The sequence below is a fragment of the Bos indicus x Bos taurus genome, chromosome 17 (genome assembly GCF_003369695.1).
Source record: "Bos indicus x Bos taurus breed Angus x Brahman F1 hybrid chromosome 17, Bos_hybrid_MaternalHap_v2.0, whole genome shotgun sequence".
In the NCBI taxonomy this organism is placed as follows: domain Eukaryota; kingdom Metazoa; phylum Chordata; class Mammalia; order Artiodactyla; family Bovidae; genus Bos; species Bos indicus x Bos taurus.
Window position 1 is genome coordinate 42,393,202 of NC_040092.1, and position 144,179 is coordinate 42,537,380.

General features: G+C 37.8%; 1 pseudogene; it reads right to left on the reverse strand.

The window, feature by feature from the left end:
* Nucleotides 1-1,041: 1,041 nt before the first annotated feature.
* Nucleotides 1,042-105,762, reverse strand: LOC113907741 (annotated as a pseudogene).
* Between the last annotated feature and the right edge of the window lie 38,417 nt (nt 105,763-144,179).

Below are 144,179 nucleotides of genomic sequence, written 5' to 3' on the forward strand. Positions count from 1 at the left end.
ACATGACAATAATTTACATTTATTATTTTAAATAAAGATGTCAAACCTCTGGAATTCTTTCATGTGTATGAAAAATAAAGTATGTTGGGGGTGAAAAAAATGAAATGGTTCTGTCAGTTTCAAACTGAAAACTGTAAGAAAATCAAAGAAATAACATGGAATCTAATAATATTCTAATAACATTAATATTAGAAATAACATTTAATATTAAATGTATCCTTTTTGCCATTAAGTCAGTTGATTATTACAAATTTAAAAAGCCATATATGGACTGAATTCACATCTCTCAAAATCCCTATATGGAAGTCCTAATCTTCAGAGTGACTGTATGTGGAGATGAGGCCGTTAAGGCTGTAACTAAGGGTGACCGCCGTCATGAAGCCCTAACCTTTGGTGTGACTGTATGTGGAGATGAGGCCTTTACAGCTGTAACTAAGGGTGAATGCCATCATGAGTGTGGACCTGATCTGATAGGACAGGTACTCTTATCAGAAAAAGGAGAGAGGTCAGAGATCCTTCTGTCTTCCCACAGGTACAGGGAGGAAATCTCATATGAAAACACAGCGAGAAGGCAGCAACTTCCAACAAGCCAGGAAGAGAGGCATCAATAGAAACCGACCGACCCTGATGGCCCCTTGATCTTGGACTTCTAATCCTCAAAACAATGACAAAATAAATTTCTGCTCTTTAAGCCACCCAGACTAACACAAACTAAAAGTTTTTTTTCTTCCCAAAACATAAATCATAACCATAGAGACAGAAAAGATCTTAAGATTACTGAGACCTAGTAGTTAAAAATACTATTCCTTGAGGCATCTTGAAGGACTTCCACTAAAATGTTATTCTAGAAAAGGGTCTTAAGTATTCACCACTGAGACAAGTAAAATCCACAGAGGTATATATTCAGACATTGTTTTAGTCTCTTTTTGTTATAACATCAGTTTACACTAAGGGAAATCATAAGAAATCACTGTGGGAAAATTGTTTAACATATCTTTGTATACTTTCAAGAATTGATCTTCTACACACCATTATGTTATCTTAAGGAGTAATGCTATCTCGAGTCTCAGTAACAAAAACGTCTCGTGCACCTGAACAACTTCTCTTCTCATTAATGATCATGTGCCCTTTTGCACTTGAGTCAAATTTGAAGTCTGTTAGAATCAAATTTGAAGTCTATTTCCAGCAATCATATAGATTCTCAAAGTATGTTTTCTCTGAACCAGTTTTCCTTATGTTTTATTCCTCCTCCCTCTCATATTATTTGCTGTTGTTTAGTCTCTCAGTCGTGTCTGACTCTTTGTGACCCCATGGACTATAGCCCACCAGGCTTCTCTGTCCATGGGATTTCCCAGGCAAGAATACTGGAGTGGGTTGCCATTTCCTTCTCCAGGAGACCTTACCTACCCAGGGATCAATCCCAAGACTCTAGCACTGGCAGGTGAATTCTTTACCACTGAGCCACTAGGGAAACCCTTTCTTTTACATAGATTTTCTCAAATAAAGGTCCGCCTAGTCAAAGCTTTGGTTTTTCCACTAGCCATGCATGGATATGAAAGTAGACTATAAAGAAAGCTGAGATCCAAAGAATTGATGCTTTTGAACTGTGGTGTTGGAGAAGACTCTTGAGAGTCCCTTGGACAGCAAGGAGATCCAACCAGTCCATCTTAAGGGAAATCAGTCCTGAATATTCATTGGAAGGACTGATGCTGAAGCTGAAGCTCCAATGGCCACCTGATATGAAGAACTGACTAATTTGAAAAGACCCTGATGCTGAGAATGATCAAAGATGGGAGGAGAAGGGGACAACAGAGGATGAGATTGTTGGATGGCATCACCAACTCAATGGACATGAGTTTGAGTGGGCTCTGGGAGTTGGTGATGGACAGGGAAGCCTGGAGTCCTGCAGTCCAGGGGGTCGCAAAGAGTCAGACATGACTGAGCAATGCAACTGAACTGAACCTCAAATATCTATTTTACTTTATGTATTTTTCATGCCACCTCGAATTCTTTGTGGACTGATGAGAAAAATAAATGTGTAGATAAGTATACAAAATCTCATCCAACCCTGTTACTTTAAGGTGGGAAACTGAGTTCCAGAATACTTCAGTGATTTGCTCCAGATCATACAGTCACTGTGTGGCACAGGAAAGATTATAAATTCGGTTTGCTCTAGCTCAGTCTAGCGCTCCTTCTCATCTATCTTAAAATTACCTCCCTATCCAGTGAAGGAGGAAGGAAGTAATTCAATAGGAAAAGTGTCCCCTTGGTACATGTAGCTCAGTGTTTCTCAACAGGGGTAAGACAAGCCTTAACTGTGAGGTTCAAACTGTCCCCAGCATTCCTGGTCCCTACCCATTAAATGCCATTAGAGAGCCCCCACCCCCACCCCATGCAGTCATTGCACTGAAAAAAAAAAAGAAAATTCCCTTTACATTTCCCAAAGCCCACTGTTACCACATTTTTATTTGTTGTTGTTTTGGAAGAGAAACACAAGAAGTAGAAAATATTTTCCTGATCTAATGGAAAATCGAGTCTAACGTAAGGATCAGAGTTTAAAATACATGCATTTAACAGCTGACATTAAATTTCTCTTTGGAAGATGTGGTAACGTGTTTGCAAAAATTACTGTAATAATTTCCCTCAGTGCCACAGGCATTTGGGTTATCCCTTCCACATGGCTTTGGCCTTGACTATGGGAGTAATTTTCACTAATGAGATATTAGCAAATGTGACACAAGCAGAGGATTGAAAAGTCACTTATGCACTGTGACTCTTTGGCACTCTGAGACCATCACATGAAGAAGCTCAGGTTAGCTACTTATAGGATCAGAGACTGAACAGAGTGTATTCAACTAGTTCCAGCTGTGTGCCACTTACTCCACAAAACCAACTAGTCTACCCACTCTTGATATATGAGTGAGACCACCCCAGATGATTCAGCCACCACCCAATCTCCATCTGACACAGATAAATGAGAGAGCCCAAAAGAGGTCAGCCAAGCCAGCCCACTTAGAACAACCTAGCTGAACCACAGAACAATGAACTGAATAAAACAGTTTTTGTTTCATGCCACTCCTTTTAAAGACAATATGTTATGCAACAAAAACTAACCATTAAAGGAAGGAATCAACCTTACTTAGGAAAATAAGCTGAAAACCTAAATTAAATAAATGAAACTACTTGTAGTAGGAGCAGGAGCTCAAAGTCCAAGGCTATCATGAGACCATAAACCTTTCTCTGTTCCTACAAAAATTGTAAAAATCTTGAGAAGAAGGAAACAGAAGGGAAACAGAGGTTTAAGCCAACCTTCTCTGGTTTTTAAGACACAGTGAATCTCCAGTTGAAACCCTGCAGACATACAGATGTATATATGCATATAGGGACAGAGGTACGATTATGGGTAAGGACATGGAACATGCACGTGGGCCTGGACCTATACACAGACAAAAATACAGAAAGATACTTACACATAGATAAACACAAAGATAGAGATCTCTGAATACAGGCACTTCTGAGACACTTCGGGTTTGGTTCAGATGACCACAATAAAGCAAATACTGCGACAAAGTGAGTTACACTTTTTTTATGGTTTCCCAGTGCATAAAAACTTACCTTTACACTATACTGTAGTCTGTTAAGTATACAGTGAGTTAAAGTCACTAAATTGTGTCTGACTCTTTGCAACCCCATGGACTGCAGCCTGCCAGGCTCCCATGTCCATGGAATTCTCCAGGCCAAAATACTGCATCATTATCTTTTTTAAAAAGAACATAATTTAAGAAATAGTGCTGCTAGAAAAATGGAGTCATCAGACTTGCTCAACATAGGGATCCCACAAAACTTCAATTTGTAAAAAAAAAAAAAAAAAAGCAATTATTTACAAAGTGCAATAAAATGAGGTATGCCTATAATTTGCTACAGTTATCAACAAGAAATATTATTAAAAACCTCACATAGATTGCTTGTAAACAAGGCAGCTCTTAGAAAATTGATTAGTCAAAATGACTTTTTTAAATTCTCTTTCAAAGACTAATTTACTGAGATTAATTTTTATGCCAACTTGAGTAAGGCTTGTGTCCAATGCTGTTCTGCTACTTTAAGAACTTACCTTCAAACTAATACATGAGCCACATTTGTGGGACTAGTTCCTGGTGTGACTATTAACACAATATATACCTATTTGGATATGGCCGAGATTGTAGTTTTCATTTCTGTTCCTCTCTAAGACTTCTCTGACAAATTGCTCAGTCAGCATTCTAACCTTTCTCCTATGTCTCTCTGACTTTGACTAGCACCCTACCCTCAGCCCACTAGGAGAGCCCCTGCTGCATTACACTTGTGAACTACTCTGCTGGGCAACTCTACCTCTATAAACAAGACAGATCCTGGTCATCTATTTCTGGATTATCTTTAAGGCACTAGAATAAATACTGGTCCTTACCACAACCTTCAACATCCAGTATGTAATTAATATGTATCAATTAACCATGAATATATATCACTTATTTAAAGAAGGTAATAACCTCCATCATCAATAACCTTTAAGTATCAAATTAGAACAGGCAATATGTGAACATGCCACAATATTGTTCAAGCAAGAGGTCAAGTTTGTTTTTATCTATGCTACCTTAATAAATGCTGACTATAACTATATATATAGGCTGTGGCAGATTGCATTTTCCAGAGACAGCTGCAACAATATTCTTATCTAACAGTTTTTCTAGAATCTTGCCATATATCACCACAATGTGAGGTCTAATTCCCGTACCCTTGAATCTGGAAGAGTTTACAACTGCTTTGCAATAAATAAAACGTTGTGGTAGTGATGCTGCCTAACTTCTAAGGCAAGGTCAATAAAGGCATTGCAACGTCTATCCTGTTTTCTAGAACAGTCTTGCTGGAGCACTGAGCCACTGTATAAGCAATCCAGTTGCTCTGAGGCTACCATGCTTTCACTTCAGTTCAGTTCAGTTACTCAGTCGTGTCCAACTCTTTGAAACCCCATGTAACACAGCACGCCAGGCCTCCCTGTCCATCACCAACTCCCAGAGTTCACTCAGACTCAAGTCCATCGAGTCAGTGATGCCATCCAGCCAACTTATCCTCTGTCATCCCCTTCTCCTCCTGCCCCCAATCCCTCCCAGCATCAGAGTCTTTTCCAATGAGTCAACTTTTCGCATGAGGTGGCCAAAGTACTGGAGTTTCAGCTTTAGCATCATTCCTTCCAAAGAAATCCCAGGGCTGATCTCCTTCAGAATGGACTGGTTGGATCTCCTTGCAGTCCAAGGGACTCTCAAGAGTCTTCTCCAACACCACAGTTCAAAAGCATCAATTCTTCGGCGCTCAGACTTCTTCACAGCCCAACTCTCACATCCATACATGACCACTGGAAAAAACCATAGCCTTGACTAGACAAACCTTTGTTGGCAAAGTAATGTCTCTGCTTTTGAATATGCTATCTAGGTTGGTCACAACTTTCCTTCCAAGGAGAAAGTGCCTTTTAATTTCATGGCTGCAGTAACCATCTGTAGTGATTTTGCAGCCCAGAACAATAAAGTCTGACACTGTTTCCACTGTTTCCCCATCTATTTGCCATGAAGTGGTGGGACCGGATGCCATGATCTTCATTTTCTGAATGTTGAGCTTTAAGCCCACTTTTTCACTCTCCTCTTTCACCCTCATCAAGAGGCTTTTTAGTTCCTCTTCAATTTCTGCCATAAACGTGGTGTCATCTGCATATCTGAGCTTATTGATATTTCTCCCAGCAATCTTGATTCCAGCTTGTGTTTCTTCCAGTCCAGTGTTTCTCATGATGTACTCTGCATATAAGTTAAATAAACAGGGTGACTTGACATACTCCTTTTCCTATTTGGAACCATTCTGTTGTTCCATGTTCAATTCTAACTGTTGCTTCCTGACCTGCATACAAATTTCTCAAGAGGCAGGTCAGGTGGTCTGGTATTCCCATCTCTTTCAGAATTTTCCACAGTTTATTGTGATCCACACAGTCAAAGGCTTTGGCATAGTCAATAAAGCAGAAATAGATGTTTTTCTGGAACTCTCTTGCTTTTTCGATGATCCAGCGGATGTTGGCAATTTGATCTCTGGTTCCTCTGCCTTTTCTAAATCCAGCTTGAACATCAGGAAGTTCACGGTTCACATATTGCTGAAGCCTGGCTTGGAGAATTTTGAGCATTACTTTACTAGCGTGTGAGATGAGTGCAACTGTACAGTAGTTTGAGCATTCTTTGGCATTGCCTTTCTTTGTGATTGGAATGAAAACTGACCTTTTCCAGTCCTCTGGCCACTGCTGAGTTTTCCACATTTGCTGGCATATTGAGTGCAGCACTTTCACAGCATCATCTTTCAGGATTTGGAATAGCTCAACTGGAATTCCATCACCTCCACTAGCTTTGTTCGTAGTGATGCTTTCTAAGGCCCACCTGACTTCACATTCCAGGATGTCTGGCTCTAGGTCAGTGATCACACCATCGTGATGATCTGGGTCATGAAGATCTTTTTTGTACAGTTCTTCTGTGTATTCTTGCCATCTCTTCTTAATATCTTCTGCTTCTGTTAGGTCCATACCATTTCTGTCCTTTATCGAGCTCATCTTTGCATGAAATGTTGCTTTGGTATCTCTAATTTTCTTGAAGAGATCTCTGGTCTTTCCCATTCTGTTGTTTTCCTCTATTTCTTTGCATTGATCACTGAAGAAGGCTTTCTTATCTCTTCTTGCTATTCTTTGGAACTCTATATTCAGATGTTTATATCTTTCCTTTTCTCCTTTGCTTTTCGCTTCTCTTCTTTTCACAGCTATTTGTAAGGCCTCCCCAGACAGCCATTTTGCTTTTTTGCATTTCTTTTCTATGGGAATGGTCTTGATCCCTGTCTCCTGTACAATATCACGAACCTCATTCCATAGTTCATCAGGCACTCTATCTATCAGATCTAGGCCCTTAAATCTATTTCTCACTTCCACTGTATAATCATAAGGGATTTGATTTAGGTCATACCTGAATGGTCTAGTGGTTTTCCCTACGTTCTTCAATTTAAGTCTGAATATGGAAATAAGGAGTTCACGATCTGAGCCACAGTCAGCTCCTGGTCTTGTTTTTGCTGAATGTATAGAGCTTCTCCATCTTTGGCTCAAAGAATATAATCAATCTGATTTTGGTGTTGACCATCTGGTGATGTCCATGTATAGAATTTTCTCTTGTGTTCTTGGAAGAGGGTGTTTGTTATGACCAGTGCATTTTCTTGGCAAAACTCTATCAGTCTTTGCCCTGCTTCATTCCATATTCCAAGGCCAAATTTGCCTGTTACTCCAGGTGTTTCTTGACTTCCTACTTTTGCATTCCAGTCCTCTATAATGAAAAGGACATCTTTTTTGGCTGTTAGTTCTAAAAGGTCTTGTAGGTCTTCATAGAACCGTTCAACTTCAGCTTCTTCAGCGTTACTGGTTGGGGCATAGACTTGGATTACTGTGACACTGAATGGTTTGCCTTGGAAATGAACAGAGATCATTCTGTCATTTTTGACTAGACTTTAAGGAAGCCAAAACCAGCTTATATAAAGAAACTGTACAGCAAACATTCCCAGTACGGATTTAAAGAAACTCACTGTCCAAGGAATGATGACACCATTGACCCTGATAAAGCATGTTTTCAACTAGAGTCTGCATTGACATAAATGAGATCTAATCCAGAAGAGAGGGAAATATCAAAGTTAGGTAGATTCAAACACTATAGAGTCTGTCCTAACCTGAAGGGCAAATATGGCACTGAGACAAAAGAGTGACCATACAGACCAGGTGTCTATGGTACCCAACAGCCTACACTATTCATATAAAATTCTTGGTTTTGAGCAGCAGGAATAATTCTAGGTTCTACCCATCACAGATGATAGCTCTTATAATAAAGGTTTGGTATTCTGGTCCAGATGGCTTTAGACATTGAGTAGTGCTGGGCTCTTAAGCTGAAGGTCTTAAGATGTTGTAGATGAGGAGGAATAATAAAGGTGTGAGTGGAATAAAAGGAAAAGCAGAGTAGGGTGGCAGAGGTCAAGAGCAGCTGAGCCTCTTTGGATTTAGCCAAGTCCAAAGGGGTTGTACACAGTTCAACCAAAGAACATTATAGGCAAGAAGATCATGTAAAATATGAAGAGAGATATAAGAACAATGTGGCAAGAGCCCAAGTGGAAAAGCAAAGACACATTTAGAACTAATAAGAAATGAGTTTAATCAAGTATTACAAGAAAGGAATGAGAATTATAGGAATGTGTAACCAAGAATTATAGAAATGAGAATTACAGAAAAACTTTGAATGTCAACTGTGGAGTTTAGATTTTATCCAAAAATCAGGAAGTTAAAAGAGTCTCCTAGATGCCAAGGAACGGAAAATCTGAGCAGGAAATATTCTAGGTCACTTTCCTCCAACTCCAACTTCAATGACTATAATTTCAACTATTTTACAATTGCTCCTCTAAGTATTCTTTCACTTGAAAGGTATCTTTGAAAATGCTGAGAATTTTGCTATAATAGACAAAGCCTTCCATTGTATGATGAGAAAAGTAATGTTTGAGGATTACTCCTCAGCATTGTTTTCAGGCATAAATAAGAAAGTAAATATAAGTAATAAATTGAAATGGAATATATTTTAAAAAAACTGGGAAAGGAAAAGAGAGAAAATACATTTAAAAATAAAGAAAAGCTTGATTAAAGAATATTAAGCTGATGAGGCTTTTTGGTCTATATTTGGTTATTTAATCCAGTCTCTGGTTCTGCTTTATTCTCCTTCTGTGCCTTTCATGTAAACTTTTTATTCTTCAGGTCTCAGCACCCACTCATAATCACAGTGCTGCTTTTCACCGACACCAAAATTCTGTGTTCTCCTCACTTGGCTTTACATTACACATTTAGGTCTTGCCTGTCCAGAGTAATAACTTCTTCTAAAAATATTTTATTTTGGTGCTTAGTCTTCTCAAAGTTCCTACAGACATTACCTCATCCATTACTCCTGAAAGTAGGTGCCCCGATGACAGAGTAGCCCCAAAAGCTATTTGTGCAGATTTGGGGATATAAGTATGCCGGGGACCTCAAAGGTGTCAATCTCGTCTACTATGGATGAAAGATGAATGTTCTCAGCTATCAATAAATTCCAAAAGCTCTCTCATTCAAAGAAAGGAAAAAGTTCCACCACGAGCATAAAAAAAATGTCACCAAAGAAAGGAAACATAAGAAATGACATGTTACCACATTTCTTTAAATTCCAATTTTTTACTTTTTCTAAAACTTCCAGGATTTTATCTCTGGGGTCACTGTTATATTCCTATGTATGCTTAGAAAATAAATATAAAGTTAATCTGCTCTTACTCAGAAATCTGCAAGATTCTTTTATTCACACACACATATACACCATTTCTGCATACCACACACCAGTATGTTTAATCTACTTCTGTGTAATGAGTAAAGCAGACTTTATAGAGAGGAGACGCTAATTATACAACAGGAACTACCTAGTCCAGCACATGTGAGAAAGTGAGAACAGCAGAGATAAAAAGGAATCTTTAACTGCCTCTCCTTTTCCATACTCCTCACTCCACTGTTAGCGTTGTCTGAAGTTATAACCACTATGAGTTTAGTATCCTAGAAATGTCTAAATTCATAACATGGGAAAACATTAACAGTTTTTTATTAACTTAGTAGAAGATTCCAGCCTAAACAGATTTTTTTAATCGCTGCTGAACATATGTTTAAAAGATTATGGGGAAAAAAATTTTTAACTTGAGCCTTTAGTTTCAATAAAGAATGACTCACTTGTATATTTTCATAAGGCATAAAGATTATTTCATTTCAACTACACTTGGCCTTTAAACTTTTGTTATGTACCTGCCCTTAAGCAGGTATATGTAAGTAATTAATGCAGCAACCCAAAGAAAAAAGGAGATACTAATAATAAAATGAGGCAAAATGGAAATATTACGTAGGAAAACGAAAGTGGTCCACTGAATGCTATATTGTCTTAAGACCAAAGACTAAAAGACCTTCCAAGGGCATTCGCTAGGACTGAACATCAAAAGTCTGTGTCTCTTGTGAGGAAGACAGTCCTACTGCCACTTGGATGCAGACCATGGTGACAGGCCATGCATGGCTCCTGGCCCTTTTTCCAAACATAAGCTTTTGTTCTCCTTGGTAACAACAGTTTTTTATCTGACAAAGCAAAACCCACATATAGATTAACTGTGGTTTATGTAACAATTATCTCTTAGTGCATAGAAAAAAGAAAGAAAAAAAAAAACTTCCACTCTCTGGAGTGAATCTATCAAAACTCCTCAAGCTATGGATTGGTTTTAAACTGCTGATCAATTTCCTTCAGTTCAGTTCAGTCCCTCAGTCCTGTCCAACTCTTTGCAACCCCATTAATCGCAGCACGCCAGGCCTCCTTGTCCATCTCCAACTCCCGGAGTTCAATCAGACTCACGTCCTTGAGTTGGTGATACCATCCAGCCATCTCATCCTCTGTCATCTCCTTCTCCTTCTGCCCCCAATCCCTCCCAGCATCAGAGTCTTTACCAATGAGTCAACTCTTCGCATGAGGTGGCCAAAGTACTGGAGTTGCAGCTTCAGCATCAGTCCTTCCAATGAACACCCAGGACTGATTTCCTTTAGGATGGACTGGTTGAATCTCTTTGCAGTCCAAGGGACTTTCAAGAGTCTTCTCCCACACTACAGTTCAAAAGCATCAATTCTTCGGTGCTCAGCTTTCTTCACAGTCTAACTTTCACATCCATACATGACCAATGGAAAAACCATAGCCTTGACTAGACGGACGTTTGTTGGCAAAGTAATGTCTCTGCTTCTTAATATGCTGTCTAGGTTGGTCATAACTTTCCTTCCAAGGAATAAGCATCTTTTAATTTCATGGCTGCAATTCCCATCTCCAGTGATTATGAATCCCCAAAAAATAAAGTCTGACACTGTTTTCCCATCTATTTCCCATGAAGTGATGGGACCAGATGCCATGATCTTAGTTTTCTGAATGTTGAGCTTTAAGCCAACTTTGTCACTCTCCTCTTTCACTTTCATCAAGAGGCTTTTGAGTTCCTCTTCACTTTCTGCCATAAGAGTGGTGCCATCTATATCTGAGGTTATTGATATTTCTCCCAGCAATCTTGATTCCAGCTTGTGCTTCCTCCAGCCCAGCATTTCTCATGATGTACTCTGCATATAAGTTAAATAAGCAGGGTGACAATATACAGCCTTGACGTACTCCTTTGCCTATTTGGAACCAGTCTGTTGTTCCATGTCCAGTTCTAACTGTTGCTTCCTGACCTGCATATAGGTTTCTCAAGATGCAAGTCAGGTGTTCTGGTATTCCCAACTCTTTCAGAATTTTCCACAGTTTATTGTGATCCACACAGTCAAAGGCTTCGGCATAGTCAATAAAGCAGAAATAGATGTTTTTCTGGAATTTTCTTGGTTTTTCAGTGATTCAGTGGATGTTGGCAATTTGATCTCTGGTTCCTCTGCCTTTTCTAAAACCAGCTTGAACATCTGGAAGTTCATGGTTCACGTATGGCTGAAGCCTGGCTTGGAGAATTTTGAGCATTACTTTACTAGCGTGTGAGATGAGTGCAATTGTGAGGTAGTTTGAGCATTCTTTGGCATTGCCTTTCTTTGGGATTGGAATGAAAACTGACCTTTTCCAGTCCTGTGGCCACTGCTGAGTTTTCCAAATTTGCTGGCATATTGAGTGCAGCACTTTCACAGCATCACCTTTCAGGATTTGAAATAGCTCAACTGGAATTCCATCACCTTCACTAGCTTTGTTCATAGTGATGCTTTCTAAGGCCCACTTGACTTCACGTTCCAGGATATCTGGCTCTAGGTCAGTGATCACACCATCATGATTATCTGGGTCGTGAAGATCTTTTTTGTACAGTTCTGTGTATTCTTGCCACCTCTTCTTAACATCTTCTGCTTCCATTAGGTCCATACCATTTCTGTCCTTTATCAAGCCCATCTTTGCATGAAATGTTCCCTTGGTATCTCTAATTTTCTTGAAGAGATCTTTAGTCTTTCCCATTCTGTTGTTTTCCTCTATTTCTTTGCACTGATCACTGAGGAAGGCCTTCTTATCTCTCCTTGCTATTCTTTGGAACTCTGCATTCAGATGCTTATATCTTTCCTTTTCTCCTTTGCTTTTCACTTCTCTTCTTTTCACAGCTTTTGGAATGCCTGCTCAGACAGCCATTTTGCTTTTTTGCATCTGTTTTCCATGGGAATGGTCTTGATCCCTGTCTCCTGTACAATGTCACGAACCTCTGTCCATAGTTCATCAGGCACTCTATCAGATCTAGTCCCTTAAATCTATTTCTCACTTCCACTGTATAATTATAAGGGATTTGATTTAGGTCATACCTGAATGGTCTAGTGGTGTTCCCTACTTTCTTCAATTTAAGTCTGAATTTGGAAATAAGGAGTTCACGATCTGAGCCACAGTCAGCTCCCAGTCTTGTTTTTGCTGACTGTATAGAGCTTCTCTATCTAGGCTGCAAAGAATACAATCAATCTGCTTTTGGAGTTGATCACCTGGTGATGTCCATGTGTAGAGTCTTCTCTCGTGTTGTTAAAAGAGGGTGTTTGCTATGACCAGTGCATTCTCTTTGCAAAACTCTATTAGCTTTTGCCCTGCTTCATCCATACTCCAAGGCCAAATTTTCCTGTTACTCCAGGTGTTTCTTGACTTCCGACTTTTGCATGCCAGTCTCCTATAATGAAAAGGATATCTTTTTGGGGTGTTAGTTCTAAAAGGTCTTGTAGGTCTTCATAGAACCGTTCAACTTCAGCTTCTTCAGCATTACTGGTTGGGGCATAGGCTTAGATCACCATGATATTGAATGGTTTGCCTTGGAAACAAACAGAGATCATTCTGTCGTTTTTGAGATTGCATCCAAGTACTGCATTTCAGACTCTTCTGTTGACCATGAGGCTGCTCCATTTCTTCTAAGGGATTCCTGACCACAGTAGTAGATTTAGTGGTCATCTGAGTTAAAGCACCCATTCCAGTCCATATTTGCTGATTCCTAGAATGTTTACGTTCACTCTTGCCATCTCCTGTTTGACCACTTCCAATTTGCCTTGATTTATGGACCTAACATTCCAGGTTCCTATGCAATATTGCTCTTTATAGCATCGGACCTTGCTTCTATCACCAGTCACATCCACAAATGCGTATTGTTTTTGCTTTGGCTCCATCCCTTCATTCTTTCTCGAGTTATTTCTCCACTGATGTCCAGTAGCATATTGGGCACCTATTGACCTGGGAAGTTCCTCTTTCAGTATCCTATCATTTTGCCTTTTCATACTGTTCATGGGGTTCTCAAGGCAAGAATACTGAAGTGGTTTGCCATTCCCTTTTCCAGTGGACCATATTCTGTCAGACCTCTCCACCATGCCCACCCGTCTTGGTTGGTCCCACAGGGCATGGCTTAGTTTCATTGAGTTAGACAAGGCTGTTCCATCACAGTGAGGTAAATACAGAGCTTGTTCAACAGACTAGTGGAAGATGCTATAGTCCTCTTGGGCCTCTAGGCACAAAATAGGCAGAAAAGGAGTTAGGAAGGGAGCACTAAAGAAAGGAGAGCATAGACTTGAGATGGACCCAAGTTTCCAAACCAATATTTTAACAGAAGCCCCAAATCTGTTAGAGAGGAGTTGAGTCCCCTTCTTCTTTTCTTGCCTCCTATCAAAATTAAGTTATACTTTAAATGACAACATCTTCTTGACATTTGTGATGTATGTGACCAAGCTGCATCATTTAACTATGGTCAACTATGGTGAAGTAGAAACAATACTGAACTTACATAAGGCCAGCCCTAAACATGGTTGGGCCTCACTGGTGGCTCAGGTGGTTAAGAATCCACCTGCAATGCAGGAGACCCAGGTTTGATCCCTGAGTCAGGAAGATCCCCTGGAGGAGGAAAAGGCTACTCACTCTAGTATTCCTGCCTGGAGAATTCCATGGACAGAGGAGTCTGGCGGGTTACAGTCCATGGGGTTGTGAAGAGTCAGACACGACTGAGCAACTAACATTTTCAAACATGGTCACCAGAAAGAGCTGACTAAGAGGCACATTGACCCACCCAAGCATCAGTTTTCTCAGCTGTAAAACTGAGGAGCACAGTTAGAATTTGAGTCCCCTTCTTAAAAGCCTCGGAGAAAGCAATGGCACCCTATTCCAGTACTCTTGCAGTTCAGACAGTACTTCCTTCAGTTCAATTCAGTTCAGTTGCTCAGTTGTCTGACTCTTTGCAACCCCATGAATCACAGCACGCCAGGCCTCCCTGTCCATCACCAACTCCAGGAGTTCACTCAGACTCATGTCCATCAAGTCGGTGATGCTATCCAGCCAACTCATCTTCTGTTGTCCCCTCCTTCTCCTGCCCCCAAACCCTCCCAGCATCAGAGTCTTTTCCAATGAGTCAACTCTTCGCATGAGATAGCCAAAGTATTGGAGTTTCAGCTTTAGCATCAGTCCTTCCAAAGAACACCCAGGACTGATCTCCTTTAGAATGGTCTGGTTGGATCTCCTTGCAGTCCAAGGGACTCTCAAGAGTCTTCTCCAACACCACAGTTCAAAAGCATCAATTCTTCGGCGCTCAGCTTTCTTCACAGTCCAATTTTCACATCCATACATGACTACTGGAAAAACCATAACCTTGACTAGACAGACCTTTGTTGGCAAAGTAATGTCTCTTAACCTCTTTCCAAAGAAACTACTGCAAATACCATTATTAACACAACACTAACCTTAGTAAACTCTCCATTCTTCTTTTTCCTTCCCAAAGAATGCCTATACAGGTCCATCAGGCACACACATGTAGACCCTAGGAATTGCTCTGACTACCTAACTGCATTCTTACTTAAATGTCTTCGAATTGCTACAGCTACACAGGAGAACAGGAGCTCTGCACAACAGGTGATCCTTTGACAATGTAAAAACCTTAACCTTAAATATTTACACCTAACCATCACTATCACCATGCTTTGTTTCAGTATCAGTTTAAACATTAGGAATGAAGAAGTCAGTTTTTAAAAAGGAAGAAAATTTCCTTTTTAAAAACACCAACTATTCTCCTTTTCCTGGTGACAATATTCTATCCAATACCAATAGTCTCCCAACAGTGCCATCACATATTTCTAAATTAAGAGAAAATGTTAATTGCAGTGCCCACGAAATGAGAAGAAACAGTGAAAGCTGTTGAAATATCTTGGCAGTGAGACTGCATCTCTTCCCAGAAGTCAAATCGGTGACACATAAGGGGTGTCAGGCCATAGTAGCATTTATGTCTGCTCTATCTTTAACTGAAGCAGGACTTTATGGATTCTTATTAGGGTTTTCAACTCAACTAATCATCATCCAGAGACCTTGAATGATATGATTAGCTATCTGCTTTCTATAGTTCTTTCCCCTAAGCATAAAAACTAGGATGGTAGATGGAGGCTGAAGGGGTGAAGGGATGTTCCAGCCTAGATGTTTGCAAACATTATCCAAAGAGCCCAGAGCCAAGTCATCCACAAAAATTACTGGAAGAAGGTCTATTTCTATTAACCATTTAAAAATGAGTATAAAAACAATGTTCATGACACATGCTAATCTTCAGGGGCTCTCGAGGCCTCCTCTATTCAATTCCAAAAGTCAGGGAAAAAAGAACTCTTTCAAGGACATGAAGTTGAGGATGGGGCTTTTAGGTAAAGGAGTAAAGTGATTATAAAGAGAACTGATCTGGGACAAAGGCCTTCTTCTCTCTGAGAACTCTTATCTCTTTTCTAAAGTTCTCTCGTGGCTTCTTTATCTCAGGCAGTTGGTACTGTGAGACCTTTCCAGGAAAGACACTGACCTCCAGGGAGGACCTTGGATGGTCAATAGAAACAGAATAGGGCCTAGAGGGAAAAAGAATCTAATGGTCTCATTACTGCTACCCTGGTCCAGGCTTCACACTAATAGGTCAAAAGATTCTCTCAGAACCCAGCCAGGTTAAGATATGAGGCAGTGATTTGGACTCATATTCCTCTTTACTAATAAAATATTTATTGTTCTTAAATGTTCTTTAACAGATACGCTATAATTATAGATGCAGTTGGAGATAAAGCTATAAATATAAAAAGCTGTTTTTATTTGCTCAATTAAATGACACTCTCCATCCCCTCTACACAAGATACTGATCAATGTTCACCACTAACTGAAGTCTTAGAGCTACTATACCCCTCTCTAGGAAGCTTGAATACTTCTGTTCTCATCCATAAAGTCGTACACACACCAAAGTCTAACCTACTTATTCTCTAACCTATTTTTACCTTATGCAATGAATTTCATTAAATATAATCTAAGTTGAGTAAAGACTAGTGCAAAAGGAGAGGAAGTTAAAATGTAAATTAGGTCAGATGGCTTGAAAACTCTAAGGTGAATCATTTAAAAACACTATTGAATTAAACTGGTACAAAAATATTTCATTCCATCAATGAAATATTGATGGAAAAATCATAAAAATCTAAGGAATCCTATACTCAGATTGTTTCATGGTGTGTAAAGTTGTGCTCTGCTTTAAGAAAACAAAACTGCAAATTTCATATGTTTTATCGGTATTCCCTATGCATGGAAGATAAAGTCAAATTCTAAGCAGAAGACATACTCAAAGAAAAGGCTTTGTCTCTACATAAAAGACTGGCAGATAAGATAATATTAAGTTAAAATATATATGCATTATTCTTAACATTTTATCATTTTCTACTTTTTATTTTTATTAATAAACTATTTCAAAAAAGAAGGCTTTACTGTATCTCTATGCAGAGATTTATAGATATATCTCTGGGACCCAACTGACGTAAGAATGGCACAGTAAACAGCCCAAACAAGATCTGCCTTTAGCCACATGTAGCAGACATGGAGATATGCTGCTCAGATTCCTCTTCAAGAAAGCACTTCAAGTCTAGGAGCAAAGAGAAAAAATGTTGTCAGCTGACAGCTTTCAAAAGTCATTTAGCCTTTTAGGGTCTACCTCAGTTTTAAAACCAAGATCACATTCTTTTCAAGGTGGCCCCTAGCTAATGGCTGATAAAGGGCCTAGGCATTTTAGCCCAATGCAGAATTACTCCAGATGATGACTTTTCTGAGAGAGCTCCCCAGTGGGCTGGCAGAAACTTCACAGGTCCATACTACAGTCTGATGACTCCCCTTGACCAGTCCTGCTCCCTTCCTGTTCCTTTCACAGGTGTTAAACCCAAATAAATCTTTTGGACTCCTAACTCCATCTTGAAGTATACTTTCTGGAAAACCAAACCAGCACACCATATAATGGCATGACTAACAGAGGATACTCCACACATATACCTGCTAGCTTAATTTGTGCCAGGTAATCTCACCACTAATGAACCCATCTCTGGAAAAAGTTATTAAGTGACAGCGAGTTTATGACAATAAAGGAACAATGTAACTGACTTTCCACAAAAGACAGTCCGGGTCTAGTGAATATGCCTTGGATGCCTACATCAGTGGATTGCCAGGGGTCCACAACTAACATTCACATTGTACTGAGTATCATATATCATGACCTGTCAGAAAATTTATAAGAAACAAGCCAGATTTTCTATGTACATATTAAGAATCACTTTCATATATTCTATGAAAATGACCTTCAGTGATTTCTTCCCCTCCAAGTTGAGCTGAAACATGCTAATTGCTGTAGCTGGACTGATCTTAATAAATACTTAACACGTTTGCTCAAACTGTACCATCCAATCCAATACACATTTAAGCTATTGTGTGATATAAATGGTTTCTTACAGCTGTTTAATAGTGTGTTTCTACCTTTGCTATGAATTCTGGATATTAATGACTCAATATATGTTTAAATATATGCATCACAGCCCCCAGGACAGAAAGAAATAAGACTTGACCATGGGAAAGAGGGTGCTTCAGCTCTGCCAAGGATTAAGTCAGACATGGTTACTGAGAGGAAAAGACAGTATACACATTCTGATTTACTTTCTTCTCTCTCTTGGGCCTCTTCACACCTTAGCCAGAAAAAAGCCAAAAAAGCAGAACACAGGAATTTATGTAGCACTGTGGAATTGACAGAAGGCAGGTATGATATATTAGTATAGCAGAGAATCTGGCTTCTCCTCTACAAAGAATAGCTTGGATTGCCAAAGAAATTAAATTTGAGGCTTAAAGAATGTACATGTAAAATATCCACCAATGATACTAAACTCCTTAAGTGGTAAATCTCCTACTCTGTGAGACTTGGGTGCATGGATCATACCCAAGAGATCTCTTTTGGAAATGTCCTTTGGAACCAGATAATCAATTATTTCCATCCAAACTTTTTACTTTAAAACCTCATACTGAGATTAAAATTTAAAATAAAAATTGAGACAAGGACTTCCTACTGTTACAGTAATCACTAAAGAGGGAGATATTTAAGAAATTGGATAAGGGTGTTTCATGATTTATGGTTTTACTTGTTAACTGTATGACATTTTTAAAGTCCTAAAACAAATGGTCCTCTGTACATAATTTGAATCAGTCATTGTAGAATCTATTTAAAAGAAACTAAAATCAGGTAGAGCCTATATTTATACCAGAGCTAAAATGCAAGAGCAATAATTTGGGTGAGTACCCCCAGACTCTGCCAGAATAATTAATAACAAAGTCCCTCCAACTTCTGCTCACTGCCTGATTCTAAAATCATATCCTAATTTTCAGATATCTGTTATAATAGCACCCCAAATCCAGTACCAAAATCTGTATTAGTGATCTATTGCTGTGTTACAAATTACCACATTACCTAGTAGTTTAAACGGCAAACATTTATTATCTCATAATCTCTATGGATCAGTTATTCAGGAGCAGCTTGGCTGGTGGATTTGGCCCAGGGTCTCTCACAAGATTGCACTCCAGATGTTGGCTGAGCATGCAGTGATCTGAATGAAGCCATAACTGGGCTGACGGATCCACCTCCAAGATGGCTCATATGCATGAGTCTTAGCAAGAGGCCATGACTAAGTCAGGTCCTTACTAGTTCTCAGAAAGAGGGCTCATCTACTCCCAACAAGGGCTGCCATATAGGGCTTCTCGAGTGTCTTCACAGTGTGGCAGCTGACTGGCTTTCCCCAGAGACAGTAATCCCAGAGAAAGGGAAGCAAGGACGGAGCCTTTTAGTGCTGAAAATTACATACCATCAATTCTATTATATGCTATTCGTTAAAAGTGAATCACTAAGGACAGCCTACTCTTTTAGTGGGAAGATGGTATGAGGAATTAAGCTTTATCTCTTGAAGAGAGGTATATTAAATTACCTGTGAACATACTTTAAAACCACTCCAGGGGAGTATTAGGTTTAGAACAGAAACTTATAAATCATTATTTAGTGATTTCATCCTTATCTTGACCAAGGATTCAGATATCAAAGTAACCAGAAAATAAAGACAGAGCTCTCTCAGATCAGCTCTAAGTTCAACATACCATTACCTAAAACCACAATAAGATATTACTACAACCCAATTTAGAATGACTAAATCTTTTTAAACAAAACATTGAAAATATAAAGTGTTTGAAAGGATCCAGAGCAATGGTAACTCTCATATATTGACGGTAGGAACATAAAATAGGACAGTCACTTACGAAAAGTCTGGTATTTTCTTATGAAGTTAAACATATCTTCACCATGTGATGCAACAGTGTTACTGCTAGATACTTTCCCAAGTGAAATGAAAATTTATGGCCACACAAAAACTCATATGTGGGTTATGTTATTCAGAGTTCTCCAAAGAAACCGAACCAAGAGAGTGCGTGTGTGTGTGTGTCCACACATACAAACATATACATGAAGAGATTTATTATAAGGGGTTGGTTCTGTGATTACAAAAGTTAACAAGTCTAAAATCTGCAGTGTAGGCCAGCAGGTTAGAGATGATATTCCAGTTGGAGCCCAAAGGTCATCTGATTTAGAACCAGGGAAGAGCCAATGTTGCAGATAAGGTTCAAAGGCAATATGCAAGAGAATTCTCTCTTGAGGGGGGCTGGGGGAGGGAGAAGAGGTAACACTGAAGGCCACCCTTTTTGTTCTATTCAGACTTTCAAGTGTGGAATGAAGCCTACTTATATGGAGAGTGGTCTGTTTTACTCAAAACCTACTGATTTTCAATGTTAATCTCATCCAAAACCACCCTCACAGAAACACCCAGAATAATGTTTGACCAAATATCTGGGCACTTTGTTACCTGGACAAACTGATAACCAAAATTAACTACCACACTGCAGTTACAGAAACTTTATTCATGATCTCCAAAATCTAGAAATAACCCAAATATTCTTCAACTGGTAAATAATTAAGCCATGACATATTTATACAATGGGATACCATTCACCAATGATTAATTACTGACATATACAACAACATGAATGTATCTCAAATGCATTGTGCTAAGTGAAAGAAGCCAACTAAAAAACCTATGTACTATGTAATTGAATTTATATGACTTTCTGGAAAAGGCACATGTTAAAATCAGAGGAAGTGTTAACTACAGTGGGGAACAGGAAAATTCTGAGAGGCATTGGAACAGTTCTTCATCTTCATTACACTAGTGCTTATATGACTGTGTTTGTAAAAACTCACACAATTGTGCATTCACTAAAATTTACAGACATAATTTACTGAATGTAAATTAAACATAAAACAAATGAAAAATCAAATCAACCACTTTACTCCTCATACATAAGGAACTGTATCGCATACACCTTAAAACCCACATCCACAGCTATGGTAAACAATGGTTAGAGACAAATACTAAACATCAACCAATTATTGTCTTTGTCTCTGCATGAGTGTATGCTAAGTTGCTTCACTCGTGTCCGACTCTTTGCGATCCTATGGATTATGGTCGGCCAGGCTCCTCTGCCCATGAGACTCTTCAGGCAAGAATACTGGAGAGGATTGCCACGCTGTCCTCCAGGGGATCTTCCCAACCCAGGGATTGAACTCACCCATGTCTCTGCATCTCTTATGTCTCCTGCATTGGCAGGTGGGTTCTTTACCACTAGCACCACTGGGAAGCCTTTCTTGTCTCTGCATCTCACCCAAATTGCCTCTTCCCAGCCGTTAATGTGAGAATCCTCACTGGTTACATGAAGTGCCATTGAACATCCCCTAGGCCTCTGCTTAGCTTACACAAAATCCAAGCCAATCACTTCTAATCAGTCCTCAATTAAAGAAATTTTAAAAGCACAAGCCACAGCAATCAAAGAGTCAAAAACTTCATTCACCGTTCAAAGAAAGGGGAAGATTCACCTCTAAAATGGCTACTCCTAGCTCCTGAAAATTAACCACAGCCGTTGATGAAAACTAGTCCAACTCCACAGGAAAGCCACAAAGCTGGCAACCTAAAAAGAGCAATCTGTCTCCCTGAACAACTTTTAATCATGATCCCTCAAGAACTCAAGGCCAAAGCTAACATACCATCCCCTGTCTGCTAAAACCTCATCATGGTTTACATACACCACTCTGGCATCTTCCAGAGGTAGTGGCCACACTTGTCCCTAATAAACCACTAAGCAGTTCACAATGAGGAATACAGTCTAATAATAATAATATAAAGCTCAAAAAATGCCTAAGGAGAGGGGGAACATATCCATGCAAATAAACTATAAGTGATTATACATCAGCAAAGAAAAATGGAGTTGCCAGCAATTGTTTTAGCCTAAGACAGTGTGGCTGGAAACTTGGATGTAGTTGGTGCTGTGAAATAAAGAAATATATCAGTTCTCTTTCTCATGACAGCGTTCTCTCCAGCTTCCTCACCTTGTCAACCCATCTCAAGTATTTCTTCTCAAGACTGGATGATCAACTCATATTGGGCTTTCACATCTTACAGAGGTTCCACGACCTTCATTATGCTTGTCTCTCATAATATTTCTTTGAGGTTTGGCACAGATATTCCAAAAACCGTGTTTCAGATCTTTGATACAACATTTTTTTTCCTAGTTGTCATATCTAAATAGTGACCCACTGTCTCTCATTTGAGCTGATTCATAAAATGCCTTCATTTTTGTGACCTGTCAAGCTTTCTCTGCCTAAATAAATGAATCTAGTTAATTAGAGTGTTATATAGTCTCTATAGAAATCATATCACTGCCATAAGCTAATTAAATATATTTACTGGATCAGGATCATAAGATTTCAACCTTTACACAAACAAGCATTTTGATACTCTAGGACACATCTTCAAAAATAATGTCTCAAAGAAACACACCATGAGAATACCTTCTATTCAGTAGTTTTAATGGACTTTATTGAAGTATAATTTCTATACAATAAAGTTCACTAAATTTAAGGGCATAATTCAGTGTTTGGACAAATGTATACGGTCATATACTAGCCCCCAAAATCAAACAGAACATTCTATCATCTCAAAAACATTCCTTCATTTCTCCTTGCTGTCAGATCCCCTTCCCACTGACTCATCACTGGCTACTTCCAATCTTTATAGTGTCACCAGAGTTATTCCTTTATAAAATGTCATATAAATAAAACCACACATCTCCTAGCCTTTTTCACCTGTCTTCTATCACAGAGAATGTTTTTGAAATTTTGTTGCTGTATCACTAAGTTTTTCCATTTTGTTGTTGAGTAGTATTCCACTCAGAATACTCAGAAATATCACAATTTCTGCATCCATTCACCACCTGACTGACATTTAGATTATTTCCAGTCTGGGGATATTATAAATAAAGTACTTATAGATGTTCACAGAAGACCTTTTGCATTGACGTGCATTTTTATTTCTCAGAAGTAAATATCTAGGAAAGGAATTAGCAGATCGTGTAACTACAGCCATTCTAATTTTAGTCATTCAGGGAGGGAGGGGAGTATAGGAGTGTGCTTAGTCACTCAGTCATATCTGACTCTCTGCAACCCTTTGGACTGTAGCCCACCTAGCTCCTCTGTCCATGGAAATTTTCAGGCAAGAAAAGTCCCATGGATAGGGTAGAGTGGGTTGCCATTTCCTACTCCCGGTGATCTTCCCAACGCAGAGATCAAACTTGAATATCCTGTGTCACCTGCACTGCAGGCAGATTCTTTACCTGCTGAGCCATCAGGGAAGCACAGGGAATGGCATCTAACTGCAGTCTCTTATTTCTCTTATAATTAATTATAGTGAGCATATTTCCATGGCATAACTGCCACTGACATAGCTTTCTGGTAAAGTGTCTATCAAAATATTTACCCATTTATAAAGTTTCTTCTCTTCTTGAAAAAGTTTTAATATGTTTCAGGTCCATTCAGACATATACGTATTGAACTACTTTCTCCCATGTCTATGGCTTACATTTGCAATTTCTTAACAGTGTCTTTTGAATAAGTTGTTTTTTCTTTTTTTAATGAAGTATAATTTGCCAAGGTAGCATTTTGTGACCTCCCAAGAAAAATCTTCACCTAACATTAAGTCACAAGGATGTTCTCCTATAGTTTCTCCTGGAAAGTTTACAGTTTTCTTTCTTCTATTTAGATCTCTGATCCAGCTGAATAATCTTTTTTTAATTTTGAAGTAAAAGTCATATAAAGGTTTGATGTTTGCAAATGAATACCAAATTATTTTAGCACCATTTTTTGGATATAATATTCTTTCCCTTATTAAATTACCTTGGCATATTTTTTGAAAACAAATTAGCCATATAAATGTGGGTCTATTTCTAGATTGTCTCTTCTGTTCCATTTATCCACAGGTCTGTCCTTAAAGCAATAACACACTGTTTTAATTACTACAATTTTACTGTTATCCTTAAATCAGGTTGTATAAATCCTCTAACTTTGGTCTTCTTTTCCAAACTGTATTTGCTACTTAAGATCCTCATATTTCCATATATATTTTATAATCAGGTTGCCAGATTCTATAAAAAAAAATAAATAAATAACCCTCTTCTAGAATTTTTAGTGAAGTTGTTGTTTAGTGACTCAGTTTTGTCCAACTCTTTGTGACCCCATGGACTGTAGTCCACCAAGCTCCTTGGTCCGTGGGATCTCCCAGCCAAGAATTCTGGGAGTGGATTGCCATTTATTTCTCCAGGGCATCCTCCCAACACAAGGATTGAATCCACATCTCTATGTCTTTTGCATTTCAGGCAGATTTTTATCACTGAGCAACATGGTAGCCCCCTTTTTGGGATCACATTGAACAATAGATCAATTTGAGAGGAAATAACACTTTATATTATAATCTTCTGATACATGAGCAGAATCTCTCTTTAAGTTTTCTTTATTTAAGTGTTCTTTAGACTTCATAGTATTTTGCAATTTGGGACATACAGATGTTGCACATATTTTTATATATTTATTCCTAAATATTTCATGTTTTATGCTATTATAAATGGTACTATTTCTAATTATTCATTGCTAATACAGAGATAAAAATTATATTTATAAATTAGAATCATGTGATCTTTTTGGACACGTGTATTAGTTTTAAAAGCTTTTTTGTAAATTCTGTTTTCTCCATAGACAACCAAATTGTCTCCAAAGAAAAACAGTTGAATGTCTTCCTTTCCAATATACTATTCATTTACAGTGTGGCTCTCTAGTAACAATGAGGAATAGTAATGGTAAGAGAAAACATACTTGCCTCCTTCCTAATCTCAGAGGAAAGCATTTGGTCTTTCAAGGAGTTTTACATCTATCTTCATAAAGCATAATGGTTTATCATTTCCTTTTATTACAATATCTTTAGCTGATATTATGATCAGAATAATGCAGGACTCCTAAAATAAACTGTGAAGCCCCTTCACTTATTTACTGGAAGAGTTTGTATACATTAGTCTTATTTGTCCCTCAAAAAGCTTGGTAGAATTCACAAGAGAAGGCATCTCGGTAGGTCATTTTCTTTAAAGGAAGGTCTTAACTACAAATTCAAATGTGTGTGTATGTGTGTATACATTCTCATGGTATCTATTTTTAAATAAATCTAGTAGCTTATATCTTTTAAGAAATTTGCTTAGTTCATCTCTACACATGGCATAAAGCTGGATGGATAATATATCTTATCCATCTAATGCCTATAGTATTGGTAAGGATGCCTCTGGTTACATTCCTGATATTGGTAATTTGTGCCTCTATCTTTTTCTTTTTTCACTAATCAGTCTGACTTGAAAATTATCTATTTTATTACATTAATATTTTATTAACATATGGTTTTTAACATTCTTTTTTTTATTTTATTTTATTTTTAAACTTTACAAATTGTCTCTAGAGTTTGTTTTGTATTTCACTGAGTTTTGCTCTTTTCATAATTATTTTGCTCCTTATTTTGTTCAATTTGTTCTTGTTCTTCTAGGTTTTTTTTTTTAAGATGGAAGCTTGAATCACTGATTTTGGGACCTCTTTTTTCTAATACAAATATTTAAAGGCATAAATTTCCCTCTAAGCAATGTTAAGACTCCTTTCTACAAATTTTGGTAGGTTGCAATTTTAATTCATTTCAAAACTTTTTCTCATACATCATGTCTTTTCTTTCTGGGCTCATGAGTTATTTAGCTCTGTAACATTTGATTGATTAATTGGAGATATTCTAGATATCTTTCTGGTATTCATCTCTAGTTTAAATCTATTATGATGAGAGAACATATTTAAAATGTGAGATACCCTTTGTAGCCCAGAATACAATCTATCTTATAAATGTTCTATGTATATGGAAAAAAATACATATTCTGTTGTCATTAGGGGAGATGTTTTATAATATCAATTAAGTCAAATTGGCTATTAATATTTTTCAAGTTTTCTGTATCTTATTGATTTTCTATCTACTTATTGATTTTCTATCTACTTGTTCTATACACTAGTAAGAGTAAGAATCATCAATATATTTGATTATAATTGTGGGTTTGTCTGTTTTTCTTTTGTAATCAATTATCATTTGTTTCTTCATTTATTTTCAAAGTCTATTATTAGGTATATAGATATTTACTTTGAACTGTACAGTCCCCTTGATGAGTTGATCCTTTTGTTATTTTGAAATGAAAATCTACATTATCCCTGGTAATACTCCTTGCTCTGAGTCTATATTAATATTAATACAGCCATGAAATTTTAGGCCATTTTTCTTAAAATGTCCTTTGTGATTCCTGTCTCTCCTCCCTTCATGGGACTCCAATTATACATATGGGAAACCATTATTATCCACAGCTCACTGAACCTCTGTACATTATATTTCTCTAATTTTCCTTTTGGATCATTGTTACATATTCAAACTCATCTTTATTCCCAAGGTCAGATATTTGAATTTATTTTGTAAAGAAAGTACTGAGTAGGAGAATAACATACAGAATGCATTTTTACATTTTGATTAACATAACCAGAATGTACAGAATTTTTTCTGAAAGAATGATTCAAGAAAATTCCAAGAGATCAATACAGAAATTCAGATACAAAGAGATCAAAGGTTACATGGGACTGTTGCAAAGAGAACTGAAATAAAAATAAGTGTGAAGTAAATATTTCAAAGGGAAATTTATAAAATGTAGTAGAGTATATAAAAATACCAAGACGGATATATCAAGATTAAATTGTTTCAAGTCTTAGTGACCATAAAAATGATGACATCATATAGGAGACATAAATATAGCTTAGATAAGAAAAGCAATAAAAATAAATTTTAGACTAACCTCAGATATACAGATGACACCACCCTAATGGCAGAAAGTGAAGAGAAACTAAAGAGCCTCTTAATGAAGGTGAAAGGAGAATGAAAAGGCTGGCTTAAAACTCAACATTCAAAAAACTAAAATCATGGCATCAGGTCCCATCACTTTATGGCAAACAGATGGGGAAAAAATGGAAACAGTGACAAACTTCATTTTCTTGGGCACCAAAGTCACTGCAGACAGTGGTTTCAACCATGAAATTAAAACATGCTTGCTCCTTGGAAGAAGAGCTATGACAACCTAGATAGCATATTAAAAAGCAGAAACATCACTTTGCTAACAAAGGTTCATATAGTCAAAGCTATGGTTTTTCCAGTAGTCATGTACAGGTGTGAGAGTTTACAGACCATAAAGAAGGCTGAGCATCAAAACTGATGCCTTTGAACTGATGCTGGAGAAGACTCTTGAGAATCCCTTGGACAGCAAAGAGGTCAAACTAGTCATTCCAAAAGGAAATCAACCCTGAATATTCACTGGAAGAACTGATGGTGAAGCTGAAGAAGCTCCAATACTTTGGCCACCTGATGCTAAGAGCCAACTCATTGGAAAAGTCCCTGATGCTGGGAAAGACTGAGGGCAAGAGGAAAAGGGAGCGGCAGAGGATGAGATGGTTGGATGGCATCACTGACTCAATGGATGTGAGTTTCAGCAAACTTTGGGATATAGTAAAGGACAGGGAAGCCTGGTGTGCTGCAGTCCATGGGGTCACAAACAGTCAGACATAACTGAGTGACTGAACAACAACATTTACAGGGAACTATACTAGTGTAAGCATCATGGAAGAAATTGAGTATAAATAAGTGAGGCTCAGGTGAAAAGTCAACCTTAATACCTACATTCAATCATAATTAGAATAATTTAACCAAAAGAAGGATCAATAATTATCTATGCAAGAAATTATATAATGAGAAAGGCATAGTAGGCCAAGGGACTATAATCATACATAGAGAAGCACAGATGAAAATATAAAAAGCAAAACAAATAAAAGGATATCTCAAGAGATAAAAGGGAATATAACATAGCTTAAAGTCATAAAAGTTAGTAGAAGAGTAATTAAACTTTTAATATTACAAACTGGAGTTTTAATATTACAAATTCTGTGGAAATCTAAAGAAAAAAAAATAACTGAGAAAATGACATCTTTGTGAATTCAACATGGACAGAGCCAAAGTAACATATAAATGTTTAATAATCCTTAACAGAAATGAAGCAGTAGCAACAGAGTTAGGCTGGAAGAAATTTACTTAAAGATCGCTAAAGTGTTCCACCATTCTCTGACAACCAGGTATAAAAGAACAATTTCTAACCACACACAAAGGACTTCAAGTATGCAGACCTTTAACCACCAGTAAAATACCTAAATTAGGAACAGGGGTTACAGTGAAGGGCCATAAAAGATATGCTTTAAATCAGAGTGCTTTAACATTCACATTTCCACAAAACAAGTATTTCCTTAAAACATCAACACTGACTGTAATAAACTTCTGACCCTAACTTAACTTGGGTTTACATAAAGTTTATAGACGTAAAAGTAAAGTTACAATTGAAACAGAACTACAAATGGTCTCCAAGTTTTAAGATACAAATAACAGTGTATCCAAAAAGTAAAATTCACATTTGTCCTTTCAGTTCAGTTCAGTTCAGTCGCTCAGTTGCGTCTGACTCTTTGCGACCCCATGAGCCGCAGTGCGCCAGGCCTCCCTGTCCATCACCAACTCCCGGAGTTCACTCAAACTCATGTCCATCAAGTCAGTGATGCCATCCAGCCATCTCATCCTCTGTCATCCCCTTCTCCTCCTGCCCCCAATCCCTCCCAGCATCAAAGTCTTTTCCAATGAGTCAACTCTTTGCATGAGGTGGCCAAAGTATTGGAGTTTCAGCTTTAGCATCAGTCCTTCCAAAGAACACCCAGGACTGATCTCCTTTAGCATGGACTGGCTGGATCTCCTTGCAGTCCAAGGGACTCTCAAGAGTCTTCTCCAACACCACAGTTCAGAAGCATCAGTTCTTTGGCACTCAGCTTTCTTCACAGCCCAACTCTCACATCCATACATGACCACTGGAAAAACCATAGCCTTGACTAGACGGACCTTTGTTGGCAAAGTAATCTCTCTGCTTTTTAATATGTTATCTAGGTTGGTCATAACTTTCCTTCCAAGGAGTAAGCATCTTTTAATTTCATGGCTGCAATCACCATCTGCAGTCATTTGGGAGCCCCAAAAAATAAAGTCTGACACTGTTTCCACCGTTTCCCCATCTACTTCCCATGAAGTGATGGGACCAGATGCCATGATCTTAGTTTTCTGAATGTTGAGCTTTAAGCCAACTTTGTCACTCTCCTCTTTCACTTTCATCAAGAGGCTTTTGAGTTCCTCTTCACTTTCTGCCATAAGGGTGGTGTCATCTGCATATCTGAGGTAATTGATATTTCTCCCAGCAATCTTGATTCCAGCTTGTGCTTCTTCCAGCCCAGTATTTCTCATGATGTACTCTGCATATAAGTTAAATAAGCAGTCCTTTAACCATTTGTAAATATATTTCAAATAAATCTAATCTATAACTCTATAGGAAGTAAAGTGATTTATTTGGTAACTAGTTTCCATAATTCCATACCTCATACAGTTTTATTCAACTATCTTCCCTTTACTTTTATGGGCAAACTATACTCCCAGCATATCTGGATTTTAAGAATCTGAAATACATGTCCCAAACCATTTGCTGCAGAGTTTGAAGAAAAGTTCCCATTAAAACTTATGCACAATAATTGAATTAACTCTGTCTTGACTTTACTTTGGTAATACTTTGGCCACCTAATGTGAAGAACTGACTCATTTGAAAAGACTCTGATGCTGGGAAAGATTGATAGGAGGAGAAGGGGATGACAGAGGATGAGATGGTTGGTTGGCATCACTGACTCGATGGACATGAGTTTGAGCAAGCTCCAGGCGGTGGTGATGGACAGGGAGGCCTGGCATGCTGCAGTCCATGGGGTTGCAAAGAATTGGACACAACTGAGCAAATGAACTGAACTGACTTTTATTTAAAATCAGATACTTCTAGTGATAAATTATTAATAGACGAAAACAAACTTTTGAAATTACATAAGTTTTCACCACTTAAATCTGTTGCATGTTTAAATGGGAATAATAACAGAGTCAAAATTTTTTATATCTTCCATGAAATTGACTATAGTTTGATAAAGTCAGATAGCTTTAATATAGCCAACCTAAAGAAATTAAAAAAAATTTTTTTTTCAGGTCCTACTTCCTAGTTACCTGTCCTGCCTCTTTCTATAAACACCATTATATTTCATAATACATGACTCAGTACATTAAAAATTCAAGAGAATTGACAGAAATTTATGAGAAATAATAATAAAGTTCAAGAAGACTGTTAGAATAATAAAGTCTAAAAAGATTGTTAGATACAAGATCAGAAAACAAAATTAATGTTTTTCCAAACACCAACAAACAGTACCAAAACAGCTATGTCAGAAGTGGTTCTGTCTGAAAGTAAGAGAAAAATTATAGTTACTTAAACAAATAAAAGTTTATTTTTCTCACAGGGCAATAAATCTGGAGATAAGCAGGCACCTGACTCAGCTGCTCTACAATGTCAGTATCTGAGGGCTTCTTCTATCTGATTGCCATGTTTTTAACACTTGTGTTTTGTCATTTCTTATTCACAGAAACACTGAAGTAGCTCTAAGCACCATGTCTTCATACTTGCATGTCTAAAGCACCATGTCTTCGTATTTCCTCTTCATACAAGCAGGGAGGACAGGGAAAAGGTATCAGCAGTAACACACCTGCCTTTTGCCAGGAAAAAAAAATTTCCTAATATTCACCCTTCAAAAGACTTCTTAAGTGTCACTGGCCAGAACTAGGTCACATGGCCACATCAAGCTGCAGACAAAGTTAAGAAGTGCTACTAGATTAGCCAATACACAGAGCCTGCACAGACTTTTCTTTAAAATGCATCAATATATATAAGGTAATGAGAAATGAAATTTAATAAAAGATATGGAAAAGCTTAAGAGAGAAAATTATAAGAATTTACTGAAAGACATAAAATGAGACTTAAATGTGCAGTAAGACATATTTAAGAAATGAAAGAATTAACCCTGTAAAGGCAGCAATCACTTCCTAGTTAACCTATGAATCAATGGAATTCCAATTAGATCCCAATTTTCTGTAGAAATTCAAAGTTTATCATAAATTTTACCAACCTTAGTTACATCTGGTCACCTCTAAAGATGGGTGGCAGATAAAAAAGGTAGAAAAATGTGTTTTTACCTATATCTATAATATTTCATTTCCCTAAATAGATAACTACCCTGAACATGGATAGTAAGCAAGAAATAAATTTGTATTGTGTTAAGCCATGTGATTTAGGAGTTCTTTGTTAACTCAGCATAACTAATTTATTTGGCTCCTATAGAGAGAAAGATACAAATAATGGGTAAGTAAATTATGAACTGAAATCAAAATGTAAAAGAAAGTAGAGACCAATGTTTTAATGAAACAGACATTAACCCAACTAAATATACATAGTAAGCACATCACACATTAAATTTTACCCAAACATTCCCATTTTACCAGTTACACAAATCTTTATTAAAATGAAGTTTCTGCAATGCAACGTTTAGCCCTGATAAGCTATGGGTGGGTAGAAAAAGGCAATGTGCAGTCACCACATGAGGTTAGATTACGTTCATGACTAATAAGCCAGGGATGGAAAATCTTATTGGAAGAAGATGGTCACAGAAAGTAGGACCCAATGCAGCATACCAGAATTGGAAGTTCAGCTTCCCTTGGGATAGGCGGAGGAACAACAGCAAGAGCTACAGTATGTATACTGATTCTGAGAAGCCCGATGCTTAACCCCAAAGAACTTAACACAAACCATCCCTTTGTCCCTATTTGTTTCTCCCCACCATGACCTCTGCCCTAAAAAATAAGATCATCAGATTCTTGCATTAAACAGCATCAGCAAGACCACATCCACATCTAGGGAAGAAAGAAGAGTTAGTTTCCAGGTGTCCTTGATCAATATCTCTGCCTCTTGCTTTCCAGTAAAGCCCATTTATCCTCAGTCTATCCACTGAGTCAAAAATCTTAAATGCATATTTGATGTACATTTAGTCTAAGGACAAAAATCCATTTATCTCACGTTATCTTTGAGATGATCTTTAAGTTTTAGCTAATGTAGTCAACTAGTAAAGCTGAAAAGAAAAGTAAGCTAAGTGTAAAAAAGGCCTATGAAACAAAGTAAAACAAAAGTGAGATTGGTCACTGAAAGACTACAAAGAAGCAAAGAGGCAAGCAGAGCCCGCAAGTCCCAGTAGGGGGTGAAACTGACAATGGAGCAAAGAAAACCCACGGTATAGTTCTGTGTGACTGCACTGCTTGACAAATTTTACATATTTGACTTCAGTAGTAATCAAAAAATCATTTAACATGTAAATAATTATTATATTCTATTCCTCCCCATCTAACATTCAAAACATTGATGAAAAAAGAACTATACATATTGTGGATAAGGGTGAAGAGGATGGACACTCGCATACACTGTAAATGAGAGCATTCTTTGGTATAATCACTTTCGGAAGTATCATATTATGGATCAAACATTTTAAATGCTCAAAAGCCCAGAGATAAATCCACGCACATATGGACACCTTATCTTTGACAAAGGAGGCAAGAATATACAATGGATTAAAGACAATCTCTTTAACAAGTGGTGCTGGGAAATCTGGTCAACCACTTGTAAAAGAATGAAACTAGAACACTTGCTAACACCATACACAAAAATAAACTCAAAATGGATTAAAGATCTCAATGTAAGACCAGAAACTATAAAACTCCTAGAGGAGAACATAAGCAAAACACTCTCTGACATACATCACAGCAGGATCCTCTATGTCCCACCTCCCAGAATATTGGAAATAAAAGCAAAAATAAACAAATGGGACCTAATTAACCTTAAAAGCTTCTGCACATCAAAGGAAACTATTAGCAAGGTGAAAAGACAGCCTTCAGAATGGGAGAAAATAATAGCAAATGAAGCACCTGACAAACAACTAATCTCAAAATTATACAAGCAACTCCTACAGCTCAACTCCAGAAAAATAAACGACCCAATCAAAAAATGGGCCAAAGAACTAAATAGACATTTCTCCAAAGAAGACATACAGAGGGCTAACAAACACATGAAAAGATGCTCAACATCACTCATTATCAGAGAAATGCAAATCAAACCCACTATGAGGTACCATTTCACACCAGTCAGAATGGCTGTGATCCAAAAGTCTACAAATAATAAATGCTGGAGAGGGTGTGGAGAAAAGGGAACCCTCTTACACTGTTGGTGGGAATGCAAACTAGTACAGCCACTATGGAGAACAGTGTGGAGATTCCTTAAAAAACTGGAAATAGAACTGCCTTATGATCCAGCAATCCCACTGCTAGGCATACACACCGAGGAAACCAGAAAGGAAAGAGACACGTGTACCCCAATGTTCATTGCAGCACTGTTTATAATAGCCAGGACATGGAAGCAACCTAGATGCCCATCAGCAGATGAATGGATAAGAAAGCAGTGGTACATATACACAATGGAGTATTACTCAGCCATTAAAAAGAATACATTTGAATCAGTTCTAATGAGGTGGATGAAACTGGAGCCTATTATACAGAGTGAAGTAAGCCAGAAGGAAAAACACCAATACAGTATACTAACGCATATATACGGAATTTAGAAAGATGGTAACAATAACCCTGTGAACGAGACAGCAAAAGAGACACTAGAGGGAGAGGGTGGGAAGATTTGGGAGAATGGCGTTGAAACATGTAAAATATCATGTATGAAACGAGATGCCAGTCTAGGTTCGATGCACGATACTGGACGCTTGGGGCTAGTGCACTGGGACGAGCCAGAGGGATGGTATGGGGAGGGAGGAGGGAGGAGGGTTCAGGATGGGGAACACATGTATACCTGTGGTGGATTCATTTTGATATTTGGCAAAACTAATACAATTATGTAAAATTTAAAAATTAAATAAAATTAAAAAATAAAAAAAAATTAAAAAATTACCACTTAGTAATTCTATTTATATTAGGATATCTCAGGAAATAATACCACAGATTACAGAGTAATTCATAAAGAAAAAATGTGTGCAGTCTAAAAAAGCAAACAAGATGACATGTTAAATCATGAAACATCCATATAGTGAAATTCCTGAAAAGACTGAAAATAAATAATAGGAAGCTATTGAAGAATGAGAATATATCCATAGTATTTTCATTAAGGGTAAGTTATAAAATAGTATATACATTATAATATCATTTTGTAAAATATACATACATATACATTCATGCCCAAATATGTGGACGCACTCCCATAATGACTAAATAAAATACAATTTTGCAAAACCACTTATCTCTGGATCATAGGCATCTTGTTGTTCTTGTTCTTGTTGTTGGTGGTGGTGTTGTTCAGTAGCTAAGTCATGTCTGACTCTTTGTGACCCCACGAACTGCAGCATGCCATGCCTCTACGTCCTCAATATCTCCCTGCATTTGCTCAAAATCATGTTCATTGAGTCAGTGATGCCATCCAACCAACCATCTCATCTTCTGTCACCTGCTTCTCCTCTTGCCTTCAATCTTTCCCAGCATCAGGGTCTTTTCCAGTGAGTACACTGTTCACATAAAGATGCCAAAGGATTGGAGCTTCAGCTTTACCATCTGTCCTTCCAATGAATATTTAGGGTCATTTCCTTTAGGATTGACTGGTTTGATCTCCTTACTTTAAGAGTCTTCTCCAGCACCACAGTTAGAAAGCATCAATTCTTCAGCGCTCACCCTTCTTTACGGTTCTGCTCTCACATCCATACATGACTACTGGAAAAACCGTATCTTTGATTAGATGGACCTTCATCAGCAAAGTGATGTCTCTGGTTTTTAATACACTGACTAGGTTTGTCATAGCTTTCCTTCCAAGGAGCAAGTGTCTCTTATTTTCATGGCTGCTGTCACCATCTGCTGTGATTTTGGAGCCCAGGAATATGAAATCTGACAATTTCCACTTTTTCCTCAACTATATGCTATGAAGTGATGCGACCAGATGCCATGAACTTCATTTTTTGAACTTTGAGTTTTAAGCCAGCTTTTTCACTCTCCTCTTTCACCTTCATCAAGAGGCTCTTTAGTTCTTCTTTGCTTTCTACCATTTAAAGTGGTATCATCTGCATATCTGAGCTTTTTGATATTTCCCCTATCAATCTTTATTCTAGCTAGTGAGTCATCCAACCAGCATTTCATATGATGTACTCTGCATATGAGTTAAATAACCTGACAATATACAGTCCTTTCCCAATTTTGAACCATTGTTCCATTTCCAGTTCAAACTGTCGCTTCTTTCTCTGCATACAGGTTTCTCAGAAGGCAGGTAAGGTGATATGATATTCCCATTTTTTTCAAGAATATTCCATAGTTTGTTGTGATCCAAGCAGCCAAAGGCTTTAGTGTAGTCAATGAAGGAGAATTAGATATCTTTTTTGGAATTCCCTTGCTTTTATTTTCATGTAGCAGATGTTGGCAATTTGATTTCTGGTTCTTCAACCTTTTCTATATCCAGCTTGTACATCTGGAAGTCTTGAGACCTAACTTGAAGGATTTTGAGCATAATCTTTCTAGCATGTGAAATGAGTACAACTGTACCATACTATTGAACTGTGGTGTTGGAGAAGATTCTTGAGAGTCCCTTGAACTGCAAGGAGATCAAACCAGTTTATCCTAAAGGAAATCAGTCCTGAATATTCATTGGAAGGACTGATGCTAAAAGCTGAAGCTCTAATACTTTGTCCATGTGTTAGCGAAGAACTTACTCATTTGAAATGACCCTGATGCTGGGAAGATTGAAGGCAGGAGGAGAAGGGGACAACAGAGGATGAGATGGTTGGACAGTATCACTGACTCAAAGGACATGAGTTTGAGCAAGCTCCAGGAGTTGGTGATGGACAGGGAAGCCTGGCGTGCTACAGTTCATGAGGTCGCAAAGAGTCAGACATAAGTGAGCGACTGAACTGAACTGAACTGTACCATACTTTGAACATTCTTTGGTATTGCTCTTCTTTGGGATTGCAATGAAAACTGACCTTTTCCAGTCCTGTGGACATTGCTGAAATTTCCAAATTTTCTGGCATACTGAATGCAGCACTTTAACAGGATCATCTTTTAGGACCCGAAATAGCTCAGCTGGAATTCCATCACCTCCACTAGCTTTGTTTGTAGCAATGCTTCCTAAGGCCCATTTGACTTCACACTCCAACATGCCTGGCTCTAGGTCAGTGACCACACCATAATAGCTATCTGGGTCATTATGAGCTTTTTTATAGAGTTCTTCTGTCTGTTCTTACCACCCCTTATTGATATCTTCTGCTTCTGTTTGGTCCTTGCCATCTTTGTCCTTTACTGTGTCTATCTTTGCATGAAAATGCTCCTTTGGTATCTCCAATTTTCTTAAAGAGATATCTAGTCTTTCCCATTCTATTGTTTTCCTCTATTTCTCTGCGTTGTTCATCAAGAAGGCTTTCTTATCTCTCCTTCCTGTTCTCTGGAACTCTGCAGTCAGTTGGTTATATCTTTTCCTTTCACCTTTGACTTTCACATCTCTTCTTTTCTCAGCTATTTATAAGACCTCCTCAGAAAACCACTTTGTCTTCTTGTATTTCTTATTCTTGGGAATGTTTTTAGTGACCACCTACTGTATGGTACAGACTCCCATCCATACTTCCTTGGGCACTTTGCAGACCAGATCTAGTCCCTTGAATCTATTCCCCACGTCCCCTGCATAAACATACACTATTTGATTCAGGTCATACCTGAATGCTGTAGTGGTTTTTCCTACTTTCTTCAATTTGGGTCTGAATTTTGCAATAAGGAGCTGATGATCTGAGCCACAGTCAACTCCAGGTCTTGTTTTTGCTGACAGGATAGAGCTTCTTCATCTTTGGCTGCAAAGATTATAACCAATCTGATTTGAGTATTGACCATGTGGTGATGTCCATGTGTAGAGTTGTCTCTTGTGTCATTGGAAGACGGTGTTTGCTATGACCACTGTGTTCTCTTGGCAAAACGCTGTTAACCTTTGTCCGCCTTCATTTTGTACTCCAAGGCCAAACTTACCTATTACTCCAGGTATCTCTTGACTTCTTACTTTTGCATTCCAGTCCCCTATGATGAAAGGGACTTCTTTTTGGGGTGTTAGTTCTAGGAGGTCTTGTAGGTCTTCATAGAGTTGTTCAACTTCAACTTCTTTTGCATTAATGTCTGGGGTATAGGCTTGGATTACTGTAATGCTGAATGGTTTGCCTTAGAAGTGAACTGAGATCATTCTGTTGTTTTTGAGATTGCAACCATGTACTGCATTATGGACTCTTTTGTTGACTATGAGGGCTACACCATTCCTTCTAAGGGATTCTTGCCCACAGTAGTAGATATAATGGGTCATCTGAATTAAATTCACCCATTCCGATCCATTTTAGTTTACTGAATCCTAAAATGTCAGTGTCCCCTCTTGCCATCTCCTGTTTGACCACATCCAATTTACCTTGATTCACAGACCAAACATTCCAGGTTCCTATGCAATACTGTTCTTTACAGCAATGGACTTTTCTTTCACCACCAGACACAACCACAACTGGGTATCATTTCCGCTTTGGCGCAACCTCTTCATTCTTTCTGTAGCTATTTCTCTGCTCTTCCCCAGTAGTATATTGAACACCTACCAACCTGGGGTGCTCATCTTTCAGTGTTATACCTTTTTGCCTTTTCATACACTGCTCATGGGTTTCTCCGGGCAAGAATATTGAAGTCGTTTGCCATTCCCTTCTCCAGTACACCACATTTTGTCAAGCCCTAACTAGCAGGGGCATGACCTTCAGCCGCTCCACAGAGCTGAATGACATACCTAGTGCCCTGGTTGTCCTACTGCTGGTCCTCACTGGGTGTGTAAACCTTCACTAGCCATCTAGTAACAGTCAACGAGCAGCCCTGGATCGAGGCAATGGCCCTGCTGGAGTGGCTGGGAAACCGGGTCTTGGGGAGGCTGGAGTCAATGTTGGAGGACACTCAGGAGCCTAGCGCTCCCTGGTCTCTCTGCTACCACTGGCCTGGGGCCGATCTCCTACCCAGGGGTCGCTATCCACACTGTAACCCATCTGCCGCCAGTGCCAAACTCTGGCCCCAGCCTTTCCTTTCCTCCAGCTCCGCAGGAAGGAGCTGGGGGCACTGGTCATTACCCTGCTCCCACCTTTACTGTGATCTCTGGTCACTTCCCAGGCCGCGAACACCTCTTTAGGCTGCTGCTGCCATGTCAACCCACAGCCATCTTGCTGTTGGGCAGCTTGGCAGTTTTATTTGGGCTTTTCTTTGATGTAGGACATTTCAAGGTTCCCAAGGAACACACTCGGAGAAGGCAATGGCACCCCACTCCAGTACTCTTGCCTAGAAACTCCCATGGACAGAGGAGCCTGGTAGGCTGCAGTCCATGGGGTTGCTAGAGTCAGACACAACTGAGCAACTTCACTTTCACTTTTCACTTTCATGCACTGGAGAAGGAAATGGCAACCCACTCCAGTGTTCTTGCCTGGAGAATCCCAGGAATGGGAAGCCTGGTGGGCTGCCATTTATGGGGTCGCACAGAGTCGGACACGACTAAGCGACGCAGCAGCAGCAGCAGAAGGAACACACTAAATAAAAAAGTTCTATGTCGCTGGTTCTTATTTTGCTGAGTATTCCAGCTGAGGGGAAGAGCTGTACAACCTAAGACAACAGAGGGACAACCAACTGGAAAAGTTAGGGATGTAACTTGTAAAAAAGAAAGAGAAACAAGGGACAGAGAAGAAAGATGATTAGAGTATTTTAAGAAGTTTTGCACTGTAGTATGCAGTTTAACTGCTTTCATGAGAATTTCAGAAAATGCTGCAGCACTTGACAATACTTTTAGAGTTGGCTTTATGGTAGGGCTTGAGGGAAATGTTGCTTACTGGATCTGTTGATTTGTTTTGACTAAAGTTTTCAGAGATTCAACAAAAGGCTAAGCTTGGCCTCTAGGGGAATATTTTTATTTTATATAGGAGAAGACCAGGCCAGGCCCTCAGGGTAAGGCAAAACTCTGGGCATCAATTCAAAGATGAAAAAAAGCAGATGGACTATAAATACTGCTAAGCAAAATACTCATCTTACTATCCAAGATATGATGGATCAGGCAATGAGAGCTCATACAAAAGGTGATAGAAAGCAGAAACTCAAACAAGGAAGTCAGTTGGTATTGGTGAGGGCCAGAAACAGATGTCAGGAAGTAAGTCACTAGGAGACTCAAGTTCAAGGTAAGAAATTTGACTCATTTCAGCATAAGGTAAAATCTTCTACATTACAGAACTACAGTACTAATCAGAAGCCCATCTCCTGGGGAGTATATAATATACAACAGGAGTCAAATATTTTAAGGTAGAATCTTATAAAGAAAAACAAAAAATTTGGACACTGCAGTGCCAAAGATAGAGAACAACATTTACACAAACACTGGTCAATTAATTATTTTTCAGAAGCTCTTATTAAACTCCTCTGATTTATAAAAAGAATGTATCTAGAATGCAAACTTAATAAAACCCTAAAATTGAAGAGAGTCATGGTAGCAGATTTAGAAAAATAAAGAGTTTTGGAAGTCAAGCAAACTATTACACTTCTCATTTACTATGAATTCCTAAAGCCAGAAAATGTTATTCAAAGGTCAAAACTCCATTCCAAATACAAACTTTAGTACTAAAAACAAATAAATTGCCAATCATTTCTAGATTATGCAGTGCTCCTGCAAATTAATACTAACCAGAACAGCGTTTATGTCTATAAAAGTAAGAAGACTTAGCTTTGTGCCCCACCCCCAGCAATACTGACATCTGAGATAAAGAAGCTGGGAGAGGGTAAACTGAGCCTCATAAATACTCCAGATAATAATTACAAACATCACAATAACTTTCCTACAGAAAAAGAGGGGGGAAAAGATTGCCTTTGCTATCACCAAGGCTAAAACAGAACACCTCATCAATAATATTATCCCTCTTTTACCTTGAAAAAAGGACACCAAGGAAAATATGGAAGAAAGAAAAATACTCAGTATCTGCTGACATTAATTCGAAAGGCACTTGGGCCCCATTGGAGAAGGAAATGGCAACCCACTCCAGTACTCTTGCCTGGAAAATCCCATGGACAGAGGAGCCTGGTAGGCTCCAGTCCATGGGGTCGCCAAGAGTCGGACACGACTGAGCGACAGGTTTGTTTGGTTGGTTGGTTTGGGCCCCATATTCTGCAACTCCCAGCTTGAACCCTGATTACTTGGGTAACCTAGAACTGAAAATATGCATCTAAATCTATTACAACCAACTTTCAATTCTATGCCATTATACCTGAATATTAAAAGAGAATACAGAAGCTCACAGGCCATAAATTTTCCCATATTTAAATAACAGTATGGTTCTCTGCATGTGACACTCTAATAAAATATATGCTCTATATTCTACCACAGGGTAGTGGCTCTATAAAAAGACGTGCTACATTTTTACTACTTGCAACTATAAACTGTGCAAGATTAGGAGTGAAATCCTCTGAATTCATGGAGATTTTTATTTTTATTTTTTTATTTATTTCTTTTTTTAATTTTATTTTATTTTTAAACTTTACATAATTGTATTAGTTTTGCCAAATATCAAAATGAATCCGCCACAGGTATACATGTGCTCCCCATCCTGAACCCTCCTCCCTCCTCCCTCCCCATACCATCCCTCTGGGTCGTCCCAGTGCACCAGCCCCAAGCATCCAGGATCGTGCATCGAACCTGGACTGGCAACTCGTTTCTTACATGATATTTTACATGTTTCAATGCCATTCTCCCAAATCTTCCCACCCTCTCCCTCTCCCAAAGATTCCATAAGACTGTTCTATACATCAGTGTCTCTTTTGCTGTCTCGTACACAGGGTTATTGTTACCATCTTTCTAAATTCCGTATATATGCGTTAGTATACTGTATTTAGGTTTTTCCTTCTGGCTTACTTCATTCTGTATAATAGGCTCCAGTTTCATCCACCTCATTAGAACTGATTCAAATGTATTCTTTTTAATGGCTGAGTAATACTCCATTGTGTATATGTACCACTGCTTTCTTATCCATTCATCTGCTGATGGACATCTAGGTTGCTTCCATGTCCTGGCTAATATAAACAGTGGTGCAATGAACATTGGGGTACACGTGTCTCTTTCCCTTCTGGTTTCCTCAGTGTGTATGCCTAGCAGTGGGATTGCTGGATCATAAGGCAGTTCTATTTCCAGTTTTTTAAGGAATCTCCACACTGTTCTCCATAGTGGCTGTACTAGTTTGCATTCCCACCAACAGTGTAAGAGGGTTCCCTTTTCTCCACACCCTCTCCAGCATTTATTATTTGTAGACTTTTGGATCGCAGCCATTCTGACTGGTGTGAAATGGTACCTCATAGTGGGTTTGATTTGCATTTCTCTGATAATGAGTGATGTTGAGCATCTTTTCATGTGTTTGTTAGCCCTCTGTATGTCTTCTTTGGAGAAATGTCTATTTAGTTCTTTGGCCCATTTTTTGATTGGGTCGTTTATTTTTCTGGAGTTGAGCTGTAGGAGTTGCTTGTATAATTTTGAGATTAGTTGTTTGTCAGGTGCTTCATTTGCTATTATTTTCTCCCATTCTGAAGGCTGTCTTTTCACCTTGCTAATAGTTTCCTTTGATGTGCAGAAGCTTTTAAGGTTAATTAGGTCCCATTTGTTTATTTTTGCTTTTATTTCCAATATTCTGGGAGGTGGGACATAGAGGATCCTGCTGTGATGTATGTCAGAGAGTGTTTTGCTTATGTTCTCCTCTAGGAGTTTTATAGTTTCTGGTCTTACATTGAGATCTTTAATCCATTTTGAGTTTATTTTTGTGTATGGTGTTAGAAAGTGTTCTAGTTTCATTCTTTTACAAGTGGTTGACCAGATTTCCCAGCACCACTTGTTAAAGAGATTGTCTTTAATCCATTGTATATTCTTGCCTCCTTTGTCAAAGATAAGGTGTCCATATGTGCGTGGATTTATCTCTGGGCTTTCTATTTTATTCCATTGATCTATGTTTCTGTCTTTGTGCCAGTACCATACTGTCTTGATAACTGTGGCTTTGTAGTAGAGCCTGAAGTCAGGTAGGTTGATTCCTCCAGTTCCATGCTTCTTTCTCAAGATCGCTTTGGCTATTCGAGGTTTTTTTGTATTTCCATACAAATTGTGAAATTATTTGTTCTAGCTCTGTGAAGAATACTGTTGGTAGCTTGATAGGGATTGCATTGAATCTATAAATTGCTTTGGGTAGTATACTCATTTTCACTATATTGATTCTTCCAATCCATGAACATGGTATATTTCTCCATCTATTAGTGTCCTCTTTGATTTCTTTCACCAGTGTTTTATAGTTTTCTATATATAGGTCTTTAGTTTCTTTAGGTAGATATATTCCTAAGTATTTTATTCTTTCTGTTGCAATGGTGAATGGAATTGTTTCCTTAATTTCTCTTTCAGTTTTCTCATTATTAGTGTATAGGAATGCAAGGGATTTCTGTGTGTTGATTTTATATCCTGCAACTTTACTATAATCATTGATTAGTTCTAGTAATTTTCTGGTGGAATCTTTAGGGTTTTCTATGTAGAGGATCATGTCATCTGCAAATAGTGAGAGTTTTACTTCTTCTTTTCCAATTTGGATTCCTTTTATTTCTTTTTCTGCTCTGATTGCTGTGGCCAAAACTTCCAAAACTATGTTGAATAGTAATGGTGAAAGTGGGCACCCTTGTCTTGTTCCTGATTTTAGAGGAAATGCTTTTAATTTTTTCCATTGAGGATAATGTTTGCTGTGGGTTTGTCATATACAGCTTTATTACGTTGAGGTATGTTCCTTCTATTCCTGCTTTCTGGAGAGTTTTTATCATAAATGGATGTTGAATTTTGTGAAAGGCTTTCTCTGCATCTATTGAGATAATCATATGGTTTTTATTTTTCAATTTGTTAATGTGGTGTATTACATTGATTGATTTGCGGATATTGAAGAATCCTTGCATCCCTGGGATAAAGCCCACTTGATCATGGTGTATGATCTTTTTAATGTGTTGTTGGATTCTGATTGCTAGAATTTTGTTAAGGATTTTTGCATCTATGTTCATCAGTGATATTGGCCTGTAGTTTTCTTTTTTTGTGGGATCTTTGTTAGGTTTTGGTATTAGGGTGATGGTGGCCTCATAGAATGAGTTTGGAAGTTTACCTTCCTCTGCAATTTTGTGGAAGAGTTTGAGCAGGATAGGTGTTAGCTCTTCTCTAAATTTTTGGTAGAATTCAGCTGTGAAGCCGTCTGGACCGGGGCTTTTGTTTGCTGGAAGATTTTTGATTACAGTTTCAATTTCCGTGCTTGTGATGGGTCTGTTAAGATTTTCTATTTCTTCCTGTTCAGTTTGGGAAAGTTGTACTTTTCTAAGAATTTGTCCATTTCTTCCACGTTGTCCATTTTATTGGCATATAATTGTTGATAGTAGTCTCTTATGATCCTTTGTATTTCTGTGTTGTCTGTTGTGATCTCTCCATTTTCGTTTCTAATTTTGTTGATGTGATTTTTCTTCCTTTGTTTCTTGATGAGTCTGGCTAATGGTTTGTCAATTTTATTTATCCTTTCAAAGAACCAGCTTTTGGTTTTGTTGATTTTTGCTATGGTCTCTTTTGTTTCTTTTGCATGTATTTCTGCTCTAATTTTTAAGATTTCTTTCCTTCTACTAACCCTGAGGTTCTTCATTTCTTCCTCTTCTAGTTGCTTTAGGTGTAGAGTTAGGTTATTTATTTGACTTTTTTCTTGTTTCTTGAGGTGTGTCTGTATTGCTATGAACTTTCCCCTTAGGACTGCTTTTACCGTGTCCACAGGTTTTGGGTTGTTGTGTTTTCATTTTCATTCGTTTCTATGCAAATTTTGATTTCTTTTTTGATTTCTTCTGTGATTTGTTGGTTATTCAGCAGCGTGTTGTTCAGCCTCCATATGTTGGAATTTTTAATCGTTTTTCTCCTGTAATTGAGATCTAATCTTACTGCATTGTGGTCAGAAAAGATGCTTGGAATGATTTCTATTTTTTTGAATTTACCAAGGCTAGCTTTATGGCCCAGGATGTGATCTATCCTGGAGAAGGTTCCATGTGCGCTTGAGAAAAAGGTGAAATTCATTGTTTTGGGATGAAATGTCCTATAGATATCAATTAGGTCTAACTGGTCTATTGTATCGTTTAAAGTTTGTGTTTCCTTGTTAATTTTCTGTTTAGTTGATCTATCCATAGGTGTAAGTGGGGTATTAAAGTCTCCCACTATTATTGTGTTATTGTTAATTTCTCCTTTCATACTTGTTAGCATTTGTCTTACGTACTGTGGTGCTCCCGTGTTGGGTGCATATATATTTATAATTGTTATATCTTCTTCTTGGATTGATCCTTTGATCATTATGTAGTGACTGTCTTTGTCTCTTTTCACAGCCTTTGTTTTAAAGTCTATTTTGTCTGATACGAGTATTGCTACTCCTGCTTTCTTTTGGTCCCTATTTGCATGGAAAATCTTTTTCCAGCCCTTCACTTTCAGCCTGTATGTGTCCCCTGTTTTGAGGTGGGTCTCTTGTAGACAACATATGTAGGGGTCTTGTTTTTGTATCCATTCAGCCAGTCTTTGTCTTTTGGTTGGGGCATTCAACCCATTTACGTTTAAGGTAATTACTGATAAGTATGATCCCGTTGCCATTTACTTTATTGTTTTGGGTTCGAGTTTATACACCGTTTTTGTGTTTCCTGTCTAGAGAATATCCTTTAGTATTTGTTGGAGAGCTGGTTTGGTGGTGCAGAGTTCTCTCAGCTTTTGCTTGTCTGAAAAGCTTTTGATTTCTCCTTCATACTTGAATGAGATCCTTGCTGGGTACAATAATCTGGGCTGTAGGTTATTTTCTTTCATCATTTTAAGTATGTCTTGCCATTCCCTCCTGGCTTGAAGAGTTTCTATTGAAAGATCAGCTGTTATCCTTATGGGAATTCCCTTCTGTGTTATTTGTTGTTTTTCCCTTGCTGCTTTTAATATTTGTTCTTTGTGTTTGATCTTTGTTAATTTGATTAATATATGTCTTGGGGTGTTTCTCCTTGGGTTTATCCTGTTTGGGACTCTCTGGGTTTCTTGGACTTGAGTGATTATTTCCTTCCCCATTTTAGGGAAGTTTTCCACTATTATCTCCTCAAGTATTTTCTCATGGTCTTTCTTTTTGTCTTCTTCTTCTGGGACCCCTATGATTCGAATGTTGTAGCGTTTAATATTATCCTGGAGGTCTCTGAGATTGTCCTCATTTCTTTTAATTCGTTTTTCTTTTATCCTCTCTGATTCATTTATTTCTACCATTCTATCTTCTAATTCACTAATCCTATCTTCTGCCTCTGTTATTCTACTATTTGTTGCCTCCAGAGTGTTTTTAATCTCATTTATTGCATTATTCATTATATATTGACTCTTTTTTATTTCTTCTAGGTCCTTGTTAAACCTTTCTTGCATCTTCTCAATCCTTGTCTCCAGGCTATTTATCTGTGATTCCATTTTAGTTTCAAGATTTTGGATCAATTTCACTATCATTATTCGGAATTCTTTATCAGGTAGATTCCCTATCTCTTCCTCTTTTGTTTGGTTTGGTGGGCATTTATCCTGTTCCTTTATCTGCTGGTTATTCCTCTGTCTCTTCATCTTGTTTAAATTGCTGAGTTTGGGGTGTTCTTTCTGTATTCTGGCAGTTTGTGGAGTTCTCTTTATTGTGGCATTTCCTCACTGTGTGTGGGTTTGTACAGGTGGCTTGTCAAGGTTTCCTGGTTAGGGAAGCTTGTGTCGGTGTTCTGGTGGGTGGAGCTGTACTTCTTCTCTCTCCTTTCGAAGAGTTGGGTTGCTTTTCTGGGTGCCTGATGTCCTCTGCCAGCATTCAGAAGTTGTTTTGTGGAATTTACTCGACGTTTAAATGCTCTTTTGATGAATTTGTGGGGGAGAAAGTGTTCTCCCCGTCCTACTCCTCCGCCATCTTGTCTCCTCCTCATCATTGAGATTTTTAAGCTGATATTGAAAAACTGACAGTGATCAAGAGGCATGAAAAAGAACTAATTATGCTAGTGAAGATTCCAGAATAGTGCTAGGAAAGTGATTGTTTAAGAATGTCTTTTTCTCGAAAGAAGATACACACACGGTCAATAAACAATGAAAAGATGCTCAATATCACTAATTATTAGAGAAATGCAAATCAAAATTACAGTGAGGTATCAACTCACACCATTCAGAATGGATATCATCAAAAAATCTACAAATAATAAAGGCTGGAGAGGATGTGGAGAAAACGGAAACTTTCTATATTGTTGGTGGAAATGTAAACTGATACAGCAATTATAGACAATAGTATAGAGATTCTTTAAAAACTAGGAATAAATCAACCATATGGGCCGGGCAATCCTACTACTAGGCATATACCCTTAGAAAGCCACAACTATAAGAGACACAAGTAGTCCAGTGTTCACAGCAGCACTACATACAATAGCCAGAACATAGAAGCAACATAGATGTCCATCTAGAGATGAATGGATAAAGAAGATGTGGTAAGTATATACAATGGAAAATTCAGTCAGTCAGTTCAGTTCCCCAGTCATGTCTGACTATTTGCAACCCCATGGACTGCAGGACACCAGGCCTCCCTGTCCATCACCAACTCCCGGAGTTCACACAAACTCATGTCCATTGAGTCGGTCATGCCATCCAACCATCTCATCCTCCGCCATCCCCACCTCAACCTGTCTTCAATGTTTCCCAGCATCAGGGTCTTTTTAAATGAGTCAGCTCTTCGCATTAGGTGGCCAAGTATTGGAGTTTCATCTTCAACATCAGTCCTTCCAATGAATATTCAGGACTGATCTCCTTTAAGATGGACTGATTGGCTCTCCTTGCAGTCCAAAGGACTCTCAAGAGTCTTCTCCAGCACCACAGTTCAAAAGCATCAATTTTTCAGTGCTCAGTTTTATTTATAGTCGAACTCTCCCATCTATACATGATTAATGAAAAAACCATATCCTTGACTAAACAGACCTTTGTTGGCAAAGTAATGTCTCTGCTTTTTAATATGCTGTCTAGGTTGGTCATAACTTTTCTTCCAAGAAGCAAGTGTCTTTTAATTTCATGGCTGCAGTTACCATACCGTGATTTTGAAGCCCCCAAAAATAAAGTCTGACACTGTTTCCCCATCTATTTGCCATGCAGTGAGCGACCGGATGCCATGAAGTGATGCGACTGGAGGCCATGATCTTTGTTTTCTGAATGTTGAGCTTTCAGCCAACTTTGTCACTCTCTTTCAGCTTCATCAAGAGGCTCTTTAGTTCCTCTTCACTTTCTGCCATAAGGGTGGTGTCATCTGCATATCTCAGGTTATTGATATTTCTCCCAGCAATCTTGATTCCAGCTTGTGCTTCCTCCAGCCCAGCGTTTCTCACGATGTACTCTGCATATAAGTTAAATAAGCAGGGTGACAATATACAGCCTTGACATACTCCTTTTCCTATTTGGAACCAGTCTGTTGTTCCATGTCCAGTTCTAACTGTTGCTTCCTGACCTGCATACAGATTTCTCAAGAGGCAGGTCAGGTAGTCTGGTATTTCCATCTCTTTCAGAATTTTCTACAGTTTATTGTGATCCACATAGTCAAAGGCTTTGGCACAGTCAATAAAGGAGAAGTAGATGATTTTCTGGAACTCTCTTGCCTTTTTCAATATCCAGCGGATGTTGGCAATTTGATCTCTGGTTCCTCTTTTTTAATATAAATTTATTTAGTTGGAGGTTAATTACTTTACAATATTGTATTGGTTTTGCTATACATCAACATGAATCCGCCACAGGTGTACACGTGTTCCCCATCCTGAACCCCTCTCCCTCCTCCCTCCCCTTACCATCCCTCTGGGTCATCTCAGTGCACCAGCCCCAAGCATCCAGTATCATGCATCGAACCTGCTTGAACATCTGGAAGTTCAAGGTTCACGTATTGTCAAAGCCTGGCTTGGAGAATTTTGAGCATTACTTTACTAGCATTTGAGATGAGCGCAATTGTGAGGTAGTTTGAGCATTCTTTGCCATTGCCTTTCTTTGGGATTGGAATGAAAACTGACCTTTTCCAGTCCTCTGGCCACTGCTGAGTTTTCCAAATTTGCTGGCATATTGAGTGTAGCATTTTCACAGCATCATCTTTCAGGACTTGAAGTAGCTCAACTGGAATTCCGTCACCTCCACTAGCTTTGTTCATTGTGATGCTTCCTTCAGCCCACTTGACTTCACATTCCAGGATGTCTGGCTCTAGGTCAGTGATGACACTATCGTGACTGTCTGAGTCATGGAGATCTTTTTTGTACAGATTTTCTGTGTATTCTTGCCACCTCTTCTTAATATATTCTGCTTCTGTTAGGTCCATACCATTTCTGTCCTTTATCAAGCCCATCTTTGCATGAAATGTTCCCTTGGTATCTCTTTTTTTCTTGAAGAGATCTCTAGTCTTTCCCATTCTGTTGTTTTCCTCTATTTCTTTGCACTGATCACTGAGGAAGGCTTTCTTATCTCTTCTTGCTATTCTTTGGAACTCTGCATTCAAATTGGTATATCTTTCCTTTCCTCCTTTGCTTTTGGCATTTCTTCTTTTCACAGCTATTTCTAAGGCCTCCCCAGACAGCCATTTTGCTTTTTTGCATTTCTTTTTCTTGGGGATGGACTTGATCCCTGCCCCCTGGACAATGTCACGAACCTCTGTCCATAGTTCATCAGGCACTGTGTCTATCAGATCTAGTCCCTTAAATCTATTGCTCACTTCCACTGTATAATCGTTAGGGATTTGATTTAGGTCATACCTGAATGGTTAGTGGTTTTCCCTACATTCTTCAATTTAAGTCTGAATTTGGCAATAAAGAGTTCATGATCTGAGCCATAGTCAGCTCCCAGTCTTGTTTTTGCTGACTGTATAGAGCTTCTCTATCTAGGCTGCAAAGAATATAATCAATCTGATTTCGGTATTGACCATGGTGGTGGTGATGTTCATGTGTAGAGTCTTCTCTCGTGTTGCTGGAAGAGGGTGTTTGCTATGACCAGTGCTTTCTTTTCGCAAAACTCTATTAGCCTTGCCCTGCTTCATTCTGTACTCCAAAGGCAAATTTGCCTGTTACTCCAGGTGTTTCTTGACTTCCTACTTTTGCATTCCAGCCCCCTATAATGAAAAGGACATTTCTTCTGGTGTTAGTTCTAGAAGGTCTTGTAGGTCTTCATAGAACTGTCCGACTTCAGCTTCTTCAGCATTACTGGTTGGGGCATAGACTTGAATTACTGTGATATTGAATGGTTTGCCTTGGAGATGAACACAGATCTTCTGCTATTTTTGAGACTCTGTCGTTTTTAAGGTTGCCATTAACCCCACCATAGAGCTGCCAGAACTTACAAGGACTGCGAAATAGACTCTTGGAGGGCACAACAAAACCTTTGCACCAGGACCCAGGAGAAGGGAGCAGTGACCCCACAGGAGACTGTCCCAGACTTGCCTGTGGATGTCTGGAAGTCTCTGGCGGAGATGTGGGTTGGCAAGAGCCTGCTGCAGGGTTGGGGGCACTGAGTGTAGCAGTACATGCAACGGATCTTTTGAGGGAGGTCACCATTATCTTTATTACCTCTGCCATAGTTTAGCCCCAGGTAAACAGGAGGGAACACAGCTCCATCCATCAACAGAAAATTGGATTAAGATTTACCCAATCTTAATCCTTCAGAATAAGACCCAGTTTCCCCCTCAGTCTATCCCATCAGGAAGCTTCCAAAAGCCTCTTATCCTTCTTCATATGAGGACAGACAAACTGAAAATTACAGTCACAGAAAACTAACCAGTCTAATAACATGGATTACAGCCTTGTCTAACTAAGTGAAACTATGAGCCATGCCATGTAGGGCCACCCAAGATGGATGGGTCATGGTGGAGAGTTCTGACAAAATGTGGCAAACCACTTCAGTATTCTTTCCTTGAGAACCCCACAAACAGTATGAAAAGGTAAAAAGATAGGACACTGAAAGATGACCTCCACAGGTTGGTAGGTGCTCAATATGGTACTTGAGGTCAATAGAGAAATAACTCCAGAAAGAATGAAGAGATGAAGCCAAAGCAAAAGCAATACCCAGTTGTGGATGTGACTGGTGATAGAAGCAAGGTCCGACGCTGTAAGAAGACTCTTGAGAGTCCCTTTGACTTCAAGGAGATCCAACCAGTCCATCCTAAAGGAGATCAGTCTTGAATGTTCACTGGAAGGACTGATGTTGAAGCTGAACTCCAATACTTGGGCCACCTGATGTGAAAAGCTGACTCATTTGAAAAGACCCTGATGCTGAGAGAGACTGAAGGTGAGAGGAGAAGGGGCCGACAGAGGTTGAAGTGGTTGGATAGCATCACTGACTCAATGGACATGAGTTTGAATAAACTCTGGAAGTTAATGATAGACAGGGAGGCCTGGCGTGCTGCAGTCCATGGGGTCGCAAAGAGTCAGACACGACTGAGCAACTGAACTGAACTTTACTTGATGGTGACCTCCTCCAAGAGGGCTTATGCCATACCCAAGTCTGCTGCACCCAGAGCCCATGTCCCTGTGGCAGACCACTGCCAACCTGTACCTCCACAGGACACACTCAAACACAGTTCTGTCTCAGTCTCTGTGGGGTCCCTGGGTTCTGGTTCTCAGAAGGTTTGTTTGAGCTCTCTGAGTGTCCTTGGAGGAAATAGGGTTTGATTTTAAGCATGAATTCACCCCTCCTACTATCTTGCTGGGGCTTCTCCTCTACCCTTGGGCTGCACAGCACTGGAACGGTGAGTGGCCAAGAGGAGATACCCCACATCCAAGGTCAGGAGAGGTGGCTGTGCTTCGCTGGACCAGCCGTGTGAAGATACCCCATGTCCAAGGTCAGAGAAAACCCAGTAAGACAGTAGGCACTGGAGCGGCTGTGAGGAGATACCCCACAATGGAATATTATTCAGCCATAAAAAACAAATTTGAGTCGATTCTAGTGAGGTAGATGAATCTAGAGCCTGTTACACAGAGTTAAGTAAGTCAGAAAAAAGAAAAACAAATATTGTATATTAACCTGTGTGTGTGTATGTGTGTATATATATATATATACACACATATAGAATCTAGAAAAATGGTACTGATGAATTTATTTGCAGGAAGGAATGGAGACACAAATGTAGAGAATGGACTTCTGGACACAGTGGGAGAAGGAGAGAGTTGACAAATGGAGAAAGTAGGATCAACATACATACATTATCAGGTATAAAACAGATAGCTGGTGAGAAGTTGCTGTGTAACACAGGGAGCCCAGCCTGGCATTTTGTGATGACTTACAGAGGCAGGATGGGCAGAGGGGATGGGAGGAAGAAGCTATATGTATAATTACAGTTGATCTGCATTGCTGTACAGCAGAAATCAACACAACATTATAAAGCAATTTTCCTCCAATAAAAAGTTATATTAAAAAAAAATAAAGAGATTGATTAACATTGGCACTGGCCAAAAAGCATGTTGCAGTGCAGGTACATCTATGACGTAATTCACTGCATGAAGCCATACCTAGAGATCGATATTACCCCAAAGGGGTGTTTTATAGTTCATGAGAATAGGGATGAGGTCTTACTCACTACTATAAAACCAATCCTGACATCAAGTAAATGCTCAATAAATTTGTACTGAGGAAATGAATTAATGCAAAAATGAATAGATCAGGCTCTGAGAAGAAATGAAATACAATGCGAAAGGGAACAATCTAAACAGCAAGCCTACCCTGTAACTCAACTTGAAGAATATTTGTTCAGACTCCAAAATCCTCTCCAACATAAAAGTGCGTATTGCTGCGCAGAAGCCTGAGCAGCACACACCTTGAGTACTTCAGTCCTGATTCAGATTCCAGAAGAGCAGAACCACTTACGTAGTCTAAGCTGAACAGTGGTAGGAGAATGGACAAAGCTAACACGAAGTCACAAGAGCAAGAAAACATTAACAGTAGCTATCACTTAGTGAATGTTACCACATGACAGATACTGTACTAACCATTTTCCAGGCTTTACACATTTAAAAGTGAAAGTGAAAGTCACTCAGTCGTGTCCAACTCTTTGCAACCCCATGGACTATACAGTCCCTGGAATTCTCCCAGGCCAGAATACTGGAGAGGGTAGCCTTTCCCCTCTCTAGGGGATCTTCCCAACCCAGGGATTGAACCCAGGTCTCCTGCATTGTAGGCGGATTCTTTACCAGCTGAACCACAAGGAAAGCCCAATCACTTTCCAGGCTTTACTCATTTACTCTTCACAAAATACTTTGAGGTGTTTATTATTATTCTCATTTTACAGATGAGGAAACTGAGACCCACAGAGTTGAAGCTAACAGCATACTCAACAGCACACAGCTGATCTTAAAAATGAACCTAGGATTTGAACAAGAGCTGTCTAATCACAAAGACTTTTTTCTATTATAACACCATCTGGAATGATAGAGTTGCTCCTAGCTTCTGGAGGTTCTAACAGACTAATTACATTCAATCTTTTCAAGTTGATCCTAACCCTCAAAACCAATTTGCTGCAGCAGGTCATTATGGCCACCCTGGAACAGAGTTCTTTGTGACACTTCCAGACTTTGTGATCAAACACATTTCACATGAATGAGATGACTTTTAGAGCTAATTGACATCTTTTGTAATTTGGAGCAAAACTGAATAGGAGAAAAGAAAAAAAAAGTATGGGGAGAAGGGCAAGTAGGTGGGAGAAGAAAGTAAAAAAAACAACAAGAGGACAAGGGTACAGAGAGAAAGGGGAAAACAGAGGCTGAGACAGACACTAGATTACTATTTGAAAGCTGTTACTCTGCTAAATGAAACCTGGTACTCCAGCATCTTTGAAAAGTAAGTGTGAAAAAATGAGAGATTTTTGCCAATAGATCCAGTAAAAATAAGCAGTTACAACAGTACAGCCCATTGTTTTGAACCTTCCTTAGCTCTACTTACTAAATTTAAACACAACAGCCAGTTTCATAAATTCTTTCCACTATTTTACCTCTGTTTTTTAACGTAGGTTGAAATTGGAACATTCTCTGTTCCTTTTCTCCATCTTTCAAATAAGTCCTAATAACATTATCTCAGACCCCTGCATAACCAAGACTCAAAATGCCTACACATGTCCAGCTATGTTTCTAAAGGTCTTTGGACAGTTTTTTTCTGGTGATCTCTTTATGACTTTATTCTTCCATTATTTCTACCTTTACTTTAAAAAAGGCTAGACTTAAGTGGTTCATCTAGTTTTACTTATGTTATCTCCAGTAAAATGATACACAACTCTGCTATGAACTCCAAAACCAAGATGCAGTTTTACTTTTTACTTTCAAATCACTTTTATTAACTGCTTCCCTATGAAGCTTGTATCAAGTGGTTAATAATGTCAACAACACTACCCTGGCTGCCATACTAGATTTCCTCACCACTTACCCTCTGTTGTAACCACTATATCACACCATAAAGCACTAAAGTTGGATTTACCATTCACTAGGTTCCAGGCATTGGGCAAGGTGCCACTTCACAGTCATGGACAAATTTGATAATTTTTTCTCCTCTAATATTCCCAATAGAAAGAGTTAAGATACTAGGTCAATTTTTTCTACCATTTATTCATACTACCCAATCTGAGCTGGGCTCTTACTAATAAGTTTATTCAAAACTTCATTCCATTATCCATATGTATAAATTTGTGTTCAGTCTTTACCATTCAGTTCAGTTCAATTCAGTCGTTCAGTCGTGTCCAACTCTTTGTGACCCCATGAATCGCAGCACGCCAGGCCTCCCCGTCCATCACCAACTCCCGGAGTTCACTCAGACTCACGTCCATTGAGTCAGTGATGCCATCCAGCCATCTCATCCTCTGTCGTCCCCTTCTCCTCCTGCCCCTAACCTCTCCCAGCATCAGAGTCTTTTCCAATGAGTCAACTCTTCGCATGAAGTGGCCAAAGTACTGGAGTTTCAGTTTTAGCATCATTCCTTCCAAAGAAATCCCAGGGCTGGTCTCCTTCAGAATGGACTGGTTGGATCTCCTTGCAGTCCAAGGGACTCTCAAGAGTCTTCTCCAACACCACAGTTCAAAAGCATCAATTCCTCAGTGCTCAGCTTTCTTCACAGTCCAACTCTCACATCCATACATGACCACAGGAAAAACCATAGCCTTGACTAGATGGACCTTTGTTGCAAAGTAATGTTTCTGCTTCTCAATATGCTATCTAGGTTGGTCATAACTTTTCTTCCAAGGAGTAAGCATCTTTTAATTTCATGGCTGCAGTCACCATCTGCAGTGATTTTGGAGCCCAGAAAAATAAAGTCTGACACTGTTTCCACTGTTTCCCCATCTATTTCCCATGAAGAGATGGGACGAGATGCCATGATCTTCGTTTTCTAAATGTTGAGCTTTAAGCCAACTTTGTCACTCTCCTCTTTCACCTTCATCAAGAGGCTTTTGAGTTCCTCTTCACTTTCTGCCATAAGGGTGGTGTCATCTGCATATCTCAGGTTATTGATATTTCTCCTGGCAATCTCCAGGCAATTTCTCCTGATTCCAGCTTGTGCTTCTTCCAGCCCAGCATTTCTCATGATATACTCTGCATATAAGTTAAATAAGCAGGGTGACAATATACAGCCTTGACGTACTCCTTTTCCTATTTGGAACCAGTCTGTTGTTCCATGCCCAGTTCTAACTGTTGCTTCCTGACCTGCATACATGTTTCTCAAGAGGCAGGTCAGGTGGTCTGGTATTCCCATCTCTTTCGGATAATCTACAGTTTATTGTGATCCACACAGTCAAAGGCTTTGGCATAGTCAATAAAGCAGAAATAGATGTTTTTCTGGAACTCTCTTGCTTTTTCCATGATCCAGCAGATGTTGGCAATTTGATCTCTGGTTCCTCTGCCTTTTCTAAAACCAGCTTGAACATCAGGAAGTTCACGGTTCACGTATTGCTGAAGCCTGGCTTGGAGAACTTTGAGCATTACTTTACTAACGTGTGAGATGAGTACAATTGTACGGTAGTTTGAGCATTCTTTGGCATTGCCTTTCTTTGGGATTGGAATGAAGACTGACCTTTTCCAGTCCTCTGGCCACTGCTGAGTTTTCCAAATTTGCTGGCATATTGAGTACAGCACTTTCACAGCATCATCTTTCAGGATTTGAAATAGCTCAACTGGAATTCCATCACCTTCACTAGCTTTGTTCGTAGTGATGCTTTCTAAGGCCCACTTGACTTCACATTCCACGACATCTGGCTCTAGGTAAGTGATCACACCATTGTGATTATCTGAGTCATGAAGATCTTTTTGGTATAGTTCTGTGTATTCTTGCCATCTCTTCTTAATATCTTCTGCTTCTGTTAGGTCCATACCATTTCTGTCCTTTATCGAGCTCATCTTTGCATGAAATGTTCCTTTGGTATCTATGATTTTCTTGAAGAGATCCCTAGTCTTTCCCATTCTGTTGTTTTCCTCTATTTATTGGCACTGATCACTGAGGAAGGCTTTCTTATCTCTCCTTGCTATTCTTTGGAACTCTGCATTCAGATGCTTTTATCTTTCCTTTTCTCCTTTGCTTTTCCCTTCTCTTCTTTTCACAGCTATTCGTAAGGCCTCCCCAGGCAGCCATTTTGCTTTTTTGCATTTCTTTTCCATGGGGATGGTCTTGATCCCTGTCTCCTGTACAGTGTCACGAACCTCTATCCATAGTTCATCAGGCACTCTATCTATCAGATCTAGTTCCTTAAATCTATTTCTCACTTCCACTGTATAATCATAAGGGATTTGATTTAGGTCATACCTGAATGGTCTAGTGGTTTTCCCTACTTTCTTCAATTTAAGTCTGAATTTGGCAATAAGGAGTTCATGATCTGAGCCACAGTCAGCTCCTGGTCTTGTTTTTGTTGACTGTATAGAGCTTCTAAGTCTAATTCCAGGCACGTCAAATATGATGAATAAATGAGCCAGACAAAATCTCCACTGTCATGATGCTTACAATATATAAAAAAGACACACTAAAAGTATATCATATCAAGTAATGATAAATATTATGAAAAAGCAACACTACATTTAAATGTGTTTAAATTTCCATCTAAAATTGTTTCCCTAACACATTCCCTTTAGTGATTCTGTCAATTCCTTTTTACCTTTATCATATCTTCAGTCCTATATAAAGTCCCCTAAATCTCTGTAAAATTTTCTTTAACTTTACATCAGAGATTGAGGATGGTCGTCATTTATATTCTTGGTTCCTCTACCACTCAAACTATCTCTATACTTTCAGGGAGAAAGCTGTCAGTTACAAGCAAAAGGAAACTCAACTCAACTTTGTCTGTACTGTGTCATTTCAGTCATGTCTGACTCTTTGTGACACTTCGGACCATAGCCTGCCAGGATCCTCTGTCCCTCTGTCCATGGCAAGAATATTGGAGTGAGTTGCCATTCCCTTCTCCCAGGGATCTTCCCAACCCAGGGATCGAACTCATGTCTCTTATATCTCCTACATTGGCAGGTAGGTGAAATGCCACCTGGGAAGACTCCCAAGTTGGTTTATACAATAAAAGAAATTAATTGACTTACATAAATGAAAATTCTAGAAGTAACTGAGCTTTAGGCACAACAAGGCAAAGATCCAGTTCTTTTAATTTTCTCTATTCTGCCCTTTTCCATGTTCAAGTTTCATCCTCAAGCTGCACTGCCTTCCCTCAACTGAAAGAGTGCTGTCTGCAGCGTGCTTTCTCATTCACATACTGGGAGTGAGACTGAGTCACTTTTACAGAATCATTTAAAAAAAATCCTAAAGTTTGATTAAGTGAAGTCACTCAGTCGTGTCTGACTCTTTGTGACCCCATGGACTGTAGCCTACCAGGCTCCTCCATCTGTAGCCTACCAGGCTCCTCCATCCATGAGATTTTCCAGGCAAGAGTACTGGAGTGGGTTGCCATTTCCTTCTCCAGGGGATCTTCCTGACCCAGGGATTGAACCCAGGTCCCCCGCATTGCAGGCAGACACTTTACCGTCTGAGCCACCAGGGAAGTTCCCCAAACTCTGATTAAGCCATCACTAAAACAATTATAATGAAATGCCTTGGGGAAGACTAGATTAAGTCTGAGTTTATCATGGAGCAAAACAGGTGGAACTACACTGATAAGCTTAGGACAATGAGAAGCAAACTCAAAGCTGGGATCAATTCTACTAACCTACATAGCAAGGGAATGGTGGTATGAATAATGAGACCACCACATTGTTCCTTTATTCCTTCCTCTACAGTATGTTCCTGAAATCAGTATCCTTCCTCCCAGCTAAGACAATTTGCATTTGGAATGACCATTGTTCTAAAAACTTACAAAATAAATCTGAAATTCAGAGTAATTCCAAATAAATATTTAAAGTGTTGCTATACTGCACTGTGCTACATAATTATGTAGCCAAATTATACTGCCTATTCTGATTAACTGATGAGTATTATACAGTTTTATCAGGTGTATTTATTTTGTGTATGCTGCATCTCTCTTTTTTTTTTTTCTTTATAACTTTTTTTTATTTTACTTGTTGGTTTTATTTTTAATTTTATTTTTAAACTTTACATAATTGTATTAGTTTTGCCAAATATCAAAATGAATCCACCACAGGTATACATGTGTTCCCCATCCTGAACCCTCCTCCCTCCTCCCTCCCCATACCATCCCTCTGGGTCGTCCCAGTGCACTAGCCCCAAGCATCTAGTATCGTGCATCGAACCTGGACTGGCATCTCGTTTCATACATGATATTTTACATGTTTCAATGCCATTCTCCCACATCTTCCCACCCTCTCCCTCTCCCACAGAGTCCATAAGACTGTTCTATACATCAGTGTCTCTTTTGCTGTCTCGTACACAGGGTTATCGTTACCATCTTTCTAAATTCCATATATATGCGTTAGTATACTGTATTGGTGTTTTTCCTTCTGGCTTACTTCACTCTGTATAATAGGCTCCAGTTTCATCCACCTTATTAGAACTGATTCAAATGTATTCTTTTTAATGGCTGAGTAATACTCCATTGTGTATATGTACCACTGCTTTCTTATCCATTCATCTGCTGATGGACATCTAGGTTGCTTCCATGTCCTGGCTATTATAAACAGTGCTGCAATGAACATTGGGGTACACGTGTCTCTTTCCCTTCTGGTTTCCTCAGTGTGTATGCCCAGCAGTGGGATTGCTGGATCATAAGGCAGTTCTATTTCCAGTTTTTTAAGGAATCTCCACACTGTTCTCCATAGTGGCTACACTAGTTTGCATTCCCACCAACAGTGCTTATAAGAGGGTTCCCTTTTCTCCACACCCTCTCCAGCATTTATTATTTGTAGACTTTTGGATCGCAGCCATTCTGACTGGCGTGAAATGGTACCTCATAGTGGGTTTGATTTGCATTTCTCTGATAATGAGTGATGTTGAGCATCTTTTCATGTGTTTGTTAGCCCTCTGTATGTCTTCTTTGGAGAAATGTCTATTTAGTTCTTTGGCCCATTTTTTGATTGGGTCATTTATTTTACTGGAGTTGAGCTGTAGGAGTTGCTTGTATATTTTTGAGATTAGTTGTTTGTCTGTTGCTTCATTTGCTATTATTTTCTCCCATTCTGAAGGCTATCTTTTCACCTTGCTAATAGTTTCCTTTGATGTGCAGCATCTCTTAATACATCTATATCCAATGACTGTTGCAGTAACACTAACTAAAGGGAAGCAAAGAAACTAAGGGCTTAGACTTTAGACTTCCATGCTTGTGTGCTTGCTAAGTCACCTCAGTCATTTTCAACTCTTTGTGACCCCATGAACTGTAGCCCACCAGGCTCCTCTGTCCATGGGATTCTCTGGGCAATACTGGAGTGGATCAGTATCTTCCTGACCCAGGGATCGAATCCACATCTTTTATGTCTCCTGTATTGGCAGGCAGGTTCTTGACCACTAGCACCACCTGGGAAGCCCCTTAGACCACTTAGGGATGAAGATATGGAAAACAACCCAGACTAGCTCAAGTTTTAGACAAAAGTGAGGGGAAATTTAAACTGGATCATAAAGGTGAGAAATTATGACTGTCAACTATGTCCTTAAGAACAGTTTCAGTAGAAAGGACTAAATAGTTTCTTTCACTAATCATCTTGACTCAAGATTTTTAGATAATGGCAAGTGGCCATTGCCTTGAAAAAGATATTGACTGAAATTGTATCTTTCTTTGAAAGGATAAATAAAACATCATGTTTTCCTCAAAATAGAGACCCTACATTACAATGTGGGAGCTAACTATCACAGGAAAGTACATGTGGATCTGTATCACATAAAATTCATATACAATTTCTGCTAAGTCCAGCTCTCAGAACTTGAAATGCTCGCTCAAATCAGTTTCTTGTACTTCGAGAAAGATCTGTTATTAAAATAAATAAGAAATGTGAAATTTAAATTAGTTGCCCAATTTAATAGACATTTAGCATCTATCTTTCATGTGAAATAACAATAAATCAATCATAACAGCTACTTATTCAGATTTTAATACTATGATACCCATAATTTAATCATTCTTTATTATTAGGAAAACATTCTGGGGTATTACACTGACTACTTGTCACCTATGAACATCTATAAACAATAAATATCATCTATCAAGGTCTTAACAAAGCATATGAGTGACAATTAACAGTGACTTACAATGATTAAATGCTGGATAATAGAAATTTTCCTGAATAAGCTTTTTCTTTTTTATTTCAAAAGAACACAAGGAGAGACTATATGCATACATGTCCTCAAAATGAAGCTGATTCCTTTCCCAAGAACAAAGAATATCTCAAGTGTAATGACCCACTGGGGTCCAAGGCAGTAGAAGAAATACACTGATAGACACAGAACATAACCAATTTGTTCCCATGCCAGTTATTTGCTAGTAGGAAAGTATAAAAGTACACTTTTCCAGTTTCCCGTCACTATCAAATGAACATTTATCTTTTGTGTCTTTACCAAGTCTGGCTATAAGCTTCCTATGTGGCTACTAGGTTACTCTACACTTTCTTGAATTCACATGAATTAAAACATCATGTTGTCCTATAAAATTTTACCCTGGATTCAGAAGGATTATAATGATTACTTTCTGATTCATTCATCACAATTTTTTTTCATTATTACACTTAGCCTAATTTTCAAAACTACTTACTAAACTAAAATTACTTTCTAACCTTCAATCTACTTGAAACACTGCATTATCCTTTGTCCACAGTTCTTTCTCCCTTAAAGAGAGTAGTCTTTTTTGAGCAGGGGATCAAGACAGAAGAATAAGAAAGCATGGACAAAAACATATAAAAAATACACTTACATATGGAGCAACTCTACCAGAAACTAAGTGGAAACTGGCAGAACTCCTACACAACCAGAGTAGCAAGAAAGATGTCTACATAACTGGATAGGGTGGGGGGAAAAAGGCATGAGGTAGAGACCAACGACCAAAAGGTGTCTATAAGGAAGAGAAGGTCTACAGAGTGGATTCTTGCCCTAGGGAGTAAGTGGGTCAGCCTACAGTCTGGACATCCCAGTCCTAGGGTCCTATTCAGAGGAGAAAGCCCCCTTGCCTGCTGGGAAATCCACTGAAACAGATATAAAGGCCAGAGAAGTCTAGACTCTACCTGTAAAGAGTGCCCCCATGCTGGCCTGCTATCTATCAGGCTGGAGAGAGTCTCACATTGGCATCTCACACTTCCTGCTGCACTTTCCAATCCAAAGGGGCATTGTGCTGTCCCTCCTCACTCCTACTAAAGCCTGGTGCAACAGGGCATAGATTGGTCTAGTACAAAGAGACTAGATGAGAGCATAGGTTTGGTATAGTACAAAGGGACAGACTAGGGCTCCTGGAGTGTATCAGGGTGGAGTCACAGAGACCATTGTCAGCTTGTGAACAGGGACAGTGGGGTCAAGTTGAGGCAGACATTGTCAGCCCAGGCACAGGGCAGTGTCACAAGAAAACAGGCCAAGTGTTGAATCACTGGGAGTGGACTCCATCCAGCTAGGCAAACACAACCCTGAGGGTCTGAGATGTGATCTAGATGGAGTCAAGGAGCCTACTGTCAGTACATGCACAGTGGTGGCAGGTCCAGCCATGGTAGACACTGTCAGCATGCATACAGGGTGGTGCCACAAGAATGCACAACAGTCAAGCATTGAATCTTGGCCAAACAGGCCGCAGGGCAAAAGTACACAGCAGTTTGTTTCCCAAGAAGAAGACCCTGTTCTCCCCATTAAACACCATAGCTTAGTGATAGCTCTGAGGCAGTCAGGTCCTGGGAGAAGTCTGCCACAGAGGCATTCCAGATCTCAGGCAACAGCACAGTCACCTCAATTCTGACAGCCGCAATGCCTCAATCCCCAGCCCCAATCTACCCCACACCATAGCCATGCACTAGATATGGGATGAACACAACAGAGAATGAGATGCAGCCATGAGTTGCTCCTGAGAAGAACCAAGGATGCCTACACAAATGGCATGGAGATCTTCTGTGACCACAGAGGAACAATGGCAATAAGTACATGCTTATCCATAATTACTTTAAGTATCAATGGACTAAATGCTCCAATTAAAATACACAGAGTGGCAGACTGGATAAAAAGGCAACAGAAGTCCTAAATGCCACGATAGACCAGCTGGACTTAATTGATATCCACAGAACACGGCATCCAAAAACCCAGAATACATTTCTTTCAAGGGTACAGAGAACATTCGCTAGAGTATGACACAATAGGACACAAAACAAGCCTCAACAAATTTTGTTGTTTAGTCACTCAGTCCTGTCTGACTCTTTGCAACTCCATGGAACGTAGCCCACCAGGTTCCTCTGTCCATACCATCTCCCAGGAAAGAATATTGGAGTGGGTTGCCATTTCCTTCTCCAGGGGATCTTCCCAACCCAGGGATTGAACATGGGTTTCCTGCATCAGTAGGTGGGTTCTTTATCACTGAGCCACAAGGGAAGTCCTCAAAAAATTTAAGAGGGCAGAAGTTACTTCAAGTAACTTTTTGACCACAACAGTGTGAAACTAGATATCAAAACCCTAGGAAGAAAAAGAGGGAAAGCACAAACATATGCAGACTAAACAAGCTACTAAAAAAACCAATGGGACAATAATCAAATCAAAGAAAAAAATTAGAAAATATCTCAAGACAAGCAACAATGAAAATATAACCTTACAAAACTTACAGAATGCAGAAAAAGCAGTCTGTTCTAAGAGAAAACAGATATTTAACTCAACAAACAAGAAAAATCTCAAATAAACAATCTAACCTACCACTTAAATGAATTAGAAAAAGAAGAACAAACAAAATCCAAAGTCAGCAGAAGGAAGGAAATAATAAAGACCAGATAAGTAAAATGGAGAACAGAAAAACAATTGAAAACCTTTAAAAGAAGAATTGGGAAAAAGACCTAAACAGACATTTCTCCAAAGAAGACATAAAGATGGCTTACAAACACATGAAAAGATGCTCAACATCACTCATTACTGCTGCTAAGTCACTTCAGTCGTGTCTGACTCTTCGCGATCCCATAGACGGCAGCCCACTAGGCTTCTCTGTCCCTGGGATTCTCCAGGCAAGAACACTGGAGTGGGTTGCCATTTCCTTCTCCAATGCATGAAAGTGAAAAGTGAAAGTGAAGTCGCTCAGTCATGTCCGACTCCTAGCGACCCCATGGACCGCAAGCCCACCAGGCTCCTCCATCCATGGGATTTTCCAGGCAAGAGTACTGGAGTGGGGTGCCACTGCCTTCTCCATCACTCATTACTAGAGAAATGCAAATCAAAACTACAATGAGATATCACCTCACACCAGTCAGAATGGCCATCATCAAAAAATCTACAAACAGTAAATGCTGGAGAGGATGTGGAGAAAAGCGAACCCTCTCGCACTGCTGGTGGAAATGTGAATCGATACAGCCACTATGGAAGACAGTATGTATACCTATGGATGACTTCTGTAGAGCAATTATCCTTCAATTAAAAAATAAAATTTTTTAAAAAGGAAAAAAAAAAAAAAACACACAAGAATTGGTTTTTTGAAAAGATAACCAAAATTGCCAGTCAGGCTCTTTAAGAAGAAAAGGCAGAGGGTCCTAATAAAATAATAAATGAAAGATAAGAAATAACAATTGATACCACAGAAATACGAAAACAAAATCCTGACAGAATTATATAAAGTGAATTATAGGTTAATAAATTGGGCAATCTAGAGGAAATGATTAGGTTTCTAGAAAAGTATAATCTGATGAAAGTCAAGAAGAAATAAATAATTTGAACAGACTGATCACCAGAAGTGAAACAATCTATAATAAATAAACTTCCTGCAAAGTCCATGACTAGATGGCTTCACAGGCAAATTCTACCAACTACACCAAGACATAGCTATCTTGCTCAAACTATTCAAAAAAATTGAAGAGGAAGGAACACTCACTCCCAATTCATATTATGAAGCCACTATCACCCTGATATCAAAACCAGAAAAAGACACCACAAAAAAAAGAAAATTACAGGCCAATATCTCTGATGAATATAGATGTAAAAATTCTCATCAAAATATTAGTAAACCAAATCAAAGACTATATAAAAAGGGTCATATTTGGCAAAACTAATATAATTATGTAAAGTTTAAAAATAAAATAAAAAAAAAAAGGGTTATACACTGCACTTGCTGCTGCTGCTGCTAAGTCGCTTCAGTCGTGTCCGACTCTGTGCGACCCCATAGACGGCAGCCCACTAGGCTTCTCTATCCCTGGGATTCTCCAGGCAAGAACACTGGAGTGGGTTGCCATTTCCTTCTCCAATGCATGAAAGTGAAAAGTCAAAGTGAAGTCACTTTTCACTCTTCATGTCTGACTCTTCGCGACCCCATGGACTTCAGCCTACCAGGCTTCTCCATCCATGGGATTTTCTAGGCAAGAGTACTGGAGTGGGTTGCCATTGCCTTCTCCACACTGTGCTTAAGGTGGATTAATTCCAGGATCACAAAATGGTTCACCATAAGAAATCAATCAGTGAGATAGATCACTTCAACAAAAAAAAACAAAATTAATATGTTCATCTTAATAAACACATAGAAAAGCATTCATCAAAATTCAACATATATTCATTACAAAAACTCTCACAAAGTGGGTATAAAGGGAACATATCTCAACATAATAAAAGTTATTTATGAAAAACCACAGCCAACATAATATTTCTTGGTAAAAAAAAATTAAAATCTTGCTAAATTCAGGAACAAAGATGCACACTCTCACCACTTCTATTCAACATAGTATTGGAAATCCTAGTCAAAACAATCGAAAAAGAAATAAAAGGGATCCAAACTGGAAGAAGAGAGGTAAAACTGTCACTATTTGCAGATGATATGATACTCTATATAGAGAAACCCTAAAGTCTCCACACAAAGAACTATTAGCACTAACTGAATTCAGCAAAATACCAGGATACAAGATTAATATAGAGAAATCCATTGCATTTTTTACACTAATAATGCAATATCAGAAAGAAAGAGTACAAAAGCAATCCTGTTTAAAATCACTTCAAAAAATAATAAAATACCTAAGAATAAATATAACCAAGGCGGTTATGGACCTGGATGTTGAAAACTATAAAACACTCATAAAGGAAATTGAAGATGGAGTTTAAAGAAAAGAAAAGATACACCATATTCCTGAATTGAAAGAATTAATTTTGTTAAAATGGCCATTGCACCCAATCAAATTACACCTGATATTTCTCACAAAACTAGAACAAATAGTCCTTAAATTTATTTGGAACCAGAAAAGACCCAAAGTTGGCAAAGCAATTCTGAGGAAAAAATAAAGCTGGAGGCATAACCCTTCAAAATTTCAGACTATACTACAAATATACAGTAATCAAAGCAGCACAAAAATACAGATCAATTGAACAGAACAGAGAGCCCAGAAATAAACCCATGTACCTATGGTCAATTAACTGATGACAAAGGAGGCAATACAATGGAGAAAAGAGAGTCTTTTCAACAAATTGTGTGGGGAAAGCTGGACAGATACATGTAAACCAATTAAATCAGAACATTTCATCACACCACATACAAAAATAAACCCCTGAAGGTTTAAAGACCTAAATATAAGATATGACACCATAAAACTTCTATAAATAATACATGCGAAACATTCTCTGATGTAAGTTGCAGCAATATTTTCTTAGATAAGCCTTCCAAGGCAAAATAAATAAAAGCAAAAAATAAATAGGACCTAATCAAACTTAAAAGCCTTTGAACAGCAAAGGTAACCATCAACAAATGAAAAGACAGCCTAGAGAATAGGAGGAAATGTTTACAAATGATGCAACCCACAGCAGTTAATATTCAAAATACACAAACAGCTCAAACAACTCAATATCAGAAACACAAACAACTCAAATGAAACATGGGCAGATGTAGTATACAGTCTGAAGTCAGGAAGATCCAGTGCTCCAGTTCCATTCTTCTTTCTCAAAATTACTCTGGCTATTCAAGGTTTTTTGTGTTTCCACACTAACTGTGAAATTATTTGTTCTAGTTCTGTGAAAAATACCTTTGGTAGCTTGCTAGGGATTGCATTCAATCTATAGATTACTTTGGGAAATATATTCTTCCAATCCATGAACATGGTGTATTTCTCCTTCTATTTGTGTCATTTTTTATTTCTTTCATCAGTGTTTTATAGTTTTCTGTATATAGGTCTTTTGTTTCTTTAGGTAAATTTATCCTAAGTATTTTATTCTTTTCATTGCAATGGTAAATAAGATTGTTTCCTTAATTTCTCTGTTTTTTCATTGTTTACAGGAATGCAAGGGGTTTCTGTGTATTAATTTTATATCTTGCAACTTTACTATATCCATTGATTAGCTCTAGTAATTTTCTTGTGGTGTCTTTAGGGTTTTCTATGTAGAGGATCATGTCACCTGCAATAGTGAGAGTTTTACTGCTTTTTTTTCCGAAACAATCTGGATTGCTTTTACTTCTTTTTATTCTGATTGCTGTGGCTAGGACTTCCAAAACAATGCTCAATAGTAGTGGTGAGAGTGGGCACACTTGTCTTTTTCCCAATTTTAGAGGAAATGCTTTCAACTTTTTACCATTGAGGATAATGTTTGCTGTGGGTTTGTCATATATGACTTTTAATATGTTGAGGAATGTTCCTTCTATGCCTGCTTTCTGGAGAGTTTTTATCATAAGTGGGTTTTGAATTTTGTCAAAGGCTTTCTATGCATCTGCTGAGATAATCATATGGGTTTTGTCTTTCAATTTGCTAATACAGTGTATCACATTGATTTGTGAATACTGAAGAATCATTGCATCCCTAGGATAAAGCCCACTTGGTCATGATATATGATCTTTATAATATGTTGTTGGATTCTGTTTGTGAGAATTTGAAGAGGAGTTTTGCATCTATGTTCATCAGTGATATTGGCCTGCAGTATTATTTTTTGTGGCATCTTTGTTTGGTTTTGGTATTAGGGTGATGGTGGGCTCATAGAATGAGTTTGGGAGTTTATCTTCCTCTGAAATTTTCTGGAAGAGTTTCAGTAGGATAGGTACTAAATTTTTGGTAGAATTCACTTGTGAAGCCATCTGGTCCTTTTGTTTGTTGGAAGATTTTTTATTATAGTTTTGATTTCTGTGCTTGTGATTGGTCTGTTCAGATCCTCTATTTCTTCCTGGTTCAGATTTGAAAGGTTATACTTTTCTAAGAATTTGCCCATTTCTTCTAAGTTGTCCATTTTATTGGCATATAGTTGCTCATAGTAGTCTCTTATACTGTTTTGTACTTCAACCCAGCAATCCCACTGCTGGGCATATACATCGAGGAAACCAGAATTTAAAGAGACACATATACCGCAATGTTCACTGTAGCACTGTTAACAATAGCTAGGGCATGAAAGCAACCTAGATCTCCATCAGCAGACAAATGCATAAGGAAGTTTAGGTACATATACATAATAGAATATTCAGTTCAGTTCAGTCACTCAGTCATGTCCAACTCTGAGACACAATGGACTGCAACACAACAGGCTTCCCTGTCCATCTCCTACTTCCAGAGCTTGCTCAAATTCATGTCCATTGAGTTAGTGATGCCATCCAGCCATCTCATCTTCTATCATCCTCTTCTCTTCCCGCCTTCAATCTTTCCCAGCATCAGAGTCCTTCCCAATGAGTCAGTTCTTCACATCAGATGGCCAAAGTATTGGACTTTCAGTTTCAGCATCAGTCCTTCCAATGAACATTCAGGACACTGACTGGTTTGATCTCCTTGCAGACCAAGGGACTCTCAAGAGTCTTCTCCAACACTACAGTTCAAAAGCATCAATTCTTTGGCGATCAGCTTTCTTTATAGTCCAACTCTCACATCCATACATGACTACTGAAAAAAACAATAGCTTTTACTAGACGGAACTTTGTTGGCAAAGTAATGTCTCTGCTTTCTAAGATGTTGTCTAGAGGAGGAGCTAAGATGGCAGAGGAGTAGGACGGGGAGAACACTTTCTTCCCCACAAATTCATCAGAAGAACATTTAAACGCTGAGTAAATTCCACAAAACAACTTCTGAATGCCGGCAGAGGACATCAGGTACCCAGAAAAGCAACCCAAGTCTTCAAAAGGAGGTAGGAAAAAATATAAAAGACAAAAAAAGAGACAAAAGAGGGAGGGACAGAGTTCCATCCCGAGAAGGGAGTCTTAAAAAGAGAGAAGTTTCCAAACACCAGGAAACCTTTTGACTGCCGAATCTGTGCGGAGCCTTGGAAACACAGACAGCAACATAACAGGGAGGAAAAATAAATAAACAATTAAAACCCACAGATTATGAGCCCTACGGTAACTCCCCCAGCGGAAAAGCAGCGCAGACACCTGCATCCACCATTAGCAAGCGGGGGCTGGGCAGGGAGGCGCGGCGCGGGCTGCATCGCTTAGAGTAAGGATCTGGCCTGAATACCCCAAGCGCTATCTAACCGAAATAATTTGGGCTAGCAAACCAGACTGTGGGATATCTACCACGTGAAAAGCCAGCCCTAACCTAAGACACCGCCAGGCCCGCGCACAGAACACAGAACTGAACAGAGATAGCCGGCTGCAGACCATCCTCCTCCGGTGACAGGCAGCCAGAGCCGGAAGGGGGCAATCGCAGCCCCAGAGAGACATTATCTATAAAACTGTAAGCAGGCTTCTTTGCTAACTAAAACTTCTTGGGGGTCTGGATGGTCAACATTCGCCTGAGAAGGTGCGCCGGTTGTACACCTAGATAACTGAGCGGCGGGGAGGCGATAAGTCGCAGCAATCGCGCTCGCCAAACACCTCATCACCTGAGCTGCTCGGACCTGGGAAGGGCACAAAACGCAGGCCAACCGAGTCTGCGCCTCTGAGGACTACCCGAGTGCCTGAACCTGAGCGGCTTGGACCCGGGAGGTGCAAGCAGCCCAGGGCCGGCCACGGATGGTTCCCGGCGGAGCAACCTAGAGCCTGAGCAGTGTGGGCAGGGAGGCTACATGCGCCGTGAGCGGGGGCAGACCCAGTGTGGCTGAGGCACTGCGAGCACACGCCAATGTTATTTGTTTGCAGCGTCCCTCCCTCCCCACAACGTGACTGAACAACTGAGCCTAAAAAAAAAAAAAAAAAAGTGTCCTCCACCATACCCTTTGTGTCAGGGCGGAAACCAGACACTGAAGAGACCACTAAACAGAAGAAGCTATAACAGAGGGAACCGCCATGGAAGCTACAGGCAATAGATTAAAACCCTGTAGTTAGTACCATCTACATAGGAAGGGGCCTATAGATCTTGAGAATATAAGTCGGACCAAGGAACTAGCCGAAAATGAACTGAAACCACAATACCCACAACAAAACTAGAGAAGTCCTAGATATATTTTTACTATGTTTACAATCATTCTTTCTTTTTTTCTCTAATTTTTAAAAAAATTTTAAGTCCTCTATTATTCCTTTAATTTTCACTTTTATAACCTACTATTACTTTGCAACAACAACCAAAAAAAGACCCTATTTTTTTTTAAAGCAAACTTCATATATATATATATATATTTTTATAATTTTTTTGACCTTGTTGTTTTCTTTTTTCTTCTTTTTTTCCTTAACATTGTATTTCTGAAATTCCAAACTCTAGATTTTTTATTTGAGCTTTTTGGTATTTGTTATCAATTTTGTACCTATATTTTTTTAATATATATAATTTCTGTGACTTTTTTTTTCTCTTTCTTTCTCTTCTTCTTTTATATAACATTGTATACCTGAAATTCCAAACTCAAGGCTAGATTTTTAATTTATGCTTTTTGGTATTTGTTATCAATTTTGTACCTATATTTTTTAATATATACAATTTTTGTAACTTTTTTTTTCTCTCTTTCTTTCTCTTCTTCTTTTACATAACATTGTATACCTGAAATTCCAAACTCAATGCTAGATTTTTAATTTATGCTTTTTGGTATTTGTTATCAATTTTGTACCTATATTTTCTTTATAATTTTTGCAACTTCCTTTTTGTTTGTTTTTTTTTCTCTCTTTCTTTTCCTTCTTCTTTTCTTTAACATTGTATTTTTGAAATTCCAAACTCTACTCTAGATTTTTAATTTTTGCTTTTATGTATTTGTTACCAATTTTGTACCTTTAAGAACCCAATCTTCAGTACCCATTTTTCACTAGGGAGTGAGATTACTGGCTTGACTGCTCTTTCTCCCTTTGGACTCTCCTTTTTCTCCACCAGGTCGCCTGTGTCTCCTCCCTAACCCCTCTCTACTCTACCCAACTCTGGGAATTTCTGTGTGTTCCAGATGGTGGAGAACACTTAGGGAATTGATTACTGGTTGGATCTGTCTCCCTCCTTTTCATTCCCCGCTTTTATCCTCCTGGCCACCTCTGCCTCCTTCCTCCTCCTTCTCTTCTCTGTATAACTCTGTGAACATCTCTGAGCAGTCCAGTTGTGGAGGGCACATAAGGAAGTGATTACTGGCTAGCCCACTCTCTCCTCTATTGATTCCACCTCATCTCATTCGGGTCACCTCTAACTCTCTCCTCCCTCTTCTCTTCTCCATGTAATGCTGTCAACCTCTCTGGGTGACCCTCATGGCAGAGAAACTTTTCATCTTTAATGTAGATGTTTTATCAATGGTACTGTATAGAAGGAGAAGTTTTGAAACTACTGTAAAATAAGACTGATAACTGGAAGCAGGAGACTTAAGTCCAAACCCTGACTCCAGGGAACTCCTGACTCCAGGGAACATTAATCGACAGGAGCTCATCAAACGCCTCCATACCTACACTGAAACCAAGCACCACACAAGGGCCAACAAGTTCCAGGGCAAGACATACCAAACAAATTCTCCAGCAACAAAGGAACACAGCCCTGAGCTCCAAGATACAGGCAGCCCAAAGTCACCCCAAAACCATAGACATCTCATAACTCATTACTGTACACTTCATTGCACTCCAGAGAGAAGAAATAAAGCTCCACCCACCAGAACACCAAAACAAGCTTCCCTAACCAAGAAACCTTGACAAGCTACCTGTACAAACCCACACACACAATGAGGAAACGCCACAATAAAGAGAACTCCACAAACTGCCAGAATACAGAAAGGACATGCCAAACTCAGCAATTTAAACAAGATGAAGAGACAGAGGAATACCCAGCAGATAAAGGAACAGGATAAATGCCCACCAAACCAAACAAAAGAGGAAGAGACAGGGAATCTACCTGATAAAGAATTCCAAATAATGATAGTGAAATTGATCCAAAATCTTGAAATCAAAATGGAATCACAGATAAATAGCCTGGAGACAAGGATTGAGAAGATGCAAGAAAGGTTCAACAAGGACCTAGAAGAAATAAAAAAGAGTCAATATATAATGAATAATGCAATAAATGAGATCAAAAACACTCTGGAGGCAACAAATAGTAGAATAACAGAGGTAGAAGATAGGATCAGTGAATTAGAAGATAGAATGGTAGAAATAAATGAATCAGAGAGGAAAAAAGAAAAACGAATTAAAAGAAATGAGGACAATCTCAGAGACCCCAGGACAATATTAAACGCTACAACATTTGAATCATAGGGGTCCCAGAAGAAGAAGACAAAAAGAAAGACCATGAGAAAATACTTGAGATAATAGTTGAAAACTTCCCTAAAATGGGGAAGGAAATAATCACTCAAGTCCAAGAAACCCAGAGAGTCCCAAACAGGATAAATCCAAGGCAAAACACCCCAAGACATATATTAATCAAATTAACAAAGATCAAATACAAAGAACAAATATTAAAAGCAGCAAGGGAAAAACAACAAATAACACAGAAGGGAATTCCCATAAGGATAACAGCTGATCTTGCAATAGAAACTCTTCAAGCCAGGAGGGAATGGCAAGACATACTTAAAATGATGAAAGAAAATAACCTACAGCCCAGATTATTGTACCCAGCAAGGATCTCATTCAAATATGAAGGAGAAATCAAAAGCTTTACAGAGAAGCAAAAGCTGAGAGAATTCAGCACCACCAAACCAGCTCTCCAACAAATACTAAAGGATATTCTCTAGACAGGAAACACAAAAACGGTGTATAAATTCGAACCCAAAACAATAAAGTAAATGGCAATGGGATCATACTTATCAGTAATTACCTTAAACATAAATGGGTTGAATGCCCCAACCAAAAGACAAAGACTGGCTGAATGGATACAAAAACAAGACCCCTACATATGTTGTCTACAAGAGACCCATCTCAAAACAGGGGACACATACAGACTGAAAGTGAAGGGCTGGAAAAAGATTTTCCATGCAAATATGGACCAAAAGAAAGCAGGAGTAGCAATACTCACATCAGATAAAATAGACTTTAAAACAAAGGCTGTGAAAAGAGACAAAGACGGTCACTACATAATGATCAAAGGATCAATCCAAGAAGAAGATATAACAATTATAAATATATATGCACCCAACACAGGAGTGCCACAATATGTAAGACAAATGCTAACAAGTATGAAAGGAGAAATTAACAATAACACAATAATAGTGGGAGACTTTAATACCCCACTCACACCTATGGATAGATCAACTAAACAGAAAATTAACAAGGAAACACAAACTTTAAATGATACAATAGGCCAGTTAGACCTAATTGATATCTATAGGACATTTCATCCCAAAACAATGAATTTCACCTTTTTCTCAGGCGCACATGGAACCTTCTCCAGGATAGATCACATTCTGGGCCATAAAGCTAGCCTTGGTAAATTCAAAATAATAGAATTCATTCCAAGCATCTTCTCTGACCACAATGCAGTGAGATTAGATCTCAATTACAGAAGAAAAACTATTAAAAATTCCAACATATGGAGGCTGAACAACACGCTGCTGAATAACCAACAAATCACAGAAGAAATCAAAAAAGAAATCAAAATTTGCATAGAAACGAATGAAAATGAAAATACAACAATCCAAAACTTGTGGGGCATTGTAAAAGCAGTCCTAAGGGGAAAGTTCATAGCAATACAGGCATACCTCAAGAAACAAGAAAAAAGTCAAATAAATAACCTAACTCTACACCTAAAGCAACTAGAAAAGGAAGAAATGAAGAACCCCAGAGTTAGTAGAAGGAAAGAAATCTTAAAAATTAGGGCAGAAATAAATGCAAAAGAAACAAAAGAGACCATAGCAAAAATCAACAAAGCCAAAAGCTGGTTCTTTGAAAGGATAAATAAAATTGACAAACCATTAGCCAGACTCATCAAGAAACAAAGGGAGAAAAAGCAAATCAATAAAATTGGAAATGAAAATGGAGAGATCACAACAGACAACACTGAAATACAAAGGATCATAAGAGACTACTATCAACAATTATATGCCAATAAAATGGACAACGTGGAAGAAATGAACAAATTCTTAGAAAAGTACAACTTTCCAAAACTGGACCAGGAAGAAATAGAAAATCTTAACAGACCCATCACAAGCACGGAAAATGAAACTGTAATCAGAAATCTTCCAGCAAACAAAAGCCCAGGTCCAGACGGCTTCACAGCTGAATTCTACCAAAAATTTAAAGAGCTAACACCTATCCTACTCAAACTCTTCCACAAAATTGCAGAGGAAGGTAAACTTCCAAACTCATTCTATGAGGCCACCATCACCCTAATACCAAAACCTGACAAAGATCCCATAAAAAAAGAAAACTACAGGCCAATATCACTGATGAACATAGATGCAAAAATCCTTAACAAAATTCTAGCAATCAGAATCCAACAACACATTAAAAAGATCATACACCATGACCAAGTGGGCTTTATCCCAGGGATGCAAGGATTCTTCAATATCCGCAAATCAATCAATGAAATACACCACACTAACAATTTGAAAAATAAAAACCATATGATTATCTCAATAGATGCAGAGAAAGCCTTTGACAAAATTCGACATCCATTTATGATAAAAACTCTCCAGAAAGCAGGAATAGAAGGAACATACCTCAACATAATAAAAGCTATATATGACAAACCCACAGCAAACATTATCCTCAATGGTGAAAAATTGAAAGCATTTCCTCTAAAGTCAGGAACAAGACAAGGGTGCCCACTTTCACCATTACTATTCAACATAGTTTTGGAAGTTTTGGCCACAGCAATCAGAGCAGAAAAAGAAATAAAAGGAATCCAAATTGGAAAAGAAGAAGTAAAACTCTCACTGTTTGCAGATGACATGATCCTCTACATAGAAAACCCTATAAGACTCCACCAGAAAATTACTAGAACTAATCAATGATTATAGTAAAGTTGCAGGATATAAAATCAACACACAGAAATCCCTTGCATTCCTATACACTAATAATGAGAAAACAGAAAGAGAAATTAAGGAAACAATTCCATTCACCATTGCAACAGAAAGAATAAAATACTTAGGAATATATCTACCTAAAGAAACTAAAGACCTATATATAGAAAACTATAAAACACTGGTGAAAGAAATCAAAGAGGACACTAATAGATGGAGAAATATACCATGTTCATGGATTGGAAGAATCAATGTAGTGAAAATGAGTACACTACCCAAAGTAATTTACAGATTCAATGCAATCCCTATCAAGCTACCAACAGTATTCTTCAAGAGCTAAAATAAATAATTTCACAATTTGTATGGAAATACAAAAAACCCCGAATAGCCAAAGCGATCTTGAGAAAGAAGAATGGAACTGGAGGAATCAACCTACCTGACTTCAGGCTCTACTACAAAGCCACAGTCATCAAGACAGTATGGTACTGGCACAAAGACAGAAATATAGATCAATGGAACAAAATAGAAAGCCCAGAGATAAATCCACGCACATATGGACACCTTATCTTTGACAAAGGAGGCAAGAATATACAATGGATTAAAGACAATCTCTTTAACAAGTGGTGCTGGGAAATCTGGTCAACCACTTGTAAAAGAATGAAACTAGACCACTTTCTAACACCATACACAAAAATAAACTCAAAATGGATTAAAGATCTAAACGTAAGACCAGAAACTACAAAACTCCTAGAGGAGAACATAGGCAAAACACTCTCCGACATACATCACAGCAAGATCCTCTATGACCCACCTCCCAGAATATTGGAAATAAAAGCAAAAATGAACAAATGGGACCTAATTAAACTTAAAAGCTTCTGCACAACAAAGGAAACTATTAGCAAGGTGAAAAGACAGCCTTTGGAATGGGAGAAAACAATAGCAAATGAAGCAACTGACAAACAACTAATCTCAAAAATATACAAACAACTCCTACAGCTCAACTCCAGAAAAATAAATGACCCAATCCAAAAATGGGCCAAAGAACTAAATAGACATTTCGCCAAAGAAGACATACAGAGGGCTAACAAACACATGAAAAGATGCTCAACATCACTCATTATCAGAGAAATGCAAATCAAAACCACTATGAGGTACCATTTCACACCAGTCAGAATGGCTGCGATCCAAAAGTTTACAAGCAATAAATGCTGGAGAGGGTGTGGAGAAAAGGGAACCCTCTTACACTGTTGGTGGGAATGCAAACTAGTGTAGCCACTATGGAGAACAGTGTGGAGATTCCTTAAAAAACTGGAAATAGAACTGCCTTATGATCCAGCAATCCCACTGCTGGGCATACACACTGAGGAAACCAGAAGGGAAAGAGACACGTGTACCCCAATGTTCATCGCAGCGCTGTTTATAATAGCCAGGACATGGAAGCAACCTAGATGTCCATCAGCAGATGAATGGATAAGAAAGCAGTGGTACATATACACAATGGAGTATTACTCAGCCATTAAAAAGAATACATTTGAATCAGTTCTAATGAGGTGGATGAAACTGGAGCCTATTATACAGAGTGAAGTAAGCCAGAAAGAAAAACACCAATACAATATACTAACGCATATATATGGAATTTAGAAAGATGGTAACAATAACCCGGTGTACGAGACAGCAAAAGAGACACTGATGTATAGAACAGTCTTATGGACTCTGTGGGAGAGGGAGGGGGTGGGAAGATTTTGGAGAATGGCATTGAAGCATGTAAAATATCATGTATGAAACGAGATGCCAGTCCAGGTTCGATGCACGATCCTGGATGCTTGGGGCTAGTGCACTGGGACAACCCAGAGGGATGGTATGGGGAGGGAGGAGGGAGGAGGGTTCAGGATGGGGAACACATGTATACCTGTGGTGGATTCATTTTGATATTTGGCAAAACTAATACAATTATGTAAAGTTTAAAAATAAAATTTTAAAAATAAATAAATAAATAAAATTAAGATGTTGTCTAGGTTGGTCATAGTCTTTCTTCCAAAAGGCAAGTGTCTTTTAATTTCAAGGCTGAAGTCACCATTTACAGTGGTTTTGGAGCTCAAGAAAATAGTTTCTTACTGTTTCCATTGTTTCCCCATGTATTTGCCATGAAGTGATGGGACCAGATGCCATGATCTCAGTTTTAGAATGTTGAGTTTTAAGCCAACATTTTCACCCTCCTCTTTCACTTTCATCCAGAGGCTCTTTAGTTCTTCTTAGCATTCTTCCATAAGGGTGGTGTCATCTGCATATCTGAGGTTACTGATATTTCTCCCGGCAGTCTTGATTCCAGCTTGGGCTTCATACAGCCCAGTATTTCACATGAGTTATTCTGTATATACTTAAATAAGCAGGGTGACAACATACAGCCTTGATGTACCCCTTTCCCGATTTGGAAACAGTCTGTTGTTCCATGTCCAGTTCTAACTATTGCTTCTTGACCTGCATACAGATTTCTCAGGAGGCAGGTAAGGAGGTCTGATATTCCTATCTCTTTAAGAATTTTCCACAGTTTGTTGGGATCCACACAATCAAAGGCTTTGGCATGGTCAATAATGCACAAGTAGATGTTTTTCTGGAACTCTCTTGCTTTTTCGATGATCCAATGGATGTTGGAAATTTGATCTCTGGTTCCTCTGCCTTTTCTAAATCCAGCTTGAACATGTGGAAATTCATGCTTCATATACTATTGAAGCCTGGCTTGGAGAATTTTGAGCATTACTTTGCTAGTGTGTGAGATGAGTGCAATTGGTGATAGTTTGAACATTCTTTGTCATGGAGTATTAGAATATTACTCAGCTATGAAAAATAATGCATTTGAGTCAGTTCTAATGAGGTGGATTAAACTGGAGCCTATTATACAGGGTGCAGTAAGTCAGAAACAGAAATACCAATAAAGTATATTAAGGTATTTATATGTAATTGAAAGATGGTAATGGCGATCATACATGCAAGGCAGCAAAAGAAACACAGATGTAAAGAACAGATTTTTGGACGAGGTAGGAGAAGGCGAGGGCGATTTCAGAGAATAGCAATAAAACATGCATGTTACCATATGTAAAATAAGATGACCAGTGCAAGTTCAAAGCATGAAGCAGGGTACTCAAAGCTGGTGCTCTGGGACAACCCAGAGGGATAGAGTGGGGAGGGAGGTGGGAGGGGGTTCAGGATGGAGAGACACATGTCCACCCTTGGCTGATTTATGTCAATGTATGGCAAAAACCATCACAATACTGTAAAGTAATTATCCTCCAATTAAAATAATAATAAAATAAATAAGTTACAGGATAGGGAGTATAGTAACTAATAATAATATCTTTAGTGACAGTAACTAGACCTATTGTCATGATCATCTCATTTTTATATATATAACATACATATAATTATATGTATATATATAAATGTCAAACCACTATATTATACACCTGAAACTAATGTAAAATTAGTTGATGATTCTTCAAAAAAAAAAAAAAAAACAATAGGCAGATGACCAAAACATTTTTTTTTTTTCAAAGAAGACATACAGATGGCCAACAAGCAAATGAGGAGATGCTCAACACTGTTACTTAGTAGAGAAATGCAAATCAAAACCACAATGAGGTATTACCTCATACAGGTCAAAATGGCTATCATCAAAAACTCTATAAAAAATAAATACTGGAGAGGATGTGGGAAGAGAACCCTTGTGCACTGTCAGTGGGAATGTAAATTGGTGCAGCTATTATGGAAAATGGAAAATAGTACAGAGGTTATTTTTTTTTTCTAATTTTATTTTATTTTTAAACTTTACATAATTGTATTAGTTTTGCCAAATATCAAAATGAATCCGCCACAGGTATACATGTGTTCCCCATCCTGAACCCTCCTCCCTCCTCCCTCCCCATACCATCCCTCTGGGCCCTCCCAGTGCACCAGCCCCAAGCATCCAGCATCGTGCATCGAACCTGGACTGGCAACTCGTTTCCTACATGATATTTTACATGTTTCAATGCCACTCTCCAAAATCTTCCCACGCTCTCCCTCTCCCACAGAGTCCATAAGACTGTTCTATACATCAGTGTCTCTTTTGCTGTCTCGTACACAGGGTTATTGTTACCATCTTTCTAAATTCCATATATATGCGTTAGTATACTGTATTTATGTTTTTCCTTCTGGCTTACTTCACTCTGTATAATAGGCTCCAGTTTCATCCACCTCATTAGAACTGATTCAAATGTATTCTTTGTAATGGCTGAGTAATACTCCATTGTGTATATGTACCACAGCTTGCTTATCCATTCATCTGCTGATGGACATCTAGGTTGCTTCCATGTCCTGGCTATTATAAACAGCGCTGCGATGAACATTGGGGTACACGTGTCTCTTTCCCTTCTGGTTTCCTCAGTGTGTATGCCCAGCAGTGGGATTGCTGGATCATAAGGCAGTTCTATTTCTAGTTTTTTAAGGAATCTCCACACTGTTCTCCATAGTGGCTGTACTAGTTTGCATTCCCACCAACAGTGTAAGAGGGTTCCCTTTTCTCCACACCCTCTCCAGCATTTATTATTTGTAGACTTTTGGATCGCAGCCATTCTGACTGGCGTGAAATGGTACCTCATAGTGGTTTTGATTTGCATTTCTCTGATAATGAGTGATGTTGAGCATCTTCTCGTGTGTTTGTTAGCCATCTGTATGTCTTCTTTGGAGAAATGTCTATTTAGTTCTTTGGCCCATTTTTTGATTGGGTCGTTTATTTTTCTGGAGTTGAGCTGTAGGAGTTGCTTGTATATTTTTGAGATTAGTTGTTTGTCGGTTGCTTCATTTGCTATTATTTTCTCCCATTCTGAAGGCTGTCTTTTCACCTTGCTAATAGAGGTTATTTTAAAATACTAAGAATTGAGCTACCATATGATTCAGGAGATTAATTCCTGGGAATATATCTCAAAAAGATGAAACCTCTAATTCAAAAAAGATACATGCAACCCAATATTCATTGAAGCATTATGTATCGATACAACAGCCAAGACATGAAAACAACTCAAGTGCCTATCAACAGACAAATGTCTTAAGAAGATGTGTGTGTATACACACACACACACACACATATATATACACACAGTAGAATATTACTCAGCCATAAGAATTAATCAAACACTGCCATTTGTAGCAACATAGATGGACCTAGAAAATACTATACTTAGTGAAATGCATCAAAGACAGATACTCTATGGTATCAGTTACATGTAGAATCTAAAAATAATACAAATTGAATCTATATACAAAATAGAGACAGACTTAGAGACAAAGAAAACAAACATGGTTACCGAAGGGGAGAGGGAAGGGAGAAGGGACAAATTAGGAGTAGGGATTAACAGAGATAAGCTAATATATGAAAACAGACAGGCAACAAGGATTACACAGGGAATTATATTCAATAAACTATTATAATTATCTATAATGGAATATAATTTGAAATATATATATATAGCTGAATCACTCTGTAATATATATAGTGAAACTAATACTATAAATCAACTATACTTCAATTTAAAAAAAAATAGCCCTTTCAAACTATAATAAATTCAAATCTTTCTGCCTGCCAGCCTCTATGATAATCAGTATTTGGTAATTATTTTAACTTAATAATTATTTTAATCAGGAAATAGTCTCCCAGACCATCCTCATGGTCTCTTTGATGTGACTCTAGTGGCTATTCCACAGCAAGACTCCAAGATCCATCATTTGTTCCATAATCTCCTCTCTGTTCCAAATTAACTGCAATTCCCACTGCAAAGAGAATAGAGACTCCTGAGCAAGATAAATTGAAAAGGCAGACAGTATAATCTGGAACTGCTATCAAGACAGTGTCAATGATAAATTCCTCAAAAGTAGCTTTAAATGTCTACCCGTTAAACAGATGCAGAAAATAATCTTATGGTTACCAAAGGGGAAAGGATGCTTCGTGCTAAGTTGCTTCAGTCCGATTCTATGCAACCCTATGGACTGCAGCCTGCCAGGCTTCTCTGTCCATGGGATTCTCCAGAGGGATAAATTGGGAGATAGAAATTGACATATGCACACTACTATATATTAAATAGATAACTAATAAGGACCCACTGTATAGCACAGGGAACTCTACTCAATATCCTGTAATGACCTTTATGGGAAAAGAATCTAAAAAACAGTGAATATATGTATATGTATAACTGATTCACTTTGATGTACAGCAGAAAGTAAAGACATTGTAAAAGTAAAAACATTGTAAATCAACTTTACTCCAACAATAATTTTTAAAAGTAAAAATAAATGTCTACCCTTTAAATTAATACAAATATTACAGTAAAAGCGTGCTTTGGAAGGGACTCGTCAAGGCAAAATTTGAGAACAATTGGGGTTTTTTTCCCCTGAAGCACCCAGTTCCCCTCTGAGAAACCCTTCCACAAAGGCTACAGCACCTTGGGCAAAGCAATCAATGTATTTCCAATCCCAAAGAAAAGCAATGCCAAAGAATGCTCAAACTATCGCACAATTGCACTCATCTCACACGCTAGTAAAGTAATGCTCAAAATTCTCCAAGCCAGGCTTCAGCAAGACATGAACCGTGAACTTCCTGATGTTCAAGCTGGTTTTAGAAAAGGCAGAGGAACCAGAGATCAAATTGCCAACATCCGCTGCATCATAGAAAAAGCAAGAGAGTTCCAGAAAAGCATCTATTTCTGCTTTATTGACTATGCCAAAGCCTTGACTGTGTGGATCACAATAAACTGTGGAAAATTCTGAAAGAGATGGGAATACCAGAACACCTGATCTGCCTCTTGAGAAATTTGTATGCAGGTCAGGAAGCAACAGTTAGAACTGGACATGGAACAACAGACTGGTTCCAAATAGGAAAAGGAGTACATCAAGGCTATATATTGTCACCCTGCTTATTTAACTTCTATGCAGAGTACATCATGAGAAACGCTGGACTGGAAGAAACACAAGCTGGAATCAAGATTGCCGGGAGAAATATCAATAACCTCAGATATGCAGATGATACCACCCTTATGGCAGAAAGTGAAGAGGAACTACAAAGCCTCTTGATGAAGATGAAAGTGGAGAGTGAAAAAGTTGGCTTAAAGCTCAACATTCAGACAACGAAGATCATGGCATCCGGTCCCACCACTTCATGGGAAATAGATGGGGAAACAGTGGAAACAGTGTCAGACTTTATTTTTCTGGGCTCCAAAATCACTCCAGATGGTGATTGCAGCCATGAAATTAAAAGACGCTTGCTCCTTGGAAGGAAAGTTATGACCAACCTAGATAGCATATTCAAAAGCAAAGACATTACTTTGCCAACAAAGGTCCATCTAGTCAACGCTATGGTTTTTCCTGTGGTCATGTATGGATGTGAGAGTTGGACTGTGAAGAAGGCTGAGCGCCGAATAATTGATGCTTTTGAACTGTGGTGTTGGAGAAGACTCTTGAGAGTGCCTTGGACTGCAAGGAGATCCAACCAGTCCATTCTAAAGGAGATCAGCCCTGATTTCCTTGGAAGGAATGATGCTAAAGCTGAAACTCCAGTACTTTGGCCACCTCATGTGAAGAGTTGACTCATTGGAAAAGACTCTGATGCTGGGAGGGATTGGGGGCAAGAGGAGAAGGGGACGACAGAGGATGAGATGGCTGGATGGCATCACTGACTCGATGGACGTGAGTCTGAGTGAACTCCGGGAGTTGGTGATGGACAGGGAGGCCTGGCGTGCTGCAATTCATGGGGTCGCAAAGAGTCGGACACGACTGAGCGGCTGATCTGATCTGATCTGATCTTCCATCTTACTAATAAAATTCATACTACAGGATCTCTCGACTCACATTTAGAACTCAGACTAAATATGTCACTAAATGTATCTTTCTTATGTGAATTTTCCTTTCAAATACAATACCAGTGTGTATTGTTAAAAAGCTTTTTTTCCTATTAGATATATTAGAAATATCAGAAGTAAGTTAGAGTAGTACAGTGATCATATGCTGCTTTTCCCTACACAAAACTCAGACTCTGCCATGGAACGAAGGCACAGTGAGACTAATACAATCACTCTGGCTCCCCTAGATCTGAAGTCTAGAACAGAGTGTCTCAAAGACTGATAACTTTTGGTTTCCATCCCAACAGTGAGAGATGCACACTAAAATGGATATGCTTTCTTTCCTGCCCTTGATATCCAAGGTTTCTCTGGGTCCTATGTGTTCCTGGTTCCTGCCCTTCAATTCTCAATTCATAGCTGTCCAATACATTTCATTTTTTGCTGTTTGCCAGAGACCACTGCAAGTAAAGAAGTTAAATTTATAGAAGTATAAAATATGGATGCAAAATTGTCCTTACTGGTTGCCTAAAATCACTCTATGTGGACAATAATCTGTGCCATCTTTGCAGCAGGCTGCCTCTACTTCAAATTTTGGAAAACAGAACAAATGTGAATCCTGTATTTCATTTCCAATTAAAATTACCCATTATACATATCCTGAATTCTCCTTGGTGTACATTTTTTCTAGCCTCTGACCTTTGCAGGAGCAATATGAAATTAATTAGATTTTTCTCATTTTAACTGAAATGAGAATTAGTTTGTTAGGAAAATCACTGACTCTTTATGATAATATCCCAAATGTCCAATAGTAATATTAATAAAATACTTTCAGAGGAATAGTAACCAAAAGAGATAAAACAGAAATCAAAAATATCAGAAAAAGACTGAAGGAAATGTGTTTTGTTTTAAGCAAAAGAAATTTTAACGCATGTTGGTATCTTCAAATATGTAAAGAACTATCATGTAGAAAGGTCAAAACTCATAGTAAAAAGTAAATGCTATGGGGTGAATATTTAATTCAATGTGAGAACTGCCTTTCAACTACCATTCCCCCAAAAGGGAACTAACCACAGGTTTAAACTGAAAGTTTCCTACCTCTGAAAATGTTTATGAAGAGGCACAAATAAAATTTGTATGAAATGGTAGATAATTCAACTCTCAGATTCTATATTTCTATGTACTTTAGACTAAAATTTCAGTTATCCTTCTTCATATTTACAGAATAGTGCTATCTAATATCTATTACAACTGAAATATTTTTCATGCAGAGGGTAATTATGTATAAAAAGAAATAAATTAACTCCTGAAATTTACCCCCAGACTGAAAGTACAGTCTGCCTGTTTTTATTTCCCTTTAACAATTGTACTCCTTGAATTCACACCTCATATGTTAAATACAAATAATTTTTTCATGTATCATTTTCAAAATAAGTTAGCATTTTCAAAGGAAAAAAAGCTGCTTAGGATAACAAACCATAGGAGAAGTACTTGTATCAAGGATTGGCAAATTCTAAAATGTCCTCATCTCAGAGAAACAAGAGCAGGTCTATTGGCTAAAATCTTTTCATATTAACCTGAACCAAATTTTTCATCCATCATTTCCATTTTGGAAGACTTTAGTTATGCATTTATAGTATTTAACAAGGGTGGTGGGTACATGCTTTATGCAAATATTCTAAGAAGCTTCTGTATCAGTGTCAGATGAAATAATAAAAATAAATCTCTGCATTCCATGACTAGTATGGGCATAGTAAGAAAAAAGTTTTACAATAACAATATAACTTTTTACAGCATCACAGGATTTCTCTATCCATATCACAAAAGGCCTCCTGGTAAAATTTATGTACGCCTGCATGCTAAATTGCTTCCGTCATGTCTGACTCTGCAACCCTATGAACTGTAGCCCTCCAGGTTCTTCTGTCCATGAGATTTTCCAGGAAAGAATATGGGAGTGGGATCCATGACCTCCTCCAGGGGATCTTCGCAACCCAGGGACTGAACCCATGTCTCTTACATCTCCTGCACTGGCAGGTGGGTTCTATACCAGGAGTGCCACCTGGGAAGCGCCAATTTATGTATCTAACTCTATAGAAAATATGATTATAGCAAAGGAGATGTGGATGGGCAACTTCAAGCACTTAACATGTCAGTCCGAAACTAACCATTCTTTTTCCTTGCCTATTCCTACCAATTTTAACATTTTTATAACTAAAAGTATCCTTCAAAATGAATTAATAAAGTTTACCATTGTGCCTACAAATATATAGAACATGCTATTATCATATACACGGGCTACCAAACTTTACAAAGAAATACATTAAAATAAATGCATTACAAATATAAAGAAAAACTTGCCTTCGTGCTGTCTCCAAAAAGGGTCATATCCACAATTGACTTAGGGAATTTAACTCATTAGCTTTAACAATTAGAAATTAATTGATCTGGGGAGTTAAAGGTAGCCTGAATGCATGAATGTTATTCATCTATCTTACATCAAAAAAATTCAGATTCAATATTCCAGCATGGGACCAACCAATCATTCAACAATTATTTATGTAATTAAACACAGAAACTAACATACAAATATCACTCCTTTGTCTTTATGTAGTATTTTTGTTGCCTGGTAACTTGAAAATATATATTAATAAAATGTATGTTTATGAAGAAGTCCTTCACTCATTTAAATTTTTAAATGTCTCTTTTTATGTTGTATATATATCTCAGAACAATTATTTTCAAAGAACTTGGCAAAGAAAAGAAAGACAAATCTGGAAAGCCATTTAGCCTATCAAATGCTTCATTACATTTCAAGACTGCTAAATTTTGGATAGACTAGAAGAAAAAGGAAGTAGGTATCTACTGCACTAGAAATAAATGACACAGACTTCTTTTCTTCTTCCAGATTTAAAATCCATAGCCCAGGCACAACACAGTCTTGTCAGAGACAAAATGTGAGGAAAACACGCAGATTTTGGAACTCCAAGCAGGCACCTTGCAACCTATTCTATATTGAAAATAAATAGCTAAGAACATCATGGGAGGGTTTCCCATTATACTGGTTCTGGAGAGCTGTATTCAGTTCTTATATACTACTTAGCATTTAGCAATAGTGTTATGTTCTTCTTAAATATTAAATGATATTTAAGAACATTAATAAACCAGAATATACTTCAGAGGTGTTTAGATAGATGGTTCAGTGGTAAAGAATCCACCTGCAATGCAGGAGACATGGGTCCAATCCCTGGACTGGGAAGATACCCTGGAGAAGGAAATAGCAATCCATTCCAGTATTCTTGCCTGGGAAGTTTCATGGAGAGAAGAACCTAACAGGCCACAGTCCATGGGTTTCCAAAAGAGTCAGACATGACTTAGCGACTAAAGAACAAGGGTTTAGATAGAAAGTCACCTGAAACTACATCAAGAGGAACAAGTGAAGGAAATAAGACTCCTTATTTTGGAGTAAGAAAAATTAGCAGAACAATAAACAGCCATGATAAGTATCTTCAATTTTGAAGGTTTTTCTTTTTTTTTTTTTGTCTTTATTTTTATTTATTTATTTTTTTTTTTTTAAAGATTTTATTCAGATATACACATGCTCCCCATCCTGAACCCTCCTCCCTCCCCCCTCCCCATACCATCCCCCTGGGCCTTCCCAGCGCACCAGCCCCAAGCATCCAGCATCGGGTAAGAGAGTTTAGAACTTTGTGTATGTTAAGAAGTTACAGAACTGTAATAAACCATAAGTTACAGAACTTTAATAAACTTCACTTAACACACAAGTTAAGTTCAATAAGAAGACTAAAATACAGAAATATCTGAAGATAAAACTGGCTACCACACAAGATTAGAAGACCTCCTACCACTGGAACTATTCTTGTGTAGGCTGGATAACTACTTGACAGAAATGCTATAGAGGGAATTCAAGCAACTGGTTGATGAATACCTGAACTATATGAGTTTCAAAGCACTTTTCCAATATTAAGTTTTGAAATTCTAAAACAGAAATGCTATAGTCTCAATGCTTTCACCATCTTCCTTTAAAGGGAATTCTCACTGTTCTTCTGGAGTGTCTACCGTAAGCCTGGTAGAAAAGAGAATTTGACTTAAAGCTGATGAAAGGTCATAGAAATTTGAAAAATGACAGAGTGAAAGTGTTCCATAGAGATCAGCATGCATGCATGCACATGCATATGCAGGCACACACACAGACACACAAACTTCCAATCCTAAATTAGAATTAAGAAAAGCCTTGATTGAAAGCAAAGAGAATTAACATACTAAATCTCAAACATAAATATTATGTTTATGAAACACAAATGTGTGGATAGCCAACTTTAAAGGCAGCATTAAGGGAGACATAACTAGACAGAGACTAAACAACAGAAAAGTGTTACTAAAGCAAGCCTAGAATATTTCCAAATTTCATATCACATGAGCCCTGGAAATTTTCTGTATTGTTTGACTTTGTTTTACAATGAAAATAAATATCATAATAAAAACAGTGATACTATTTTCATTGAAGAAACATGTGGCAGCTTAAAAATATTTCTTCAAATTACTTGATACGGTCCCACCCAGAGGCAAAGCCAATGTCTCCTCGTCTCAGATCTGGGCTCTGTGACTGATAGACCAATAGAATACATCAGTGTAATGCAGTGCCAGTTTCCACATCAGGTTTTAAAAAAATTGGCAGCTTCCACTTCCTGACTCTTGGGACACTTCTTGGAACATCGCCACCATTCTGTGAGGAAGTTCAAGTACCCAACAGAGAGGCCCACATGGAAAGGAACCAAGGGGCCTGGCCTTCAGCCCCGACTGAGCTCCCCGCCAGCTTGAGTCAAAGCCATGAAAGTGAGTCATCTTGGAAAAGATCCTTCAGCACCCCCATCGGGTCACCTCAGTTGATACTTTGTGGAGAAAACATGACACTTCCCACTGACCCCTGCAAATTTGAAATCTAAATAAATATAAGTTGTTCTTTAAGTACCTGAGTTGGGGGGTGAGCTGTTATACAGCAATAAAGAAACAGAATCAAAACCAAAACTGGCACTGCTCATAGGCATCTTACTTTGAAATTTTCTGTTTTAAGCACCTACCAGAATGCTGATTTCCCAACTCTTCTCATAACTCTGTCTATCCGATCCTTTTTCCTGCACATTATCTATATAGAGTGTACAATGGGGCATATTTTTCAAAATATCTAAATGAATTAATTATAATTTTTATTTGAGAATTTTATAGCAATCTTTGAGATCATTACAGATACAGGAAAATCAATTACAAAAGTAAATATGGAAATTATCCAGTGCAGTCCATGGGGTCTCTAAGAGTCGGACATGACTGAGTGATTTCCTTTCACTTTTCACTTTCATGCATTGGAGAAGGAAATGGCAACCCACTCCAGTATTCTTGCCTGGAGAATCCCAGAGATGGGGGAGCCTGGTGGCTGCCGTCTATGGGGTCGCACAGAGTCGGACACAACTGAAGCCACTTAGTAGTAGTAGTAGTAGTAGTAGTAGTAGTAGAGATATGGCACTTAGGGGACAGAAAGTATAAATACATACCCATATAAAAATCATCCAGAGTTCCCCTTACCATATTCCAGAAGAACATTTTGAACTATAAGGAATATCTACATATCACTTTTTTTTTCTTTTTATTTTATTTTATTTTTAAACTTTACATAATTGTATTAGTTTTGCCAAATATCAAAATGAATCCATCACAGGTATACACATATCACTTCTACATATCATTCCATGACAGTTCCAGTTCAGTCGCTCAGTCAGGTCTGACTCTTTGTGACCCCATGAATCGCAGCACACCAGGCCTCCCTGTCCATCACCAACTCCCGGAGTTCACTCAGACTCACGTCCACTGAGTCGGTGATGCCATCCAACCATCTCATCCTCTGTCATCCTGTTCTCCTCCTGCCCCCAATCCCTCCCAGCATCAGAGTCTTTTCCAATGAGTCAACTCTTCGCATGAGGTGGCCAAAGTACTGGAGTTTCAGCTTTAGCATCATTCCTTCCAAAGAAATCCCAGGGCTGATCTCCTTCAGAATGAACCAGTTGGATCTCCTTGCAGTCCAAGGGACTCTCAAGAGTCTTCTCCAACACCACAGTTCAAAAGCATCAATTCTTCAGTACTCAGCTTTCTTTATAGTCCAACTCTCACATTCGTACATGACCACTAGAAAAATCATAGCCTTGACTAGATGGACCTTTGTGGACAAAGTAATATCTCTGCTTTTCAATATGCTGCCTAGGTTGGTCAAAACTTTCCTTCCAAGGAGTAAGTGTCTTAATTTCATGGCTGTAATCACCATCTGCAGTGATTTTGGAGCCCAGAAAAATAAAGTCAGCCACTGTCTCCACTGTTTGCCCATCTATTTGCCATGAAGTGATGGGACTGGATGCCATGATCTTAGTTTTCTGAATTAATTGTATATTCATATAATAAATGAACAGCAGACACAGATTTCAAACACACTTCCCTATATATGTTTTCACAAAACACAGATGCCCTTGAAAAATCAAACTAAATAAAAATTAATACAGAGGATATAGAGGTAAAATGTTTAAAAATTTATTTAGTGCCACAGTAGCAATTCTTAATAAGTTATAAATTTCCTATTGTTAGTTGCTCTTTTTGCTGAGCACTAAAAATAACACAGATAGAAGGTACATAGTCTCTGCCCCAAAGATGTTCATACTGTAATGTACACATATTTCATACTGTAAAGTACACCTACAATTAGAGAACTATGATGACAGCAGATGGAGAGGGGAGTGTCCAAAGTAAGGGAAGAGTTAGAATAGTGTTAGATTTGTGAAAGTCTTCAGGCACATGTATAATACATTAAAGAGATCAAGTCACTAAAGCAAAGGGACTACATTAGGAAACAGGCAGAATTAATAATGAATCTACACTTACTGGAGTAATTAAATAGAATATATTTGCATGTCTTGTTGCAGCATTTAGATTTGCTCCAAGCAACAAGGAGTCACCATAGCAACAAGGAGTCACTGTAAAATTCTGCAGCCTCTTCCACCACAATCTCTTTATTTCATGAAAACACCCTATGATAAATCCAAACTAATGGACATGCTGTTCATCTGTAAGAAAGAATCCTCTTTGCCCTGTTAACTCCCATTCATCCTCCAAGATCCAGATCAAAGGTGCCTTGTCTGTAAAGGCTTCCTTAACCTACCAGGTCATATCCTGTCTAAAAGTTCTATTTTACAATACTTTTACAGTATTTGCCCCTTTTATGCTATAATTCATTTCCTTAATACTCTCTTCTAACTCTTTGGTGCATGACTTCTTCAAGGTTATGTTCTCTTTCTTACTCCTACTGCAATGCCTGACACATAAGAGACTGTAAAATTTATGATTAACACATGTCAAATTAAGGATCAAGTTTGTCTTATTTTCTTCTATGCTCATGGCTCATAGCCAAATTTTATACACTATGTAAAAGAATATTAATCCAGTAAAATTACTCTTAAAACACTCAAGATGTTAAACAATTGTCTCCTTCTTCAAAGGAACTTTATTACTCAATAAGAGCCTGGATTTTGCAAAAAATTTCATGAAACATGAAATTATTATTTCTCCACAGCTGTAAAATGCCCTAACCCCAAAATAATAGAAAAAAATATAAACTACAGTTAAGCAAAGTATGAAAATTAACATAATAATTTGTAGATACATTTTGTGTAAATTCCACTATGTTTTAGCATATTTTGCCATAAAGAGTTAAATTATTCTTATTACTATCAGTACCATGCCCCATCTTTACAATCTACTTTCATTTCAATGCCAAATGTGATGAGTCATGATTTCCATGGAACTACAAACCCCACTGAGCTTCAGACATATCAGACCAAGGGGACTCATTCAGAAACCATGCTACGCTATGCTATGCTAAGTCACTTCAGTCGTGTCCGACTGTGTGCGGCCCCATAGACGGCAGCCACCAGGCTCCCCCATCCCTGGGATTCTCCAGGCAAGAACACTGGAGTGGGTTGCCATCTCCTTGTCCAATGCGTGAAAGTGAAGTCGCTCAGTCGTGTCCGACTCTCAGCGACCCCATGGACTGCAGCCTACCAGGCTCCTCCATCCATGGGATTTTCCAGGCAAAAGTACTGAAGTGGGATGCCATTGCCTTCTCCGAAATCATGGTCAGGACTAAATCAAGAAACAAAAGTAAAGAACCACTTTATATGACATTTTTAAACAGTATAAAGGAAAAAGTCATGAAACTACCCATATATAATGTCTGAGGTACAATTTCAGTTCGTAGTGGCCTTCTGAAAACAACTAAATTTCTATATGGATTTAAAAGAATTTTCTTTGGTCAGCTGTTTTAAACTCTACAGAGTTCCTCACACTGAAAGAAAGAAATATAAAGTCCAAACCCCACACTGTTAAGGGAAAGAAAATTCCACTAGGACACTGTGTTGGGGGTAGAAATCTATTAACATTCTACTAAATTTGTATTTTCTGTAAGTTTCCATAAAATTATAAGATAAAAATAATGGTTCTCTCATAAACTAAACAGTAGAAAACACTGACAAAGAATTTATTATTCATTCAATAATTAAATAAATCATTATTGACCGTATATTAGGTTGGCAAAAATGTTCTTTTGGGTTTTTCCATAACATCCTACGGAACTTTTCATAACATCTTCACAACTTTTTGGCCAACCCAATGCTTTAAGCAACAGATATTGACTGAAAGTTGATTTATGCTCTTGCTTAGGGATGCTCAAACAATTATTATTCAGTGGGATAAGTGCCAATGCAAAATGAAGACGAAAATGATCAAGAGATAAGTAAGGTAGAAGATGGACAGAAGGATCAGATATTAGTCTCAGGGCAGAATCAACAGAACTTGGTGACTTGTGGGGTGATAACTCTAAGATTTCCAACTTACTGACTAGACTAGTGGGGACATTAATTAAAATAGAGAATTCAAGAAATGGAGTATGTCAAGGGGAGAAGAGATAACAAAAATTCCATTTTGTTTGTGCTGGATTTCATTCCCTTGGGCATCCAGGAAATATGGGTTTGGAGCTCAGTATAAATGTTGGGACTGAAATTACAGACTTGGGAACCAGCAAAGAAACAGGAAATGAAATTATATGCATAGTGAGAAATAAGCCAAAGTAAATTGAGAAGACTAGAAAATGAGGAGAAAAAAAGTGATCAGTGTTTTAGAGGCAAGGAACAACAATGTTTTTAATCAAGAAGTGTCTGGAACTGTTTGCTGCAAGATAATTTGGAAATACAAGTATCTAGAGAATTCATAGGGTAGACTGCTTAGAACTCTATTTAGAGGAGGAGCTGAGAAGTCTCGTTGGGTTGGGTGGTGGGTGAAATATCTTCCTCCTTTAAAAAGAGACTAGAGGCACAGAAGTTTGGTTTAAGAAAAATGAACTGATAATTTTCAACAAGGATTCCAAGACATTCCCTTGTGGGAGAAAAAAAAAAAACAGTCTTTCCAATAAATGATGCTAGAATGACTGGATTTTTAAATGCCAAAGTTGAACTCCTTCCTCATATCATACACAAAAATTAATTCAAAGTATTTCATACCTGGGCTTCCCTGGTGGCTCAGTGGTGAAGAATCTGCCTGCCACTGCAGGAGACATGGATTTGATCACTGGATCAAGAAGATCCCCTGGAGAAGAAAATGACAACCCACTCCAGTATTCTTGCCTAGGAAATGGACAGAGGAGACTGCCAGGCTACAGTCCACTGGGTCACAAATAGTCAGACACAACTTAGTGACTAAACAACAACAGTTCAGACCTAAACTTAAGAACTAAAACTACAAACTTCTTAGAAGAAAATACAGAAGAAAACTTTTGTGACTCTGAGTTAGGCAAGGTGTTCTGGGATATGACACCAAAAAGCACAAGAAACAAAAGAAAAACATGGACAGCAGCCTGCACCAGGCTCCTCTGTCCATGGGATTTTCTAGGCAAGAGTACTGGAGTAGGTTGCCATTTCCTTCTCCAGGGAATCTTCCCGACCCAGGATCGAAACCAGGTCTCCCGCACTGTAGACAGACACTACCATTTGAGCCACCAGGGAAGTCCATACATATACATATATACATATACATATATGTATATATATATATATATATGTTGGAATTCATAAAAAATTAAAAAGCTTTTGTACTTCAAAAGGGATACCATCAAGAAAGTGGAAATGGGACCCACAAAAAGGAGAAGATATTTGCAAAGCATGTACCTGGTAAAAGACTTGTACTAAGAATTGAAACATGTAAAATATCATGTAAGAAACGAGTTGCCAGTCCAGGTTCGATGCACGATACTGGATGCTTGGGGCTGGTGCACTGGGACGACCCAGAGGGATGGTATGGGGAGGGAGGAGGGAGGAGGGTTCAGGATGGGGAACACATGTATACCTGTGGTGGATTCATTTTGATATTTGGCAAAACTAATACAATATTGTAAAGTTTTAAAATAAAATAAAATTTTAAAAAAAGAATTTGACAATGCAATAATTAAGTCAAAATAAATGAACTAAGAACTAAACAAAGATTCTGAATATTAACTTTCCACAAAAAAAGATATAGAAATGTCCAAGAAACACATGAAAAGATGCTCAACTTCATTAACCATCAGTGAAAGGCAAATCAAAACCACAGTGAGATACTACTTCATATACACTCAGATGGCTATAATAAAGACAGACTATGAAGACCTACAAGACCGTTTAGAACTAACAACCAAAAAAGATGTCCTTTTCATTATAGGGGACTGGAATGCAAAAGTAGGAAATCAAGAAACACCTGGAGTAACAGGAAAATTTGGCCTTGGAATATGGAATGAAGCAGGGCAAAGACTAATAGAGTTTTGCCAGGAAAATGCACTGGTCATAACAAACACCCTCTTCCAACAACACAAAAGAAGACTCTATACGTGGACATCACCAGATGGTCAACACCAAAATCAGATTGATTATATTCTTTGCAGCCAAAGATGGAGAAGCTCTATACAGTCAGAAAAAACAAGACCAGGAGCTGACTGTGGCTCAGATCATGAACTCCTTATTGCCAAATTCAGACTGAAATTGAAGAAAGTAGCGAAAACCACTAGACCATTCAGGTATGACCTAAATCAAATCCCTTATGATTATACAGTGGAAGTGAGAAATAGATTTAAGGGCCTAGATCTGATAGAGTGTCTGAGGAACTATGGAATGAGGTTCGTGACACTGTACAGAAGACAGGGATCAAGACCATCCCCATGGAAAAGAAATGCAAAAAAGCAAAATGGCTGTCTGGGGAGGCCTTACAAATAGCTGTGAAAAGAAGAGAAGCGAAAAGCAAAGGAGAAGAGGAAAGATATAAACATCTGAATGTAGAGTTCCAAAGAATAGCAAGAAGAGACAAGAAAGCCTTCTTCAGCGATCAATGCAAAGAAATAGAGGAAAACAACAGAATGGGAAAGACTAGAGATCTATTCAAGAAAATCAGAGATACCAAAGGAACATTTCATGCAAAGATGGGCTCAATAAAGGACAGAAATGGTATGGACCTAACAAGAAGCAGAAGATATTAAGAAGAGATGGCAAGAATACACAGAAGAACTGTACAAAAAAGATCTTCACGACCCAGATAATCATGATGGTGTGATCACTGACCTAGAGCCAGACATCCTGGAATGTGAAGTCAAGTGGGCCTTAGAAAGCATCACTGCGAACAAAGCTAGTGGAGGTGACAGAATTCCAGTTGAGCTATTTCAAATCCTGAAAGATGATGCTGTGAAAGTGCTGCACTCAATATGCCAGCAAATTTGGAAAACTCAGCAGTGGCCACAGGACTGGAAAAGGTCAGTTTTCATTCCAATCCCAAAGAAAGGCAATGCCAAAGAATGCTCAAACTACCGCACAATTGCACTCATCTCACATGCTAGTAAAGTAATGCTCAAAATTTCCAAGCCAGGCTTCAGCAAGACGTGAACCGTGAACGTCCAGATGTTCAAGCTGGTTTTAGAAAGGCAGAGGAGCCAGAGATCAAATTGCCAACATCCGCTGGATCATTGAAAAAGCAAGAGAGTTCCAGAAAAACATCTATTTCTGCTTTATTGACTACGCCGAAGCCTTTGACTGTGTGGATCACAATAAACTGTGGACAATTCTGAAAGAGATGGGAATCCCAGACCACCTGACCTGCCTCTTGAGAAATTTGTATGCAGGTCAGGAGGCAACAGTTAGAACTGGGCATGGAACAACAGACTGGTTCCAAATAGGAAAAGGAGTATGTCAAGGCTGTATATTGTCACCCTGCTTATTTAACTTCTATGCAGAGTACATCATGAGAAACGCTGGACTGGAAGAAACACAAGCTGGAATCAAGATTGCCGAGAGAAATCTCAATAACCTCAGATATGCAGATAACACCACCCTTATGGCAGAAAGTGAAGAGGAACTCAAAAGCCTCTTGATGAAAGTGAAAGTGGAGAGTGAAAAAGTTGGCTTAAAGCTCAACATTCAGAAAACCAAGATCATGGCATCTGGTCCCATTGCTTCATGGGAAATAGATGGGGAAACAGTGGAAACAGTGTCAGACCTATTTTTCTGGGCTCCAAAATCACTGCAGATGGTGACTGCAGCCACGAAACTAAAAGACGCTTACTCCTTGGAAGGAAAGTTATGACCAACCTAGATAGCATAATCAAAAGCACAGACATTACTTTGCCAACAAAGGTCCATCTAGTCAAGGCTATGGTTTTTCCTGTGGTCATGTATGGATGTGAGAGTTGGACTGTGAAGAAGGCTGAGTGCTGAAGAATTGATGCTTTTGAACTGTGGTGTTGGAGAAGACTCTTGAGAGTCCCTTGGACTGCAAGGAGATCCAACTGGTTCATTCTGAAGGAGATCAGCCCTGGGATTTCTTTGGAAGGAATGATGCTAAAGCTGAAACTCCAGTACTTTGGCCACCTCATGCGAAGAGTTGACTCATTGGAAAAGACTCTGATGCTGGGAGGGATTGGGGGCAGGAGGAGAAGGGGACGACAGAGGATGAGATGGCTGGATGGCATCACTGACTCGATGGACGTGAGTCTGAGTGAACTCCGGGAGTTGGTGATGGACAGGGAGGCCTGGAGTGCTGCGATTCATGGGGTCCCAAGGAGTCGGACACAGCTGAGCGACTGATCTGATCGGATCTGGTAACAAATATTGATGAGGATGTGAAGAAAGTGAAACTTTTATATATGTTGCTAGTGCAAATGTAAATTCAAGCAGCCACCTGGTAAAACCTCTGGTCATTCCTCAAAATGTTAAATATAGAGCTACCATGTTGTTGCTGTTGTTTAGTCACTGAGTCATGTCATTTTTTTGAAACTCCATGGACTGTAGCCCGTCAGACTCCTCTGTCCATGGGATTTTCCATACTGGAGTGGGCTGTCATTTCCTTCTCCAGAGGGTATTCTCAGCCCAGGGATTGAACCTGTGTTTCTTGCATTGGTAGGCAGATTCTTTATCACTGAGCCATAAGAGAAGCCCAGAGCTACCACATGACTCAGCAGTTCTATTCCTAGGTATATTACCAAGGGGATTTCAAACATATATCCATACAAAAACTTATACATAAATGTTTCTAGTAGCATTATTCATAATAACCAAAAAAATGAAAGCAACCAAAGTGTTCATCAATTTATGAATAAAAAAATGAGATGTGGTACATCCACACAATGGAATATTACTCAGCAATTAAAAAAAGAATGAAATACTGACAAACACTACAACACAGATGAATCTTGAACCATTATCCTAAGTGAAAAAAGTCAATCACAAAAGAACACATATTATGTGACTCCATTTGTACAAAATGTCCAAAACAAGCAAATCTTGCCTAAGATTGGGAGTTGAGGAGAAACGGGCAGCGACGGCTAATAGGTACAGGATTCCATTTAGGGATGTTGAAATTATCTAAAGTCAATTATGGTAATCGTTATACAACTCTGTAAATATACTTAAAACGACTGAACAGTACATTTTAAACAGTTGAAATGTGTCGTATGTGGATTTTATCTCAACAAAGCTGTTTTTTTTTTTTTCATAAGTAACAATTTAGGATTGTTCCCAGATTCAGTCTTCAAAGATTTTTGCACTGTTTCATGATAACTTTCACAAATACATGAAAGTTTAAATAATTAAACAGCACTGGTATCAGCAACCTACACAGTTACCATAAAAAAACAGTAAGTGCTCCAGCAACAACAGTTGCCAGCATCACATTACCACAGTGTCAATAACACTGCTGCTGCTGCTGACACTGGACATTGGGAAATAACAGGCTGATGCAGTGTCCTCTTTGCCAGGAGGCAAGGTGGTTATATCCTTCTCCAACACCTGTGATTTAACTGCCTGTTTCTGAGCTATAGCACAAAAGAAGAAAGCAGCAGATATCTCAGGTAGTAAAGAATTGTTTCAAGACTGCATAGGAAGCACTGTTCCCAGAACGACTTTGATGAAATTTTAGATGGTCTTGGGTTCCATAAGAGTAGGCAGAATATTAATTTGTGACTGTCACTTTGACATTATTCTAACCTCACATCTATATGCTCTCAGGCCAAGTTGGACTGGATCAACACAGGTTATAGAGAGAGCAAGTAGGATAAGAATGAGAAGAGACACATAAGGTTTAAAAATTAAGAATTCATCATTAACCACAGCAAGAGCTCTTTTAAAGAAGTAGTGACTACATAGCCACCAATTCTGTAGAATGAATATGGGGTAAGCATGTAGAAATAACAATTACAGACAGATTTTTTAACAAGTTTGGCAGTACCTCACTCTCCAGTGTTAAGTCCGCCTATTTATTTAATCTTCATTTTCTTATGGCCTTTTTGCATAAGGGATGAGAAAAGGTTTCATTCAGAATATGTTCACATTATGACTGGAATTTTCCACTATTAACATAATCCCTCTAAAAACCAAACTCACTGTTACATGCCTCAAAATTAATAGACTAAATAATCAACAGGAATAAAGATAAATATTATTTTTGAGATAGTAGATTAAATACCACATATTTATAAATTCTACTTCTCTTTACTATATCTTCAGTCCTATCTTAGGTATAAGCATGTAATATACAACAACCATTTTTCCATGTGTCTCTGAGAGCTTTCCAACTTTCTTATCTTACTTTTTTCCTTTTCAGCATTCCTTTCTTCTACTTTTTCCAAATTCAAGTACGGATTATAGTTGCCTTGATCAGTCAACTTTTATAGATTATTAGGACAGAGTACTGATGTATTTGGCTTTATCCAAGCTGTTATTCCAATGAAAGGGATCTCATAGCTTAAAACTTCTGAAAGATCTCTCTCTAGACCAGCTTAAGTACTACTCACATTTATCATAACTTTATTATTATATTACAATGTACTACATCCAATGCTGATTTCTTCAAAGATGCCTCTGACAAAGCATCACAAAAGATACTTTTTAAATTAACTTTGAGTGAAAGATGGTGGGGAGGACTGATTTGTCATGGATAGAAACTGGCTTACAGACAAGTTAACAAGAAGATAAAGGGTTACCTTTCTTGCTTTCACTAAAGACAAGAGTATCTTTGGACAGAAAAAAAGCATAAATAACAGGGTCCACAATAACAAATCTTCAAATTGGTCTTACTTTAAAAATAATCTCAAAACACTGTGCACAAAGGAATCTCTAAGACTGCAGATGACACTGGACTATTTTGAAACTTAGAAAAATAAGAAACCAAATATAAACTGCATCTAAAAGATGGCACACTCTAAGACAAAATTTTTAGTCCCAGGAAAGAACCTGAAAACAAACTCACTATTTCTCTTTATTTAAAAAAAAAACGACATCAAAGCTTCAGATATAATCATGGAGGAGCACATGAAATAAAAGAGAACACATCACGCTCCCCCTTACAAAAAACACATAGTACTTACTGAGCACTTCTGTTGACACCATACTTCAAGAAATAGCAATGGGGAGAAAGTCCAACTAAAGGTGACTGACATGACTGAAGAGATTAAGAGGCTACAGTTTCTAAATATTTAGAAATTGAATTCCAGTCCACAAAGATAAAATATGAAGAGAGATTTGAGTTCAATGTGTTCTTAGAATGAAGTTACCTAAGCAAGAGGAAGGGTATAACTCAACTGCATCTTGAGAAGAGTTACTATACAATGCTCTGCTGAGATAAATGGAGAAGGCAATGGCACCCCACTCCAGTACTCTTGCCTGGAAAATCCATGGACAGAGGAGCCTGGTAGGCTGCAGTCCATGGGGTCGATAAGAGTCAGACACGACTGAGCAACTTCACTTTCACTTTCCACTTTCATGCATTGGAGAAGGAAATGGCAACCCACTCCAGTATTCTTGCCTGGAGAATCCCAGGGATGGCGGAGCCTGGTGGGCTGCCGTCTATGGGGTCGCACAGAGTCGGACACGACTGAAGCGACTTAGCATTAGCATTAGCATTAGCATAGCATGCTGAGATAAAAGCATTTATTTCTGACACTGTCAGGAACACATTTTAGGCAAATCCAGGACTGACTTTCCCATGACTTCTTACTTTTATACCTAATCCACCATGATTTCTCCCTTTTTGAATTTATTAACAGCAATTCTGATTTCTTCTCAGTATACAATGCCTTGCTAGCATTTTATTCCTAGATGTTGTCTCCCTAAATGTAACTGCAATCTCTCAAATCTGGGGATTACATGTTTTTTTCTGTTTGTTTCCACAGTTATCAATAAATACAATATTGATACTTTACCAACTTGGTAATATTATAAACAAGCATAGCAAGGTTGAATGTAGACTATGTTGAACATGAGAACTAAAAAGTGTTCCTTTGGCACAAAAATAAGTAATTTGGGGATAAATAAATGTTTACTTCATAAGTAGTAAACAATAGATAAAGATCAAAACTACAGTTAACTTCAAAAGAAGTTTAAATCAATTAATGATGCTTGCAATATCTCTCTACTCCTTAAAAAATGATGTCAGAAAAACCCAGCACTACACTGTCTGCCATAGACAAATGTGTGGTCTGTGCATGTATGTAAAATTTAATGAATAAATGAAAAATTTAATGAGACAAAATCATGAATGAGGCAGTTTGTCATTATTCCCTACCTATGTTCCTCATCTTTGGTGACTCCAATAGTTGTGAGTACTTTGGTCAATCCCCAGCTACAGACTATCACACTTGCATGAGCCAACCCTCTGTGTCTCTCCCTTTTTCATCAACTTCTTATCCTTAAACTAGTCCAGTGAATAAGACCAAGTAAATGCAGAAAATATCTATTCTTGTGGAGACAGAATAATTCAAATCAAATGTAGCAAATATCTATTCTCATAAAGAATTATCTATTCCAAAGAGGTCTGAGACCAAAATAATTGTCCTTAGTCTCTCCCAAGAGTATAGCCTTTCTAAGATTAGATGGATTAATCCTAATGGTCAGAATTTTCAGTTCTGCATTAGAAGCAGAATAACACTTCTATTGTTTAAGTGGGCAAAAAGCACATTTTATATACTATGTCCATATTTAAAATAAAACTCAGTAGTGAATAAAAGTGATAAAACTTTAATTCTAACAAAAAAAGTTTAACTCTTTCACCTTCTCTCCATTCTTTAATTTTTCCTTTCACCTCAGTCTGCAAGACACTAAGAAATTCACACATTTCTTCCCTACAAACACCACCATTCTGCTTCCAGGGATGCTGTGAGTTATTGGTTGCTTTAACTGACAACTGTATCCATAACAAGCTGGAGAAAATTATATCTAAATTACAATTCAGAGCATTAAAAACAGAACTAATGAGCATCAGTATTGCAAATCAATGTCTTACACATGCATGACCAAAAAATTCACTGAAGAAAACAAAAACAAAAACATGCCATTCCCATAAACACTGACTCACTACCCTAAGAAAATACAAACAATGGTATGAAAGAAGACTTTAAATATAAATGCTTATTTGTGTCCTTTCCTTTGCCTCAAACTGATTTACATAGAACAGAATAAACAAAAGACAATGAATCAAAACAAAATCACTAAAAAGATGAGGAGATTTCAAATGGATACTTCTGTAGAAGAGTACTCAAGGAGAAGCAATAAAATGAATAATGAATTTGGACGCTTTCACAGATTTAAGAGCTAGTCTGGACAAGGGAATAAGAGTTATTATAAAAGCATTTTTGCTAAGAGTTCAATATTTTGGAGCAAGCTTGGTGGCCAAGTTTAGCGACATGACATTAGTATTATAAAATTGTAGAGTACTTGGAAAGCTGTATGTTACACTGGAGATCACTACATTGGTTTGGCAGACTCAGATACTTTTATGAGGAAATATTTCCATTGCAACAGCAAATAGGATATTAAAAAGATCAGATCCAATTTTTAGGATGTTTATGATTAACATGTTGCATGACATTTCCTATGACAGGGAACTGTGAACCATGTCTCTGTGTGCAATGTGCATACACAGATATGTGAAATAAAGCAAAAAATGTATATATTCTGCTAGCCAAGTGCCCATCTGCATGCACAGCACCAACTCTGTAAAAGTCCAGAATAGCAGTGTTGAAGGACAAAGCCAAAAGCGCACTGAGCCAAAAGGTGGTGATAATCACATCAATGCTTCCTATTTACTCACTAAATTTCTTCCAGAAAGATGCATGAAAGGGGCTAGGGTTGGAGAGAAAAGTGACAGAGAGCAAGAGAGGAGAGAGGGAGAATGGAGGAAGAGAGGAGGCAATAAAATACTGAGGATGTTATACAATTTATTTTTTCAGGTCATACTGAAACAGACATATATACACAAAAAATATGTATGTTTGTATGCATGGAGAGAAAACATCAAGAGAAAATGCACAAAAGATACCCACCTCAACAACTGTATATGAAACATCAATTTTCATGTACACATATCTATGGTCATGGCAGATTATAGAGAGTGAGAGTCACATGCCCTGTATTTGGAAGTCACCACTAAGTATGCTAGTTGACATGTTATGTGTAACAAAAAGGACTTTATAAATAAAATTAATAACACCTGAAAGTCCTAAATTAATTGATTTATGTGATATTACTCATTATAAGAGAAACCACATATGGTACAAAGGTTTATCATGGCATAAACTAGCTATATAAAATGTCCACCCTAGATCCATCCATGCTGCTATTCAGTTCAGTTCAGTTCAGTTGCTCAGTCATGTCCGACTCTTTGCGACACCATGGACTACAGCACGCCAGGTCTCCCTGTCCATCACCAACTCCCAGAGTTTACCCAAACTCATGTCCTTTGAGTTGGTGATGCCATCCAACCATCTCACCCTCTGTCATCCCCTTCTCCTCCCACCTTCAATCTTTCCTGGCATCAGGGTCTTTTCCAATGAGTCAGTTCTTCGCATCAGGTGGCCAAAGTATTGGAGTTTCAGCTTCAACATTAGTCCTTCCAACAAATATTCAGGACTGATTTCCTTTAGGATGGACTGGTTGGATCTCCCTGAAGTCCAAGGGACTCTCAAGAGTCTTCTCCAACACCACAGTTCAAAAGCATCAATTCTTCGGTGCTCAGCTTTATAGTCCAACTCTCACATCCATGCATGACTACTGGAAAAATCATAGCCTTGACTAGATGCACCTTTGTTGGCAAAATAATGTCTCTGCCTTTTAATATGCTGTCTAGGTTGGTTATAACTTTTTGTCCAAGGAATAAGCATCTTTTAATTTCATGACTGCAGTCACCATTTGCAGTGATTTGGGAGCCCCAAAAAGTAAAGTCTGTCACCATTTCCACTATTTCCCCATCTATTTGTCATGAAGTGATGAGACCAGATGCCATGATCTTAGTTTTTTGAATGTTGAGTTTTAAGCCAACTCTTTCACTCTCCTCTTTCACTTTCATCAAGAGACTCTTTAGTTCTTCTTCACTTTCTGCCATAACGGTGGTGTCATCTGCATATCTGAGGTTATTGATATTTCTCCCGGCAATCTTGATTCCAGCTTGGGCTTCATCGAGTCCAGCGTTTCTCATGATGTACTCTGCATATAAATAGGAAGGGTGACAAAATACAGTCTTGACATACTCCTTCTCTAATTTGAACCAGTCTGTTGTTCCATGTCCAGTTCTAACTGTTGCTTCTTGACCTGCATACAGATTTCTCAAGAGGCAGGTCAGGTAGTCTGTACTCCATCTCTTTAAGAATTTCCCACAGTTTATTGTGATCCACACAGTCAAAGGCTTTGACATAGTCAATAAAGTGGGAATAGATGTTTTTCTGGAACTCTCTTGCTTTTCTGATGATCCAACGGATGTTGGCAATATGATCTCTGGTTCCTCTGCCTTTTCTAAAACCAGCTTGAACATCTGGAAGTTCATGGTTCACATATTGTTGAAGCCTGGCTTGGAGAATTTTGAGCATTACTTTACTAGCATGTGAGATGAGTGCCATTATGCCGTAGTTTGAGCATTCTTTGGCATTGCCTTTCTTTGGGATTGGAATGAAGACTGACCTTTTCCAGTCCTCTGGCCACTGCTGAGTTTTCCAAATTTGCTGGCATATTGAGTACAGCACTTTCACAGCATCATCTTTTAGGATTTGAAATAGCTCAACTGGAATTCCATCACCTCCACTAGCTTTGTTCGTAGTGATGCTTCCTAAGGCCCACTTGACTTCACATTCCACGACATCTGGCTCTAGGTAAGTGATCACACCATTGTGATTATCTGAGTCATGAAGATCTTTTTGGTATAGTTCTGTGTATTCTTGCCACCTCTTCTTAATATCTTCTGCTTCTGTTAGCTGTACATGGCATTATTTCATTGTTTTAATGGCTGAGTAATACTGCCCACTGTATATATGAATCACATCTTCTTTATCCATTCATCTGTCAATGGACATTTAGGTTACTCCCATGTCTTGGCTATTGTAAACAGTGGACTTAGAGACTGTCATGCTCAATGAAGTAAGTCAGAGACAGAAAGACAAATATCTTATATCACGTATATGTGGAATCTAAAAAACATGATACAAAGGAACTTATTTATAAAACAGGAACAGACTCACAGACTTAGAAAATGAATTTATGGTTACCGGGGGGAAGGGTGTGGGGAGGGACAGATTTGGAGTATGGAACTGACACGCACATACTGCTATATCTAAAATGGACAACCAATAAGGACCTAGTGTATAGCACAAAGAACACTGCTAAATATTATATAACAATCTAAATAGGAGAAAAAATTTTTTTAAAAAGCAGGTACATGTATATGTATAACTGAATCACTTTCCTGTACACCTGAAACTAATACAATATTGTTAATCACCTATACTGCAATATAAAAGTTTTAAAAAATAAAAATAAAACATTTAATTGAGGACTCTGTACCTATTATATTTAGCCTTCCTAATTTTAGATACTACCATGTGGGTTTGTGCTTAAACAGAGGCTTATTTGCTTCTCAGCACATACACCTTTCCTGGTAAAGAAACAGAACCAGTATGCCAAATCTGTGACATTGAATTCATTTCCATGGCAACAAAACAAGCTGCCTTAATTACAGTGAGGAAATACTAGGATGAGACAAAAACAGAGTAACAAGGAAGAAAGTTCAATCTAGATACAAATCTTTCAATAAGACAACTAGAACAAATGGAGGAAAAAAAAAAAAAACAGAAAACTCTTTCTTATTCTTCTTGCTTTCCCAGAACTATCTTTATGGTTTCTTGACATTAAAAAAAAAAAACAACACTGGTTCATTATAACTAACGAAATAACCAAGAGTAAGAGTCAAGTGACTCTATGAAATATAAAGAGAATGAAACATCTTTTATCATATACTGAACTTTCACAATCAACATATATCGTATGACCTCTTTAAAAAGATACAAGTCATCATATGTAACTACCTGCTGTTTCTGAATGTAAGGGAAGATGTTACCAATCAAAGGCTCCTCTTGCCAGAAAAAAATACAGTAATCTACACAGTATGGCAGATCACTTGGAGATCTGTGAGTCAGTCAGACCCAGTCAGGATGCTTTGCCCCATTACCTCAGTCTTGAACTCAGTACACTAAATCAACACATATATTTTAAGGTATCTTGAGTTTTAGAAATTATATTTTATGTTTTGATTACTTAAACAGGCAAGTGAATATTTCCCACTTGGGTAGGGCTGCATTTACATTTCCTGGTTTATATCAGAGCTCCTGGCATTATAATAACAGATGTCAGTAAATGTACTTAGCCTTCAGTGCATTTTTACCAGAATTTCCTCAAATAACTGTACACATACGGAATTTGGCAACATATTTCCCTTTCCAATCTTCTTTCTACCCCTAGCATGCTGAACAGATCTGAAACATAAAAACCAAGTACTTCAAGCACACAGTTCCATTAATTCAGTGTTTAAACTGTATATAAAGCTGGTAAACATTTTTCCCTTCACCCAACTAAATATCTGACATTTTGAGTGTCAGCCTCAACTTAGGATCAGCATATGGAGGTGTCTTTCCTTCATACTTCTTCAGTTCTAGGACAACCCCCTAAACTATAAAATCTATGTCCTAGTCAAAAGCACTCTCTAATGAAGCAGACAAATTCTGCTTAATACAAAACACTTTGAAACTCTGATGGGAGATGGGGAAGAATACTGAGGAGAGGGGATAACTTTTGCTTTCTACGACCATCTCTGTGCATACCAAATTGCTTCAGTCATATCCGCCTCTTGGTGACCCTATGTACTACAGCCTCTGTACCAGGCTCCTCTGTCCATAAGATTCTCTAGCCAAGAATACTGAAGTGGGTTGCTGTGCCCTCTTCCAGGGGACCTTCCCGACTCAGGTTTCGAACCCACATCTCTTAAGTCTCCTGCATTGGCAGGAAGGTTCTTTACCAATAGTGCCACCTGGGAAGCCCACAATCATCTCTACCTCTCTCAATTCTCTTTCCTTTTTTGAAGTAAATATTAGGTTGGTGACAACGTAATTGCGGTTTCAAATCATTGTAACTAGGTTCAAATACATCCTTATTCATCAAAATAGGAATCATTACGAACACACACTTTTGCCAACAAGAAATGTTTATTCTTATAGTGTAAAAATCTGTGTTTCTGGATTTGATGAACTCTCGTAAAGCATTTTCTGCATCCTCTTGGTTGTGGAAGAATTGTCCCTGCAAAAAGTTGTAAAGATGCTTGAAGAAGTGGTAGTTGGTTGGCAAGAGGTCAAATGAATGGATGAGGCAAAACTGTGTAGCCCAATTCATTCAACTTTAAAGTGCTGGTTATGAGACATGCAGTCAGCAGTGTCATGGAGAATTGAGCCCATTCTGTTGACCAACACCAGCTGTAGGCATTGTGGTTTTGGGTGCATCTCACAGATGTGCTGAGCATACTTCTCAGATATGATGGTTTAGCCAAAATTCAGAAAGCTGTAGTAGATAGGACAGCAGCAGACCACCAAACAGTGACCATGACCTTTTTTTGGTGCAAGTTTGGCTTTGGGAAGTGCTCTGGAGCTTCTTCTAAGCCCAACCACTGAACTGGTCATCACTGGTTGTCATATGCAATCCACTTTTTGTCACACATCACAATCTGATCAAGAAATGGTTCACTGTTGTTGCGCAGAATGAAAGAAGATGACACTTCAAAAACACAATCTTTTTGATTTTCAGTCAACTCATGAAGCATTCACTTATTGGGCTTTTTCACCTTTCCAGTTTGCTTCAAATACCAAATGACCATAGAATGGTCGATACTGAGTTCTTCTGCAATTTCTTGTGTAGCTTTAAGAGCATCAGCTTCAATGATGGCTCTCAAACGGTCACTGCCAACTTTCGGTGGCTGGCCACTATGCTCCTCATCTTCAAGGCTCTTGTCTCTTCTGCAAAACTTGAACCACCACTGCATTGTGCATGTGTTAGCAGTTCCTGGGCCAAATGCATTGTTGATGTTGTGAGTTGTCTCTTCTGCTTTACAATCCATTTTGAACTGGAATAAGAAAATGGCTTGGGAATTTACTTTTTGTCTAACATCATTTCCATAGTCTAAAATAAATATAGAATAAACAACAACTAATAAGTTATCAGTAAAAAAAAATAAAGTGAGAAATGCACATTAAAATGATGTATAATATACCTACCTTTATTTAAGAATGTATTCCAATATTAAAAGGCAAACTTCAACAATGCAAAAACTACCAAACAATAACTTTTGCACCAACCTAATATCACATACAATGATATGCCCAGATCTCAAGTACAAAGTTCAATAAATTTTGAAAAATGGAACAAACACTCCAGTCAAAATATAAAACATGTCCATCAACCCCAGAAAGTTTGCAAGGAACCATTCTAGTCAATCACCAGGCCCCCAACAGGCAAACACTGTTCTGATTTCTAACAGCATATATTCTGACCATTCATGAACTTCATGTAAAGGCAAGCATACAGTATTTAGTCTTTTGTATTTTTGGCTTCTTCCTTTCAAAATAATGTTTTTGAGATTCATCTGTGCAATTTTATGCAATCATGACCTGTTCTTTTTGTCTCTCAGTGAATATTCCACATCCAGTTGGTATCCTGCATTTGGAAGTAGAAAACACCCAGGGAGAAGTGAATTAAAGAGAAAGGGGAGAGAGCAAGAGTGAAAGGCATAGAGAAAGAGAATAAAGGAGAGGAGACTGGCATACCAATGTAAAGTAGTAGACAGCAGAATAAAGTTAATAAGGAGAATATGGCAGTACTCAGGCACAGAAGAATCTAAAATAGCAAACAACTTTAAAGAATGAGTAAGTGTTATAATACACTATACATATTAATAGATCAAGGAAGGCAAGGACTGAAAAGTATCCATTTGTCAATTCGGCAGGTACTAGAAACCTTGGTGTTGGCAATTTCAAAGTCAGATGAAGGTGTAAGTCAAACAATCACTGATCCGTAATAAATTGGACTTGATGGTTTAGATAAACTTTTCAATAAGCTAGGATATAAATAAAAGGGAACTGGAGCAATCGCTAAATGGAAAATCAGAGTAGAAACGGAAATCTCTACTATGAAAGAGAACACAGTTGAAGGGCTGGATCCTAGCATATAGGACTGTTAGAATAAGATCCCAAAAGAATGCAGCAGTCTCAGTTGGGAAGAGGTAAGGAGCAAGGAATGAAGCTGATAATTATTGGTAGTCTGTTGGATTCCAAGCACTTTCTTAGGCATATAAATGTATTACTTTATTTAAGCAAACCCATCCAATGGCCATTATCCTCAATTTGCACGAGGACACTTTTTAGATGATAAATAACTCAACCACTGTTTCTCAGATAGGAAGTTTCAGAGTCATGTTTCAAATTTTGTCTGCATGGTGTCAAAACACATGGTCTACACTGCACTTGCCCTTTCCTCTAAAACAGGAAAAAGGCATCAAGACCAATGCATGCAAAAGTGGTAAATATGGGGGTGTGAACCTCTGCTCATCACAATTTTCTCTGACAAAATTACTGACAGGGGTTGGAGTGATGACGGAACTGGACCTTATGGGACTCATGAAATCTGAGCTAGTGGCTCTAGTTTTCTGACTCCAGACCAGAGGCAGGGTAGTTTAAAAATGTAACTAAGGAGAGAAACAGGAACTTACAGAGATTCCAAATCTTATTGTTTCAAGATATTTTCCCCTTGCATTAAGGAAATAAGATGTAGGAACGAAAAAAGTAAAATGTCATGTACTAGAAATCTCAATAATACCTAAAGATAAGTTGACTATCAAAATAGATAATGCTTAAAGGGACACTGCAGGGGGCAAAGAAAGGGTTAGAGACTCCATCATGAAATATTACTTGACCAACATTCAATAGGTAAATTAGGAACTTGGCTAGGTAATTCAGAAGCATCTGAAAGAGCCCCAGAGCTACCTACAAGTGAATAGCCCAGTGATAAACAGAGTTTCATTTGTGTAAGATAGTCCCAGTGGTTCCCCTCTCTCTTATATCAGAGGAAAGAACCTGGATGTGGCCAGGGGAGATAAGTAACTGATCTATTCGAGTCTGGCCTCACTTATATTGCAAGGCAGATATATAGACTGAGGGAAATAGGTAATAGGGTCAGATTGCTTCTAGATTGAGGACTCTCCCAGTGTCCATGGGGAAATATGTATGAATAAGAAGTAAAAGGAGACATGCTGGCAATTCAGAGGAACTGGAAAAGAGAGAATACATACCATAAGGGTGTGAAAGAGCTGAAAAATTTTATGGGTGTAATTCTATATCAAAGTGTCCAAACTTTCCTGAAGCTTTTTGACTTTCTTAATATCCTATTCTTTCTCACTCAGAGTTCCCAGTTCCCCAGGGTCTTCAGATCTCCAGCATTGAAAGGATACCCCAGTTTTCCCTGCCCAACTTTTTTCTCAAAACTAAGACAGAAGTCTAACAAATATGCCAGCAGTCAAGAGAAATGAAATACAGAAAAAGGAATATCCCCAAGAAGAGGGAATATGGTCTTATATAGGTAAAAAAATGAAGAAAAAAAGACATTGGGAGAAGTATGAGATGAAACTGAATGTGTGTCCAAATTACACAACAAATTTAAGTTGATGAACATATGTCCCCGTGCCTATATTAAAAACAGGATAAACAACAAATCACTATGACTATACACAAAGAGGCTATAAGTGACGGGGTTCCTACAGAGACTAAGGGAAGATAAGTTATATGAAGAAGATAGAATATATATACTCAGCAATCTCTGCATCTTGGACCTTTGTTCATGAATGCAGTTCTGCTTTCATCAGGTGTCAAACTATGGAAAATACTATAGTAAGTGCATTAGACTCTAGCAAGCCTTAGTACTGAAACTGTGGGCTCTCTCAGCATGTCAGACTGGTTGTAAAGCAGGAAGTCTGCTTTAAATGGGAAGGCTAATAACCAATTTGTGCTACAATCAAGACACAGGCAGAAAATGTTCTATAATCACAATCAATTCAGAGCTCACCCATAATGACAAATTGGGAGAAAGGGGTCAGATCTTACATGGATAAATGAAGATGCCAAAGTTCAACAAGCTGCAAAGTCTGAGCTATGTTAACGTGGAACTATGTTAACACAGGCAGGCAAGTGATGGTCTGGAATGGCAGCAGCCCCAATTTCTATACATAAGGCACTTTAAAGACTGAATCCAGAATCTTGAAGTAAAGTTTATAGTAGAAGCACACTGTACTTAGATGGTAAATTTATGTAGGGTGACTTTTTGGACTAATTAGAATTAAGAAGAGTTGAAGCTCCTTTGTAAACCATGTTTTTCAATATTTGGCAAAACCAATACACTATTGTAAAGTTTAAAAATAAAAAAAAATAAAATTGAAAGAGCAAAAAAATAAAATTTTAAAAATAAATAAATAAATAGTTTATTTGGCTGCACTAGGTCTTAGCTGCAGCACACAAGATCTTCGATCTTCATTGTGGCATGTGGGATCTAGTTCCCTGACCAGGGATCCAACTGGGGCCGCCTACATTGAGAGCGTGGAGTTTTAACTACTGAACCACCAGGCAAGTCCCTAAACCATGTTTTGATACAACCATAAAACTGGAAATGGTATTAGCAAAACACTTCTATCAATTAAATATAATGAGCATCAACTTTTAATCATCAATATCCACATTCCCTATTTAACAAAAGAAAGGTTTCAGGCTTCAAGTCCCAAATATTTACTGGCTTCACCACTTTTCTGAGATAGGATCTGGAAGACGCTTACATTATTGAGTAGTAAACAGACCATTGCATGATAAACTTGAAACTCACATTACAGCTCCTACACACAATATGGGCCAGAACATGCAAACGGCTAATTGTCAGACCTCCAGGGAAACAGAGCTCCACATGGAGCTACACAGTATCTCAGCAACATTATTAGAACAATTACTTTGTAATTCTGAGGTTTAGCAGCAAATACTTTTTTCTGTGATATTGTCTGAAACCTATTAACTGTCAGTGCCACCACTAGAATTAATATATCAGTAGCACTGAGTGAAGAAGCATCTGTATCCACTGTTTTGCTAACATCTTGTTGTTATTCCACATGATTCAAAGAGTAGTAGTAACAGAAATCTGTACAACATATGCCCAGTGATCCTCACCTCCCAGTATTCACACTGTGGGCTGTCCCCTCCCTCACTTTACCAGGCCAGCTTGTTGATACCAATAGTACACTACAAAAGTGCAGGTTGGATGTTCCCAATACTAGATCATAAAGAACAGTAGGGTTTCTGCCTTGGTCTCTCTTGGATGACTAACGCTACAGGAAGCCAGTATCCATGTCATGAAAACATTCAGGGAGTCCTGATAAAGCCTCCACAGTAGGGAATTGAGGTCTCCCACTAACAAACAATTCAGACTCAAAAGCTAAGTGAATGAATTTCAAAAACAGATCCTCCACCTCCAGTTCAGCCTTTAAATGACAGCAGCCTAAGCTAATATCTCAATACTTCCTCATTTGAGATACCTCAGCTAGAACCGCTTTGCTAAATGCACCCAAATTCCTGTCCCAGAGAAATTGTGAGATCAAAAAAATGCTTATTATTTTCTTAAGCCATTTATTTTATGGTACTTAGTTATACAGTAATAATAAGTAATACAAGTGAGTTTTATCCTATCCTGATAAACTCTGTCCGAGTTAAGTGATCCATCTTTGTGTTTCCCCAAAATCCCATGTTTATATCTATTGTGTCATTTATCATCCTGTGTTACAAATGTTTACTTATCTGCTCCCTCTTTTGACTGCAGGCACCCAGAAGGTAGACACTGGGTTTCCTCAGGGCAAAGCATTTTAGCTGCACAAAGATGCTGGATTAATATATTTGTTACCTACAACAAGATGACTCTGTTGGACAGAATATGGGAAAATAATGAACAACACATAGTATCAAATGAGCATACCAAGCATACCAGAATACCAAGCAACAGACATGCTGATGAGCGTGCAGGAACGAGTAAAAGCAAACACTTTAGTCTGGTCACAAGTATCAGGAGCAGTCTCATTGCAGTTATAGATACTAATCTGAGGATAAATGCAATTTGAACTTAGTGGGAAAGTGTCGAGCACTTAAAAATGATTCAAAATAAAGGTTAATTGAGTAAACACTTACTGAACAAATCAAATAAGTTGATCCCAGAAGGATTTTTAGGGCCAATTCAGATTGCAATATTTGTAGAAGCACGTCATTCTAAAATGAAGCACAACATACAGACTGTTTACACTTCACATGAAATGCACTTATTAAAAACAACAATTATTTAGAAGAGTAGCTACCTACTACAGCAGCAGTATCATTAAGCATCATTCTACAGAAGCATCATATCCCTAAACCAGGCATAGTGCCTGGAGCAAAGTAGGTGCACAGCAAAGATCTGAATGATTCAAAGAACCTAGAAATGTTTTCAGTTTCTTTCACTAAGCTTCCTCCATGTGACTGGAATAAAATCATATCCTGCCTTCCAGAGCAACCACTGGGCTAATCCCATGAGCAGTACAGTGTCAGGCCTAGGTCTCAGGATTATCACTTTTACATTTCTGATGACAGCTCTATTTGAATGTCCAATCTAACATCAACCTCATATCATCCTATCTTATCATCACACCGTGGTTTATGAATATAAGAGATATACAATTTATAACAGGCAAAAAAACAAAAACAAAAACAGATTTTACACCACTAAAGAATGACCCTCCTTCCAAAGGGTTACATGAAATCCTCAGGCACCTTGGTATCCGACCCCAGGCATTCAGACTAAGATGTGTCTGATACTGTGAAGCCTAGTGCCACCTCAGTGTCATCCCCTGGCACTTCTCCAAGAATCAAACATGTCCAAAGCATGATGTCCATGAAAGGAAACATTTCAAATGCCAGTTTCACTCATGTAACTACTTCCAAATCCCTCACTAGGAATCAAAGCTGATAAATCAACACACAAATGATTCTTTTTTAATCGCCAGACTACTAAGGAATCTTGTTCATCTCTCTCTATGTTTACCTAGTCTCTTCAGCACTCAAAACATCCACACAAAACTGAATGTTTTCCCATCATCCAGAGCTGCTGCAATGTTAAGGACCATAAATCCTGAACATGCGCACTTAGTTCCCAAAACCATAATAATACTTTTATGCCAAATTCTCATTCTATGTAATGCTCTCAAAATTTCCCCTGAGTATTATACACAATGAGAATCTAATCTGATACTCTATTTTAGACATGAGGACTTTTATCTAAGGATTTCAAAACATGTTATATTGAAGTTAAGTGATTTGTTGAAGGCTACACAATTCAGCAGATTAAGTCCAAATAATCTAGCCCTAAATTACACCTTTTTTTTTCAAAATACAATTATCTGGGATTTGTTGTATCAGCACTAGAACTGTATGATGTACTCACTGGTCAATGATTCGCTCTTATTCATTCCTATTAAAAGAATGACCACACACAATCTCACCTCCTCCACCAAAAACAAACTTAAAAGTTCCTTATTTTCAGCAGAAAGGGAACAGAATGTCTACACCTACTGTTGAGAAAATATAACCTTGCTTCCTACGAAACTGATAAGAGTATGTCACAACAGAATAGTCTTTAACATGAAACCAGATCTGAGTGGACCTGCTTTCTTATACCCTGAGCTGCTATATTTGAGTCCACTATATTCACAAACATGGCTTTTTGTCCTCTCAGTTGCCTTGATACACAGTTAAAAGATTTAACTTGAAATCACTAGCAATAAAACCTGGAGTCATATTTTAAACTCGGGATTTTAATATTTTCTTATTTCTCATACCTAAGAAAGAATTCTCTACTCATTCCATATAATTTTTTACCAAATAATGACTTTTAGCATGAATTATACTTAGTCTTTGAAAATGCAAAGTTGTTACTAGTCTGGATGGGTAACTATTCCAGATTTTAGATGGCAATTTCAAAACTTATTATCTAACAAAGAGAATTATAGAGTAAATTGTTTACAAAGATCTTGGTCATCTGGTAAAGCTTATGTCCAAAGGAACAGATTGCAACTCTGAACATCTGAGACCAAAAAAGAAATCATCTGGTCATCCCTGAAATTTGAGTTTTCAAATCAACCTACTCCAAAGGAAACTATTTTGTGTACTTGACCAAAATGCCCAATTTTGCAATAATAGACAAGAAAGCCATAGAATAAGATAAATACAATTCCTGAACATTGCAATTTTTGAATTTTCCTAGTCTCACATTCAGTCAACAACCTAAGTTAATCAATTTTAAAAATTAGGGAGCCTATATTCAAATATAAATTAATTTTAATCATCTGGATATTTCCCAGTAGGTAAAAGGAGAATATACTCTAAACAAACACCTGAAATATAATTCTTATTGACAGTATATACAGCAAAGTCTCTCTTGGTTAGTTTTGAGGATTTGGTAAAAATTCAAATGGGATGTAAAAAATATGTTAGTGCTGTTTCTTATATGTATGATGTGTCACATTAAATTAGCAGAAGCTAATGTGTCTGGTTTCCAAAAGTTCTCAATTGCGCATTTTAAAAATGTTATAAAAATACAATAGCAAAATTGAAATGAAAAAACTAATAGAATATGTGATAATATCTTGACTGATTATTGCAACCAATTCTTACAAAGCTAACTAAAGCATTCAGGAATTCAAGAGAAATGTATAGTAATCAACTAGAATGACTCAAGTCACTGAATCTTTATAGAATGGGTCTATCTAAGCTACAGGCTTCCCTGGTAGCTCAAATGATGAAGAATCTGCCTGCAATGTGGGAGACCTGGGTTCTGTCCCTAGGTTGGGAAGATCCCCTGGAGGAGAGGCATGGCAACCCACTCCAGTATTCTTGACTGGAGAATCCCCATGGACAGAGGAGCCTGGCAGGCTACAGTCCATGGGGTTGCAAAGAATCAGAAACGACTGAGCAATGAAGCACAGCATCTAAGCTACAGTGAGTTTGTGAAACCTAAAACTAAGTTTTTCACTGAAGCACTTTTTCCAAAAAGCAATTTAAAAGCAGCAACAAAAAAAATTATGGTATTTTATCTAAAATGCTCCATTTTTTAATTTGTATCAACTAGTTTTTGCTTGCATACAAAATTACCCAAAACTTAATGGCTTGAAGTAACATTTTTATTTCTTATGATTCTGTACATTGGCTGAGCAGATCTTCTGGTGTGTGCCAACTTGCCTGGCACTGAATAATCTTTGATGGTTCACTCATGCGTCCGAGTGTTGGCACCAGTGCTGGCTAGTTGGCCGAGGGACACCAGAGCTAGGACAGCTTGTCTCTATTCCACATGGCATTTCATTCTAACACACAGCTGTCTTAGGACTGCAGAGACCAGCAAGGCAGGGTAAGCTCAAACATAAACACACTCCTCAAACCTCTACCTGAATCAATTTCCCAAAGTTCTGTTAACTGAGATAAGTCATATTATCAAACCCACCCTGACTGAACTGTAGAGAAAGTAGATTCCACCTCTGATATATTTTGTGACTTTTTTTTTTTTCCAACTTACCACAATATCTTCAATATCAGTAGCCTCCTTTAGAGTTTGAATCATGGGAAAATTTCTCTTATTCCAATATTAATGTTGCTTCTTCACATCTGAATTGATATAATCTTTCTTCTTGTTTTGTGGTCTTCATTTCTTTTCTTTCTTTCCCAATATTCCCCAGAATATAGAAGCCTTCCAGGGATTAGAGACAGCAGCTAACCAGGTAATAAGAAATACCAAGATTAATGTGATAAAAGACAGGACCATTATATACCCCTATATTTATATCTCAAACCAAAAGAAAAAGCAACTTGAAAATTTTAATTTGTTTTATGCTCCATGGGTGTGACCTAAGTACAGGTCTAGTGCTCAGAAAAAAATAATAATGATAATGATACTAGTAGTCAAAATTGACAAAACAGAGTAAATGTGAGATCTAGGGTGAGCAAATTATATTTACCTCAAAAATGAAAAGTGAGTTTTTTCTTCACATTAAAAAAAAAAATTTATCTTATCCTTACTATGGAAACATGACTTCCCTGGTGGCTCAGACGGTAAAGTGTCTGCCTACAATGCGGGAGACCCAGGTTCGATCCCCCGGTTGGGAAGATGCTCTGGAGAAGGAAATGGCACCCCACTCCAGTACTCTTGCCTGGAAAATCTAATGGGAGGAGTCTGGTAGGCTACAGTCCATGGGGTTGCAAAGAGTCGGACATGACTGAGCGACTTTACTTCATAATGGAAACATAAGCTAATCCAATTTTTTTTTAATATATATATATACTATTTAGGGGTAATAATTCAAAAGCTAATGCCAAACATAATTCAGTTTGCTCTGCTAACATTATTAGAGTAATGAAAACCTAGTTTTTAAAAAGAACATCTAATATGATGGCAGCCATTTTGTTTAGTACAATCTGATCACAAATACTTCATCATGGGTAAGTGACAAGACTTTCATTACCACCTTAATGGCAATTAAATAACCACTGACATCACTGGTAGGAAATGTCTTTCATCACCACTTCAGATTTCTTGAAATAGCAGGAAACATGATTTTGTTATTGTAGTATTAATGCAGGTAGCATGTATAGTAGTTGTATAAAAGTAAAAACCAGTTTGAGATTTAACAACAATAACCATCACTTTTTAGTTTAAGACAAAGTTAACTATATGCATTTGATCAAACCTCCAACCAGACTTGGAAGGCATCTTTTTCTCGTCAGAGAAACCGCTTTTACTCCATCATAGAAGTGATTATTCCAGCCTAATAATGCAGGCAATCAACAGTGGGATTTTAAATAGAACTATGCATGTGGAAGTAACAATAATCCATACACTTTTCCACTGGTATCTTAAGATATCACATTTCTTACCTTTGCCTTTAAACCCACGCCTAACCTTTTTCTTTTATTTGGTAAATACATAATACAATCTTCATGAAACGCGTTTACCTTAAAAATCCAAAATGCAAAATAACATATAATTTTGTGATATTTCGTTTAACTCAATAATTGTTTCCATATTTTTTGGCTCTCCCTGGCTAGTGTCAAACTGTTTTGATGATTAGCTGATGAAAATGAGGAAATTTTTCCCCCTGCTACAATGTTGTTCAGCTTTCACTTAATAGCAGTTATTTCCTCTGATATCACAGCTCGCAAGCACTGCTTAACCATTTAATTCATGTGCTTCAGATTTCTGACTTTACTGCACAGTAATCCTATGTGGAAATTTATCTCTGCTCCCCAAAGAAATTTTATCCATTGGCAGCTATGGTGTCCTTCAGAATTTAAAGAAAATGAGACCACCATGATTGCATTAAATATTATGGTGCTCTCCTTCTCTTAAAAATGTAAAAAATTCACAGACAAAAAGTAGATGGTATATTATAACTACACTTCTTAAACTATGGCAGAGTAAAACATTTGCTGGTCGTATGAAAAATTTCCTTACCCAAAGATCAAGTAAGTTAAATATGACCAGAAACATTTTATACATTTCTTTATTTAATTATATTTGCTTTTGTTCCATAAGTGTAGAACAGTAAGCACACAAAATTTTATGATATCTCAAGTAGGCTTCAAACACCTTGGTAGGCTAATCAGCACTTGGAATTTCTTTCAAACGTCTATAAAAGCAAGATCCAGACGTAACACACACAGGTTCTCAACGCAAGAAGGAAAATGGTCAAGAAGACATTTCAAATTTCATCTGGATTTAAATTTGACTCTCAAGTGTCCTGTGAAAGAACTATTTTTTTATGTGTCTACCCTCAGCAATTAACCTTTTACTCCCTTTCCTCCTTCCTTCACCTCAAAAGCTAATAGCATTTAGAATCAATTTTAAATGCAGACTCAGAGGAAATTACAATAATTCCAGCTTCTTGATTAAGTCTCCCCACTCACATACATACACACACACACACACACACACACACACACACACACACACTTACTTTACTCACAGTAGGGGCCAGTATTGCTCACTCTTGGAAAAATCCATTCCTATGATCCAAAACTGACTGTAGAAGCACAGCTGATCAATTTATACCTGTTCTAGTCTTAATCTATTCAATAGAAGAGAATATCTAGGCTACTGGCTGCTTTCAAAGTAATCTCCATGTTTTTGACAGATCATTTTTCTTTTTTGATCAAAGCGGGTCTAGAAATCTGAAGTCAGTACTTCCACCACTTGAATTCCAGGGTATCCTTTGACCTGAGGATGTCCCAGGGTCGGAGGAGTCAGTCAAACCCCAAAGAAGTAAAAAACCTACTTCTCACAGATCTAAACAGCTTGGGAAGAGGCATGACTATTAGGGCAATTCCAGGGAGCATCTACCTCAGGGGCACACTCCATCAATAGAAGCCAAGGAAAAGGGCTGGTGGAGGAAAATTAAAGGTTTGTATTTATTCTAACAGTAATCACTACCTACTTACACAGTTTCTAAATTTCAACATACAATGTCAGTTGGATATATATTGCATGTATTAATTCCATTTTGAGCTACGTGCTGGATGAATTCCATTGTTACCTTCTTATCATGGAGAAATACAGTAAAATGGAATCATAAAGAAGTTTCATCCCTTTCCACCTATCTTATTTCTAGTACAAAGGGGGAAAAAAATACAATATGGGGAAAGAAATTATGAGAAAGAAAAATAAAAAAGTTCTATGATATGTGAAGAAGACACAAAGCATTGAAAAACCCTTTAAAAAGCTTTGTCTGAAAGTAAAATTCAGAGACTGAGAAAATCAAGATCTAATTGCTATTTCAAACATGGAACTTTTAAAATAATGTTTAAGTGAATATATTTCACTCTTTCCTAATATCTGTGTGTGCTCTGAAAGGGAAGTTAAATATTGTGATTTTTCAATGTTGTTTTACTAGTGTTTTGATCCACAGTTCAATTTACTGAACTTCCTCTGAAAAGTATGTATTGTCTCCACTTTTCTAAGCATAATTTGGTGCGTGTGAGGAACAGAAGGGATTATAAGAAAACCACAAGACATAGTTCTCTCCTGGCTGTTATTATTATTTGGCACCAGAACTTGAGCCTGAAAGCTTTATTTCTGTAAAGTTCAAAACACATCTTGTGTGCACTATGTAATTATCATATTATATGTTATATTTTTTACCGCCTTAAGGGAAATTTGCTCTTCCAATTTGGATCCCAGATGGCATAATTTCCTAGGTCTAGTGTGTGTGTGTGTGTGTGTGTGTGTGTGTGTGTTTATAAATACCTCTTAAAGCACACATGTGATAGATATGACAGTCTTCCAGACAAGCCCTCAGCTGGTTCTCAATTAGTACAAGTCAAAAGTCATATTACTTGGCCCTCAGCAGGTTTGATATTCATTTCCAAATGCCCATCTTTAATATTCACATAATATCCAGCCAGTTTCTTGCAGCTTCCCTTGCTGGGCCACATGGCAACATTACCACCTAGTGGAGCTTGCCAATCCTTCGGTGAGTTGCAATAATCTAACCCTATCTAGAAAATTTCCATTTGTGTATGGATAAGTGGTCTTTTCACAAGAACTTCCTTCTTGAAAGTACTCCTTCCTAGGGAAACAGCCAACCTTGGTCTACTTTCAAATAAACAGGCTATAACACAAAAACATTACTGATTAAGTAAACATAGTAATTATTTCTATTCATATTCAGTTTAAAAAAATTCTAATCTAGCTTTTATCAGTACTCCTTGCTAACATCTGTTGAACACTTCTTGCATTCTAGGTGCTCTGTAAGCATCTCTAATTTCACAATAAACCTAAAAGATTGACACTATTATCATTTGCTTTACTAATGAAGAAAATGAAGCTCCAAGAGCTACTTGCATAAGTGACTCACACAGAGACCTTCCACTTCTGCCCTCATGAGGATTAAATATCTATATCAATAGTTGCATTTAAGAACTTCATATGCTAGGTACTAACAAATTGTACCTTGGACCCTGTTTATAATTAGCCAGGTCACCAAACGATTTCAGCAGTTGACAAGGTTACTCACTTTATAAGCATTTTCCTTTGTGGAAAAAAAGTAGATAGAAACAAAATTAACTGTTTCCTATTAAAAGTGGCTGAGTTTATTCAAGGATGCAGCAGGAGGGCTATACAAGAGAATCCTCAGAAAGAGAAAACATCTAGCTCTTTCACAGAATTTCCTGAAGGGAAGGGAAACTGCCCACTCTCCCAGAACATCAAAATTTCAGTTGAAAATGAGCTAATCTTTCCATCAGCTCCATTGGGCTCTTTGGCAGGAGGCAGAAGCTTGGACAGTCACAGTCTGTAGTAAGACTGGGGGATTTTCTTCCTCCGTGCTATTATTTTGGCACCTTTCACAAGCAATAAATCCTTTAAACCCTATCAAGTAATTGTAGAGAGGTTGGAACTAAAGCTGCTTTAGTTGCAAAGCTTTTAATATGTCACTGGAGCAAACCATCATGTTCACCGTTTTAAACAGAAATGTCTTTCAATACTACGGGGTTATTTTTTACCACCTGCTATATATCTGGCACTGTGTTAGAAACATATCTACACACACATGCATGTACCCAAAAGAGTAATTCCTGTCTCAGGAATGTAATATAAAAATAAAGAAGTTAAATGTTTACAAGCAATAATCACAAATTTTTAGTGAAACCTTTCTAGCATACTGAAAAGAACAGATTTATACTTGGGACATTACAAAACTGTCAAATCCAAATATTAAGTCATAGAATTTTCTGTAAGTCAAGGTCCCATCAGAAAGCAGAACTCTGCCAAGATGGTTCAAATGAAGAGAAGCTAACGAACGGACTAACAAAAACGATGTGGGAAGAACTGTGCTAACATACAACACATGATGAGGCAGCCAGAGACCCAAACATGGGAGGGCATTGCCACCTCTAGAGTTGAAGGGATAAGAAGAATAAATAGTGTTAAAGGAGCCCAGTCAGGGCTGAGCCACAGGAGGGGCTGTCCAACAAGAGCTTAATCATGGAGGAACACATCTGTTTCAGGAGAAACAGCTACATGGAAGCAGGAAGGAAGCAAAAATGATGGTCACATCTCTCTTTTCTTCTGTACATTCATGTCTTCCCAGGGCCTTCTCTGGTTGAACCAAAATGAAGTCAGCTGAAAAGTGAGCCCAGATAATGCTGATTACAGTCAGGACAGCAAGCAAAGTGGGAGGGAAGACAAATACAGAATATTAGCATATATGTTGATGAATTAGTATTATTATATATATTAATAAGCATTAAACACAAAACATTTACTAGGTGAAACAGTGTCTTAACATATATTAAATCATTTAATCTTCACAATGATCTGAGTTAAGACTACTATTATCACCATTTACAGATAAACAAACTGAGGTACAGGGAGATTAAACTTGCTCAGGGTCACATAGCTAGTAAATGGTAAAGTTCAGATTGGAGCCCAGGTTATCTGGCTCCAAAGCTCTTGGCCTTAAACACTCTGTCTCACTGCCAGCTCTACTCCAAACACCCCCCTTCTTCATAACAGCACCCCCAGATCAGAATCTCTGGATAAGAAATCAACAAAGTAAAATCAAATCAGATGCCTCAGATTTCGCCAAATACCTCTTGTTAATGAACACAGAGAATAAGTGTTTGGGATACACACTCCTCTACCATACAAGGAAAGATAATTAAGTATCATTTTGATTGCCTTAAGTCTCACAAATGCAGAAATCCCTGGAGGGGCAGTGGTAAAATAATCAGAAAATACTCCATTGCAAAGGAGAAAACCAGTGACGGAAAGGAAAAAGACATAATTTAAAGCCCAAAGAAGCTATTTTCACAAAGAGCAACTACTAGTATTGCTTTCTGCCTTTGGTTCAAGCTGAACCTGGACAAATGTTGATGTTCTTGAACTAGTAAAACTGTAAAGCTCCTCAGAGACGTTTCTTCTTGGAGGCAAAAGAAAACTGATTAGCCATTTAACCTAAGGTAGGTATGCAACCAGAGTTTAAAAGGAAGCAAGCATAAAGAAGGATTTATTCAAACAAGTCTGCAATAGCCACCAGATTGTTGTTGCAACTCATCACATCCTTCCTGAAAAATATGGAAGAAATGCTAAGCTATCCCTGGCCCATAATAAATCACTCTGGAGCCACCACTACCAAGCTAAATCTTCCGGTCCTCTCCCTACCTATCCCTTTTTTTCCCCTCATATTTTCCTTTTCTCATATTTCCAGTCTCAGTTAAAAGGAATGAGAAGACAATGGGAGTAAAAGCAGACCATTTTTGCCTCTGTTGTTGCCCTGAATATCTAAGAAAATAAGAGTATTACTTTTCTGCACTCGTTCAAAATTTCTGCAACAGAAATCATAATTGACAAGCATGCACCAGAAAGGCATACCATTTTGGCTTTGGACTTAAGAGAGTAGGTGGTGATTTAAACAAACTCAAGTTTTAAGATGAATCAGAAGACTTTTGTCCAGAGTTTCTTTCAAATTTGATGAACCAAAGCATCAAATTCCTTAAAAGATTTATTTCTTTGAACTATCAGTAAAAATATTAGATTAAATGTATTTGCTTAACAGATTTCAAAGCACATTAGAAGCATTACTTATTTGATCTTGATAACAAATCTTTGATTTATCCAACTTGCTTATCTCTGTTCATGTCATCACCACTGTTTATGGGGGTTAATAAGGCAGGCCTCTGATTGAAAATTAAATAAGGTAAGGAGAATAATGTGGAAAGGGAAGAAAGAGTAACTTTATAGGGGAGAAATCTGACAAACGCTACATCAGTATGTTAATACTATACACTCTTGAAGTTATGGAAAATGGCACTGAATCTCTTATTTTCCTCCAGAAAACTCATAAATTCAGTCTCATCATGAGAAAAAATATTAGACAAATCCCAAAGGAAGTATTATACAAAATTCCTGACCTGTAGTCCTCAAAACTGTTAAGATCATTAAAAACAAAGTCTAAAAAACTGTCACAGCCAAGAATAATTGAAATGACTAAATGTAATGTGGTATCTCAAATGGGATCCTTGGATAGAAAAAAGGCATTAGGTGAAAAATAAGAAAATAAGAATAATATAGTTCATTTTATATATAGTTAATAATTATATAATTATATCATTAACTATATATTATATCTTTAATAATATAATCTAATATGATTATATATTTTAATATTATGTATATTTTAATATTTATATTATATTGTATATATTTACGTTTATGTGTTATATATTTATTTTAATATTATACACAATATATTATAAGTATTATTAATATAGCTAATAACAACGTATCGATGTGTGTGTGTGCATGCGCCCTCAGTTGTGTCTGACTCTCTGCGACCTCATGGACTGTAACCCATCAGGCTCCTCTGTCCAGTGGATTTCCCAGGCAAGAATACTGGAGTGGGTTGCCACTTCCTTCTCAAGGGGATCTACCCGACCCAGGGATGGAGCCCACATGTCTTGCATCGCCTGCATTGGCAGGGGATTCTGTACCAGCTGAGCCATCAGGGAAACTGGTTCATTAATTGTAACAAACATACCAAACTAATACAAGATGTTAATAATAGGGGTAAGTGGTTATAGAGTGTATGGGGAATATTTGTGTTTACTTTTTTTCTGTAAATCTAAAACTGTTTCTAAAATAACATTTCTTTTAATGAAATAAGGTGCTGCATACTGCATAGGAAAACTTTGTAAACCATGGCTTACTACAATGGTGATGATGGTGGTAATGCTTAGAGTTGTATTTTGATGACAATCTGTCAGTAGCTGGAAAGTGGAATAATGCAATATTCACAAAAGAGTCTCCTTTTTCTCAAATATGTCAAATTTCTACTAAAATATTCAAGATTTTGGTTTTTTGGAAACTACCAGTTATCAGATACACAACTTCTGAAAGTGGTTCTACTTGTCAGATCGATTTCAGCAACTGCTAAATAATTCCTCAGCCATCCTGCATGTCATTATTTTAGTGCCCATAATGTGGCAAGTACTATCCTGTGTACTGGAACACAAAGGTGAGCCAAGCTCCTAGCCTTCAAGGGTGACCCTGTAAGAGAGAAAAGTAAAAGAAACTAGTGTTTACTGAGGGCCTACAGTAAAACAATTAATTTTCTTCAAGAAAATTACAGATACCAAGGGAACATTTCATGCAAAGATGGACACAATAAAGGACAGAAGTGGTATGGACCTAATAGAAGCAGAAGAGATTAAGAAGAAGTGGCAAGAATACACAGAAGAACTACACAAATAATGACCCAGATAACCACGATGGTGTGATCACTCACCTCAAGTCAAACGTGCCTCAGGAAGTATTACTATGAACAAAGCTAGTGCAAGTGATGGAATTCCAGCTGAGGTATTTTAAATCCTAAAGATGATGATGTTAAAGTGCTGTACTCAATATGCCAGCAAATTGAGAAAACTCAGCAGCGGCCTCAGGACTGGAAAAGGTTAGTTTTCATTCCAATCCCAAAGAAGGGCAATGCCAAAGAATGTTTAAACTACTGCATAACTGTGCTCATCTCACATGCTAGCAAGGTAATGCTCAAAATCCTTCAACCTAGGCTTCAACACTATGTGAACCAGGAACTTCCAGATGTACAAGCTGAATGTAGAAAAGGCAGAGGAACCAGAGATCAAACTGCCAACCTTCGTTGAATCATGAAAAAGCAAGGGAGTTCCAAAGAAAAAAATCTACTTCCACTTCATCGACAATGCTAAAGCCTTTGACTGCGTGGATCACAACAAACTATGGAAAATTCTTAAAGAGATGGGAATATCAGACCACCTTACCTGCCTCCTGAGAAACCTGTATGCAGGTCAAGAAGCAATAGTTAGAACCAGACAGGGAACAATGGACTAGTTCAAAACTAGGAAAGGAGTATGTCAAGGATGTATACGTTCACCCTGCTTATTTAACTTATATGCAGAGTACATCATGCAAAATGCCCAGCTGGATGAGGCATAAGCTGGAATCAAGATTGCCAGGAGAAATATCAATAACCTCAGATAAGCAGATAACACCATCCTTATGGCAGAAAGTGAAGAAGAACTAAAGAGCCTCTTGTTGAAGGTGAAAGAGGAGAGTGAAAAAGCTGAGTTAAAACTCAACATTCAAAAAACTAAGATCATGGCATCTGGTCCCATCACTTTATGGCAAATAGATGGGTAAACACTGGAAACAGTGACATACGGCTCCAAAATCACTGCAGACAGTGACTGCAGCCATGAAATTAAAAGATACTTGCTCCTTGGAAGAAAAGCTATGACAAACCTATACAGAGTATTAGAAAGCAGAGACATCACTTTGCTGACAAAGGTCCAATTTGGTCAAAGCTCTGCTTTTTCCAGTAGTCATGTATGGATGTGAGAGCTGGACCATAAAAGTGAGTGCCGAAGAACTGACGCTCTCAAATTGTGGTGCTGGAGAAGACTCTTGAGAGTCCCTTGGAAAGCAAGGAGATCAAACCAATCAGTCCTAAAGAAAATTAGTCCTGAATATTCATTGGAAGGACTGATGTGGAAGCTAAAGTTCCAATACTCTGGTCACCTCATGCAAAGAGCTGACTCATGGGAAAAGACCCTGATGCTAGGAAAGATCAAGAGCAGGAGGAGAAGGGGGTTACAGAAGATGAGATGGCTAGATGGCATCACCAACTCCATGGACATGAGTTTGAGCAAACTCCAGGAGATAGTGAAGGACAGGGAAGCTTGTTGTGATGCAGTCCGTGGGGTCGCAAAGAGTCACACACAAGTGAGCAACCAAACAACAATAGTGTAATAAGAACTTTACCTACATTTCCTCATTTAATCCTCACAGAAACCTTCCAGGAAATATTCTACTGTTGCCCAAATCTGAGGCATTTGTTTCCATGGCATCCAGTTCTTAACCCTATCCTGGTGCTACCACACAGTACAGCAATAGCTAACAAACTATCCACACCCCCAGCTAGACTGTCAAGTCCTGGAGTATAAGAACTTGCTCACTGTTGTAGCTCCAGCATAATAAAGCATATTACCAACCCATAGTTAATGAAGTGAAAGAATGAGATGTAGTCAAGAGTCTTTCAGTTGCAAGTGACAGAAACCTGAAACAAAAAAAAATGATTTATCAGCTCATGGACCTGGCTTCATGGTGAACTTTGCTTTGCCTCAACAGTCCTGATCTCTCCCCATACCTACTCACTCATCCTGTGAGAGGAGGAGGACTTAGAAGGCTGGTGTATTTAGAAGAATGTACTTCTTAGCTCAGTCTCTTCTCCCTGGCTTAGACAGCAGGTGTCAGTTACCCTACATTACTATAGGAAGAGTATTCTGGTCTGCTTCTACCATATACTAAGCTTACCATGTAAGATTTGGATTTACAAACCCAATTCTGGAGAGAATACTAAAAAGTCGACCATGGCTGCACATCTAAACTATGTTCACTCTAGTTTTTATTAGTATTACAACTGATATTTTGATTAGTACACAGCTAACTCTTATTGCTATCACTCACTTGGTTATAAATTTGAAGGAGAAAAAATAGGAAGCTGTTCAATGGCCCCAGGAGCCAGGAGAAATACAGGAGTGAGTAGGAGGAGGAGGCTGAAGCAAACTAGACTGTCTACCCACAGCTATTATTAACTCTTTTCTCACACACACACACACACACAAGCTGAGGGTACACAGCATCTATGGACCAGATATGGAATTTAGAATTACATGTGTCTGACTCCAAGTCTGTATGCTCTCCTTTTTAAGATCATTCCCTAAGCTTCCACTGACAAATCTCATCAACCTTACAAATGATCTAGCTGAAGAAATGGTAGAAACTCTTTTAAAAAGATCCTAGATCATACTGGTGGAAGGGAACATACTGGATTTCTGTGCCCTACAGTAAAAACCACTACTGCTGAATACCTAATAAGGCAATCTTAATGCCTTTCTGGACCAGCTCTGCTTCCCTGATGGCTTAGTAGGTAAAGAATCTGCCTGCAATGAAGGAGACGTGGATTTGACTCCTGGGTGGGGAAGATCCCCTGGAGAAGGAAATGACGACCCACTCCAGTATTCTTGCCCGGAAAATCCCATAGACAAGGCCGCTGGTGGGCTATAGTCCATGGGGTCAGAGAGTCAAACACAACTGAGCGACTGAGCACAAGTACAACAAAAATCATTCCTGATCAATACCTAATACGGCAATATCTTATTGCTTTTCTGGACCAATTCTGCTCCAACTTAACAGATATCATCTAAGATAAATTAGATCATATTTGGAAAAATGCTTAATATCCACATGTTCTTTGCTTTTATTTTTACCTTGATTGCTAATATTTGCTGCTGCTGCTGCTAAGTTGCTTCAGTCGTGTCCGACTCTGTGTGACCCCATAGATGGCAGCCCACCAGGCTCCCCCGTCCCTGGGATTCTCCAGGCAAGAACACTGGAGTGGGTTGCCATTTCCTTCTCCAATGCATAAAAGTGAAAGTGAAGTCGCTCAGTCATGTCCGACTCTTAGCGACACCATGGACTGCAGCCCACCAGGCTCCTCGGTCCATGGGATTTTCCAGGAAGAAGTACTGGAGTGGGGTGCCATTGCCTTCGCCATAATACTTGCTAGGATCTCTAAACAATGGGACCAATATAAGAAGTACAATTTTTTCCTTAAATTCAACTTACTATTTCACATGGTAGCAGAAACAAACTCACTGACAGAAGTTAAACTCAGTTAACTGGATATTTTCTCAATCAAATCAGAGTAAACTCAATTTAGGGTTCTCTCCCTATCTGTTTAAGTTTAGTGTCATGGCATCAGGAAAAACACCTGATCCTCCGTCTGTGGAATCTTTATCAGGTTAGGAAAAGGATAACACTCTCTTACATTATCAGTTCTTGCTAATCTTCCAATCCTTTCTTTAATCTACTATTTCCACAATAAGTTTTAGCTCAGAAGCTGGGATCAACTGGTTTGTTTTCAATTGTTCTCTCAGATTTTCCTTCCCTGAAATTGAGAATGCAGGATGCCTGAAATAGAGATAAAGGCCACTTGAAAAAATTACTAAAAATGAAAACACAGTTGTTAATGTCAATTTTCCACATGACGTAATTTGGACCAAGTTGAATGAATTTCTGTATTTGAGGTACTAAGAACTGGGCTCCAAAAGCATAGAATGCAGATGGAAAAATACAGCTTTCTCAAGTTAAATAGAATATGAATATTTGCTTTCAGAGGTACTTGACAAACTTCTTCACTGACATTTCACAATAATCCTTAAGCTACCCTAAGAAATGACTCTTCTTAGTAATTAACTAAGTCAAAAAAGACCTACATAGCCTTCTCTGGCTAAGTCCTTAAGTGTATGGTTACCAAGGCAAGAGGGGAGAACAAACCTCATGTTAACAATCAGAGACTTTTATTATGAGCATCATAACTTCCCTGGTGACTCAGATGGTAAAGAATCTGCCCACAGTGCAGGAGACCTGGGTTCGATACCTGAGTTGGGAATATCCCCTGGAGAAGGACATGGCAACCTACTCCATTATTCTTGCCTGGAGAATCCCATGAACAGAGGAACCTGGTAGACTATGTCCACAGGATCAAAAAGAGTCAGACCCAACTGAGTGACTAACACACATACAACTTTATCACGGGCTTTATAATTCCAAACCACAGCAAGGATGTAGAGGACATCATAAGGAGAGAGGTTTCCAACTTCTCCTTGCCAGCATGAATCGCTCTCAAGACTCCACATTGAGAAGAAGCATAGGAAAGGAACAGAAATCAGAAAGGCCATGAGCTTAATATAAAAGCACTAAGCCATCAAAAAGAAACTAAAAGAGAGTAAAGAATTATAAACTGCAAATGCATAGTTTATTTTTTCTTAACTACCCAGTGAGACTGTCAGCAATAGGAAAAAAAAAAAAAAAAGATGCTATATTTTCCTTGCACTTCTAAGTGTAATGAGAGTGACTGCTGCTTTGCTAGCCAGTCCTCTAAAATCAATCTTTCCAACAGTTGTACATAGCAAAATAGAATAAGGCAAGATGATAACAGCTTGCCACAGAATTCAAAATCAACTTTCATAAAAGTCTGTACTCTATTCACTATTTTGGCTGACTTATAGATATTGAAGTGATTAAAAAATGGGTAGATACTGAAAGGAAGAAGGAAAGAAGGAAAGGAAGGAGGGATAGAAGGGGAAATAGAGGGGAGGAGAGAGGAACAGACAGAGGGGAGGAGGAAGAGACAGAGGAAAAGAATGAAAAGGAATGGGCAAAGAGCAAAATATGATTTGTACATAGTAACTCTTTGGTAAAATCATTTCCCCAACAAGCTATGGGTGAAATTAAAGCTGATAGTAGGGCCAGGTTGTTCAAATAATGCTTCAAAAATCTCTCCTTAGTATATCTCGAGTGAATTCAGAGGACCAAAAAATGTTTCTCTTAAGTATTCTAATCTTTATTTATCCTTCTTATTTGAGTCTTTTCTCTAGAAGAACTTGAAAACTCTCTCTGCAGAAGAACTTGAAAACTCTCTATGCAGAGATTATTAAATTACCCATTAAATTTTATAAAATGCTGGTTTTAAAAATTAAGGAATGAAATAAACAAGAAGAAAAAAGAGGAGGATAGGAGCATAAAACAAACTAAGCACTTGAATATCTACATATTAGTGATTTTGTTAATGTCTCCAGATCTTCATGTACTAATAGGTAAATTCTAAAAGCCCAGATCCATTTACAAACTGATGTTCTGAGCTATTGCTTATAGCTGGAAACAGATACAATCCTCTCAGCAGAGGTGTAACCCATTTACCAGACTACACTGTAAATGAGCCTTCTTTCCTCCCAAGCTCCCCAGAAAGGATGTAATGGTAACTCCAGTCATTATAATTATTCCACAAATGCCTTCAAGGAGATTTGAGAAGACCCAAAAGCCCACGTAGTATATTAACTTAAACAAAGAACGTACAAAGGAGTTTTATTTTCAATTCCAATTTCTCAATTTTTTTAATCATTTTCCCCAGCACAGAGCAGTCTTTGTGCCTGTGGATCTCCCTAAATGTTTATGTCCCAAAGGACACAGAGGTGTGAAAAATGTGACTCGTATTCTTGATAAATTCTTATTACAAGACATGGCCTTGAAAATGAAAAGCAAATGAAATCCCTCTTTCCTCTAAATTTTTTCATGTCAAAGGTTAGTCTTACTTATTTCAACAACTTAGATTTCAGCACTTGAAAAATAATGAGCCTATCTGAGTAGTGGTAACAGCTCAGATTTTAGAAACATGAAAGTCTTTAGAAAAATAACTCAGGGTTAACAGTTAAGAGTTATCAGTTTTACTAGTCCAGAAATAAATTACTGCAAATTGAGTAAGTATTTGCTAACTCTCACAGAGGCCACCAGGAAAGTTTAAGAATGAAGATGTTTGAACGTACGCTGTATAATTCACTTTTAAAACACACTAAAATCATGAGTATTCATTCTATGAAATAAAACTGTCAAGAATGTAATCAGAACACAAATTCATCTCTTTTCTAGGAAAAGTATAATAATTAGACATGTATTTTAAGTCAACAAATCCCAACCACAGATTCCCCATCAAATAGAACATAAATTTTTGCAATACATTTATTTTCTGCTCATTTCCTCCCACTACTTGCAGGTTAATGACAGCAAACCTCTGACAGGCCAAAGAATTTAGCTTTAAATACTAGATAACTTGCATGTCAATCATACCTCATTCTGTTCTGGAAAAAATTAGCACTTCTCTTTGTATTCATTTTATTACACAAGAAATAATTATGAAGTTGCGAGTGAAAACAGGAAGGTCACAGAACTTACCAACCAAATGCCTTTTACTTAAACAGTCTATTAACAAAGACTTATTTCACCTACTCTATAACTCTTGATCTGTATTAAGGCAAAAATAAGAGGTAACACATAGTGAGTGCTTACTATATGCCAGGCACCATTTAAAGCACCGACAGAAATTAATTCAAATAATGTACATAAAAATATTTCCATCCCTTGGAAGACAAACTAAAACCAGCTGGGAATATGAGAAAATGAAAACAGCATGATTTTTCTGGATGGCTGAACCATGAATTAACTTTTTATTTCATGTTGACTGCCATTAGTGTTACTCACATAGTAAATACTTACGTGAAGTTTTCTTAAACCTCTTCCAAACACTATTTCCCAACTGGAAAATGGAGATAATAATAATACCTTCCTCATAAAATTGCTACATTAGTTTTACAGCTGCAAAAAGAGAGTTTTACAGCTCTCTGAAACGCCACTTGTATTCATATAGTATTCAACTACTTACTGGATCTAATCAAACTTCTTAGCTGGTTCTGCAAGTCACTCTCTTTTATCTCACAATTTCTCTGTACAACCCTCCATCTCAGTCGGGCCAGGTTCACACCTAAGTCATTCCTATCTTAACTCACCTACCCTTCCCAGCTCCTTACAAATATACTCATCACTCCTCTCTGCTGCTCATGCCTTCCCCATGTGATCTTCCAGGTCACATTTCCCTATTTCTCTGTAAGTCTTCCCCATCCTATGTGGATCTAACTGGATTGTGCAGAGTACCTATAATGTGCTTGGCACTTTTTGCATATTATTTAATCCCTTTTTTCTTTTTTTTTTAATTGAAGTATAGTTGATATACAATGTTCTACAAGTTATAGGTATACAATACAGTGATTCACAATTTTACAAGGTTATACCTCATTTATAGTTATAAAATATTGGCTATATTCTTTATGTTGTACAATATATTCTTATTTTATGCATAATAGTTTGCACCTCTTGATCCACTATCCCTGTACTGTCCCTCCTTCCTTCCCTCTCCCCACTGATAATTACTAATTTGCTCTCTATATTCTTTTTTGTTATATCTATTTTGTTGTATTTTTTAGATTCCACACATCAGTGATATCATACAGTCCTTGTCTTTCTCTGATTTATTTCACTTAGCATGATACCATACTGGTCCATCCATTTTGCTAAAAATGACAAAATATCCTCTTGTTTATGGTTGAGTAGTATCACAATGCATTATTTAATTCTTTAAATAATTCTAGAGATAGTTGATGGCACCCTATTAGATATTTGAGGACTAGAGGGACTGTGGTTTTTTAATCCTTATTTATTTCACTTGGCTGTGTCAGGTCTTAGTTGTGGCATGTGGGATCTTAGTCGCATCATGTGAGGTCTTTCATTGCAGTGCACGGACTCTCTAGCTACTGCTCAGGCTCCAGAGCACATGGGCTCCAGTAGTTTTGGCACACAGGCTCTCTAGTTGCAGCCCACAGGCTTAGCTGCCCCACAGCAGTGGGATCATAGCTCCCCAGCCAAGGATTGAACCCATGTCCCATGCACTGCAAGGCAGATTCTTAACCACCAGGGAAGTCCTGAGACTGTAACTGATCCAGAGTGGTAAAGCCAGGGTTCGAACTCAACTACGCTGATCCATCCTTAAGAACTTATACCACAAAAATAAGTCCTTAAATTTATATTTTTGTAATGTTGTCTAATTGCTTAATATATGTGAAATTCATGTCATCCTCTAAGTTCCTTGAGATCTAGTCCTTCATAGGGGAACACCAAAGTACTTAGTTAATACTGCTGACTTGAACTGACAGACAAGGAAGGCCTCAAAAGTGATATGAATTTCCCATACATAAGTTACTATTTAAATAATGTCATCCCAGAATTTCCTAAAAGGACTGTGAACTACCAGATGCTTCAGACAGCCTAGCAGAAGCTTCATCATGAAGAAACAGTAAGTATGTTTTTTATGATGATGATGAGAAACTCTTAAGGGAATTGGACCTTTGACAGAATGGAGAAGTGTCAGAGGAAGATCAGAGTTGTCCTTCAAAATCTTAAGCATCCAAACATTTAACTTCCAAAGAGCTTATATCTTAAGATGAAGTAGGAAAGTTTCCTCCCATTATTTTCATGTTCCAAACCATTTCCTTTTCTTACAACCCCAGAGGTCCATGTCAGCTGAAGTTTTAGAAGACAACTAAATTGGGTTGTTTCACTATCTCTAAGTAAATTCTGACATAATTCTTTATCCTCTATCCAAAGGCCCCAATCCAAAGTGAAAGGAGGTGGAGCAATGCCTGACATGTCTCAGCAACCATCCACACAGCTTTTACTCTGGCACCCCAGGGAACATCCAGCTAAACACCTTGAGTTGCTGTCTTGTGTCCTTCCCACATCAGAGCTACAACTGCATTATAGAACTTCAAGCTCTGCCACGGTGCCCTGGTGACACCCAGAAATCCCACCACTACAGAGCTCTCGGGAGAAAACAAACCTTTGATAGCAGTGGGTTTCAACATTAGCCTATGGCTAATGGGCATAACTCTAAAAGAAAACTCTTACTTGACACCTTCTTGAGCAGTCTTTTTTAAAATCTTTAATTAGTAATCATTTCCATCATTATGGTCCTTAGTGTTTCTTAATAGTAAGTCCTTTGCAAGCAGTGAACAAACCAGTAGTTAAGAGTTTCCAGCTCCTCATGGCACTCCTCAGTGGCATATACGAGTCTCTTTGTGACTTTTATTCTGGGCATGTATCAGCTGGAGCACAGTTGACCCCATCCTTCAACAACTTCATTTGCCTGGTCTTCAGCGGGGCGGTCAGAGGTAACACTCCAGCTGCCAGTACCATGCCCAATGACAGAGTAAAGGATCTTTTCCACAGAAAGGCAAGGTTAATAAACAGCTCGAATCACTGGCTTATTCTTTCTACTCTCTTTACCTCTCTTGTGCCAAGGGATCTCCCCCAGCTTTGTAATGTCTTCTTTCACCAACACAATTAAGTCCACCACCAAGTACATACTCCCAATACCCTGATGTGTAGAGAATACTAATGTATCGATACCTGGGCCAGCAGAGAAAAGGGATATGATATCTTACTAGGAAAATCTGTTCATAAAACTATTCACCCACTCAGTAACTGGTATAAACGCTTCTGAAAAAAATTAATAAGACATTATTACCCCATTAAGCCTCCATGAACACTTACACACAAAATTATATAAGCCAAGAATGTAATTACTTTGAGGTTTTTATTTTAAGGAATTGCTAGATATCATATGAAACATCCCTAAAATATAAATATATAGACACATTTATATTGAGAGTTGTATATAGAAATATAACCACAAATATTTAGAAATACATATTTATATATAGCTATATACTATTTATATTTTAAATCTTATACAGTATTTATATCTATTAACTTATAAACATTATGTAACATATACATATATAAAATGTTTTATGCATACATATTTTACATAAAATGTATTAATATAAATATTTCAAATAACATAACTTATATATAGAATTTATTTTATATATAAATATGAATGTTTATATATAAACATTCATAATGTATGAATTAAATATATACACCGTCACCCTAAGCAAAACTTGTGAGAACTTATTCAAGCCCACAGTGAAGTTTCTTCCACTCATTTTTTATGTTTGTTTATATTATGAATGGGGAAAGGGTAGCAATAATAGAATGACCATATTTAATAAAGTCTGGCTCTGTTATCTGGTCAAATAAAAATATTAGAGTTCTATGACCCTGAGGTGTTCTTATTGTTTAAAATGAACTTTTTAATTTTCAAGAGGACAATAAAGGGATTATAAATGAAAGTTTCACTCCTAAATACTGACAAAAATAATTACCTTTTATGGATTTCATAGGCTGATATAACCAATCCAAAGTCATAACTAAAACTTGAAAGAAAAAAGTTCAATAAAGATAAGACAATGATAGTATGTATTCCTAGACATACAGATAAGTATAATGAAATAATATAGTCTCGATCATGAGAAAAGGGCTGTCAGGTTTGAAAAAAATGTATATGTGTATATATAACTCATAAAGAACTTGTGAATATGGAGGAAAATATATGTAAGTTCTTATTCATTTAATTTTTATTTATTTTCTTCCCACTCAACCAATTTCAAAAAAGGATCTGAGGCAGAATTTCTTTCTAAACTATGTAAGACCCCACTAGTGAAAGCTGGTAGCAACAGTGGAAGTGGTGTTAGCATGGCTATCGATTTTCCTGCCCATTTCCAGACCAAGGCCTTTAACATCAGGCTGATGCTGCCCTCCCACAGTCCCTTGATTCAAAGAAAAATAAATATTTATTTTACCATCTGTCAATATGTCTGACTTTTTAATAGCCAGCCCATCAAACATGAAAATATCTATACGGCGTATGTATACAACTTGCATTTTTTATGGCAAATATGACAGAAGAAAGGCAGAGAAAGAGGAAATATTTTCTTAAGGCATTTCTAACTAGCTTCTGACATAAGTTACTGCATTTTAACAATATAAACTGTCTCAGTTTATAATCAGTTGCTGATTCCCCCCAGCATCTGCCAACACTGCATTCTGCAAACACTAAAAAAGAAGAAAAATAATACTTCTGCCAAACACAAAAATAAGATCTTTCAGTGAAAGAGTTAAGAAACTGATGAGCTCTGTAATAGATTTTCTTTGATTCTAAACATATCATAAGATATCTTAGCAGCTCAATGGATGCATTCAGCACCTTATACCTTGAAAGCAATTCATAAATTTCACTAAAAAAGTTTACTATCAATGCCACAGCACTTTTCCCAAACATTTTCTACCACAAAATTGTTTCATCACATACCTATGAATATCTTGCAAAATACTAACATTCCCAGAACACAGCCTAGAAATCAGTTATACAGAATTTAATAATTTATCATCCAGCAATATAGATAATAGAAATACATATATGTGATAAAGAAGGCAAAAAAAAAAAAAAAACGGGGTATTTATAGGTAGAGAATGCTCTTCAAATATTATATGCAACAGACCTGACTGCTACTTTCTGCTACTTCCCATTCAGTCTTACTCAGTTTCTCTACATTTTCAAGAATTCCTTTCTATTTTCCTAATTTTAATTCTTCAAGAAACACTCATGACTATCTGAATCAACCATACTCAAATTTTTATTTACAGATAAAATAAAAACCAAATATAACTAAGCAAAACTACACTGAGTCTGTGTAAGTAATCCTGTAAATAAATGTACTACTAAAATGACCAAAATCTACTAATTAAAATGTATGTTCCCCTTATTCAGGAACAGTACAGTTTTAGCTAAAGTAAACATGACAGAGAAAAGCTAGAATATGTATAGAAAAACTCTGAAAGGTTACAAAAAAACTGATAATAATGGTTGCCTCTAAGAAAGAAAACTAGAGGATATTTTATGGTATATATTTTTGTAGTGCTTGAATTCCTCATCATATGTGAGTATTGATTTTTTGAAAAATAAAATATATATTAAATTTAAAATTTTTTAAACAGTAAAGATATTAAGAATCCATACAGCAAGCATAAGATGATAGGATTTGCCATGTACCTCACATATTGGAATTTCCTACTTAGTTAAAAGACTCACTATGAAAATTATTTGTTCAAATCTTACATTGACAAGAAACATTAGGATCTGCAGAAGAAAAAACACAAATAGCTATCCACAGCAAAAATAAAACTCATGATCATGTATTATACTTGGTTTAAACATCCAACTCTTCATTCAATATCAGTAAATCCTTAGTAACATGTGGATTCAAATAAACACCTAAGAAATTAAAATTACTGAATTCACAGTTGGGCTGATAAAGCATTTCAAGGCCTAGGAACATTAAGTTTACTGTGCCTTGATACCACGACACAACAGAAAATCCTCAAAGATAGAATGAATCATACGTAAAACAAAATTTTAGGGAATGCGGTTATATAAGTATTGAAAATAACCCATGAGAAAAATTTTATATATTAAGATATTCATCAGTTTTAAGGTGAAAAAAAAATGGAAATAACCTAAATGTATATTACTACAGGAATTGTTCAATTATAGAACATACTCTCAATCAGTAACATGAATTTTCATCTTAAAATCTGTGGAGTAACATGGAAATTACTGATATCTAATGAAACCATAATATGAGACTACACATATTCCATTATCAAAAATATGTTTCTGTGCCACATTTGTGGTACTTCACTGTCACAGCTCCAAGAGCATGGAGCGGAAAAAGCTAAAGACCAAGACTCCTACTGTTCAATCACACACACATATTCATACCCCTCTACCAGGCCACCAAAGGCACTGTCACCTCTTTAGGGCTTAGCGTGGGAATGGACACATGTGTCTGCCACGTGAAAAACCAAAAACTTGCTAGAATATTGTTGGCATCCTCAACCGAGACGAAATGCCCCAAAATAACTCATATTCTTTCAAGATTAAAACCCTTCTACCTATCTCAGAAATAGAGAAAAACAAAAGAATGGGAATGACTAGAGATCTCTTCAAGAAAATTAGAGATACCAAGGGAACATTTCATGCAAAGACGGGCTTGATAAAGGACAGAAATGGTATGAACCTAACAGAAGAAGAAGATATTAAGAAGAGTTGGCAAGAATACACAGAAGAACTGTGCAAAAAAAGATCTTCATGACCCAGATAAACACGATGGTGTGATTACTGACCTAGAGCCAGACATCCTGGAATGTGAAGTCAGGTGGGCCTTAGAAAGCATCACTACGAACAAAGCTAGTGGAGGTGATGGAATTCCAGTTGAGCTATTTCAAATCCTGAAAGATGATGCTGTGAAAGTGCTGCACTCAATATGCCAGCAAATTTGGAAAACTCAGCAGTAGCCACAGGACTGGAAAAGGTCAGTTTTCATTCCAATCACAAAGAAAGGCAATGCCAAAGAATGCTCAAACTACTGCACAATTGCACTCATCTCACACGCTAGTAAAGTAATGCTCAAAATTCTCCAAGCCAGGCTTCAGCAGTATATGAACCGTGAACTTCTTGATGTTCAAGCTGGTTTTAGAAAAGGCAGAGGAACCAGAGATCAAATTGCCAACATCTGCTGGATCATGAAAAGGCAAGAGAGTTCCAGAAAAACATCTATTTCTGCTTTATTGACTATGCCCAAGCCTTTGACTGTGTGGATCACAATGAACTGTGGAAAATTCTTAAAGAGATGGGAATCCCAGACCACCTGACCTGCCTCTTAAGAAATCTGTATGCAGGTCAGGAAGCAACAGTTAGAACTGGACAAGGAACAACAGACTGGTTCCAAATAGGAAAAGGAGTTTGTCAAGGCTGTATATTGTCACCCTGCTTATTTAACTTATATGCAGAGTACATCATGAGAAACGCTGGGCTGAGAGCAGCACAAGCTGGAATCAAGATTGCCAGGAGAAATATTAATAACCTCAGATATGCAGATGAAACCACCCTTATTGCAGAAAGTGAAGGGGAACTCAAAAGCCTCTTGATGAAAGTGAAAGTGGAGAGTGAAAAAGTTGGCTTAAAGCTCAACATTCAGAAAACTAAGATCATGGCATCCAGTCCCATCACTTCATGGGAAATAGATGGGCAAACAGTGGAAACAGTGTCAGACTTTATTTTTTGGGGCTCCAAAATCACTGCAGATGGTGACTGCAGCCATGAAATTAAAAGACGCTTACTCCTTGGAAGGAAAGTTATGACCAACCTAGGCAGCATATTCAAAAGCAGAGACATTACTTTGCCAACAAAGGTTCATCTAGTCAAGGCTATGGTTTTTCCTGTGGTCATGTATGGTTGTGAGAGTTGGACCATGAAGAAGGCTGAGCGCCGAAGAATTGATGCTTTTGAACTGTGGTGTTGGAGAAGACTCTTGAGAGTCCCTTGGACTGCAAGGAGATCCAACCAGTCCATTCTGAAGGAGATCAGCCCTGGGATTTCTTGGGAAGGAATGATGCTAAAGCTGAAACTCCAGTACTTTGGCCACCTCATGCAAAGAGTTGACTCATTGGAAAAGACTCTGATGCCGGGAGGGATTGGGGGCAGGAGGAGAAGGGGATGACAGAGGATAAGATGGCTGGATGGCATCACTGACTCGATGGACGTGAGTCTGAGTGAACTCCGGGAGTTGGTGATGGACAGGGAGGCCTGGCGTGCTGCGATTCGTGGGGTCGCAAAGAGTCGGACATGACTGAGCGACTGAACTGAACTGAACTGAACCTATCTCAACTGAAGCTTGATTTCCATTTCCCCCCCTTTTGGACGTATAACTCCAGGCTTCATCGTCTTTATTAGACCTAAAACCCTGAAACACAAAATACTTAGACTTCCTCTCTGTAAGTTGATACGAAATAATCTCAAGAATGAGATACAGAAGTTAGGAAGGGGAACCAGTTTAGTTGAGGGAAATATGATTAATTTGTTCATTCATCCAAGAAAAAGGCACTTTGTGCACTGTATGTACCAAATGTGGAGAACATGGCAATAAACAAAATAAACATAGTTCTCATTCATATCTGGGGCAATTAACGCTGAGTCTATTCTGAACGCAAAGAGTCTGAGTTACTGCTGCTGCTAAGTCGCTTCAGTTGTGTCCGACTCTGTGCATGCATGCTAAGTCACTTCAGTCGCTAGGATAACCCTAACAGACAAGCTTATATAGAGACAGAAACATGGTTTTCAAAAAAGTGCAGGCAAGAATTATCACAGGCTTAGTTTTTGGAAGCTAAGCCTACAAAAATTGAACAGAGGGGAATCAAAAAACCTTGAGTAATTGAATGTTTCACTGAAAATAACAATGCAGATTTGATGGAATGGGCAATAAACAAGATGTCAATTTCACAAACTGTACAGACCTTAGAGGAAGAAGTTTATTGTAATGACTGATAAAGTCTAGAATATATTACATTAGATCAGTGTTAAGGTTGGGTGGACATAGAAGTTGGAGTCCTCAAAGAGGCAGGACCATTAAGTCAGAGGAGTGGAAAAACATTTTCATTAGCCAAAAATTTTCAACACAGGAGAAATTTAAATCACTATAAGAGACCTTGGAATAAATTTTAATAATTTTTCCACAGACAAATTCTCTGAAGAAAGAATGTTTTAAAAGAGGATGACATCCCTTAAGAGACCTGAGGGGAGAAAATTCCCATGAATACAAACAATAAAATGGCCTGGAGATGAGTGGAAAGAAAAATTAAAATCTGTAAAAGCTAAGTATATGACTCCCAAAAAACATATTTAAGTAAAAAAAAATTTTTTAATAAGGTACAGCTTCAAAGAACACTGGAAAACTCAGAAAGGAAAAAAAAAAATGGAACTGAGGAAGACAAGAAAGAACTAATAATCATACCTAATTTGGCTCCAATAATAATATCAAAACATTCTACTAAAATAATAAATACCATCAAGATGTAAATACTTTGTAGCCACTTGTAATCTAATCCTCCCTTCTCTTATTTATCCTGCAACTATAAACAAACTATACATTTGGAGAACATGAAATAATCAAATTAAAAGTACTCCTTTGGGAGGTAACATTGGATGATACTGTTTCATCAACAAAAAATGCAGCAATAAATGAGAACAAGCCACTGAAAAGAAAAAAGAAATCCAAATTTTCTACATTGACATAGAAAATGTGGCTAATGTTACCATAGGATTTAGAGTAGCAAAACTAGGCAAGGGGGTATTTCTCAGCAAATTTAATGTTTTTAATAGTATTTCAACATTTCTTCTCTGACGTCAGTTTTTAAATAGGAAATTCCAAAGTTGGTCAGAGAAAATTTAGTAATTGTGTAATTTATTAACTTGGGGCTGCAGGAGGAAATTTTTGTGTTTTATTTCAAAACTTACCTTTTATTAAGAGCTACAAGGGGGGATTGAATCTGGTGAAGTTTTCCATATTTTTATGAGGACAAAATGCTATTAAGACCTACAAACAAAATGTATTTTTATTAAAAATGACTAATGCTCAGTGAAAAGTTCAAAGGCTAGAAAAGAAGCACTAAAAAGAGTTTTTAAAACAACAGTTCAGCTCACTCAGTTACTGGAAAAGTCATTTTCATAGTTAACCTTCAGGGCTAAGCAGCAGCTGGAAAAGCAGCATATTCTATAATGCAGTTAGTAAATGTCATGCCCTATTCTTGAAAGAAGCAAAATACATTACCCTTAAAGACTGCAAATGACTCTATAACAGCAGACAAGATATACAATAGATTTAATACACAATGCATATCGCGATAAAAGATACCTCTCAACCAGATCCAATGTATGGTCACTGGGTGGCTCCTGGATTCAAAAACATAAATAAGTCAATTTTTCCTGTTAGAGTTGAAGAAATCTGAATATAGAAACTATACTAAATTAACATTATTAATTAGAAGTTTAATTTCTTAGATTTAACAATGTTTTATATTTAGGAAGAAGAATGTCCTTGTTCATTAAAGATTCATGCTGAAGCATCTGGGGGTAAAATATACGTAACTTACTTTCAAATGCATGTAATCTGTGCATGTATGTGTGTGTGTGTGTGTGTGTGTGTGTATAAAGCAAGTGTCTCAAAAATGTTCAAAATTTGGTAAATGTAAGGTATATGGACATTAACTGCACTTTCTATATTATTTCAATTTTCTGGAGCTTTTTATTTTCTTTCTTTTAAATTATAAAGTATGATTTTAATAACACATTTACAGGAGACTTGGAAAAGACAGAACAAAGTTATATATAGTTTCACTATTACAATTATTTTTTAAGTAGATAAATTAAGATTTTTAGTTGAAGTTTCAATATCAAACTCTCAAAAATTAATAGAATGAATAGACAGAAAAGAAGATATAGTAGACCTGAAAAGCACTATGAGCCAATTTAACATAATTAAATTTTATGCAATTTTTACACAACAGCAGGATACAAATTCAATTCAAGTTCCCATAGACTATAAAGCAGAAGATACTGGAACATATCCAGGGATATAAAACAAGGTGCAAAAATTTCATGGTCTAAAGGTACTGAAATCATACAGAATCTGTTCTTTCATCACTGTGGAATTATGTTAGAAATCAATTATCAAAAGATACTTGAAAATAACCCACATGTTTTCAAGAGCAATGTGACATTTACCAAAAGAGACCTTTGACTTAGCCACTTAAAGCCTCAATGAAGTTAAAAGACTGAAAAAACACAGAGGGTGATTGCAGAGAAGAAAGCATTTAAATGAGAAATTAATATCAAAGATATTTAAAAATTGCATGTATCTGGAAATAAAATGTCCACTTTAAATGATGGGTGTACCTAAGAAACCATAACAAGGAAAATTAGAAAATATTTGAAATAGGATAAATATGAAAAGAAAGTTTATCAGAATTTGTTGCATGTAGCTGAAGCTGCTCACTGCACTTAAATACAATGTGGAATCTTGAATAATATGTGGAAATGAATGGACACAAGCATAAAATTTTGTGAAATGTGAAGAAAATCTGTACAATAATAATGCTGTATCACATGCTAATTTCCTGTTCGTTTTTTAAACATAGTATTTCTTTATATTCTCAGAATTGGATTAGAAGTTTCAAACCTCATAAAATTTTTAAAATAACTAAAATAATAAGCTTTCCAGACTTTTAGCAGTAATACTAGATGCCAGAATAAATCGAACTATATCAAAGATTTGAGTGAAAATAAATTAGAAATTTATTAGAATAAATTAGAAATTAGTATTCTATTCATACTGAGTCAAACAAGTGAATCTAAAATGTCATAAATTTTTTAACTAAGCAAAAATTCATAATTTTTCTAAAAATATGTATATTATACATAAGCTTTTCTACTTGATAAAGAACAACAAAACAAAAGAAACGGAGAAATTGGAAACATAAACTAAATGGATTGGGAGCACTGAATATGAAATAGAAAAAGTGAAACAAACTAGGTAAAAGTTAAAAAAAAAATCACCCTATAGTCCAGTCATTTTTAAACACAGATGCTCATTAGAAAGACATCTGGAGCTTTGGCGGAAAAACAACCAGTACATGGGCATTTGGATTCTTAAAAAAAAATTCCAAGATAATTCTGATATGCATCTGGATTTTAAAAAGTGATTCTAGGTTTTTTCTATTAAATGTCAGTTTTAGGGATGAAGAATTCTATCATCTTCTGTTGACCAATCATGATACAATGGAATTAAAAAGAGTAATAGTTACATAATCACAATAGTAAAACATGTTTATCTGTTTTAACAATCAATAATCAGACAAAAAATAAAAGATAATTACAATTTCAAGCCATAATGGAAACATGATTAACGTAACAATATAAAATAACTACATACAATTTGAGGGGTTAAGTAGAGTGATGTGGTAGGTGGAAGTGCATACATACACCTGTTTTTCATCTACCCAGCCAGTCTATGTCTTTTGGTTAATGCATTTAATTTATTTACATATAAAGTAATTATCAACATGCATGATCCTATTATCATTTTCTTAATTGTTTGGGGTTTGTTTTGTGTAAGCTTTTTCTTTCTCTTGTGTTTCCTACCTAGAGAAGTTCCTTTAGCATTTCTCATAAAGCTAGTTTGGTTGTGCTGAATTTTCCTAACTCTTGCTTGTGGAAAGCTTTTGATTCTCCATCAAATCTGAACAAGAATCACGCTGGGTAGAGTATTCTTGGTTACGCATTCTTCCCCTTTCATCACTTTAAATATACTGTGCCATTCCCTTCTGGCTTGTAGAATTTCTGTTGAGAAATCAGCTGATAACCTTATGGGAGTTCCCTTGTACGTTATTTATCATTTTTCCCTTGTTGCTTTTAATATTACATCTTTGTCTTTAATTTTCATTAGCTTGATTACTATGTATGTCCTACTTGGGTTTAGCCTATCTGGAACTTTCTCAGCTTCCTAGACTTGGTTGACGATTTCCTTTGCCATGTTAAGGAAGTTTTCAGTTAAATTCTCTTGAAATATTTTCTCAGGTCCTTTCTCTTTCTCTTCTCATTTTGGGACCCCTATAATGTGAACGTTGGTGCATTTAATGTTGTCCCAGAGGTCCCTTCAGTCAGTTCAGTTCAGTCGCTCAGTCATGTCCGACTTTTTGCAACCCCATGAATTGCAGCACGCCAGGCCTCCCTGTCCATCACCAACTCCAGGAGTTTACCCAGACTCATGTCCATCAAGTCGGTGATGCCATCTAGCCATCTCATCCTCTGTCATCCCCTTCTTCTCCTGCCCCCAATCCCTCCCAGAATCAGGGTTTTTTCCAATGAGTCAATTCTTTGCATGAGGTGGCCAAAGTACTGGAGTTTCAGCTTTAGCATCAGTCCGTCCAAAGAAATCCCAGGGCTGATCTCCTTTAGAATGGACTGGTTGGATCTCCTTGCAGTCCAAGGGACTCTCAAGAGTCTTCTCCAACACCACAGTTCAAAAGCATCAATTCTTCGGCACTCAGCTTTCTTCACAGCCCAACTCTCACATCCATATATGACCACTGGAAAAACCATAGCCTTTGTTGGCAAAGTAATATCTCTGCTCTTGAATATGCTATCTAGGTTGGTCATAACTTTCCTTCCAAGGAGTAAGTGTCTTTTAATTTCATGGCTACAATTACCATCTGCAGTGATTTTGGAGCCCAAAAAAATAAAGTCTGACACTATTTCCACTGTTTCCCCATCTATTTGCCATGAAGTGATGGGACCAGAATGCCATGATCTTCGTTGTCTGAATGTTGAGCTTTAAGCCAACTTTTTCACTCTCCTCTTTCACTGTCTTAATTATTTTCATTCTTTTTTCTATATTCTGTTCTGCAACACTGATTTCCACCATTCTATTTTCCTGATAATTTATGTGCTCTTTTGCATCAGTTACTCTGCTGCTGGGTCCTTGCACTGTACTGTTCATTTCTGTTTGTTTTTTATTTCTTCTAGGTCTTTGGTAAACATTTCTTGCATCTTCTCCATTCTTTTTCCAAGATCCTGGATCATCTTCACTATCTATTCTGAATTCTTTATCTAGAAGATTGCCTATATCCACTTCGTTTAGTTTTTATCTGGGGCTTTATCTTGTCCTTACATCTAGGACATAATCCTATATATTTTCATTTTGATTAACTGTTTGTGATGTGATTTTCGTTCTGGCAGCTGTGGGATTGTAGTTCTTCTTGCTTCTTCTGTCTGCCCTCTAGTGGATGAGGCTAAGAGGGTTGTGTAAGCATGCTAATGGGAGGGACTGACAGTGTGAAAAACTGGGTCTTGTTCTGGTGGGCAGGGTCATGCTCCGTAAAACTTTAATCCGATTGTCTGCTAATGGGTGGTTGTTAAACAGCTAGTTGCAATTTTAATGCTCTTGCAGGAGGAGATGAGTACATGTCCTTCTACTCTGCCATCTTGAACCAATCTCCTAGGTTTTTAATTTGATAAATGAAAAGGTGGGGAGGAAATCAAGATATCTCAACCCAACATTGTTGTTGTTTTTCAGTTGCTCAATCATGTCCAACTCTTTGTGACCTCATGGACTAAAACACAGCAGGCTTTCCTGTCCTTCACTATCTCTTGGAGTTTGCTCAAACTCATG